The sequence below is a fragment of the Buteo buteo genome, chromosome 6, assembly GCF_964188355.1.
Source record: "Buteo buteo chromosome 6, bButBut1.hap1.1, whole genome shotgun sequence".
NCBI classification, from domain to species: domain Eukaryota; kingdom Metazoa; phylum Chordata; class Aves; order Accipitriformes; family Accipitridae; genus Buteo; species Buteo buteo.
In genome coordinates, this window is record NC_134176.1 from 5,059,237 (window position 1) to 5,201,130 (window position 141,894).

The 141,894-nt window shown below is 46.4% G+C and overlaps 1 protein-coding gene across 12 annotated transcripts; it reads left to right on the top strand.

Annotated features, from left to right (window-relative positions):
• The first annotated feature begins 2,724 nt into the window (after positions 1-2,724).
• KTN1 (kinectin 1) lies at positions 2,725-81,540 on the top strand. 12 transcript variants are annotated; one of them, XM_075029525.1, is made up of 45 exons: positions 2,757-2,860; positions 3,327-3,446; positions 27,265-27,818; positions 29,439-29,576; positions 32,031-32,198; positions 34,550-34,680; positions 36,599-36,715; positions 39,330-39,470; positions 41,575-41,681; positions 43,243-43,375; positions 44,417-44,504; positions 44,803-44,969; positions 45,610-45,678; positions 47,578-47,615; positions 48,224-48,314; positions 48,636-48,704; positions 49,436-49,473; positions 49,591-49,681; positions 52,028-52,096; positions 53,417-53,451; positions 53,585-53,675; positions 54,586-54,654; positions 55,540-55,577; positions 56,206-56,296; positions 56,460-56,528; positions 58,158-58,195; positions 58,871-58,961; positions 59,065-59,142; positions 60,046-60,083; positions 61,126-61,216; positions 61,320-61,388; positions 61,816-61,853; positions 62,786-62,876; positions 64,932-65,018; positions 66,857-66,946; positions 68,097-68,177; positions 68,620-68,709; positions 68,799-68,891; positions 70,237-70,308; positions 70,771-70,854; positions 71,049-71,132; positions 73,465-73,548; positions 74,906-74,998; positions 79,731-79,854; positions 81,036-81,540. In XM_075029525.1, exons 3-45 carry the CDS (start codon positions 27,296-27,298, stop codon positions 81,038-81,040), a joined length of 4,092 nt encoding a protein of 1,363 aa, XP_074885626.1. In that variant the 5' UTR covers positions 2,757-2,860; positions 3,327-3,446; positions 27,265-27,295; the 3' UTR covers positions 81,041-81,540. The 12 variants fall into 12 exon arrangements, with proteins under 12 accessions (XP_074885625.1, XP_074885632.1, XP_074885630.1 ...); XM_075029524.1 differs by lacking the exon at positions 3,327-3,446 and having other exon boundaries at positions 2,725-2,860; XM_075029531.1 differs by lacking the exon at positions 3,327-3,446 and having other exon boundaries at positions 2,725-2,860; positions 27,265-27,713.
• Positions 81,541-141,894: the final 60,354 nt, after the last annotated feature.

Consider the following 141,894-nt stretch of genomic DNA (forward strand, 5'->3'; position numbering starts at 1 on the left):
GAGTTTTTCCACCGGGTTTCTCTGTCCACATAATCTAGATAGTTTATTGCCTTACGTATCGGGCAAGGGGACACAACATATGATTTAAGCATTTTCAGGTCTTGATATCATGCCTTATGCTGTCATGTTGTGGCAAATGTATAAGACACGTGAAGGACCAGAAATTTCTAAGCCGGGAGTGAGTGGTATGTTCTTGGCTGAGACCCCTTCAGAGCAAGCAGTGACCAGAGAGCGGGGCAATTGCCTCCCAGTCCTGGAAGGTGGAGGAAGAGAAAGATCTTCTGTAGCTGTAGCAGCTGGATCTTTCTTTTCCTCCTCTCTGCTCTTGCATTCCTGCTCAGCTCCCGGCAGGAGGGGCAGCCCTGTCCCTCTTATGCCTTTTCCCAGCTCTTGGCCCCAGGTTTTCTCTCCCTGTTGGCAGGACCCCCCATCCCCTGCCCGTGGGGTGGCAAATCTGTTCCCGCTCCTGGGAAATGGTGATTCGGTTGTGATGCCAGCTGGAAAACTCTGCTGTGGACAAAAGCAATCAAACATGGGCAAAATCTCCTGCTGCTGAGCCCCATCACAACCACTGCAGCTACCTCAGTGATTAATAGAAGCAAGATTCGGCCTTAAATTTGCACCTTGCAAGCGCAGGATGCGGATGCTGCCTTTGGCTGGCTCATGTGCCGCTCTCGGCAGCGCTCCTGCAAGAGCAGAGTGACCGGCTGGGACGTGCTGAGCCAGGGAAGCTCCAGGATGAAGCAGCAAAACGCTGCCTTGCCAGCTGATGGCCAGTCCCGTGTTCAAAGTGGCCACCTCCTGCACATCCCTGTGGACCGCCGGCATGGCCTTGCCTCCGGGCCCGCTTAGCTTCGCATGCAACAGCACGGCATCCGCCAGCATCCGCTGCCTTTGTTTGCTCCGGAGAGTTTGGAAATGCGGCGGTAGCCCGCAGCTGAGTGACACACATGGCTGGCCAAGAGGGTAATGCCGAGCTCTTAGCGCAGCTCGATGCAAATCCTTCTTTGATACCGAATGCTGCAGTCGATTTCTCAAAGATGCTTTGGGACATATAAACAAATTGTTTGCTCTGAGCAACGGGGTCTGGAAGTTCAACCAGACTTTTCATTCCCAGAGGTCTGAAGAAATGATGGGAGGGTGCCTGCAAAGCCTGGGGGGATGCCAGCCTCCTGGCTTTGCTGGGATAACTCCCTTTTGCCGACTGCCTCCCGGCCGCAGAGCAACCAGCCGCTGTGGATACCGCAGCCGGGCTTGGGCTGCTGGTCCTGACCAGCGCCAGCACCGACCCGCAGCCCAAAAAGATGAATTTTCTTGTGCATGGGAGTTTGCTTTTCCCCATTGATGTTTGGGGCTCCGGGAAGCTGAGAGTTAATGTCAGTCCCCCAGCGATGGAGCCGGGTGCTGTCCCAGAGCCCTTGGTGGCTTCTTGCACTCTTTCGAGTAACTACGTGGCAGAGCATTGATTTTCATCCCCGTGGGTACCCACAGCTCCGTGGTCAGCCACTGATCTCATGCGCAAGCTCTTGCGATGTTTAAGGTGAAAGAAATCTGCCCCGTGAGCGCTTTGGAAAGGATCCACGTCAGAGGGAAGAAGAAAAAGTCAGGGCTTTAAGAAGTCAGAGCTGAAGAAAATCTGGTTATGCTCCCCCGATTGCGGGGCTGTGATTGAATGAACCCTGGTACGCTGCATGCTGCGAGCAGGGCTGCTCCATGCTGCAGATCCTGGCAGGTTTAAGGCAATTAAGAGAAATTTAGGGGCAACCCCTGTTCGTGGTCGTGGGGAGGTGACCTGGTGTCCTCCTTCATGCCCTGGGGGACGCCGTGGGATGCCCTGGGGGGTCTGTGGGGTCCCCACGCCTGCCTGCCCCGGCAGCTCCGAGAAAGGAGGTGGAGAGGGGTGCGGTGGGAGCCGGCTGGCGCTGGGGGGGTTAATTAGGGAGGGTGGGGGGGGGTCTGGGTGGGTGATCCCCGTGCGTGGGTGGGGGACCCTTCCCCGTCGAGGGTCTAGGTAGTGGGATCCCTGCATGGGGTATGTCCGGAGTGGGAGGTGGTCCCCACGCATGGGTGGGGAGATCCCTGCGTGGGGGGGGTGGGGTGATTCCCATGCTTGGGTGGGGTCTGGGTGGGGGTACCCGCGCTGTGGGAAACCTGGGTGGGAGGATCCTCCGCGTGGGGGAGGTCTGGGTGGGTGATCCCTGTCCGTGGGTGGGGTCTGGGTGGGGAGATCCGGGCGTGGGGGAGGTCTGGGTGGGTGAGCCTCACCTCTAGGTGAGGGATCCCCCGAGTGCGGGAGGTCTGGGTGGGTGATCCCTGCCCGTGGGTGGGGTCTGGGTGGGGAGATCCTCGCGTGGGGGAGGTCTGGGTGGGTGATCCCTGTCCGTGGGTGGGGAGATGCCCTGCGTGGGGGAGGTCTGGGGGAGGGGCGGGAGGGGGCGCTCCCCACGCAGGCGGGAAGGCTCTGGGTGGATGCACGCACGCGAGTGGGGGAACCAGGGTGGGAGGCTCCCCACTTCTGCGGGTACCCCAGCAGCGTGTGTGTGTGTGTGGGGGGGGCTCCCCACGCCTGGGGGTGGGCTCTGGCGGGGGTGACTTCCCCCCGTGCGTGGGAGAGAGGGTCCCCACAGAGGAGGTGCGGACGCGGGGTGGAGGCGTGGGGGGGGGTGGAAGGCGGCGGCGTCGCGCCTTTAACGGGCGGGGGGAGGCCGTTTAGACGCGGCGGACGTGCGGTGCCGCCTCCGCCCGCCCTCCCTCCCTTCCTGCCCGCCAGCGCCGCGCAGGCACCGGCTCGCCGCCGTTCCGTCCCACCGCCGCTTCACACGGCCCGGCCCGGCTCGTACTCGGCCCGCCGCGCCTCACGGTAAGTCCCGTTCGGGGAAACACCGCCGCTCCCGCTTCGGGCCGGCGGCGAGGAGGGATGGGCCGGGAGCGGGGCCTGCCCGCGGCCTTGCCCGGTGAGGGGCGGGCGGGCCTAGGCCTCGGCGTGGCCGGGCCGCGGGCGGGTGAGCGCCGGCAGGTGGGTGACGGGGCGGGCCGCGGTCCTCGCTGCTCTCCCGGGGCCGGCCTGAGGAGAAGCGGGGGGTGGAGGGGGGGAGAAACGGCTCCTACTCGCGGCCGTGAGGCGGCTGCTGCTGCCGGGGGCCTCCGGCAGCCGCCGCTGCGGCTTTGGGGCAGCGCAGCCCCGGCTGGGCTTGGGGGGGTGTGTGGGGACCGGTGCCTCCCGAGCACGGCTGCCGGTAACCTTCCCGAAGCTAAGTGAACCGGGGGGAAAAAAAACCAACCAAAAATACCCAACAAAAACCCGATGTATCGGTCGTCTTCCGTAGGTCTGCGCCGTTACCTGCCCGCTGCCAGAGGCACGAACCTGTGAAGGGCGGCTGAGTGAAAATTTACCCCCAAAATACGGTTTATAAGAATTTCCCGGGGCTCTCAGGCCCCTGGATAAGGTTAGGCGTGAAGGGAATGCTGCAGCGCCCGGGTTGGCCTTGCAAACTTTAATGAAGCATTGCGCTTCGCCGGTTAAAATAGTCTGGCCCATTTTTGTATTCCTGTAGCGGTGTTAACTGCGCACGGTAAAATACGCTGCTTTTTGTGATGTTCATAGGTTATGTTTGTTGGGGGTATTTTATTTTTTTAAAATTGCCTGCGCCCTTTGGCACAGCACCGGTGTGGGTTGCGTGCAGCTGTGTTAACCCTGGATGTGTTAATACCCCCCTGCTTCTCCTCCTCTGCTCGCAGCTTACTCCCTTGCTGGAAGCCTTCCTCCGGTGTACAGGCTGTCGAGGGGGAAAAAGAGTTAAGGTGGCAAAGCTACATCTTTTGTACCCAACTAATGTCAATCGATGAAGTATTTTAATTAAGTAGGTGGTTAGTAAGAATAATGTAGCATAGCATCTCTTCTGCATTAGGCACTGCCAAATGCTATCTCCTAGTGATGTGTATACACCTGTGTGCTTTAGGTTTGTTAGTTTATAACCTTTTTTTTTTTTTTTTCCAAAGGCTGTGCTGTGTATTTTGAGATCACTGTTAGAAAAACTTGAAGATTGTTTCTTGCTTTGTGGAAGCGAGTTGCGGAAGAGGAGCTGAGCTGATCCTCTGCTGTAGTTATTTTCTGTTTAAAGTTATTTTCTTTTTCTTTAGTGTTTCCATTGCCACCTCTGTCCAACAACACACATGGTATTTAGTAGACAAGTTCTATTTCACATCTCTACGTATGACAAGGCAAAAATCCCTTGCTGGAAAGTCTGAATTGATAGCTGCAAAAGTTAAAAGGGGATTGAGTTCCCATGTTCCACCTTTTTTCAGATATTTTTCTGGCGTGTTCTCTTGGTGGATCGCTAATGTCCTCCTGTTTGGTTTGGGCTGGAAGCGTTTCTCTGCCTTGTGGACCTCTTCCCTATAACTGCACTGTAATTTCTGTCTGTGAACACGCTATGCAACTTGCTTTACCACATATTTTTTCTCTTGCCTCATATGCTGATGCTGCTTTCTGCATACTGTGATTAAAATAACTTTTGTGTGTAACTGCAGCAGGGAAGGGTTGGGGTTTGGATAGAAATACTAATTCTCTGTTAGAGTTATTACCAAATACCTTTTTTGTTAGATTTTTTTTTCCCCCCACCCTCCCTTATCTAGCTAGTCTCAAGAAGATGCTTTCTGCTCTCAGAAGTAGCAGCAGTAGGATGTGAAGAACACAATTAGTTTTTAATTTGATCCTTTATCCCCCACTGTCGTAAAACCCTTATTACAGATAACTTAGCCTGCTAACTACTTTGTTTTTGAAACCCCTTGAAGAAGAGGGAAAGACTTGCTCAAGCCTGTATAAAACTGTGGTGTTACTTGGTTAGGCATGTAACAGCTTTCCTTTGCATCATCTGCTCTTACTGTTGGAGATCAGATGGTTATGGCCTGAAAGTGTCTAATCATTGCTTGACTGTTAGTACTGTAAACCCAGGGTTAACAAAATCCCTCAGGAACTGAAATCCCTTGTGAGTTTCAGAGGTGATGGGTATAGAATAAATACATTTTTGGCCAAGACCCTTAAGCATAAGGACATGGGGGGAGAGGACATGTGTTTTATTTTAAGCATCAAACTTGGTTGCTCCTAATCCCTTCCCCCACTGCTGCCAAGACACCCACCTCTCGCCATTGACTTTGCGAGAGCTTCAGCTCCCAAGTTTAGTTCCCTGATCATACCCCAATTACGTGCCTGAGTAAATAGTGTGAATACCCCCTGTGCTGTCCTGGAGGGGTGGGGAAGAAGCAGAAGGCAGGAGGGTAATTCTTCATTCCCGCTATCTGCTCCAAAAGCTGTGACAGCAAGCGGGCTGATAAGAACCCGAGAGCGGAAGAGAGCCCCTGATCAAGTTTAGTTTCCCTGTTTATAGCACCCATCCGTGCTGTGGATGCCTTTCGTAACATTACTGCTCTTAAGGTGAAAGTTGATCGGTTTATTCTTTGCCCCCATCTCCACAGGAGAGCTGTTGGAGAGCCTCTTCTAAGTCTTGGAGCAATCACTGAATTTCCATCTTGATGGTGTTCCTATGATTTGTTTTTGTTCTGGTGTTGCCATTTGGTTTAAACGGTTGTTTTTCCTCCCTGATGTAATTAGAGGGAGCAATTGGATCCCCTCTTGACCACTTGATTTGATAGGTTAAACAAGTCAAAGTCTCCTCCTGTTGATTCTCAGGATTTCCTTGTCAGTGAAAACCTTTTGCCTTTACCCATCAAAACCTTTTTAATATAAAGGGAATTTTATGCATCTGTGCTTAGCTCTTAAGCTTCCTGCTCTGTGTTGGCGAAGCAGTGGGATTGGACTATTTTTTAAAAAATGAGTATCTTTGGGGGGCCTACTTGCTGCACTAAGCTCTCAAACTTTTTGACGTTCCTCGGGTGATTGTTTTAGGCTAATGAGACAGGGAGTTGCTGGGCTAAATCTGTCCCAGACAAATCACTTCTTGTTAATGACTGTGCATAAACTATGGAGATGATAGATTGGAGAATTACCAGCTCATGACTCTTAGGAATCTGTTTCTCCTTTCATTGTTATACAAGATGTCCAAGCAAATAAAACACATGATGCCTTTTAAAAAATAGTATTTATTTATGTTTTTAGAAATGTAAAAGCTTCTTCCTGTTCGCATGCCTGAACTACAGATGGTTGCAGGAGAGGGGGTACTTCTGAACTTTGAAAGCTTCCTACTTATTGCCAGAATGGAGCCTTTAAAGTAATTTCTTACAATGTCGACTTGTTGGCACTTTTTCCAGGCTGATGCCTGCGATCTCTAGTTTGGGAACACATCTGTGCCTGCTGGTGTGGGCACTGCCTGAGAGACTTGAATTCCTGCTTTTTTTGCCCACATGGCTCTTAACGGTGGCTGTTATTTCCAATGAGTTCGGAGCAGGAGCAACAGCCCTCGCATCGATAAGCACTGTATGTTGATCTGGACTCTGCTGCTTCTTCCAGTTGAAAAACTGGTCTTTAGCTGGTGGGAGGGAGAAGCAGAGTGAATCCAGGTGCTGTTCCGAGCATGGAGACAGTAAGCAGGCATCTGCAATTCCTGCCATTCCTCTGCAAGTTTTTTTTTTTTTTTTTTTCCCCCCCATGTGAGAACTAAAGTAGCTTATGGGCCAGGTTCCCTGCATTTGAACTCGTCCTCTCTTGGTTGCTGCCATGCCTGTGTGCAGGAGTGCTGCAGTCTAATTAGATTATATTAGAATGAATAAGTGAATCTTAATAAATGAGCTTATGGGGGCACTGTCGGGTCAACTCAGTCCCTAAATATAGGTACTGGGCAGAGTGCAGGCTTGATGCAGTATCTATCCATACAGCAAAATTAAGTGGACATCTCCTGGGAATGCATAAATACTGCTGCCTTGCCATCTTGTTGGCCTGGATGTTCCAGTGTCTTGGTACATGAAATGCCCAAATCCACTCAAATATGAGCATTCGTTAATTGAAGTTTGGTGGGGAGTTGGAAGGGGAAGTCACCTCTGTGGAAACTGAAATAATCTGAGGTGCTAAAGAATGCAAATCTCATGATCCTTTTTAATGCATCCCATTTAACTAAAGGTGATTTTTCTTTTTTTTTTTTTTTTTAAGTAAGTCTCTTGGATACTTTGGAAAACAGGGCAAAAGAGAAATGGTTTATTGCATATAAGCATGTGAAAACTCCGGAAAGCTTCTTCTCTGACTCTTTCTAACACAAATAAAGAGTATTGTCTCCTAGTTTAGGAGCTTCAAGCCTTGAATTTTGCTGTGCAATGTGTGGGGGATGGGAGGGAGAGGAGAGGGACAGGAACTGTAAGGTTTGTGGGTTCATGAGGAATAAAATAGTTACTTTTATACAGCTCTCCTCCTTGTTTTCTGCAGTGTTCTTTGTTTTTTGTTAGCGCTTTGTGGCTATCCTGTTTATCAAAATTCACAGTTCTAAATTCCTGTTACTGAAGAGACGAAGTAGATGACGTTCCTTCCCCTTTTCTTCCCAAGAAGACTTATTTAGAAGAAGAGCGTTTTTTCCTTTTCAAAGGAAGCCTCATCTTTGCTTGTAGATCACTGAGGCTACGTTATAATTTGGAGAAAGTGTCTGTAAATTAGTAATGTGGCAAGCTACTCATTTTCTTGCGCTAATAATCCCTATTATAAATAGCCTTGTCCTCTGCTAGTGTTAACAGCTCCCTGCTGCTGTCACTGTCAGGTGTGCAGGATTTTCAGTGGTAATAAAGTATGGAAAGCAGCACTTCTTGCAGGTTTTTGCTCTTTCCCATCGCACACCCTCCCTCCTGGCTGATCCTGCTGCCTGTGCTGCCCTGTCTGGATCTGCTTGCAGCCAGGCAATCCTGCAAATCACTGCTCTGCTTGAGAGCAGCCGGTACACTGCTAACTGCTCCCCTGCTGCAGGAAACATCTTTAAGCCCTTTTATGCTGTAAAGTTGAGGAAATAGAGCAAAACTCCTGGTTTCCTTCAAGTTGTAGTTGAATGGCTAATTGAGCATCAGGGAGGGCTTCTTCTGTCTCAGAAGAGGTGTGTTGATGTTGCCCAGCAAAACACAAGTTCTTGTTTTGGGATTGCAGGTATTAATTGAATAGTTAACCATTTCAGCCTGCCTGTTTGGTGTCCAACTTGTCAAGCATGTGTTGAATGACCCAGGGAAAATAAAGCTTGATTTCAGAATTATGTGGGTATTGAAGGCTTTTAAAGCCTGCTATATTTATGTTCATGATTCATGGCACTTCCAAAAACAATCCAGCTCTCATCCTGCGGAGGGGAAGTACCTCGGTCCAGTGTTACCATCTCTCATTTAAGCTGTGTCACTGGCTGGAGCAGTATAAACTGAACCTGAGTTGTTTTGGGCTTCTTATTCTTTTGCTTCCAAATCCCACTCTGAAAGGGTTTCTTGTAGTACAAATGCTGGCTTAATTCTAGTTTACGCTGTCCTGTATGGACTGAAAATGGTAAGCAGGGCATTTTATTTCGGGGATGTGACAAATTTTAGCGCATCTCATTCTTGTCTGTGATGTGAAAAGGTGTCTTTTGTCTGCCTGCAACCGCACAGGAAGGAAGTTGTTGAGTCCAGGAGATAAAAGCGCTATCTCCTCCCCTGCAAGGGGTAAGCTGCCTGCTCCTCCGCTCGACAGCACTCTGCTCCCGTCCTGCTTCTAGTAGGGCGGAGGGGAAAATTTTCATGGGAAAATGTGAGTGGACTCATAATCTATTTGCAAGTGCGTAGCTGTCAAGGAAGATGATGACTAAGCTATTGCACAAGGTGCAGCTCGTCAGGGAGCATGCCAGGATTGGACCGGATTGTGACTGACTGATAAGAGAGCCTGTAATATCAGTCAGCTGCTAATTTTGTTATTACTGGTTTAATCTGACCACTGGCTATGACTACTTTTTTTTTTTCTCAGCCTATTTGCTCTGGGGTTTTAAGTTGAAAAGTCCGTGCTCAGTGAGTACAAAGAAAAAAAAGTCCAATTTATTAGAGGAAGTGAATGGTTCCTGAGCCTCTGGTGGCGAGTGCTGGGTGGCAGGAGCCTTTAAAGCTGATGACTTGCGTTTGGCTTGTGTGCATGTCTGTCTGCCAGGCGCCTGCCCTGTGCCGCTGCTGGGCTCTCGCACAGTGTTGTCCTCCTGCCCCGGCGTGCAGGCAGGATGGAGGCGCTTACCTTCCCATTTAACAGAAGGGAAAGTAGAGGCCGTGTGCCTGCAGTTGAAGATGCTATGAGGTCGCCAGCAGACCAGCTGCTGATGCCGTTCTCTTGGTCCCATTTGTGACCTGGCCCCCAGGGCATGCTGCCCCAGCTTTGCTGTGCTGGCAGTTAACTGGTGGGTGAGTGGGAGACCGCTCTTCTGCGGTGACTGAGGCTGTTCCCGCACACGTCTTCCTTTCAGGGTCTCTGCTGGGACGTGGGTGGGAGGCAAAGCCTGGTCGCAGAAAGCGACATTTCTTCCTGCCTCCCAAACTGGTTTGAAAGGCTGCTGTGATGATTAGTGCTGCTTTGTCTGCTAAGTCATTGCTTATGTTGTGCGGGGACGTCCCAGCTTGGCTTTCATGTAGGCATTCCTTTTTTCTTAATGCTATGCTGTGCACAGACCCAAAAACAGATACATGAAACTGGTTGCAGCATCTCTTCTGCCCTTGTCCGTTTCAGCTCCAGGTATACCCAAGAGCAGCACCATGGCTACAGTAGATCATACCCAATGGATCTTTCATGGGGCATTTTCAAATCCGAGAAGTGATCTGAGTTTAGTGGTGGTGTGCCAGGAAGGGCCCTTTCCCTTGGGGCTAGGCGGGAACTTTTCTGCCTCCTTTAACTTGCTGTCCTCCGGGGAGACTCGGCGCGTTGTTCTCTTGGACCAGGCAGCGTCTGCAGTTCTCAGTGGGGTGTGGTGCTGGGAAACTGGCAGAAAATGGAGTTTACGGGTGAATGCTGTATCCCGTGTCACACCTACTGCCCTTTGCTTGTGTAAATACCTGTTGGCACCACTGTGGCTTCAGCTGTGATGGACTGATAAAGGACTGTGCTGCTTTTTCTCTTTATGCTGCCTTGTTTTCTATTTACAGCAGTAGTGGTGGAGGTCCATCAAAGCTTCACTTCTCCAAGTTCAAACTCTGACCAAGGAGGAGCTGTTTGCCCTAACATTTGCTGAGAAGGTGTCCTCGCCAAGCCTGTCCTAGCATAGACAAAGAGAAGTGTTGTTTGGAAGAGAGGCATCTTAAAACTTTGGAAACCACCAAGCTGCAGGGAGGATTTATGGAGGTTGTGTTAGGATTTTACTGGGTTCCCTGGGCTTTCCCACGGCAGCTCAATGGCGGTACCAACAGTTCTCCCTTGTTACCTTCACCTAAGGTCACTTCCATATCTACAGCCTATGCTACACTACCACTAGGATTGGGTTGCGTGCTAAATTTAGTAAACCTCTTTACAGCTTAGTGTGCGCGTGTGTATGTAAAAACAGATTTTTTTAAAGTAGCTTTTAATGGGTTATAGCCTAGTTCAACATGCATAACAAAGCTAGGCCTTCTCTGCACAGGTGGTAGTACACCAGGCCAGTTGTGGGAGGAACAGGTACACCACTTCTCCACTTTGGTGTACTTCAACACATGGATTCGGCGAGGTGCGGAGCGCCGTGGGTGGGAGGGAGGGTTGCTGAGGCACAATTATGACTTGCGTAACACGGTCTGCAGTCTGAGGCATGTGAATAGTGCTAGTGAAGGGGTTAGGTTTCAGAAGTTTTAAAGGCTTGTGAAAATTCTTGGTCAGATGTTTCTATTACAAGCCTGCCTTTTCAGCCCCCCACCCTCAATCTCCCAGTTTCTACCTTTTTTTCCATGCTGTTTGTGTGCCAAAAGAATTTCTTGGCTTCAGGTCCAGTGTACCTATTTCTAAGTAGATTTCTTAATACCCGCTCCCCATTAAAGGCTACTGGAGTAATAGTTTGAGGTGTAACCAGAGTTGGAGGCAAGTAAGTTTAGATCTTTGTGGTTGCAGTGAAGTATTTGTTCAATCCTTGCATGCCAAAGGAGGAGCAGATTGTGGGACAGCAAAGCAAGGGGAATGAGAACCCAGAGAAGCATGAGAGAAATGACCTCAATTACTCTGCATTTCTGTTGCTGAGCGTTTTTAGGCCTTTTTAACAACCTGCTATGTTCTCGAGTTCAGATCAGTACTGTGCTGATCAGTAAAGCTGAGTGTGTTGGGGAGGGTGTGCGTGCATGTGTTATGAGGCTGCTTTTGGGGAAGAACTCTGGGATATTGGGTTATTGATTTGAACTCAAAATTCTGAAAACAGTGAAATGCGTATTTGAAGTCCCTTTAGGAAACTTACAAGCTTGGTCCTTATGGTCAGAAGCGGAGAAAACCAGGAAACCCTTAGAGATGCACTTTGAACACATCTTTTGGGGGATTCATGTGTGGTGTTGTCCAGCTCCCAACATTACGCTGTGTCTGGGGTTGTGCAATGAACTGGATTGTGGAACTGGGATCGGTATGGCTAAGGAGTGTTGCAGGGTCTGCTGGGCTGCTGCTCTTCAGAGAAATATCAGCAAGCCTCAGCATCGCTCACCTGGGGAATCAACAGCCACACAAGGAAGGTGGTAAAAGAAAGTTCCTTCAACACATGGCCCAGGTGTAATTCAAGGGTGTTAAGCAAGTCTGTGGGGGAGCTGGAGCCTTTTCCCTGATGCTGGAATGGAGATCAATCTCCTGCTCTGGATGTTTAAGACAAGATGCAAATACTGCCTTGGAGTCTACCGAAATACTGCACTGGTTCCTGAGTACGTGACCCACTTAAGCTGCCTGCCCAGATCCTAAAGGGTCCATGCGCTGAGATGACACTAACTGTATATAATTTCTTTATGTGTGAGTACCTTCAGCAGACTGTTAAATGAAGCACAGAGGGGTTAACAAGGTGAAAAGAAACTTTATGGAGAGGAATGTGTGGTGCTACCGTTTAGGAGCATGTATCCTCAGTGTGGAAGTTGAAAGAAAGGATGGTATTTCAGTGGAGCTATAGCTAGTGCTGTAGTGCAGGAGGTGTTTTGGATAGGTGATGAGGTGAGCTCTCACTGCTGCCCTTGATAAATGGGCTACATGCAGTGTCTTGAAGGAGAGTGGAGAGGGACTTTAACACCTCACCTGTCTCAGTAGGGAAACGACCACAGTTCAGCAATTTCTTAAACTTCATGTTGTGCCTTTAAATTGAGTTAAAAGTTCCAGCTCATAATGCAATTTATACTTTGAAATATACTGGGGTAACTTGTATGGTGCCAGTGCTGCAGGGATTGCTTTTAAAGCCTCTTCTGTTCCTTAACCATTTTGAAACTGTATTTTTAAGAGTATCAACAGCACCATATTCTACAGCATAAGGTATCTGGCTTGGATATAAAAGTGCTATCTTTATGCCTGTATGATAACATACTTTAGGATAGCTTTGCTATGGAGCAGTCAAACTAACTCATATCTGCTGTGGAAGTCTTGCCGATGGGATTCTGTTCAGCCAGTACAAGTTTGTGCTGGAGCAAAAAGTCAAAATATCGATGTTGTAGGAAGCCCATCATCATCAGAAGCTTCTGTGATCCAAATTCAGTCCTGAATGTACCTCTAAACATTCCCTGTGTTTCAAGTGTTTTATAAATACAGCATGAACAATGTTTTAATCAGGCAAACGATTTTAAATTTAATGCACAGTTGTAATAAAAGCCAACCCTCTTTTGCAGGTGTTGTTCCTAATGTGACTGGATTAAAACTCATTGATTGCTACTAGCAAAAGAGTGGTAGATGCTTCTCATTATCAGTTAAAACATGTGCCCTGCAGTCCTCGGGCTCTGGTTCACCTCTGTAGCTAAGTGGCAGGAGTGGTGAGTAGGAGTCTGCTGCTGCTGTATGGCCAGGTGAAATAAAATACAGCACCCATGCTCTATACGGAGGCTGCAGATTCACCATTGCAGCGTCGAGCATCTCATTGGATTGATGATTGAGAGCGTTTTTCCGACTTGCAGTCAAAATGCATTCATGGCCTGTTACTACCCATTTGTTCCTATGCCAGCATTGTCCTCTGGCTTGAACTCCACCCTGCAAGGTATGAGCTGGAGGAAGCCGATCTTTTGGGTATGGCCCCTGTTTGCTTGGGTGTAGTTCAGAGCAGTGTAGTTGTACGTGCACAGGGGGAAGCAAGGGTAGCAAGTAATGCCTGCTCAAGCCTGGTTGTAAGGATTTTCTGAGGTTTTTGGGTCTTTCTGAACCATGACTGTGGTATACAGTATTAAAAGCAGATATAGGCATGCTGATGCAGTGCTTAGCCAGCTATGTAGGGTGAAAAGGAGGCAATTTCAGCCTGGGGAGGCTTGTAGTACTTGTACTTCTTAAGTCCTAGTTTGGTAGTTGTGCTGTGTACTGTTGATGATAAGTCTACCATGCCTCTGTCAACTTACAGGAACTTTGACTTCTATATGTTGAGTCTGCATTCCTCCTATTGTTTAGCCTAAGCTGAAGTTGCCCTTTTAAAATCTTGGGGTTGAGAACTAACTGCATACCTGAGTTTTAAACTCTTGTCATACTTGAAAATTTCTTACCACTCTGTGAACTTGTTTAACTGATGGATACTTTTATCCACTTTTTTTCACTATATTGTATGTGGAGAGAAGAGAGAAAAATCTTTCCTGTTCATTTCGTATCCCTTTCCAGCTGAAAAAAATATCAAGACTTAGCCTGATAATGGGGTACAGCAATCTTGTTTCAAATGCTACTTTCTGATGGTCTCATTTAACTAGGTCTGTGCCACATTTACAGTAATTTTGATGCAGCAATCACGCTTTCTTTGCCTTTAGAAAAAACTGAAATCACTCAACTTCTTAGACATAAAGTGTGCAGTAAATAATATCTTAAAACTTCAGGTAGTTAGAAGAAACCACATAAAAGCATCTAGATCTGATATGATTCACAATCACTTAAGAATTTTTATTTCCCTCTGTGAGTTAACAACTCTCTTTTAACTTGCAGCCTGTTGCCAACGCAGGTCAATCTCATTTTCCTCTAGGAATTCAAATAGAGGAGAGCATCCGTCTGCTCTCAGCTTCTCCTTTTGTCAATTGCTGTTTAACAATAGGTTCGTTGAGTCACTGAGAGGTTAACGAAGCACTTTTTCTTTCTTTTTTTTTTTGGTTTTGTTTTGTTTTGTCAGTGGTCCAATCTCTTTGTATAGTTGTGTCGAACAGCACACTGAACAGAAATAATGGGAAAATCTTGTTGGTGGAATGACCGGGGTTGTCATTTTGCAATACCAGGGTAAAGACCTGCTTAAGCTTCAGGCTTCTAGCTGTGTACAGGGTGGCTGATACAAATCCCTCTGCAAGAACATTAAATATTAGTTTCTCTGTGCCTTTTGCATTCAGCAGTGTTGGAGCTAGGGGTATCTGAACGATTACAGTTGGTTCAGCAGTAGCTTCCCATTTAGTATTTAAAATAGTTTTGTTACAACGAGTCTTTTGGGGTTTGGCATTAGAAAAAGGGTGAATTGTAGCCCTTAATTATGAAGTGTGGGAACAATTGCAGACCGGCAGCGGTCCAGCTCCTCTCTTACTGAGTGAGCAATGCTTTTGTGCTGTGCCATCCCACTGCACAAATGACCGTAGTGGGCTGTTGCTAGATTGATTGGTTTTGATCCCTTTTAGGGAAGGGGTTTGAAAGCTCTAATTTTGGGTTTATCACACTAGTCCTTCAGGCTCCTGCCCTGTTGCTCTGAGCAAATCTGTTACTGTGGCTGCCCCAAAGAGCTTCGAATGGAGGCAGCTGGCAGAGGGAGTGCGGGATTAAAAACCAGCTATTAAATCCAGTTGTACTGGGACATCAGTGGCTTGGCTTATGTAGGTGCAGTGGCAAAGTAATTGAGGAAACACTTGAAGGTGCACTGTTTTGCTGGCAGCCTGGCCCTTTTGCATGTGCAGGCGATGGACACCTTTGAGGATTTTGGGGAAATTAAGCTTGGGAAGGTGCAGGATGGGGTTGTGCTTTGTGGCATGTGGTAAGCTGTGACTTGCTGGATGCCACCCGGGGCAGGGAGAGACTTCTCTTCCCCTATCTCTTATCAGCCTGTAGGTGAGGGCATCCCTTGCTCAGCAGAGCTGGGTGGCGATGGGACTTGCAGAAGTGCCTGCCGGTGGCAGTGCTGCAAGAAACTCTCACCTTTTGCCTCCGGAGCACCTCTCTAGGCTGGGTTTCTCCTACAGTTCAAGTCAAAGTGCACCCATTATCACTGAGGCATTGCTGTTTGCCCCAGCCATGCCTCCTTTCCAGGTGTATCATCAGGCGACAACATCATCAGCCGACTCGTAAACCGCACTTGAACCGTGGTGTGCTAAGCTTCCAGCAGCGCTCATGCTGGGAAATGGAAAATACAGAACTCCTCTTGGGGACACAACTTCACTTCCCCTCCAGGAGCTGCTGAGCCTCTGTGGCAGCTGGCATACGTATGGCAGTGCCTTCTCCTGTTGGGAATGTTAAAAATACCCGCTACAATTTTCCTTTTCCACATACCAAAATATATTAATGTGCTGCTGCTTTGATTAGTCATTTCCTCTTCCTTTGTTCCTTTTGCAACAGGGTAAAGGACTGCGGGCGCATACTTCAGTAAAATCTTGTGTGGTTAAGTCTGAAACTAAATAGATTCTCCTGGGTTAATACCTGTCTTTGTTGTCAGAAGACTTCTGTTCTTATCCGTTAAATACACATTTAAAAATAAGTCTGGATAAAGTCACTTTTATGCTGTTCATACTAAGAATATCTTTGCTGGCTGATTTATTTTTCTAGGGGAAAGAAATTCTAATATGAACAAGGTTAATAGTCCTACCGTGAATTTAATATATTCTTGCAGGAAAACTTTGGTGATACATTGCTATAGGAAAATTTCCAAGTTCTCTCATTTATTTCAAGGCTTCTTGTCTTCCTCTTGTGCCACCACCTTCATGCACACATTCTTCTCCCCTCCCTGAGTTCCTGTGAGACCTCGTTCAATGTGGGCGGAAGCTTGGTGAAAGCACCAGCATGACACTGCTAGGTTGTACATAGCTCAGTTGTAGGATAGTTTTGACAGTCTCCGCACCATTGGGGTGTGGAGGTACAAAGGTTAATAAATTCAGCTATACGGACCTGCTTCAACATTGCACCGAGTGACTTGCTGACCCTTCAAGGCTGAATATTTTTTGCTTCTCCATTGCTGCTTTGAGAAATTTGGAGACAAGCTTTAGCACCAGGCAGCGTGGAGACCCGCAGAACAAGTGGTAGGTTTAAAACCTTCTTGTGTGTCTGCAGAAATTCAAGTGAGTAGGCTAAAATGTCAGCTGACAAATATGGTTAAGGGTAAAATTGAGTAGAAATTTGGAGAATCGAGCAGTAAAGACAGACCTCTTTGTAGGTATGTGCAAACTTCAGAAATATGTCCCCTAAACAAAATGCCATCCTTGTTAGCAATCTGTCGTGGTTTTCCCATCGTTCTGGCACTGAGGACATCTGCTTTGCCCTGGATTCAAAGTGGAGGACAGCTTGTGCCTGCCTGGGGAGGTGAGGCATGGGCAGTGGTGGTGCTCCTGCCAGGCAGCCTGAGAATAAATGGCATTGGTGGGGCTGTGTGAGGCTCCCAGGGAGGTAATTACCTCTTCTGGGATGCATAGGCAGGTAATACACTTGGGTCTTTTCCTTGCCTATTTGCAGCTCTTGTATATAAAAACCTGGGTGGTTCTTTTTTTTTTTTTTTTTTTTTTTTTTTAATGAGCATTAGCTTCCCAGTACTTGGATGCCATTCATACTTTCACAGCAATCTGCTAAGGCAAAAAAAAAAAAAGCTGGACTCAAGGCTTTTTCTTCTTTTGTTTCTGTCTCCTCTTATTTTACATTTATTTTCTAAAATATAAACAAGAATACATAATACAGAAATGTTTATTTAGATAGTTATACTTACCCTGTACGCTGGGAAAGGGAAAAGGTTTCATTTCAGCTGTTTTTTCTTTGCAGATTGCTGTGAAAGTATGAGAGGAATTTGAGTCCTGAGAAGCTACTGCTCATACCTGCTTTCCTCTCTCCTTCCATGCTTGCAGAGATTGAATAGGATGTAAAGAGGTGAAAGGGCTGTAGGAACCCCAAATTTCTCAAGTGATGATCTTGAAATCTTGTTACTTGAAATTTGAGGCTCTGCCTCGTTTGTGACCAGAGGGGAGTCAACTGTGTAACTGCTGTGGGTGCTGTAGAGCTTGTTTTAATCAAGTTAAAGTAATAGAGCATGGCAAGGGTAGGTGCAGAAGTCTCAGAATAAATATATTTATGCTAGTGCAACTTATTCCTCTGTCAGAAAAAGATTAAGCCGTGTTGGAGTAAGATAGCCTGATACCCTCACCTGGCCTTGTTTTGGCAGAGCCAACTTTGGGAATGACGCTGCATGTGGTTATGTCAGCAGATGGAGCAGGGGATAAGATGGGTGATGGGCAGCTTCGTGACCCTAGCCGAAGGACGTGCAAACAGTTGTGCTGGTAATGCAAAAACCCTGTGTCCTAGGAAAGGGTGCCGTGCTAACTGAAAGAGCCATGGCAAAACCCAGAGCAAACCCAGCTGGGCTGTGCAGCACTCTGCATTGGAGCTATCGTATCATATCTGCCCCTGGCTTCAGGGGATCGTAGCTGTACTCTGAGGCTTTCTATGGATGCGAGGTGAAGATTATACTGTGAATATATATTTATACAATAGACCACAACAGATGTCAAAAGGCCTTCGTTGAGGTGCATAGTGGCTTTAAACTTGTGTAAATGGCTTTTGTGTGCAGTAAACCCAAGCTCCTATGGACTGTCACATCAACTTGACTTGTACAAACCTCTGTTAACTTTCCAGACAATTAATCAGAATAACAGAACAGGCATGGCCTGATTCCTCCTTCCCATCCAGGTGCTGGGCACCAACAATTAAGCCAAAAGGCTTAAATCTGAACCGGGCTCCTGCTGCTGCATGGGTTTGTGTTCCAGGAGACCCCTTGATACTCGAAAACTACGTGATGTGCAGAACTGCTGCTCAAACTGGTAATCTAAACTCAGCTTTGGTCATTAATCTACTACCTTTGTCTCTTATTTTTAGTATGTAATCCTGAATTAATATGGCCTTGGCACAACCCCAAGTTCTAGCATTGCCTGCAAAGCCAGAACTAACAAGTTAATCAATGTTGGGTTTATTACAATGCATTGTTATACCTTGAGCAAACCTGTGAAAGCCATGCATCGCAATGCTGGGCAGTGCTGTGGTGAGAACAGTGAAGGTTGTTTCTCATCAAGTTGGTGTGTTGAGACTTAGAGATGTAAGCTTAATTCTTTTCTAAAACATGGCTAAAAGATACAGCTGCCTTGCTGGCTGGGTTTGTTGGCTCTATCTGGCAGCTTTGGAGAAGTGAGACTTGACTCCTGCCCAGCTTGTAGAGGCAGTACCTCTCTGGGCAGCTGTACTGATACCTTTCCCTGCCTTAACATCAGCAGAATTGTTCATGCTGGTGCACTGGTATGGCTACTTGTGCAGCCTTTTTTGCTGTTGAACTATGCCTTCTGATGTAACACGCGCGATGCAAAGCAACAGATGTAACGGGGGATCTTCTGGCTGTTCGGAGCTGCTGTGTTAGTGACTGACCTTGGCTGCTATCGCTGCCCACTTGGGATGCAAGCAAAACAACAAGCTGAGAAAATCAGTGTCTGTGTTCAACCTTTAGTTTAGATTTTGCTGCTCTTTGGTCCTGTGTGAGAAAACACAGTAAGTGTTTTTTTTTCCCTTCATATTTTGAGAAGTATCATTTCCCAGTTCCCTGTGCACAGAAGTGAGTGGTGATTGAAGAGCAAATGTCGGATCTGGTCTCTGCTTACAAGGAGAGCAGGGAAAGAGGAAACGCTTACACCAAAGACTGCAAGCTTGCTGCTCAGGTGTTCAAATGCCTCTTGAATAGTTCACAGTGGTATGGGCAGAGCATGTCTGTACACGAGCGTGTGAAGGAAGGAGCTGGGGAAGCCTCTGGGACTCCCTGGAAATAGCAATGGGAAGACACAGACTTGCTGAGTAATGCCGAGAGCCCTGTTGGGGTGCAGTCCTCCCCCAGCCCTCTCCTCCTGGAAGAAGGAAACCTTTGATCCTTTACAGGCACTTTGGAAGAAGGTAGCGTAAAGATAATTTGTTATCTTCTGACTTTGGAGATAATAGATGTGTGTGTGTGTGTGTGTGTGTGTGAGAAGTTGGTGATTTTAAAGGAAAACTTGCAGTTTCTGAGTCTGGTGGGGCCAAGGACACTTTCATCTGGCCCTGACTGGTGCCAGCTTTTTTCCCAAATAACATCCCCTCACAAATACTGCAAGAAATGTTTTGGCTTCCTAAGACTTTTCAGTCCTGAACAATATAGAATCATAGAATCGTTTAGATTGGAAAAGACCCTTAAGATCATCAAGTCCGACTGTAAACCTAGCACTGCCAAGTCCACCACTAAACCATGTCCCGAAGTGCCACGTCTACATGTCTTTTAAATACCTGCAGGCAGTGTGCCTCAACCACTTCCCTGGGCAGCCTGTCCCAATGCCTGACAATCCTTTCAGTAAGGAAATTTTTTCTAATATCCGATCTAAACCTCCCCGGCACAACTTGAGGCCATTTCCTCTCGTGCTATCGTTAGTTACTTGATGGAAGAGACCAGCACACACCTCACTACAGACTCCTTTCAGGTAGTTACCGAGAGCGATAAGGTCTCCTCTCCTCAGCCTTCTTTTCTCCAAGCTAAACAACCCCAGCTCCCTCAGCCGCTCCTCATAAGACTTGTTCTCTAGACCCTTCACCGGTTTTGTTGCTCTTCTCTGGACACACTCCAGCACCTCAATGTCTTTCCTGTAGTGAGGGGCCCAAAACTGAACACAGGACTCGAGGTGCGGCCTCACCAGTGCCGAGTACATGGGGACGATCACTTCCCTAGTCCTGCTGGCCACACGATTTCTGATATCAGTGTCTTCATGCTCATGCTTTCGTGAACCCCATGGGCTGCTGGTGTGACAGGGTCTCTGCAGTTTCAGGGTATTTGGGTAAGGTGCTGGGCAGGAGGGCAGAGCATGGTTTTCCTGCCCGTTCCTCGCTCTGTGCCAACAATGGGTGTACGTGCTTTTACCCCTGGATAAATGCGAGGTTGCTCGTTCTGCTTTCACCGATGCTAATTCCAACTCTGGGCTTTATCCTGCAGCTCGGGTGGTTTCAGGGTGTCAGCTGCTGCATGGTGAATCCCTGCCTTGCCTTATCTTGTATGAACTTGCCTGGACAGCCAGGCTGTGGTGGAAACCTGCATGCTCCTGGTGAACCCTTGCAGGCACTTGGACAAGAGCAAGGTCATCTGCCAGATAGTGGTGGCAACATCGTGTAGCCATATTGTGCTTCTGGCTTGCTCTTGGCACCACTGCTGTGTTTTGTCAGGTGTTGGCTCTAAAGTTGTATTAAAAAAACTCTGAAAGTAAAGGCTTTGGTTGAAGCAAAGCTACTCTTTTCTGGAATTTAATAAATAGAGTGTCTGTGTTAACTAACATCAAGCAACTGAGAGCAGACAGAGCCCAACAGATGGTACAAACAGCGGCATGTTTGGAATGGAAAATATTTACCTAGAGGGTATTTGAAGCACTGAGATTGTGCTCTGCAAATGGCTTAATTGTATCAGTGTAATCAAGTGAAGAAGAGCGAGATTTATTGACAATTCTCATTCTCTTGCTGCTAGCAGTTTGTATGGGTGTCAAGCACTGTTGAACTTCACTTGAACAGGTCTCTTTCCCAGAGAAGAGTAACTTTAATATGTGAATGGCTCGGTCTGTGATTTCGAGTGTCTACAGCTTTCTTCTGTTGCACAAATCTTACTGTCAGGGCAAGTATTTAAATGAAAGAAACTTAGAGCTTGAACTGCTGTTTATTATGTTTTCCCCCCAGTCTTAGTTTTGAGAGGACTTCTGTGAACAGAGCATGGAAATACAGCTATACAAATAGAGTTTAAAAAGAATACAAAAAGTAGGTTAAATTTTGCCATCTGGGTCAAAACTGGCAGGGCCGTTTAGACCTTCAGCTTTTCTAGATGGTGGATGCTTTGTGCATGCCTCCAAGTTGTACAATTTTAAAAGTGACCTGTGAGAAGATTGTGTGTGATCTTACTGGGAGCTGTTCTTTTTTCCTTACATAGGTGGCCGGTGAGATTTATATGTATTATCTTATTTTCCTGTCTCAAAAACAGTGTTCAGGTGTAGTCGGCTCCTTGCTGCTGTTCTCGAGGCAGTGTGTGTTTTGGGAATGGGTAACCCTTGAATGGGAAAGCTGAGGAGGACCCAGAGTTGTTGCATGGGCTCTTTTTGTTCCCAGTGCTGCTTACCTGCTGAAGTTAGCCAGGTGTTAACAAACTCGGAGCAAGTTTGATGGACTGAAATCCCTGCCTGCTCTGACAGCTCGGCTTTCACTCTCTGCCTCTTAGTGTCACATCACAGAAGCTCTGCTGTCTGTCATCTCTTGTCTTGGAGCGTGAAGAACACATCTTGTTTTTTCAGTGATATATAGGGCTACTTAAAAAACCTAAACCAAGCCAACCTAAGTTCTAACTCTGCAGTTTTTTCTTACACTGTAGCAATGCTGATAGTAAATGAACTGCCTTTAGGTTTTTGTGGCAGCCATCCTTGCTAGAGCTTGAGCCCCGCAGTGCTTCAGTTAATGTTCGAGAACAAAGTCGCAGAGAGCTGGTTGCTCCTGCTGTATGGATGAGGAATAGTCATGGAGTGGGTAAACATCTTGTTTAGTATTGTGTTTTATCTGTGGCAGATCTGGGTTTAGTTGCCTTGTCTAGCCCAAGTTGCTGGGTATCCTCTCCCAATGAGCTCTGGGGGAAGATGAGCTTGGGAGTGAAGCTGTTTTCAAGAGGATCCTCTTTGCAGCTGACTGCTATGGAGCATGTTGCTAACTGTGTGCAGATCAAGGAAAAAACAGTTATCTATTTGAGGAATTTATTGAATACAGATAATCCTCCGAGTCTTCTTGCTGTGTTCCTAGTGACTGTTGAGTGTGAGGGTTTTCTTTTAGTCTGCTTGCCAGCTTGAGAAAATCCCAGGGAAAATACCCCAATTAAAGAAGCTATTGCCTTAGCTAAATCGTATGTGGTATCTCTTAAACGGCTTAGTATTAAAAAAAAAAATAAATTACCTTGGTACCTATATTTTTCCCCCTTTTAATGTTGGTTTTTCAAGGAGGCACAAATCCCTGGAGATTATGTGCATCTTGGGACCCAAGCATTTATGGAAGCCATGCTTCCAACGTGCTGGGGCTAAGCTATGAGTGACTCATTAGCCAGATGGAGCTATAATTTATTTCTGTCTTCTCAAGTAAGCTAATCCCCTGGACCTAAACTGAATGAATAACCTGTGAAATGTGGTATCTGTTCAGGGTGAAACTTGAGATTTAAATGCAAAAAGCGAAGGGTGTCTTAGAAAATCCAGGGCAGTGTTAACTAGCAGAGGAAGTCAGGTGCAAGCAATAATACTGCACTGGAGTGCAGAAATAGTTGTTTTCTGTGGCACGGGCTCTGTTTAGGGGAACAAAAGTGCAATTCTTTTGTTAAACGCAGGATGGGAACAGTAACTGAGTCTGTGCGCAGGCTGGGACAGATGTGGTTTGTTCCCCTTTTTCAGAATGACTAAAGGGATGTTGTGAGTTCTTGAATTTACGAACAAGACGGGAGCGTGTCTGTAAGTGGGGAGCCTGGCACGGGTGCTGGGCAGCCGGGCTCTAAGGAACGTGCCTGATAAATATTAGGTTAAATATAAAATATGGATAAAAGGTGAATATTTAACCAGATACCTGGAAATTTAAACGTAACTAAAGTTGCTGTGCCTCTTGTTGGCAGTAGTGAGGAGATGTATATGTGTGATTTCTGCCGGGTGTGCCTTGCCTGGGGATTGTAGTTTTGAGTGGGTAGAACTGATGCAGACGCCCTAGGAAGTTGTCCGAGGGAGGGCTGCGAGTGATAAGTCTCCTTGCCAGCACTTCTGGAGGGGAGAAGTAATATCTTTGGGAGGGTGTCTCGTGTTTCCATAGCTAACAGGAATGGGAGGGATGGTAAAACTAAATCCTGAGGAGCAGTTAAGCTGGTATGTGAAGGTGTTTTAAAGTTAATGTAGTGTTTGCTTTTTTCTGGTTTAATAGAAGGAGCTTCTTTGTCCTGTTTCTTTTTGTATGGCATAGGATTTTTTTCCCTACAGATTGCTTTTGTTTTTTCCTAGATGGCTTGTCAATGTGATATGGAAGTAAATGGTAGCGGAGAAACTTTTTTAGTGATTGTAGATTGTCGGAGGACAACTGGAAACTATGTGTGAGCCCAAACACTGCCTTTTTACCCCATGCCAAGGATGCCACTTTATAAAGACACCTTCACAAGGGACACATGGTAAAGAATGTCATCTTGTCATTTTGCATAGAAGCTAGCAGCAATGGTATCCTTCTAGAAGTGATTTTTAAATGCCCTTGCACATGCTGGGCTGAGGTGGGAAATTAGTATATTACCATCAGAGCAGAGCTCTTGTTTGCTCTTCCTGGGTGTGCTTAATCAATTCTAGTTACATCCTGAGGCTTTTATTTGTGTGGTGGTGGTGTTTGTTTTGTTTGTTTTGTTTTTTGGTTTTTTTTTTTTTTGAACCCTGCTTCCATGCTGCATTTGTGTATGTGGAATTCCCTGCTGGACTTTGGAGATCAAATCTGTGTGCCTCTGATCAGTGTTTGGGGTGAAAGTGCTCATTTGGCTCATGCTCTGCTTCACCCTGATGGGCAAGGGGAGGACAGGAGCAGTAATTGAGTCTGTTGAGGCTCTGAAACTAATCATTCCAATGCTGTGCTCTGGATCCGGCATAGGGTGCAAATGATCCCGTTGCACAAGTGGAGGGAAGTGCAGGGAGAGGAGAGCAGCGCGGTGGATGGAGGCTCGGCAGGGCTTGTGTTGCTTGGCCAGCTCTGAGATCAGACCTCATCTAGTCCAGTACATATTCCTTACTCGGACTAGCTGTTATAATTATGTATTTATGGCTCCTCTTGGAAGTAGCTAAAGCTTTTAAATATGTCTAGCCTCTCTGGTCTCAAAGCAACAATCATTTTCTGCTCATACTTGGCCCTGCCTTGATGACTATCGTGCCTCCTGACACTTGATGTCTCGAGGCTTAATGATGTGTGTTTTGCTGAGCGTGTGATTTGACCCGAGCATCTGGTGTTGGGTGCTGGGAAATGTGTAGGGACGGTTGCAGGGTGTGATCATCCTGCCTTGGCTGAAGCTATCGGATGAATTTACAGCCAGCTGCGTGCTTGTGTATCAGCAAGGCAGAGGTGGGCTGTTCTGGGCTCTTTGCGGTTAGGTATTGTAATTCTTGCAGTAATGTATTGTAATGATCAACTTAATTACACTTGTGAAAAATCTGCTTAATTACATATTTACTTTGGGGATTAGCTTTTCCCGTAAGCATTCAATATTGACTTTGGCTGAGATAAATTTTCAAGATCTGCTTCCTTCAAGAGATGACTAATATTAGATCACTTAGTGCAGGAAGCTGGTTTTATCAAGTAGCTGTAACTAATCATTTTGAAAACTCCAGCTTAGTTTTGAGCATCTGCGCTTTTTCTCCTCAAAAGACAAGCTTTTCCTCCCATCCCTCTCAGCCCTTCTGAAACTTTGTGTTGGATATAATTCTAGACCCAAGCCTTTTTGGTGAGCTCTGCAGATGTGGAAGATGAATACAAACTGGGAGGAGACTTAACATTAAGACAACTAATGAATAATTAGTGTATTGAAATGTTAGTCTTTTATTTGGATAACTTAATAGCCAATTAGAGTTCCCGCTCCTTGCTTTCTGTGCTGCTCAATGCACTGTACAAATATATTATCACAGTAACTCCTCTCTGTCCAGAAACTATTACATAGAACAACTCTTCCCTTTTGAGCTAGAGCCAGGCTCCAAACCAGGCTCTTTCCAATGTGACAGGATGGCAAGCCAGTTTACGACAGCAGCTTTCAGAACAGCCAGGAATTGAGGTAAAACAATGTTAAATGTAATACTATGAGGTATTTAAGGAGTAATCCTCTTTCTGCCCAGAAGCAAGGAGAGCCTGTCCTCTCCCTGCACCATGCAGCTTCTACATGGACTTTATTCCCTGTGCCCTCAGTAGGCACTTTGCTTTTCTTTTTCTAAGTGGCAGTGGAAATACTCCAAGCAATATTACTTTAAGGTGTGGGGCAGTTCTCTCTACAGTTTTGGGGGTCATCTCACTTATGTCTAAGCCTGTGTGAAGCCCTTATCCTCAAGTTTTTTGAGGAGAAGCAGAAGGCAGACTGATGTATGACTGTGCCCAGAGTCACTAACAGTACCAGCTTCCCCAAGTGCTGTTGGGGACCTTTGCAAGTGTTGGCTGTGTTGGGGGATGCTGCAGCGGGGCAGTGGTTGCAGAGAAGGTGACAAAGATTATGAGAGAGACTGTTGTGATCTAACCCCAGCCGGCAACTAAGCCCCATGCAGCTGCTTGCTCACTCCCCCTGCATCGGGATGGGGGGGAGAATCAGAAGAGTAAAAGTGAGAAAACTCATGGGTTGAGTTAAATACAGTTTAACAGGTAAAGCAAAAGCCGAGTGCCCAAGCAAAGCAAAACAAAGAATTCGTTTACCACTCCCCATCATCAGGCAGGTGTTCAGCCATCTCCAGGAAAGCAGGGCTCTATCACACCTAACGGTGACTTAGGAAGAGAAATGCCATAATTCCGAACACCCCTCTCTCCCTTCTTCTTCCCCCAGCTTTATATACTGAGCATGACGTTGTATGGTCTGGAATATCCCCCTTGGTCTGTGGGGGTCAGCTGTCCCGGCTGGGTCCCCTCCCAAATTCTTGTGCCCCGCCAGCCTACTCGCTGGTGGGGTGGTGAGAGAAGCAGAAAAGGCCTTGACTCCATAAGCACTGCTCAGCAGTAACAAAAACATCCCTGTGTTATCAACACTGTTTTCAGCACAAATCCAAAACATAGCCCCCTGCTAGCTACTATGAAGAAAATTAACTCTATCCCAGCCAAAACCAGTACAGAGACACAATCTGGGTTAGATCTCTTGCTTTTCATTCCCAAGAGGATGGGTCTCCCAAGGGACAGCTGAGTTGAAGATTCCTCTTGTGTAGAGGGAAATGTAGTTGAAGCATGTGCTTTCCATTGTGGTTTTTAAACTGAGTGGGTGAATCAGGAATTGCACTTGCTTGATTAGATTTGTTGTGTTTTTCAGTAGTTGGTGCTTCTTTTTTTTTCACCCCCTTGGACCAAACAGTCTAGAGAAGATTTGAATTCTTCCTGCAAAAAATCCAGGTCTTTTCCTAGTAATCAGTTGTGAAATGGGAAAACTGGTCTTGTCTTGGCATCAAAATTAGGTTTTTAGCTTGATACCGACTTTTTTTTTTTTAACTCTGCGGTTCCTGCTTTAAAAAAAAAAAAAGTAATGCTCTGAGCATAAATAGTGTTTTCAGCAAATTATCCTGGAGTCATCTGGTCTGTTAGTGCCCTGGAAGTTGTACACTGTTACATGCCCAAAATAAGTAACAGATCTTCCTGTTTTCCTATAAATGTGTGGAATTTTCCTGAGTTTAAAGCTGGGTTTTAGACTTCAAAAAGCAGTTTTGAAAATACCTGATTCTTTATGGGTGACTAAAATTTAGGGCTCTCTCCCTTCTTCCCCTCATTCCACTTCTGAAGCTGTCATAAATCTGGGAACAAAAGGAAGTTGAAATTTAACTCCCACTTGCCAAGATAAAAATCTTAATTCGTTATGTTTGATTTACGGCAAAAAAAAAAAAAGTGTTGCTCTGCATGTACTGGCCCTTAATTCACAGCTTCTGAAAGTGCTGTCATGTATTTCTGAAATCAAAAGCTTTAACATTGTGAAATTCACTTGGGAAGGGAGAATGACAAAGATGAAGAAAAGTAAGGAAAAAGGAGAACTGCTCTCTTCCAAGATCAGCAGTCTTGCAAACTGCAGTTCCTTCCTATCCAGGCTAACAACTTTGAAGCAAATGGTAAATGATTCCAGAAGTTGTTCCATGATTGATATAGTTTGGCAATTTTATTAAAAGCTATTTTAAGGCTTCTCTAAAACAGTGACAAAGCTTCTTTTATAATTGGTGGGAGAAATAATATAAAGGAAAATGTGTTCAAAACCTAATTTTTTTTTTCTTTTTCCTCTATAGGTTTTTTTAAGTATAGCTAAGAAAAAGCACAATGGAGTTCTACGAGTCTACCTATTTTATCATCCTCATTCCTTCTGTGGTTATTACAGTCATCTTCCTCTTCTTCTGGCTTTTCATGAAAGAAACTTTATATGATGAAGTCCTTGCAAAACAGAAAAGGGACCTAAAGTTTCCACCTACCAAGACTGATAAAAAGAAAACTGAGAAGAAGAAGAATAAGAAGAAGGAAGCTCAGAATGGGAACATCCATGAGTCTGACTCGGAAAGTACACCTCGGGACTTTAAGCTCTCTGATGCCCTGAGTACAGATGAAGAGCACGTCCCTCCTGTTCCCTTGAGCGTGACTGAAGCATCTACTGGCGTTAGAGAACGGAAGAAGAAGGAGAAGAAGCATAAGGCTGTTCAAGATGATCATGTAACTAAGGAGTCGGAAGGATCCAAGTCTTCAGGCAAGAAAGTAGATCCAGTCCCTGTTACAAAACAGCCCACTCCACCATCTGAATCAGCAGCATCTAAGAAGAAGTCTGGGCAGAAGAAGCAGAAAAATGGAATGGGTATCTGATGTTGCATATGCTTCTTGCACAGAACGCCAAAACTGTGTTCTGCTTTTTGCAAGGCCACAGAGTGTCTCTTACAACTGTTCTGCCTGATCTCTATGGGGCAAAGCTCACTTCTAACCTTTTCCTTTTTATGAGCTATTGCTTTTTTTCCCCCCTGTTTTTCATCTGGCAGCAATGCTCTGGTTTTCCTCCTCCCCCTCCTTGCTTTCTTCTATTAAAGATTGTTGAGTGAAAGAGTAGCTCATATCTCTGCTTTGCTCTATGGTTTGGCTACTTTTCTCTCAAGCTGTCAAAATTTTGATTACCTGAAAGAAGTCATTAGATGTTTGCTGTGTGTGTTCTGATGCCAAGCTATGAAAAAGTTGAGTCCTAAGTGCAGTTGTTCTGATAAGGAGGGACATCTAGAGAAACCTTGCAGCATAGTGTGCAAAATAAATCACTGTTTAAGTGCAGGCTTAATGTACAAAGAGGTGTTTGGTGGCTGATTCATGGAAAGAAGAACTTACAGCTGCATCCCACCTGCTACACCTCTATAATTGAATGGAACTGATGCTAAAAGAAAACTGGTCCAGCTGTTGTAACTGAAACATCCAACCTAGAACAGACTGGAAACTGTAGTCAGAATAACCTGTGACTGTCTTGACCATATCCTCAGTAGAAGCTGATATGTCTCAGTGTGGTTGTCTGACTATGGATAGAAGTTAAAAAAAATAGAAAATACCCAGTTTCAGAAATAAGTGAAAACTGAGATATTTGCAGATCACCCTTTTGAGATGCAAGTGTAACAGGTTTGCTACAGGGAGTGAGGAAAAAGAAGGACATTGCTGCTTGATGTGGTGGATTTTTTTCTTTTTCCAAAAAAAAAGGGAGAAAAAAGACCCACCCACTACCAACAAAAAAGTATCAAATCTTGTTTGTGGGTGTTCTCCAAAAATCTCTGTGGCATGGTTAAAATGTGGTCTGCAAGCACTGTTCTGAGGGCAGCCACAACTAACTCTTATCCTTGATTACAGGAGCTAACACCATAACCTCGTATTGTGTGTGTCAGCTCTGACAAGAATATTATATAGCACAGGCTGTTCAAAAAGATAAAAAATTTCTCACTAGAAACAACTTTTTAAAAGAACTGTTCCCTAATGTGAAACACATATTTTCTGCTTCTCACAGTCCCAGTAGCTATTGGGGGTGTGTATTTAAAGTGCCTAAGTGGGTTCATGGGGGGAGAATAAAATACTTCCTGCAAATAAGAAACTAATATGGGTAACACGTGCAGTCTGCTCTGTTGCAGTAAAGCCTGGATTGGATTTGTTAAACTGTTACTTGCATTGCCTTATGTTCTGCTTGCAAGATAAGATTCCTGTCTGTTAAAACACTATGTGCTGTGGCTCTTGATTCTGCTAAACCTTCCTATTGCTTTGGGGTCTCATCTGATATGGGAAGTGTACATGTTTGTGAAAGCATGTGTGTACGTATGTATGGATAACTTTGTGTTATGATTTAAAATACATGGGTTTCTCTTTTCTGGGAGTGGACTTTGATTATTATAGATTTACTGATTTAAAAGTGATCATGAGAATATACAGAAGAGCATATTGTCTTAATTGTCTGTTACAGATGATCAAGACAGTAAGACTGATTCTGTTGTATCTCCTGCCAAAAAGCAAGACCCAGTGCTGCTCCACCAGGAGATAAAGCAAGAAAATGTATCGGGAAAGAAGAAGGTCTCTGCAAAGAAGCAGAAAGTTGATAATGGTGAGAACACAGACTGCGACTTAGTTCAGATAAACTTGACTATTAGACCTTTTTGCCATCCACATGTTAGTTTCTCTTTCTTTGGAAAAGAAACTCATAGAAGAATAACTTTGAATTTGAAAAAGCAGGAATTCCAGGTAGGAAAGATCGTTCAGACTGAGATACTGTTTTTATTTTATGAACATCTGGTACCACTGAACATAGGATGATGCTGTGAACCTTTCTGAGCTCTTTTGGATCCAAACATCCACGCTTGAATTGAGGAGTAATGTGTTGACTTAGATGATAAGCTGAGCAGGCTCTAAGTTGCTCTGAGCAAGGCATGTCTGGAACTGCTGCAGTCATCTGCCCCAAACAAGACTGCAGTTTTTTTAGCCGGTTGCTTTGACCACGTTCCTCCCTTATTGTCCTTTTGTTAGCTAGTTGTTGCTCCAACATAAACTGTTCATCTTTGCTGTCAAGGCCTTTACTGTTCGTCATCCCTCATTCTCTGCCAAGATGCTGTTTCTTGTCTCCTCTTGGCTCAGTCTGCCTCTGTGTTTGTTTTTTTTACAATGAGTGCTGTTGTGCCTGTGGCTTTTGGGAAGACCGTGACCATGAAGTTCTGTGAGGCCACCTTGTTAGCTTCTCAAAACTCTTCTTTACTGGGACAGCTATGAAGAAGTTGGCAGCTGGTGGGCGCTCCTGGAGTAGACAGTGTTGGTCACTGTTTCCTTTCTTCTTTGGTCAGGTCACCAGGGTCCAGATCAGTCATGGGCCCTGGTCAGACCAGGGTGGGATTCCAAGCAGTGTAGGGTTCCTACATGTTGTAACAACTGAAACACTTTCAAGTTATTCCTGGAAGAAACCTGCTGGTGGGGAACCTAGGATGCGATTGTCTTTTATGGACGTTCTTGTGCTTTTCCTGATGCATCCATTGCCCTTTTTTGAGGGGTCACTTTATGGACCACAAACTTTTCTGTATGTGGCAAATAAGTGTTAGTACCAGCTCAGGCAGCACTAAAGTGAAGCTGTCAGTGCTACATGGGAATAGCTCATCCATTATTTGAATGCAAGCTGTTGTCTTTTAAAACCACCTCTCCAAAATGACAGAGCAAAAATTAGCTGCAGTGGGCATCCAGATTAACCAAGACAGTGCTATGGGGATTTCAGATGTTACTGATGCTGCAAAATGTCTCAGTGATATTAAATAGATTTTGAAAGGAGGGGAATAAAATGAGGAGGGGGAAGTTAATACGGAGAGGAAGGGAAAAGGTGAGGGTGGTAACTGTATTAGGCGGTGGATATTTCTGCTAGAGCAGAGCTCTCCTCACTTCTGAGCTTGCAGTGTACCTGCAGGTGTTTGCTGACTGCTTAAGTGGAAAGACTCTAGCAGGTGACACAAAAGGTCCATCTGGCCTATTCTGATTATTAACAGCAGCCAGAATTCAAAAGTGTTTTATAACTGGCTCTCTGGCAGCCAGGAATGCTTATTTGTCTTGCACTGCTGTCTGAAACCTTGCATCCCACCCAATTCCTCCTCTCTCTGGTCTGCTGCGTGGCATCTGTTGTCCGTCAGCCCTTCAGTCGGCTGGCTGGGTCAGTGTGCTTTCCTGCTGTGGCATGGCTGTCTGCACAACATCTTGCATACTTCAGGCAGTGCAGACCAGCAGCTCAGAAGCTGGGCAAACAGCAAATCCAGCTCTGCTGGCTGTATCTGTTGTCCCTGGTCTGTTGCTCTTCCGCTCCCCTCGCCTGCTTTTGTCTCGGCAGCGCAGGCTGAAAAGTTCTTTGGACAGAGGCTGATTCTCGCCACATTTATACAGTGCTGTGTGAATGGAGACCCGAGGTTGGTCAGTACCTCTGGGTACCTCTCTGAGTATTAATGATGCCTAAAGCCTGTGCTGACACATGAGCTATCTTCATTAAGTGCAGTTGAGTCTGCATGTGAAATAAGCTTGATTGCTGTCCCTACTGCACGTTCTGTCTAAATGGTTTTGTTCACAGATGATGTAATCTGGGTGAAAATGCTGGCAGTAAGGTGCCAGCTTTTAACAGAATAAGGACAAAAGACTTTACTATACTCATGTTTCAGGGATGCTGAAAGATTTCATGTGCAGCCACAACTAAAGCAGTCTCATTGATGCTATGTGCAACTTTCTCATTAAAGTGAAATGAAAGTCAAATGTAAAGGTTCTTCTCTGCTACTTTTTAAAATGCTAAAAGGCAGCTTTGGAAATAGAAATTTAATTGAAGCTATTAAATTACTATGCATTAGAGACCTTTATTTAATGAACTTACCTGAAGAGCTTTAATGAGTTAAGCTGTGAAGGATAATAGAAATATAGAGTATAAATAACTATTGAGGCTAGAGATGCTTTAATCCAACTCTCTAATATGTTATGCACCTTTTCTAAAAATGTTGATGTTAATTATTACAAAGCTTTAACCAATCCTGTGGACTTTTGATTACAGTTCTGGTGGATGAACCTCTTATTCAAGCAACCACTTATATTCCTTTGATGGATAATTCTGACGCTGGGACTTTGGAAAAGCGAGAAGCTGTTGAAGTAGCAAAACAAAATGTGAATGAGGGAATCCAGAAGAGCAGTGGCAAGAAACTGAAGAATGAAACGGATAAAGGTGAGAAACCGATAATGCAGTTTGTCTGGCATAGCCTGCTTGCAAACCTGAACAGGGAAAACATGCTGTGTCTGTAGGGAGGGGGATCCTCACTTATTTGCTAGGAAGAAGTGATTTGAGGAAAACATTTGTGGCTGCAGGACACTGTTCTTGTCTGTGCTTGTTTCTCCTCTGTCTTTGGCACTGTTGAAAGGGCTTTGCGCCATCTGAATCCTTTTAACGCTCACTGTAGGCTTTTGTGTCTTCACAGTGAGCAAATGGGTGATCGCAGACCACACAGATGCATGTGAGCTAGTTCTACAGTAGATAGTTTAGGCATTGCTAACAGTGATGGACTCTGGAGCTTTCAGCAGGGGCTGTTGCAGTCTGCTTGACACTGGGAGTGCAGCTTGTATGCTCTAGGGCTGTTCATGGAGCTAGCTGGGGCTGACCAGCCAGCGTATCTCTCTGCCACACAGAGGTACATGAAGCAAATTGCCAGTGGAGGTAGTCTGGCAGTTTCCAGAAAGACTTTGAATTTTCCTTTCAATGCAGTTGGAACTGGTTGGGACAGGAGAGCTTCTTTCATACTCTCTCGTCGAGGCCTGGAGTGATTCATAAGCATTGTGTCCTACCCTGAAACTTTAAACAGGCCACTGACCTGCTCAAAGCATGCCAAAGTTACGGAGCTATGAGGTGAGACCCTCAAATTTGCGGGCAGCCAGAGAGGAGAAGCCAAGTGACTGAGTAGTGGTTCCCTGCTCAGGTTTGTGCAGAAGGCTGGCTCTCTGACATTGTCTGCCTGGTCACTCACTGCACTCTTTGGAACCTCTCTTAGACTTCTCTTCTAGAATGCTCAGTTGAAAGCTTCCTGGCAATTCTTTGTGGTATCTGGATTGGATTCCCACTTGCTTGAGGCTCCTCTGGTGCTTCTAGCTCAATAGCTGTATATTACTGCCCTGCAGCATCAAAGCCTCTCACGTGCACCCGTCCCCTCTCATTTCCTTTGCAAGCTGTAACCTTCTGTACGAGCTCCTAATTCTCCTGTGTCAGCTGGGATTTGCCCTCCCAATATAGAAATCTTCCCCTATTCTAATTGTAAGCTTCTTGGATGCAAGGGCAAGGTATTCCTGTCTTCAGGGAGCGTAGGACTCAGGCTGGTCCAGGCCAAGCTGCTATAGACTCCCAGCTAACTGGAATGTGGTCTCAGGATTTTGGCATATTCCTGGTAACAGCATCATTGCTGATGTCAGTGCAGCAATGATGTGATCTGAAGTCTGTGTCCAAGGCAAAGTTGGATTTAGGACTAGGAGAGAGTGTGCTAGAATTTGTCAGCGCTTCCCCTCCCACCTCCCCGCACGCTGTTATTCAGTGGTTTATTTTTATGCTTGATAATTCCTCTTAGGGGCTTAGTATCACTACCACTTTCTTGTTCTTCATTTGTTTTTCAAACTCTGGAGAGGTTTGGGTTCGATGTGTTGGCTTGCTTTCAATGGCATGTTTAGCACCTGTAGTGAGAGACCTGGACCCTTCTTCATGAGCTTTGGGACACTTTCTGAACCAAGCATCACTTTTAAGCTTTTCCCTTTTTTCCCTCCAATCCATTCACATGTTGTTGTGCACTGGGTGAATATTGGACAGAGATACTGGATGCCTCAGCCTTGTGCTTCCATTTACTTAAGTTAGGGGGCCACCTAATGACCTACGTGTGTGTGCAGCCTGGTTTTCATATGAACAATGTTTTTTTGTCCCTGTTACAGCATAGTTCCGTCGAATTGTGTTTCTTTGTTTGTGTCTCTTTAAACACTCACTCAGCCATTAAAAGGGATCTTACTGATTTATCTTTCTACTGCTGAACTCTTTCTGCAGCAGATCGTTTCCAAACTTGGACTGCGGGAATATTATTCTGGTTTCCATATATTGTAATCAGAAATGTGCCAGTTTTTAAATTCATTACCTTGTCAGTTGCATATTGCTTGTGGAGCCAGGCTGTCCTTTAAATTGATAGCTCAGTTTGAATTACTGTCATAATACACTAGAAAGGACTCTTCAAGTTTTCACATTTATGCTATATTTTCCTCCAAAATCTGTGTTATGCTTTGTCTTCTTGCTAGCAACACTATAAATGTTACCAACTGTACAAACAAAGCGGTGGGATTTTTTTCCCAAAACTATCAGCTGGCAGATTGTTATCAGATTTAAATTGGAGAGATGTTGTTTTTGCTGAATGTTCATGACCCCTTGCTTCTTGGCATTTCAGACTGAAATTAAATATAATGCATAATGATACCCCCATCACATGCTGTTTCGAGGCAAAATAAATAATTCTGTATGGAGTCCAAAGTAAATATATCCTCCCTTCTGTGTTGCAGAGAATGCTGAAGTGAAATTTAAAGACTTTGTAATGGCCATGAAGAATATGATCTTCACTGAAGATGAGGCCCGTTGCATAGTGGAGGTGTTAAAGGAAAAATCCAGTGCAATTCATGATGTCTTGCAAAAGGTGAATGACTGTGGGGGGGCAGGGAGAGAAGACTATTAAATAAGCAGAAGTTGGAAGAGATGCTGTCAAATTAGCTATATCAATGTTCTGTTGTGATTTCTGCATTCTGTCTTTGGAAGACTTTTTCCAGCTGGTCTGTGCTTGCTTTGCATGCAGAAAACAGTTGTCAGATGTCTGTGTGCTGCCATCTGCCATCCCATGGGCTGGCTAGACAGGCTGATGGCTTTTGACCGCTCATAAAGAGCAGACATAACCATGCAGAATAAGGTACATAATATAGGACTGCTGCTGCAGCTGACGCATGTGTATTGGCATGGGGGAAGGCTTTCTGGTGACTTTCAGGAGTGACCTTTCACAAATGGGTAAATAGGAGAAACTATAGTAGAAATTAAGAAAAAGTTGCAGTGGCTGTGCACTTGATCAGCTAATCCTGTGTTTTGCAAGCCTCTCAATCTTAAGTCTATATGTTCTAGTCTTCTGACTTCTTTGGATGTTTTTCATAGGATTGTAGGGCAATTGAGATTTGGAAGGGACTTTGGGGGGTTTGTAATCCAACCTCCTACACAAAGCAGGGCCAGCTCTGAGGTCAGCCCAGGCTGCTCAGGGCTTCCTCCGGTCTGGCTTGAAACCTTCAGGGACTGAGACTAAACAGCCCCCTGGGCAACCTGTGCCAGTGCTTGGCAGTTCTTTTCTAATATTTGTGTTAAGACAGAAGAGAATGGTGACCACTGATATCTTACAAATATCTACTCCTCCCTCCCATGACTCATTATGATTGTCACTCTGTGCTTGTAACATCCTGTTTGTCACACTTGAAGTCTTGCAATTCTGTATTCTTCTGTAGATGTGGTACCAGAACAGAAATGCAGAACTGGGTATGTGTCAACTCAGTTAATGCAATATAGTAGCATATCCTACAATTTGTGTTGGAAGGGACTTCAGGAGGTTGTGCAGTCCGTCTGCCTGCTCAAAACAGGTTCAACATTGAATTTGGACCAAGTTGCTTAGGGATTTGTTAGAGCTAAACCTGTAGGATCAAAATGGGTTCCTGGGTTTGTATACAACCAAAAAATGTAGGTTTCTGTAGATGGAAATGTGAGTGTTTTCCTATCTGTAGCTCATGCAAGACATTGACAGTGTGTTTTGTCCTGCATATGTACACAATACCGCCAAAGGAGAACTTCCAAACAAATTCAGAGTGCATTTATGAGACTGACACTTCTTTGCTTCTTCAGTTACCAGAATTCATTGAGTGAAGTCTGAGCAAAAATGTCTAGAAATTTTGCCCCTTGCTGCAATCAGTTCATTTTTAGGACTATTACACAAGTGGCAGGACCGTGAGGATCGTTCCTCTAGTTCTGTTCACTGTAGTATCTCTGAAACTTTGTGTGTCAGTGTGCCAGCACAAACATAATTATGTCAACTGGAGACTCTCCTGTGAAGTGGAAGGAGAGACCAGATCAGCGTTCCTTTTTTCCCTTTGTAGCAAGATATTTGAAGAGATTAAGTTTGGAGTGTGGGTTGGACCAGGTGATCTTGGAAGTCCCTTCCAACCTCAATTATTGAATGATTCAGCATCTCTGCATCTTTTTCCTTTATTTCTCTTAATGGCTGATCTTTGTTTTCCCCAGTGCCACCAGAGTGTCTTTCTTCCAATGCAGAAGCACCTTAAGAGCCCATTTGTTCTCTTAATTGGTTTCAGTGTGATTGAAAATGCATTTCCTTGTCTAATGAAATCAGCACTTCAGGATCCATTAACAGTAGAAGTGGGTGCTGGTGGTGCCATGTACACGATGCAGACGGACAATTTGGGGGCAGGAGGGGGTGTTTCTTCCTCTCAAGTTTGCTCTGTTGCCTGCTAGTGTGCTGTGCAAGGACTTTTGGCATGTATGATCATTTTTACGTACTTCTGCTGCAGGCCAGCAAGGCTGAGTCGGCTGCAGCTGTACATCAACTACAAGACAAAGAAAAAATGCTTGCTGCGATGAAGGAGGAGGCAGCTGTTGCAAAGGAGCAGTGCAAGCAGCTAACCCAGGTAAATATAAAGAGGTTCAGACATAGAGAGAGCTGTGGGAGAGGAGCAAGGGCTTGTAGGACTAGCAGGCAGCAAATGCTGGTTTACTGAGCTTAGTATAAATTGAAAGGTGGAATTTTTTATATTGGGAAAGCTTACCAAGACACTGTGTTTGGTTTTATGATGCTATTAATGTATTTATGCAGAGTTATTTTCCAGTGATTTTTCTAGAGTTCATTTACTGAGACTTTTAAGCTGAGACTATTTTTCTTTTCAAAAGGTTACATAAAAGAACACTTCATGAGTATAATATGGTTTTGTGGATGTAAATATTAAACACCTTTTCTGCATTGCAGCTTTAATTTGGTACATATTCTAGCATTCACATGCTTGTGTGCTTCTAGGCACAACAGTCATCAGTTTTTGTCAAGAAGGAAGCTACAGAAAGTGTAGACTGCCTGCTTAGCCCCTAGTTGCAGCTCGTATTGCTTTAGACTTACAGGGTTGCTCATGCACCACTGTCAAGACTAGATTATGAAACTTTTTTATGAAGATTTCAGAGGAAAGTAGTTACGGTAGAACAAGTAATTAGGCAGATATGGAGTCAACTAGAGACTCCTGGGGGGAGGATTCTTATGTTTTGGCTAGTTTGGAAGCACATGGGCATTAGGCTCAGGAAGGTCGTGTTGTGGGATGAGAGTTGGGCATAGAAAGCTGGGTGGCTAAAGATGGGAGCAGAGCAGCCAGAGGACACAGGAGTTGTGAGCCTTGGCTGATGAGAAGGGAAGAAGGGAGTGGGTATTGTGTGAGCTCCTAGCAGGGCACAGGTAGGTGTATATTTGCGGGTGGGATTGAGAGGTTTGGGATAGTCAGTATGTAACGGTAGGGAGAAAGGACTTGTGTTTGGAAGGGGAAAACAAACTCTGGCTCAGGACTGCAGAATGAAAGCAGGGAGGTATCTGCTGCTGAAGAAGCAGAGGGAATGTATGAAGGAGCCTGGGTGTGGGGCAAGCTAATGTGTTTGGGGAAAAAACATCTGCAAAGTGGTGCTTGTGAAGGCAAGGCAGAAGCTGCGGAGAAGTAGGGATCATCGGGGATTTTTGCCATCTGGATTGGGGGAGGGAAGGGAGAAGGAGAAATAAATGGGCATTTCTGAAAGCTGCGAGAAAATGGGTAAAACTGACATTGCTGCAGTGCTAAAGTATCAGGATAAACAAGGGAAAAAGCTCAGCTTGACTGACAAAAAGCTCTTATCTTCTAATTAACGTGTTTCTCTGAAAACGCTGCCAAAAGCTACGGAGGGACTTTAAGGTGCAGAGGTGTTCCCGCAGGGGTGTTGATAAAGGTGATAACTGGAGAGGATAAATGAGAGCAAGAGGTGCCTGACCTTGGAGGTATTTGGCAAAACACAAGCTAGGTGAAAGTTAATCTTCCCGGGATCTCTGGCACTGCCTTGACAGGGTAGCTGGGTTAGTGAGGACTGCAGATGGATGGTGGAATTGGTGGAGGGGTAGAAGGAAGCTGCAGTATGTCCTGGTGCCCTTCTTTTTGTTGCGTCTTAGCGGATGCAAATATAACATAGAGGAGGCTTTTGTGTCAAGCTGTTTACGCTGTATTTGCAGAAGTGACTTCAAACTTTTGGTGTGACTCAAGTTCCTAAATGCCTCTGTGAACATGGGCTTGGGAGCTTGTGTCACTTACTTCGTTCAGGGGGAGCAGCCTCCTGAAGCTAGTAAGTTGGATCTAAAAGAGAGAATAGCTTTTATTTAAATTAAAATGTGGAAAAAAGCTGTAATTACTCCGAAGAGATGGAGGGTATTCAGGCTAATAATTTAGAGCACTTAAATTATGTGTCAAGCTCCCTGGCACTCTAAGGAACTGCGCGCTGTGCTGCGTAGCTGGAGACACCTGAAGCTTAGATGGTACAAATACCTCATTCTGCAGTGGAAGCGTGCTGAAAGCTGCACTTTAATGGTTTTGCTTACTAAAGCAAGTACATTTATATTGCAGAGGAGCAGCTCTATGGATTTCTCAGGTGTCTAGGTTGAATTATGGTCTAATAAATGATTAATCTAAATAGCAATGTGTATTTTCATTTGAAAGCTGTAATATGGCATCATGCTGGTGGGATTCAGAGCTTCTCTGGCTGTTGCTGGGTACTAATAGTTCATATCCTCTGGCAAAAAGGTTGACTTTGCAACCTGCTACAAAGCAATTATTTGCTCTAAAATGCTCTGTTGTTTCATCACAGTTCTTTACCTGCGTTCTTCAGTTTTGCTAACTTGGGATGAAAATCTAAGCTCTGCCCTGTGTGATATCCATGGTTTTAATTGTTAGGACTCTGTAATTTGGCCAAACTCGATAGAAATAAGGCTCCAGCTCTTCTGAGACAACAGAAGATCAGCATTTAAACTAGCAAACCTCTTTTTAATAAATGTGAAATTATGCTGATCCTAAATCCTCATAAAGGTGCTGGAAGTTTGGTCAGGTCTAACATTGTAGTTTCTCTGAGCAAAGATTGATGCTGACTTTGATTTGATGCACACTTGCTGTATTTTTAGTTATCTTAAAACACTGACTCTAGAAATGAGCAGTAGGTGACTACTTTCCCTTTTTCCTTTCACTCCCACTCAAGGAGCTGGTTGCAGAAAAGGAGAGAAACGGGTTGCTTACAGCGAAAATGCGAGAGCGCATCAACACGCTAGAAAAGGAGCACGGCACTTTTCAGAGTAAAATACATGTTAGCTACCAAGAATCTCAGCAGATGAAGATAAAGGTAAATGCTTTACCAAAACTGTTTGAGATGATGTTCATGCGCAAGCAGATCAGTACTGAGAAATCGTATCTTTAGCCAGGGTGCAGCATTTGTTTGCTTACACAGAAATTAGCTTCACTAGTTACCCTGAGCCTTGAATGCAACGTGCTGATGGCTGGTGGTGTAACACATCTGCATAAGGATGGGAAACTTTGTGGCTGTTTCCTGACTTGAAAGAAGGACAAGGTATTCTCATAGGTGACTTTTGTAATCTCTGAAAGACCAGTGCTAGCTAGACAGCCTGTATCTCATCTAGTTAGTTTTCCTTTGTGGTGTTCTGCTGAAATGCTACTCAATTAAAGTGCAAAATCTAATTGGAATACTCAACTTGAGAGCCACTAATGCTGATGATCATTTACCAGTTGATAAATCTCGTTTTTTAAATTATAGTACAGAGTGACAACATAGCATAATATACAAGAAATATCATTGCCTGGGAGAGTGCTTTGCTGAAAATATTTGAAGGGCTGACACTTGCATTTTTTTTTAAGACCCTTGTTACTCTGTCCTGAAGTTGTATTATAATGGAGTGACCTCAGAAGAGTTTGTTTCATCAGATTAAGAAGTTTAAGTTTTCTAAGAAAAATGGCCCCTCTTATACCAACTTGACTGGTGCTTAGGTTTCACATTCTAGTTTTTTTTTTTTTCCTGTATAAATGTCACAGCACCAAGCCCAGCATATGAGCTTTCCAGCTTTAATACTGTATCTTCTGTTTTGGCACTTTGGAGAGTAGTGTCTCTGGAGTTTTGGAGCAGGACTCCAAAGAATAACATCCTTTGAACCTATATAGACAACTGCGTAATGAGAGGGTCTTACTGCTGGCTGGGGAGGGCAAAGGAGATCTGGGCGCGACTGAGTGGCTTTTGCAAACGCTGCTGTCTGAGGTAAAGCTGGAGAAAGGATGTGCAGAGGAACCAGTACTCTGGTTCTGCTCCCCCTGCTGATATGCTCTAGCATTGCAGAGAAGCTGAAACTTAATTGTCAAAGCTTCCAGTTATATGGGGTTTGTGCCCCTGATTCTGTTGGAATCTTGTATATCTGTTGGCATAAAAAAAAAAAAAAAGGCAGGGGGGGACCCAACCCCAACAAACGTCCAAGGACCAACTTGTTATGTGTGGTGGTGCTGAACTGGAGGTGGCTGCCCTACAAGGGACTGCTATCTCCTGCTGTGGTTGTTACACAAACATTTGTTTGGATTTTTTTTGTATACAAAATCCTCATTGGCGAATCAGCCATTTGATGAAACTGGGTCTTGGAAGTGGTGTCAGCCATATCTCCAAACTGGCACTGGTAGAGGAAGAAAGTATTAGAGCTGTATGTGCTCGAGGATTTTCAAAGCAGACTGCTGGGCTGTAAGATCAGCTATGCTGTTGTCTACATATGCAGAGTCCATTTTTTCCCTCGGATCCTGTCTTCTGGTTTTTGTTTGCACTATTCTGAAGCAGCCTTGGCTTATCAGGGCTTCTTTCTGCCTCAGTTTTTAACCATGTTGAAAATGCAATCAAAGCATATTATGCCTAAATAAAGGATCTATTTCATAATCTTGACTTCAGGATATTAGAAGAGGACTAGCCTTTTGTAGTTTACATGCTATAATCTGTGTATTGTTAGTTATTTTATACCTTTTCTGCTTTGTTTAAAGGCTCTGTAAACTTCTAATGTTAATTCACAGTACATTTATTTTATTTCCCTTTGGAAAAGGAATATATTGATATCCAGTTATTGACAGGTATCTAAAGTTATACAGCTGAGCAATCGGTATCCTAAGTAACACTTGTGTAGTCTTTTAAACAAACAAACAAAAAGGTTGCCTTGATAAATAGGTTGATACACTGGTGTAAAAGGAAACCGGTGCTTTTATTTGAGCAAAAGGGTCTGAGTTGCACAGTTTAGTTTAAGAGTGGGTGTGAGAGGAAGGATGTAAAGCTGCCCTTCTCCCAAAAAATCTGCTTAGTTTTATTTACTTAAACTATTGTGATATCTTATCTACTGTTACAAGTGCTTGGGTTTTTTATTGCTCCTTACTTTAATCTTTTTTGGAATTGATCTTTCTTTCCCCATCAGTTCCAGCAGCTCCGTGAGCAGATGGAGGCAGAAATAAGCCACCTGAAGCAGGAAAACGGTATCCTGAGAGATGCTGTCAGTACTTCTACCAATCAAATGGAGAGCAAGTATGTTAGCAGTTACTTGGAGCTCTGTGTGTTTTTAAGCCTTCCCTGAAGGGTTGTTCTGGCTTCTGCTCCTTTTGTTTCTATCTCCTTGGCTGTCTGTGAATTTGTGGTTAAACTAGGAACACAGATATTTTGGGCTGGGGAGGTAGCTATTTGTATTTGCTTTCAAAACAGATAACTGTCTTTCTTAAAAGCTCAGGCTTCAAATTGATAAGAGTGGGTGCTGAGGCTTTAACAGAAAGAAGTGCAGAAGTGCTCAGCCACAGTTGGTGTTTTTGGCAGGATATGTATCCTTTCTTCAGGGACTTTAGGAGAGGTGCTGATGCTGGCCTCCTGGGAGAACAGCACTCTAAACTTATAAATCAGTCTTGCAATAAGAAAAAAATATCAGTGCCCTGCAGTTAATGATACCGCTGGGCTGGCACTTGGATTTCCATCTGCTGGTGTTGCAAATATGTGCAGAAACAAAAAAGCATCTGAAGATTTTGTCTTTTGTGAGTTATGACTTAGGCTGCCCCTGAGTTGGCAGAGAGGATTGTACGTGGTGTTGTAAAAGCTGAGCACCCTGGTAAGGTGTATAGTCAGATGGGTGAATTGCTGCCAGTGGGCTTCTGCCTATAGAAAGCAAAACCGGCACTTTATTATGCTCTTGGATATTTGATTTGTTACTGTTGGATACTAGAATGTCAAAGCCACTGTCAGGACTTGGAAAGGGCTCCATATCTTCCTTTTCTGGCAGAGATGCTGCTTCTATATGGACCTTTCTGTTAATTGCTTCTGTGCTGCTGAGCACAGCTCAGCAGAGGTGTGTTCTACTCCCTGCATGTGTTCTTCTGGGGCAGGTTGATGTAATGAGCGTGTGGAGAAGGGTACTGGTACCCTGATTTTAGGTGACCTGTCTGTAGAAATGAAGCATCTCTTTGACAGTTATCTCAAAATCCTTAATTCATGCAAACTTAAGATAAAAATAAAATGCTTTTATTTGCTTATACGCAAAGGGGAGCCTTTTAAAATTCTTCCCTTGGGCTGTACAAATGCATCTTCTCTCCCTAAGTGAGAGAGTGCATCAGATATCTATTAACTTATGAAGGTAAGTCAAGGCCAGGAGGCAACGTGTAGTCTGTAGGGATGCATGCAGTAGTCTAGGAGGAATAGTCTTGAGTAAGTTTGAGATCAATAATCCTTTATGGGAAGAGGAAAGGAATGTGAATTTCCATGTGAGACCTTTCCTTATGCTAAGCTTCTTTAGTTTATATAAGCCTGTCCAAATTATGCCCATCATCTTGCAAACATTTTAAAGGAACTGATGCTTGTGGCTTATTGCTGACCTTTTGTTTCTGACTCAGTGGGTTGTAGCTGCTGTGTTGTGCTGATGGCCAAGAGTACCTGACCCTTATCCCTTTCCTAGGATGAAGCAGTGTGGGGGAAAAAAAACCCAAACAAAAAACCTACCCAGTACAGTCCTCTGGCTGCAAATATAGGACTTGGTGTTGATATTTGAGTAGCTGTTGTTATGGCCTGTGCTTCTTGTAAAAAAAACTGTGAAAATGTTTATTTTTAGGCAGTCGGCTGAACTGAACAAACTGCGCCAGGATTATGCTAGGCTGGTGAATGAGCTGGGAGAAAAGAGCAGTAAGCTGCAGCAAGAGGAGCTCCAGAAGAAGAATGCGGAGCAGGCAGTTGCTCAGCTAAAGGTGACTTGGGTTTTCCCTGCCTGTCGAGTTGCACTCAAGGCTTTATTTATCTGAGCCAAGTTCTGAATCAGGTGGGATGTGAGGTGTGTGGGAATAGCTTCAGCTGTTGCCCTGGCCACTAAATGTCTCTGTCTTCTTCAGATGTGCAAGTGTCTATTTTCAGTTAGGCTGAGCCAGCCTGTGGGTTTAATTTTTTTATTCAGTACTCTGGGTTTTGAGTGATTACAAACCTCCCTATGAAGTGAAACTTACCCTTCCAGGTAAGTATCTTTAAAAAACTTAACTGATGATGTTGGACTTTGTTTTCTATGAGTGTACAATTCCAGCAAGAGTTGATATTTTGAAGTTGTTCATCCAGATGGCATGGTCCTTGTGAGATTTTTTTTTTTTAATTTGAAACTGCATGCTTTTGCTTAAATGTATGTTTAAATTTTTAAATAAATATACTTTTTTTAAGAGTCAAAATGTAAATGGGACTGGTTTCTGGATGCATCTTTTTCCTTTTCTTTGGAAGAAAAGGTCTTTTGTATTAATTTTTTTTTTCCCGAAGAGAAACCTAGTGGTTTTGGGTGAGAACGCCAATACAGAGCTCATTACTTTTTTCATATTTGCAATTAAGTCTTAGTTACCAGAAGTTCTCCCTGCCTTCTAGACCTTCTAGGTGGAGAGTTGGCATCTAGAGTTGAGACATGTTTTAATTACTAGATGCAGATTTATGTGATGCATAGTAGTCTGGCTTCTAGTGTTAAATCTGAACTTGCAGGGCAAAGATGCTACATTTTCATATTACAGAAACCATCCTGTTAAGAGCCTGTAATGGAATCCTGTTCACAATTTGCCTTTCAAATTAATAGGCTAAACTGCTCTAGGAGGAGGATTACAGGGCATTCTGTCTCTCTGATGTGCCCTAATGGAAACAAGAAACAATTTTACTTCATTGCCATATGTTTTGGGAATAGCACTGAAGAGATGCAGTCTGAATGTTTCAAAAATAAATTAAAGGTTAGACTTCTTCTCATCAACTCTCTCTTTAATGTGAAGGTCCAGCAGCAGGAAGCAGAGAGAAGATGGGAAGAAATCCAGGCTTATCTCAGGAAAAGAACAGCAGAACACGAAGCAGCACAACAAGGCATGTATCACAAAATTCCCCAATAATGCTTACTGCAGTGATTTGGCTGTTGCCATTTGTAAAAAAGGGCATTATTGAGTAAATGGCTTAAATAAAGCTCAGGTGAAGTCAATACTGCTTCAGCACCCTGGGGAAATAGTATGTTGTGATACCAGTTAATTTGAATGCTGATGAGAGAGCTGAACCTTGGCTTGCTGGGATGAGGCTTCTAATCAGCCTACCTGTTTACAGTGAAAATTATTTCCCCCAAAAGTTAAATATCTACTTCTGAATTGAAATCCTGACATTTCTGCTACAGATGTGCAGAATAAGCTTGTGGCCAAAGACAATGAAATCCAGAGCTTGCACAGTAAACTTACTGATACAATGGTGTCAAAACAGCAGCTGGAGCAGAGGATGTTGCAGTTAATGGAGGCTGAGCAAAAGAGAGCTACTGCGGAGGACTCCATGCAAATGCAGGTGCAGGTAGTATTGCTCAAGTATCTTAAGGGTTTGTTTTTTTCCTCCCACATTGTGCCTATGGAAACACAGTAAATATTGAAATGCTGCTTTAGTAAAGCTTTCCCACTGAGTAAAGAATGAGAAAACTGCGTGCCAGTCTATCACCTGGCAACTTATGAAGTGAGACCTTGTGTATGGTGCTCTGAGGAGGTCTGGGGCCATCTCAGACCTGAGAAGCACTCTGGGTAAGTCAGAGAAATGTGCTGACCCAGGCAATTTTCCCAGCTGTGAAATGATGCTATGGTCTGGGGAACACCCTGGAAGAGCAGCCATGTACCTTTGTTTGCGTGAGCTCTTCTGGAGTGATCTCTCTTTTGGCATCAAGTGGTGAGAGGCAGTGTGGACATATCTTTTGAGGGCTTTAAGGAAACCAAATGGTGTACGGTGGGGCAGGGAATATTTTTCTCTTGATACAGAACAGGTTCTTATGCTTCCACTCAAACTGGTTGATCTTAGTGGGGAGAAAAATAGTGTCTTTGAAAAGTGTCTGACATGTAAATGCTAAACTGTTCTTACTAACATAATCATGGCTAAGAGCTAATCCTAGCAAAAGTTGACTAGCTGCAGATCTCAGCCTGCTTTTCTTTCTGTGCTCTCTTACAAGGAGCTGATAGAGCAGAATGATGCTTTGAATGCTCAGCTTCAGAAGTTTCATTCACAAATGGCAGCCCAGGTACAGCATGTTCTCAGACTTTCTTTTGTAGTCATGAATTGTGAACTTTCATTAAAAGTCAGATTTATTTTTTTTTGGTAGCTGGGTATGAGATATGTAATGGTGAAAGCAAAGACTTGTTAGCATCCTCTTTTCTAATGTTTCTCAAACTGGTTTAAAACTTAAGCTTCTGCTGCCCTTTTGGGGGAAAAATCTACTTATTTCCTCCTGTAGTGGCTTTCATTTATAACCAAAGGGTAGAATACTTTTCTGAATGTTTGTTTTCTGTAGCTTTGCATGTGTACAATTCTGTCTTGTGGTTCTTTAGTCTTTTTGCAGTCCTTCTGTGAACCACCTGATCATGCTTTTCCTTGTGCATCAGGTTGAGAAAGTGTCAGAGTATATGGTAGCTCCCATATAAAGCTGTTTGTTCATTCCAGTGGCGATTTCTTTGCAGAAGAAAAAAACCCACCCCAAACGCAAACAAAAACAACCAAAACCTCACCAAACTTGCACAATGCCTTTCTCAATTCTTTTAATCAGCAAAATTTTACTTTGACTAGTTTCTCTGAGAAATGATTTCTGTTGTAAACACTATGTAAAACTTCAGTCACTGAAGTTGCTTCCATGTAGAGGTACGTCATAGAAATCATCTCAGGCTGTAACTTCTGTGAGCACAAGTGGAGACCGTCCCTATGCGGTTGGGTACTGTGTTCTTTTAATCATGGATGTGCTTGATGTAGTTTGATTAAATTCTACATCATACTGAAAATGTATCATCTGGCTTTGCTTGAAGTGCTTTAACCCGTTAGGTGGGGAGAATAGCAAAGGAAGAGGCACTCTGAATTTACAGCATCTTCATGAGCTACTCCTCTCATCCCAGTCCTTTAAAAGGGCTTTGAAAATAAATCCCTAGGGAAATTTTACTTTTTAGCTCTGGGTTACCAAGGTGGCTGTTAGAAGGAGGTGTGTGCTTTCCCCATGTAGCCTCACTGGCCATGAAAATGCAGGGCCATTTTTCCACCATGGACAGTGGGTATGAAAAGAGCACTTTGGGGAAGCGAGGTTGGACTGGAGACTGCTCTGGACATGAGGGTTGATGAAACTGTTTTGGTCATTAAGGAGGCGCTCTGGGACTGGAACTATTTGTTCCCTTTGATTTTTTTATTTTTTTTTTCTTTTTTTCCCCTCCGTCTGATGCTGTTCTTTATGGTATGATCTGGATAAGGCAGTATAGGAATTGCTACAGGGTCCCATGGGCATAAGCTCTGCAAGATCCAGGATTTTGGGGGAGGGTAAGGCTGGATAAGGAGAACCATGTATGTGAAGCACAAAAGAACGTGGAAGTTCTGCCACAGCTGCCAGCAAACTCGATGTGAAACAGTATGCAGAGGTCATTCTCGATGCCTTGATAACCAAGAGTGATGGGTCTCCCCTGCCCCATAGTGGGTGACCACATGGGAATAAGCCTTTTCCAGGGGATAAAAATGCCACTTGCTGATTTTATGTTGCTGTTTCTGTTCTTAACACAAGTCCTGATGTACTGTGCAGGTTTTTGTTTCTGTGGTTTTTTTTTTTTTTTTTTTCAAGTTTGAGTTGTCAGCAGAATGTCCTGTAAAGCACTTAATCCTTTGGAGACAAGTGCTGATGATCCCTGTGGCTTGTTTGTATCTGATAAAGGGCAAGTAAGATGGTTCATTTTTCCCCTTCATGTTGCCTTAGGCCAAAGGGGAAGGGACATTAGTATGTGCTGGTATTCCTTCAATGTTCCTTAGCCAGGTAATAGTTGGAAGTGTCCTGTGCCAGTTTAAAATAACCAGACAAATCTTATAAATGGTATTCCTGGCTCACTGTAGATGGTAATTCTTTGACTTGCTTTACTTTCAGCTATTTTTTAAAATTTTTTTTTTCCTTCTGCAGACCTCAGCTTCAGTCCTGGCAGAAGAACTACACAAAGTGTGAGTGTTCATTTCCTCTGGTATTTGGGAGGTGTTACTGGCTTTTAATGCATGCCACCTTTCTTCCACGCACGTGCAGTGCATATGGGAAAGACTGGTGAAGGAAACGTTCCTGTCTCTGCTTTTAACTTCTTAGCATGAGATTGACTTGGGAGCTGGGAAACCGCTTCCTGCGGATTTCCCTTCTGTGTCTGGCCTCAGGTTTGGAGTCTGTTGTACGTGGCTCTATGTGCTAACACAGAAAGCTATGTCTCCTCTCCTGTTTACCACTGCCTATGTGCAGGGATCAGTACAGCATGCAGGAATGTGCGTGACCATGAGAATTGTTATATTTGGGCTATATGGCTGTGCCAGGAGATTTCTCCCTTTGGGAGATGGGGTAGTTGTTGTGTTTCAGAGCTAGAGAATGTCTCATAAATTTTTGGCAAGCAAACAGCACTTAAAACGGATGGAAAAGCTTTTGGACCCAAAGTGTACTGTCAGCAGGATTTAGAGTAGGAGCTGGACTTAACGGCCAGCATGTATTTTGTGTTTAGCCTGATGTTTCATGTACCATTTCCATCCAAGACCTTTTAGTACTGATAGGTCATCGTTTCTCATTTGTGCAGGATTGCGGAAAAGGACAAACAAATAAAGCAGATGGAGGACTCGTTAGGCAATGAACATGCCAACTTAACCAGCAAAGAGGAAGAGCTCAAGGTATAATAAAATCATGTGTAAATGCCAGCTGATACAGGGAGAGGCTTGTTGGCTGTGTGTACAAAACGAAGCCCACAAGGCTGCTGCCTTTGGGTCTAAAACCAGCTCTTTCAGCTACAAGTCTGCTGATTTTGCTCTTCTAGCCAAGGCCAATACTTGATGCTGGGAAGCTGTTGATAAGAAAGCTTGAGGTTTTTCCTTACTATTACCTCTAGAGTCCTTCAAAAAGTAACTTGAAATACTTTGTGCTGGTGAGTTAACTTGCCTGAAATACTGTCTATGTGCAAAGTGCAAATACGTTTCTTTTTCTCCTTCCTTCAGGTTTTACAGAATATGAACCTATCCCTGAAATCAGAAGTACAGAAGTTACAGGCTCTGACAAATGAACAGGTAAAATAATTGTTACATTAAATATTTAATTTTACTCTCTTCCCAATACCTATTCTGTCATAAATGCAAATGCAGATCTGTTGACTTTAAGTGAGCTGTGCTTAAGCACATTAAAGGTATGAGGCTACTGAGGTTAATACGTGCCCTGGAGTTCTTATAGCTGGTGGGAGGCCTACTTCTTACCCTTCCTTCATCAGCAAAATCTTTCTTTCTTGGATATCCACGTTACTGAAGTGATTTGCTCGGTTGGTTTAGATTTGCAGGCATGCAGAGTGCAGGACACTTTACAGGAGTGAACACAACTGTGCTTGAATATGCAGTCCTGGGATTTGCATAAAAAGGTCATAAGCATCCCTCTAAAAAACCCCAAGAGCACATCCCCCCTGCCTCGCCATAGATATCTTTTTAGAACCAAACAAAATGCTGTCCCTCTGTTACTGCTGTGTGGCCTGTTAGTTACAGAGGTGGAAATGAAGTGTTTAATTAGAGATAATCCTGGTTGTCAAATGAATCTCCTTCAGATCAGCTTCCCTTTGCATAATTACATGCTTGCCTGGTATATATTGGTGTTTTAAAAGTGTCTGAAGACAAGCTTACCCCTTTCACTCTTGCTGGCGAGTCATGTGCTGAGAGGCCAAATGACTTGTTCTAGCTTTTTAATATTGTGGAATGAAACGTTGATTGAATCATGTGATGTATCCTAAGTCTTTGTTAATCCTCTTTATATCTAGGCTGCTGCTGCACATGAGCTGGAAAGGATGCAGAAAAGGTAAATAGCTCTGGGATTTGATAAACAATGTTTGTCAGTCTTTTATGTTCTTCTGAATCAATGCTTTTTGTAAGACTTGGATGAGGAAACATATTTAACTGTTCTGCTATGTCTCAGCATTCACATCAAAGATGACAAAATAAGAACTCTTGAAGATCAGCTTCGAGAAGAACTTGCTCAGATTTCAAACACAAAAGAAGAATTTAAGGTAAGTTACAGAATAGCTATTCTTGTGCTTATTTACAGTAAGTTTTCCAGAATTCAGAGGTTGCAAAACAGTTCATACAATTGCATGTTGATTTGTAAAATAGAACTGACTTTCGGGTGTTAAGGTAAATTACAGTAATTCTGTTTGCAAGGCAATAGCAATGTGGGATGTCACAGTAGTAGCAACAAACTGTGCAGCAGAGTAAGAGATGGGGTAATGCAAGTTAAGTGCAGTGTCTGCAGTTGTAAAGAGTGAGGTCTTTTGAAATCTGGAAGAGGAGATTGCTCAGTAAAAGCTATTATGGTTTTCCTGTGTTCCACCTTCTAATATGACTTTCAAGGCCCTGGTGTGAGCCTTTGTTGCTTGGATTATCATGGTGTAAAAATGCTTATTTTTCTCCTGTCATCTTCCAAATTGTTTCTCACAAGGCTGCAGCTAAATTGCTGAAGCTTTTGGTTCTGACATCTGGGGTCTGCACAGCAAAGCTGATACTTGTTTCTAGATGGTGTGTGCAGAGAGCAACTTAACTCCTCCTTGCCCTCTGCCACCTTAGACTTTTTCTTCTGAACTTTAGGTGATAGAAATAGACCTGCTTCCCAAGAAGGGTGATGACTCCATCTTTTTGACTCCACCTTTCTAATTCCTTTAAACCCCATGATGGGTACTGCTGCTTTTCTGATGTTTCTGGTGAAAAGTCCCTCATTCTGAATCTCATAAGGTCGAGTTGGTAGGTTTACTAGTGAGGAACAGAGTGGGTGTGTAGTGGCAGAGGCAGCATGCTTTTGTAGAGGAAGCCACGTCTCATGTGTCTCCTGGAGCTCTTTGAAAGTGTTAGCAAGCAAGTAGTAAACTTGATTCATGTATTGAAGTGGCACTTTCAAAGAGGTTTTGATGAGACTCCCTCGCAAGGCTCTGTAGTTTCTCTAAGCTGTCAGAGAATAAGGGGGAAAAAGTTTGCTCGATTAATGGAATAGGAAACAAAGTACAGCATCAGTTGATTTTTGTAATAAAGCTGTTGACTGAATCTTCAGTGAAGTGTGTGCTGGGTAATGGGTGCATAAACGGTCTGGAAAGGGGAGTGGGAAGAGGTGGCAGGCTTGAGTAAGTCGGCAAGTCTCAAATTCAGCATGGTGGAACATTTTAAAATGGCAGGTGAAGTTGTGAAGATGAATACGAGGAGGAATAATCTGAACTTCCTTTAGTGTGATGGTTTCTGTAGTAACTCTTACCCAGGAAAAAGGCCTTAGAGGTGTTGTGGATGGTTATGTGCTGAAATCAACTCAGTGCTAAGTAGTGGCAAAAATAATCTGGAGGCAATTCTAGCAGTTCTTAGGAAGTGAATAGAGAACTGAACGCAGATTGTCATCACTGTGAAACTGTGGAAATCCATAGTGTGCTCTCAGTATGAATATTACGTGCCCTTCTAGTCTTTTTTTCCTCCTGTCTTTGATCCCAAATGTAAGCCAGACCAGCTCTATACTAAATGCTTCCACCTGAGGAAGTGCTGCTATTTTTTTCCCCATGCACATGAAAGAGGGAAAAGCCAGGTTCAAAACAGAGCAATTCTTTTAATCCTTGCCATTGCTGTCCCTTCCTGCTTGTGTTGTCCCTGTAAGGCTTTGGGTCTGAAGCACAGATCATGTGTCCTGCTTTTTACTGTTGTAAAGCATCAAGCAAGTCTTTTTTTTTTTTTTTTTTTTTTAAAGACTTTGTAAAGCAAAAAACAATAAAAGAGGAGGATTTTAAAATACATCTGAGGAATCCAGACAGGCAGCCTGTCTGCTGAGGGCTGCTGTGTCTGCTGTATGGAGCAGAAAGAGTGGAGGGGGGGCAAGGTCTGTGGTATGGCTGTTTGTTTTCCCAGTACACCTCTTTCCAGTCTGTAGTTGGACCAAAGTGTGGGAGCTGCGCAAACCTCTCTGCTGCTGGACTGCCAGTTCCTTGCCATGCATCCTCAGTGATAAGGCAGCTGAAGAGAACTAGAGAGGTGATCCTAGACCATTTGCTTCGCCAGATGAGTGTTTTGTAAGAGGCAGCTATCAAATCTTGACATGATGCTGGTACTGCATTAGGAGGAAAACGCAGTTTCTCTTGACTCTCACACTTGGTACTGTGTTTCTGCCAGGGAATAAAGATGGTAACGGCTGAATTTCTCATGGGAACATAAGGACAAAGGTATTAATACAAAGCAAGCAAGAAAGGGAAAGGGCTGTTTGTAGTCTTGCAGCTTCCAAAGAACTCACTTTAACGATTTCTGTGCTATTTAATTACCTTATTGCCATTATGAAAATGCTGTAGTTAGGGTTTGCAGTTCTGAACTGATAAAATGTTTAAATTTCTTTCCAGGTTCTCAAGGATCAAAACGCAACTCTGCAAGCTGAAGTTCAGAAGCTGCAGACTCTCCTGTCTGAGCAGGTATAGCCAGTGTTTGCTGAGGTTGTATTGAATGTCTTCTGTTCTTTTTAACTTCTTAAGTATTTTTTTTCTTAAGCTGGACCTAGGCTGAGCTGGTTGGTGTCAAAGTCTGTTGCTTTTTAGGTATTTACTCTTCCATGGAGGGTTCAAGTAAGGCAGTTGTGAATGTCTTCTAGACCTAGTCAAGAGTGTCCAAATAAAATGTGACTTTTTTTCTCCCCTGAAGAATGCTAGCTTAACACAAGCAAGAACTTATTTCTGCAACCTCTCCCAGTTTTATTGGCAATTTTCTGGAATAATAAAATCCCATGCACAACTAGCCCTTCCAGGGGAGAGGGCTCTTACTGGGCTGTGGAGAGACCAGAGTAAGATCTTTAACCTACTTGTTTTCTTCCATCCTGGAACGAATTCTCAAACCAGTAGTAACCAAAGAATGGAATGGGAAAACTGTTTATATTATGATATCTTTTGTCCCTCATCTTCTATATTCTGGCCCATGGCACACCTGCTGCAGCCAGTCTGACTGGTCCTCACACAGGATGCTGTGGGTTCAAAGCTGTTGTGTTGCTCAGCCCCATCTCCTTTGCGAGTGTTGCCTGGGAGAGCTCTTGTGAACACCCCCGACTTTGTACCGTTGTGGCATGAGAGAACTTCCTGAGATACTGGAAAAAGACTTGCAGGACAGGAAACTTGCTTCCTTTTCTTCACTGGTGTCTGTTAGCGAGCAGCTCCCTTTCTTCTGGCAGAGAAACAGATTTGCAGCCTTATTCCCCTGGGTCTGGCTGATTTGGTGTCCTGTCTGGAATAGTGGGGCTGATTTTTCTTGGTAGCTGGCTTATGTTTCTCATGTGGTCTCTCACAATGTGGTGGTGTTGAGAAACCATAAACGTTCTGCTGAGTGAGCTTCAGGTGGAGCTTGTGGTTTTGATAAATGCTCAAAAGAGGCAGATTTTTCAGGTACTGAGCTGGCTGCTATGTATTAGATGGCGCACAGTGCTTGGCATGCTTGAAACTCCCTAGAACCACTGGGATCCTGTGTCCCACAGCATCTTGTTGCCAGAATTCCTGTAGTCCATTGGTGTAAAATTATCAAGGCATTTGGCCTGGATCTGTACCTCCCCTGAAAGACTGACATCTTTCCAGCATCAATATTAGACATATATGCCATGAGGACATTCTCCCCCTACTTTATTTCCCCTTTTGGATTAGTGTGGTAACTAAGCTTTTGGTTAAGTTGATGCTCTCCAGTTATTTCTGTTTTTAAAATCCCAAACCATTATTGATCCAATTAATGATCACCCTATTGTGGTTTTTTTATAGGCAAACAAAGACTTGTTAGAGCAGATGGAAAGAAGGTAAGAAACTTTTCTCTTTTGAATTGGAGGCTAAAATACAGATCGAGTTTTGTAGGCAGCAAGGTTACTGTTGATAGCTAAACTGCCTTCAAAGATTAACTCTTTTTCCTAATACTCACTTTTGACTCCTCAGCATGAGAGAGAGGGATGATAAAATCAAGACAGTTGAAGAGTTGCTTGAAGCAGGACTCATACAGGTGGCTAATAAAGAGGAGGAGCTGAAGGTAAAATCTCTCATTATCTTTTTATGGGGAAGTAGACATTAAGTGCTCTTGTGCAAAGTGTATGTTTGAGTGCTCATAGTGCAGTCTGAGATCATTCCCTTTGAATAGGAAAAGCATCTCATGGAGACAAGGTTAAAGCCTTTTTGGTAAGATAGACTAAGCATGAGCATTGATGGTGTACAGTAAGTGCTTCTCTCTGCTTAGTCTAGAGCAGGTTTTGCTAGGATGTATACATGGTGTGTTTTGGAATATAGTGAATATATTTCCAGTATAACTCCAGAGCTGTATGTTTGGCCTAATTGCAACAAATCTGTCCGTAGGAAAGGGTGTTTTGTAACAGCTTGGCAGTATGAGACTCTTGCATTCTTTTGCTTAGTTGGTAATCTGAAGGGTTAAATGGATTATGAACTAGTGATACTTCTGGGATGATGCTAAAGGTATTTCCTTTCTGTTCTGTTTATAAAGAAGCTAGTGATGAGAAGTCTGGAAAGCCAGTACAAAAATCCCTGTGTGTTTTCAGCTGGGTTTTGCTGGAAAGCTGTGTCCTGTCTACCTGGACATAGCCAAGACAATGCTTACTTTCTTAATGTCCATAAATTCCAGGTGCATTGCTGACATCCCTCTGCTGGGGAGGAGTTGCGCACTAGCAAACAGGTTACTAAACAGCCAAGATGTGAGCACATAACCTTGATGCTTCCCTGGACTCTAGCTTCCTATAGATTGAAGTCTACTCTGAGTTGTCTGTAATGAGTAATTAGTTCACTGAATACTTTGGCTCCAACTGCTGCAGAGGGGGTCTCTTTCAGACTTTCAAAGTCGCTTGTTCTAAAAGAAATTACTTTTCCATCAAGCTTAACACTTTTTCCCCCAACAAATGAGTCTTTCATTATCTGTGTGTCTGCTTTCAAAGGCACTGCGAACGGAAAATTCATCCTTGAGAAAAGAACTTCAAAGTCTGCAAATTCAGCAATCAGAGCAGGTAGTACTTTTCATCTAAAACTTTTATTACACCTAAACTAAATCTAAAAGAATCTTGCTGTGGTTGCAAAAGTCAAGGGAAAAAGGTGAAGATGTCTTTGAAGCCTGTTGGCAAAGCATCCTGTTTTCTTCCAGCATTGGTCTGGAAGCTGATACTTCTGTTAAATACTTCCTTTGCATAAGTGTCAGAAACGTGGCAGATACAAAGGTTCAAATTCAGTGGCTTTTCTGGCTTGATTTGAGTTTGCCACACGCTGAAATGGCTGTGAGTTGCTTTTTTTCTAAAAGCCTAGTGCAGCAAGCATGGCTAGTAGGCAGCTCGGACTGCATCAGCTTCATTATGCATATTCGAGCTTTCTAATGTTAATCCACCCTTGTGCAGGTGTGACTGAGCCCCTTTCTGTTTGTCTCTGTCCAGTGACACTGTCACAGCATTATCATTTTTGATGTACACGTGGTGCCAATCGGGAAGTGCCTTTCCTTGACATCCAGCTCTGCTTGCATAGCTCAGGAGGCCACTTAGTTTCTAGAAAATCACTTATGGGAGGGGAGAAGCACAGTAACTATGGAGAGGTGTACGTTAGTGCTGGTATGAAAAGGTTAGCTGATCAAATGCTGGTCCTGAACCTCAGCCTCTCCTGGTAAAGGTGGTGTGGGTTTGCTTTTGTTTTCTGGGAACTTGCAGCAGACTTGGTATTATTGGTTTGCCAGGAACTGGAGACCAACAGCTCATTTTCTCTGGAGCAGCCAGATAGATAAAATTGTTAGGCTGCTATGTAGTTCACCCAGTGCCAGAGTGCTCAAGCTCTCTACTCCTTACCCCTCAACACTTGCAGATTGTTTTGCTCTCTTCTGTTTTTCTAAGTTGAAGCTCTGTTTTGAACAGGTTTCCTTCCAATCACTGGTGGAAGAACTCCAGAAAGTGTAAGTTACTGCATAGATTTCATTTTTGATTGTTACTTCTGTCTGTCTTTATTCCATGACTACAAGTGTTTTGCTTCCCTGAAATGATATGCTTTTAACTGGGTGAAGTGTGTGTGTGGCAGGAAGCGTTATCACTTTGGAAACACATCATGTTAGATCAATACCTTTTGCAAATCCAGTCGCTTCTCTGCTAATAACTTCATAAGCCTAACTTTGACTAGACAAGGAATTGCACTGAATTGTCAGATAATTGTTTCTCTTCACTAGCACTCTAAAAGGAGTGAGCTTGTTCACTCTGTGTGTCTATTTGAAGTTGATAAATACTTCTTGCTGGAGTGTCCAATGAAGGCTGAAGTTAAGTGTGTGTCATTTCAGGGACTATTGATACCTTAATTTGTATTTTTAGACAGTAATAGTATCTATTTAGTATGTGAACTACTGGTTACATAAAGCCAGCTTGTTTTGCACTATTCCCGATCTTATTCCTCCTATTTGTTTTTCCTTCTTGGTCCCACTGTGGATCCCAGAGGCTGGCGATGTGATGTGATAGCAGAAGCAAAGCTTGTGTATTTGCTCAAGTAGCGCATTTGTTCATCCAGCTAATGTTGTTCCTCTAACTCTTTTTAAGGATCCATGAGAAGGATGGAAAAATAAAATCAGTGGAAGAACTGCTACAAGCTGAAATCCTTAAAGTAGCAAGCAAGGAGAAGACTGTTCAGGTATCTTATCTCTGCAATACCTATCTTCCTTTCTGTGTTTATGCCACTGACTACCATTTATTTGTTACTGCATGGCATTCTATAGTGATGAATTTGTAGCATCCGTTTTTGTGGCGTTTTTGTGTTTCCATTGTCCAATCCTGTCTGTTTTGTCATTGAAAAGGCTTTGACACAGGAAATAGAGGCTCTGAAAGAAGAAATAGGAAATTCCCAGCTTGAGATGGAAAAACAGGTAAAATATCTTAGTGCCAGAAGTGTGAAACAGCCTTGCCTTGGATGCACTGCTCACTCATTTCTGTTGTAGTGTGTTTTCTTTCACTGGTGAATGTCATTGGGTAAGGGAACTTTTTAATGGTACAGCTACGCTACTCTTGGATATAAAGCTGTAAATATGTAGTATAACTACTGCTGTTCTTCAGAAACCACATTCTTCTGGATGCCCGAGGTTTTTGGACTTCTGGTATGAAATTTGGCAAGAATTGCTATAACTTAAAGCATTGTAGCATTAGCTCTGGCTGGGCTGTCCCTGTAGTAAACATGAAACCCTGGGACATCCTTTGAGGCTGGCAACTCGGAAATTTTGAGTGCTGAAGGTGCTTCTCCTTTTGTTGACCTTTCTGTGTTGCTAGAACAATACTATGGGCCCAAACAGTAGCTGGTTTCCAGGTAAACCTAAGGCTGTTTTCTTTCCAGTGTCCAAAGAAAGCCTATCTTGGCAGAGTAAGTTTTACTCTAGCTATCAGGAATGCAGAAATGGAGGAGTATTGGCTTTTTTTGGCATGCTTGCTGTCTAGCATCCAAAACAACGGGAACCCGTGTTACCTTAGGGAGCCCATTCTGCAGGCAGCTTAATCCATCGTGCTGTCAGGAAGTTTGCTTGCTTGTTTGTGTGGGGTGTGGGGGTGGTTTGTTGTGTGTGGGTTTTTTTTGTTTTGGTCTGCACTTTTTTCAGTCTTTCTAGCTACATTCCAACATGTCGCCGCCTTTTCTTTTTTCCTTAAAGTTTTGTCCTTTTTAGGCAAAGCTTCATAGAATGTGTTTCTGTCTTGGGCTTTTCCTCCAAAGCAAATTCCCAGGAACTGACAGAATTATTTGTGTGTGTTTCCTTCCCTGGAACTGACACAGGGCCCAGAACAAAATGCAGTTTAGAGTTGCTATCTCTGGAAAACTACATATGAGGGATGCTTGCTCCAAAGGTGGTGTATTATGCACCTTTTGGTCTCCTGCAAGCAGAATAGAGGTTTTTGGGAACGTCTGAAACTCCTGCCATGTTGTGGTAGAGGACTAAACTAAGCTACCTGTTTGGACAGCCAGTATCTACACAGATAGGTGCTGTCAGGCATTTAAACAAAATTCAAAGGAAATACTCCCACTAACTCTTGTTTCTTCAATCCATGTTCAGCCTTAGAATGGGAATTTAAGGGAGTGCTGGCATTGTACAGAGCATTTAAAAAGCGCTTGCTTGTGCAAAGGTCTAAATGACCAGGGATGGTATCTCTGATTTGAGCTGCAGTTGCTAGTGAGATGGTTGTCATCATCAGTGTCTGCTTGTTCCTTTGTCTCTTGTGGTGGAAGGGTGCTTCAGTGGGCCTGCTTGTGTTCCCATTTGCACTGGTTTTTTTTCTGCTCTGGAAGTCACATTTTAAATGTGGAGAAAGTAAATAGTGGAGACACTTGGCTTCTCATAATTTATTTTCCCAGGAAAAAAAAAAAGCATGTTTACGCTTACGTAACTGTAACAAATAGCGCCTGGTTTAATAATGTCTAATGGCTTTTTCCCCCGTTTCTCCCTAGAGCAGTTTATAGCATTTATGTGTCTTTTCCATGTGCATTGAACTGAAGTACTGTTTATTTGCTTTAGGTGTCGATTACATCACAAGTCAAAGAACTTCAGACTCTGTAAGTACAGTTGTTAACATGTCTGATGTGCCCTGTGCACCCCTCACTTCAGTGCTCCAGTCTGTTTTAAGTTAAAATGTTCTTGCCTGGTGTCTGCGCTTTGCTTGAAGTGATCCAGGTTGTTAACACTGGTCTTAGTAGACCTCTGTCCTTATTAGAAATACCCGGTCCTGTCTGAGACGGCGAACAAGGTGAAGTGCTGCATGGCTTCATGAGCCCCAATTAAACTACAAAGGATTAAATTCAAGTCAGGATGGAAGGATGTAGGCAAGGCACTACGGCAAACTTACTTTGGTAGTACCTGTGCTGTAACTGGGTGGACAAGTGAGAATTGAGCCACCATGGTTGTCAGTCCCTCATGTCCCCAACTGGTGAGGAGGAAGGAAGTATTTTTAGATGAGGAGAGCACATGTGTGAAATCTCTGCAATATATGTTGGTGCAGAACTTGTCTGCTTTCACTTAATGAGCAGTACCATTGATCAAGGGCATCTCTTGCTAAGCCAGACTGAAGTGGAAGTGTTCACACATTGATTTTTAGCGGGTGAATTGTGTTTGTGCCTTTGATCACATATGCTGCTTTTGTTACGTGCTGCAAAGCACAGGATGTCTTTTTTTTCAGATGGATAAAAGAGCAAGGGTTTATACTGTGTGTCTATATGTGTTTAATGGTATAGGTTGAAGGGGAAGGAAAAGCAGGTGAAAACCATGGAGGCCTTATTGGAAGAGAAGGAGAAAGAGATTGTTAAGAAAGGAGAATGGCTGCAGGTAAGCTTCCTTGGTATTCTAAAGGGAAAGAAGTTATTCTGCAGTATTTCTGGCTGTTTAAAAGTTATGTTTGCACTTCTAAACTTGCCTTTTTTGTCCAAAGGGTCAGAAGGATACAATTGCACAATTAACCACTAAAGTTCAGGAGTTAGAACAACAGAACCTGCAACAGCTCCAACAGGTATGGCGTGCAGAGTGGCTGTGGTTTGGGAGAGCTGCTCAGTTGGACTGGGAGATGATGTTTTTGTTCTTTACCTCTCACAAATGGTTTGCATTGGCTTCAACCTACAGAGCTATTTTAAATCCTACTTGACTAAACTGGTAGTCTACAGTGCAGAAAGCCCACTAGTTCAACCGTGTTCATCCAAAACAGGTTTTACATGGATAACAAGTTCTGAGAGCTTTTCTTTAACCTGGGTGGTACTATGCATAACAAGTAGCTTTGGTGGTCTGAAAACTTTGAAGCTCATAAACAGAATCATAGCTGTGTTGTAGGTACCTCCTTGCCAGACTGAAGTGGCATTGCTGTAGGGCTATGGTCATGGAAGACTCTTGGTGTAACTGAACATAGCAGCTCCTCTTGAAGTGGTCAGGCTTTGCTATGATTCCTTCCTGCCTTTACCTGTTGCAGAAGTTGCAACTGGCTGGAATATTTTGGCTTTTGATTTCCTGCAGTGGACTTGAACAGGCAATGGGACATCCTTGAAGCCAAGTGTTACTTAATGGAAGAATTTTTCCAATAAGGTGGTATTCTAGCTCAGTTTGGATTTTTGTCAGCGATAAAGGGGAGAAGCTGAGTTGCACTCTTATTTTGGGTGGCTGTCTAGACAGGCATTTATCCCAGGGGAAAGGTGGAATGGAGAGAAATTGGGTGGTGTGAAGTTTGAGATGCTTGTAGTAAGCTGTGCTTCTGAAATCCATTATGTGTTTAGATATTCTTGGAGTAATGTCTGATGCAAAATTCCTGGTATTACTTTGACAAGTATCTTGCAAGCTGTGTGGTGTCCCTGCTCATGCAAAGAGTTGCTGTTAATTTGAAAGCTTTACTGTGCCATCAAAATGAGGTTGGGAATTACTTTTTCAGGTACCTGCTGCATCCCAAGTCCAGGACCTGGAGAGCCTGTGAGTATGCTTTGTAGCAGTTTCTCAAGTGCTTGCTGATAATACGCATTCAGTGCTGGCATTTATCTTAAATTGGAATGTATGAATCGGTTTCAAGAATTTTATGGGCTTTGCTAAAATAAGCTGTTAGTGCTGATGGACGTGCACCAGCCAGCACGTCTGCTACTGGGTATAATAGCAAGTGTCTGGCGTCCCTGCCTGGTGTGCATAAGTAGTAGCGCTCATTCACTTTGTGAAAGTGAATAATCGCCCAGGGCTCTACTAACTAGTGAAATTGCTGCTACGTCTTGTGTCTAGTGATAATTTCTCCTTCTGTTTAGCATGTTTAAAAGAGTGTGGATTTAAGTGCCTGTGGCTGAGTTGATAAAAGCAATGAACAGATACAGTTTACCGTTTTCAGTCTGAGATGCAATAGCCAATTCTCCAGCTCCTGTTTTATGGAGAAATGCTGCCAGACTTTCCTCTGTTTTGACTCTGCTTTGTCTGGCTGCTCTAAGCCAGAGGAAGGTTGTATGAGACTGTGCCAAGAAGGGCTCTGTTTTCAATGCAGCTCTTGTAACGTGCTGCCCTTCCAGCAGAGCTCTTGTATAGCCAGTACATAGTACCTAAAGCAGCCTCACCTTTAGGAGACTGTCCCTGGTACCTTCAGAGCCAGCTGGCTTGCAGGTTTTGCTCAGGTGATGAGTTGCTTCTCTCCCACTTCATCTCTGAATGCTGTTGAGATCAGCTATGACTAAATGCATTTGCTGATTGATGTGTGAAATGACTAGCTTGCTTCAGGCCAGTTCTTAGCAGGTAAGTGTTAGTAATACATGTTGTTGCAGCTGGCATGTAGTTTTGTTAGCTTTCTCAGTTTGGAGCCATAGCGCGATGCTTTCTTCTCCATGTGTGTGTGCTCTCCTTTTGGCTGATTATTACATATAGCATACAAAATATATTTATCTTCTGCTGCTGAAAACTGTTCCAGCTAGAGTGTCTGTCCCTTTTTAGCATAAATTCTTACTTTAACCCCTTTTTCTTACTTTCTAAACCGTCTCTGCAGGTTGAAAGGGGAAGAAGAACAAATGAAGAAGTTAAAAGCTGTAGTGGAAGAAAAAGAGAGAGAAATTGCAAACCAAGTAAAACAGTTGCAGGTGAAGTTTTGATATAAGTGTCTTGTGTTGTAAGGAGTGTATGTATTGTGAGTGTATATCTATGCGTGTACATGTGTATATATTGCCTCTTTTCTTTCAACAGGATGTGCAAAACGAAAATGAATATTTTAAGCTTCAAATTCAGGAATTAAAGCAGGAGAATTACAAACAGGTACAACTTCCAATTTACAGTGTTACTGAGTGAAGTCAAAGGGGTTGGTGGTAGCTTGTATGGGTGGCATGGAAAACCAGTAGTTGTATTGACCATGTAAATCCAGGGACAGCTTCAGAATTGGATTGCACTAAGCCAGCTTTTCTGGCTGTTGCTTATCTGTTCCTGCTTCCCTTGATCATGTGAGTTTGCAGCCTTGTGCTCTCTCTTGCGCCTGCTGTACTTGTCTAGCTTTCCACCCCTGTCTTTACACGCTGTGTCACACCCAGGGTTCTTCTGGCCAAAGGAGGCTGCAAAGGACTCCCTCAAAGGCCAAGAGTGCAGCTGCTTAGTGTTGCAGCAGTGCCTGGTTAACAAGGCTGATCATGCTCCCCGCACCAGTCTTTGCTGCTGATCTCCTCCTAATGAGTTTCTGATCTGTTTGTAGGCATCTCTGGCTGTCCAAAGTGAGGAGCTTCTGCAAGTGTGAGTACTGCCAGAAGTTGAATGCAATAGATAAGTGCTTCATTTCACTTATTGCTCAGGAAATTTCAAAGATTAAATAAATGCCAAATGTACAATATCAGTGTGTAAGAAGTGGCCAGTAAAAAAAAAAATCTTTACTATCTAATAAAACTTTAACATGAGAGATTCTGCTCATGCTAATAATCCTCAGCTGCGATCTTCTGCAGACAGTGCTTGCAATATGTTGTGCCCACAACGTAAGCAAGCCACGATTGTATTAATTTTAAATGCATGCCAGCTCAGCTGTATGTCTGAAGAGTTAAATGTTGGTGTTTCAAGCAAAAGTGACAGGCTTTTTTCTTGGAACTTCATCTTTGTAGAGTGTGGTTCATATTATAAAATTGTCTGGTGGAAATCTCTTCCCAGGGAAAATCTCAGGGGTAAAAGTGTGTTATAACGTAGAGCTGAAGTGCACTAAAGAACTATGTGGAAGCTAATGCCATACCAGCTTATATTGTGCTACACAAATTGCCACTGTCATGCATCTTTGGCTGAATTATTTTTCTTTCAAGTTAAATGACTTAAATTATGGACTAGGTGCTTGAAGAAGAATGTTCTTATCCAGCAGGCAGTGTCTGTTTTGTGGTGTTGTACTAGCGTGGGCTGGGTGACTTATCCTTGTCTAATGTGTTGCCTTTCCATGGCCTCGATAAATGTGTGCAGATGCCTGTTGTAGGCAAACAACAGCTTTACAATGGGCTTTGCTCTGGCAGTCCGCAGTTCACAGAGCAGTAGGAAGCAAGCGGTACTGCCAAGTCAGCGAGAGTGGCTTTTCAAAGAGAGTCTGTTGCTGGAAGGGAAGGCAAGTTAGTGTATGTGAAAGGGTGTCAGCGCTTCACTTGAAATTTCTTAAATGTCTCCTGACTTGTTTATGATTCTTTTTGCTAATTCAGGGTTGCAGGGAAAGAGAAGGAAATCGCCAGTCTCCAAAATGAGCTCACCTCTCAGAGAAATGCTTTTGAGCAACAGAGGAAAAAGAACAACGTAAGGAAATTCTTCTCCCCACTCCCCAAACCCCAAAGAACAACCAAACCTGTGTGCATAGCACTCCTTGATCCCTAGGCATTCTGCTGAGAACATGTTTCTGACAGTTGTCTGCCCTATTGTGTCCCCTGGATGCTCCTCTCCTCTTTTCTTGGGAGGTGACTAAGCATACCTTACTTTACTGCTCAGAGTTTTGTCAGCTCTCTGACAAGTTGCTGATTTGATGAGAGGGAGTAGACTTGCTGGGGGACACATCCTGCAGCAAGTTCTTAGACTTGGATTCAAGCCTTCTTAGTCCTGTTCAGAAACACGTCCTTTGCTAAGGGAAGAAGAGGGAGTTTGGGGAGGGAGGGTGGGAGGATGAAAGGTGCTGTGCTCTGACAGAGTTATGGTCCTCGTATGTGGACATGGGAGGAGGCATTACCTTCAGGGCACTCAGACCTGGCTCTTCCCATTCCTAAGAGTGACTAATCCTGATCTCCTGAAGGAGGTGAAGGACGGTGAGCCTTCCTTTAGAGCAGCCACTGATGGTGCAGCGCAGGTTGGTTGTGGGTGGACGTAAAGATTGTATCTTCTATCACAGAACTGTGAAGTTACCTCCTTGTAATACATTACCTGTGTAGGGCAAGAGAACAGCATCTTTTAAGTTACATGGAAGAAAGTTGTTAAAATACAGGGGTTTTAGTTCACCTGTCTCCTTGATAGTCTATAAAGTCCGATTAATACTGTGCAATAAGGTTTGTTACTTAAAAGTGGGACAATATAAGGAAGGTGCACAAGGGAAATAGTGGGAATGTGAGCTTTTGAGCAAGTAGTGTTGCTTAAGAGCTGAAATAAAGTAGGGGAAAAGTGGCTGGGTAGTATCAGAAGACAAATGAGCTGGAATGTTAGAACATATGCATGCCTGTTTCCTGGGGAACTGCAAGGTCTAAGTACCCTTGGTGGTGCAGGCAGAAATCTGGCTGCTGCTAAAGGCAGACCACGGCTGTAGGTCCCAGCTTTCCGCATTGCAATTTTATCCAATCTTGTTTTTATGTCCTGTGAAACAGCCCTTAGGATAGCAGACAAATAGAAGTAGTAAAGTAAAACTAGTGTAGGTAGACGCTAGGATTTGGATGCCACTTTGTGTGGTGAATTAAAAAAACCACAGCCTTTCAAAAATAGCCCTTTGCTAAAACAGATTGCTCTGAGGGTTGGAAAAAAAATTAAAATAAATCCCAAGCACTGTAATCTCCTCCCCACAAGGCCCGCCATCCTTCCTAGATAAGAGCTGCGAGGCTCTTAAGAGCTCTCAGCCTCCTAACTGAGCTTGCATGTTGACATCTTGTGGAGTACACGTTTGATGACCTCGCCAAGAAAGATGCAGGAGCGCAGCACGGCACGGTGGTGTTTCCACGCGGATCTGGGGTGTGCTCGCCACTGGCGAAATCCCAAAACCTCCCAGGAGGGCTGGTGAGCAGCAGACCAGTTTTTTTTGGGTACAGTGGAGAGCGCTGCGTGGGTAAATGCTGCAAACCAAGGCCCTGAGCTTTGTGTTTATAAAATCAGCCCTGGCGTAGTAGGTTTGGGCTGAGGCCCAAGGATCTACGTAGCTAGATCTGGTGGCAAGATCAGGGGCATAAATGTGTACACCTCCATGTATACTCGGGTCCATGCTGGGTTCTGCAATGCGACATGCCTAACACTCTGTTGTGTAATCTGTGGTTTGGTGTCTGTGTTCCTCACTACTTTTGAAAACTTCCCTCTTTCTTCTTACAAGTGCAGTCAAAGTGTGGGGTCGCTGTAGCGATACGCTCTGCAGTAACACTTGGATCAGTTTTGGACATGGGGGCAGGTTGGGCAGAAATTGGCATTTTTTTCCCCTTTTCATTCAAACTCTTTGAACATCACACTTGTTTTTGCTAGTGTATGTCATCTTACCCGGCAAAATCATCTTGCAGTAACCAGCATTTAAATGCAAATGGTGGAATGTAATGCAAAATATATCTCTGAATTAAAAGCGGAAACAGTTTGAATATTGGCTGAACTGAAATCATTCTTTCTAAAAATGATTAGGACCTTCGGGAGAAAAACTGGAAAGCAATGGAAGCATTGGCATCAACTGAAAAATTGCTGCAGGACAAAGTGAACAAGACTGCCAAGGTTGTAATGTTAACTGCTAGAAATGATGCGTTAAGCTAGAAGCAGATCTGCAGCTGGTTTTTAAATGAAATGGAGGCATTTAACTTTTACTGCAATTTAAATATAATCTGTTCTGAGTGATCATTCATATACTCTCACCTCTGCTTCTTCCTGTTGTCTTCAGGTTTCTTTTATTTTTTTTTTTTTTAATCCTTATTTTGTGGGCATGCTGATTTTTGATTTCTGTTTGCATAATTGTTAGAGCTGTTGTGAATCACTTTTTCTTTGTGGGGAGCTCTAGAACAAAAACTGTGCTGGTGAGCAACCTGCTTTCATCTACTGGGCTTTCACTGTGCTTGAATAAATTTATTGGACCTGTGAAGAACTAGAACTAGATTATTATTTAAAAACCTGGGAACTTCTCAGGAAAATGGTGTCACCACAGCTGTGAATTTCTTCCTTGATAGCATATGAAGCTTGACAGGTCCCATCAGAGCCAATGTTCAAAATTATATGGGACGTGAATTGCTCTGAAAGGAGCTTGCATTTGCTATGAGCCTGATTTGTTCTTAATTGTCACTATCCAGATTTCAAAAAAAGCATCAAAATAACTTTAAAAACACGAGTCGGGTAGCTAGAAGCAGAGGAGCCTCCAGTTTGGGATTGTGCGTCTGTGTTTTGGAGATGTTTCTGCTCTTTGCTCGGCCCCGTGTTCAGAGAACTTGTGTACCTGCTTTTGCTGTGTGCTAACGCTTGCCTGCTTTCTCTTGCAGTCAGAAGACTTCATCAAACAGCCATTTGCCACTTTTCGGTGGTTTCTAAATTGCTGAAAACTAACACTCTTAGCACAACTTCACGACCTAATGTCTCCTGTCCTTTTCTGTCTCCGAATCTCAACCTATTAATGCCACCGATCTCTTGCAGCAGAGGAACCCAGAGCAGCAAGGCGCAGTAACACTGATGTGAAAGAAAAAAACAAACCCAAATATTAGTGAAGGATTTTTGCTGAAAGCTGCCTTCTGCACAGGGTTTCAGGCTTTCTGTGTTTAAACTTATACGGGAGCCTGAGTGTCGTATGGCTAAATTAAACCAATCTGCCACAAGCACAGCAAGCAAATGTCCTGTGGCTGGTCTGCTTTTAATGTTAAATAAATGGAACGATGGATCTGTGGTGCCCTTGGCTCTGTGTATTTATATTTGCAGAGCAATGACAAAGAAAACCTGGAGATTGTCACACAGCTCTAATAATTATTTCCCATTGCATCCAGGCTTGGGGAAGGAGGATGTAAGGGTCTCCCTCTTGAGTACTTAAAAGTAATATTTAGAAGATACGGTCTTGCTTTCTTGGCCTGGTTCAAATGTGCATTAACACAAAGTTTCCTTTTGACTTTAATTCTCTGTTTTTGATGTGGTGATGTAAATTTATGGTGATGTTTTTTTCCCACCTAAAATTGTTTAAAATAAGTATGGATTTATAAAATACTGTTGATTGACCAAACTTCTTGTTTTTGAGATCACTCAACTTGAGTGGCAGGGTTGGTGTGATCTGTAGATGCAGTTACTCAGCACAGTGTAGTTTGTGTTGTGAACAAGTGAATGATGGTGTAATTTCTGTACAATCAGGCTAGGTTGGAGGAGAACTTAAAAGCTTAAGCACGAACAAATGTGAAGGCCAAATTCTGAAGCTATTCAGTGTCAATTTTTGAAGCAATTTAGTGGCAATTTCGGAAACTATAGCGCCTTTCTCACTTGAAAAATGACCTTCTGGGTTCATCTAGTTATTCTAGGCATAGAAGAGGCTATTGCCAGGTCTGTGGAGTGTGTTGCCCAATTTCACATGAGCCTTTCTCTTGGTTTAGGAGAAGCAGCAGCATTTGGAAGCTGCCGAGGTGGAGACGCGTGAACTACTGCAGAAGCTCTTCCCTAAAGTCTCTCTTCCTTCTAACGTGGTAAGAGAATGGATTCTTCCTACCCTATTGCTGGGGGCCAGGGAGCTGTGGTCCTGCTGCGCTGGGCAGTACAGAGCGCTTCCCTGCAGTCCCCTCTGCCGCAAGGTTTTTGTAGCGGGATGTGAGTGTCTTCTGCCGGTAATACCTGTACTTGCCAGCAGCAGAGAGGCAAAGCTGCAGGCAGTTACTTCAAGAAAAGTGTTAAAACAAAAAAAAAGTTATCATTATCTTGTGTGTGGTTTTTTTTTTTTTTTTTTTTTTTACTGCCCCAACATCTGATTCATCTGCCTGTGTTATCTTGCGTCTAACTGAGATAGTAAATTTTCAGGGGCGGATAAGGTCTGCTGCATGTTTGCTTACTGTCTGGCACAATGAGGATCCATATCTTCCCCAGCAGCTGTGCAGATAACAGCTGGCCTCCCTTTCCGGAGGGGCTGCACTGCCTCAGTGCCAGTTAATGTGGTTCAGTAGGGTTTGTTTTGTTCTGAAAGTTCCTTTGAAAACCACTGATTTCCAATTTTATTTTCTTGGTGGCTTTCAGTTGTTTGCAAGGGAAGTGCACTGGGTTCATGTGGTTTAGATAGCGTGAATGATGTGAAGCGAGGCTGGAAAAATGGGGTCTGTGTTTCATTTGTAATGTCTAGAGGTTTTGAACATTCATGTTTAAAATTATTCTCAAATGTTCTAAAGTTGGTCTCCTGATGAACTAGAAATAGTCTTTAAAAAGACTGATTCTTCTGTAAGGTTATAAAGCAGTCTTCCTAGTGAGGTCCTTAGAATTACATAGCAAGTGTCTGCTTTAACTGCTCAGGGATTTTGGAAAATATTCCCTTAAGTCTTCAAGTAGTTCTTGTAGAACCCTGACACTTGCATGGAGACCTCTGTCACCCAGTTGTATTTGAGCACTTCCAAGCCCCCGTGAACTGTGTGTGTCTCATAACCTTGTGCTCCTGGATTGCTGCCCGTCGACTGTCAGCTCGGCTTGGCTGCGTGTGGTACTAGCTGAACAACTGCTGTCAGGCTGTGTGTTAGCTCTGGGGAATTAGGGGACTGAAACACTGCTCTGTAAGCCTGCAGTTGGGAGGCAAATGTCCTGAAGATAGATTTATTGAGGTTATTCTCAGCTTTAACCGAATGTATTTCCCAACAGAGCCACAGTGAATGGATATGTGGGTTTGAAAAGATGGCTAAAGAATACTTGAGAGAGGCTTCGGGATCCCAAGACGTCAAGGTAGGCATGAATGGTGGACAGCTTCCTTGTGTGTGGCGTAGGATATTTTCCAGTATAAATCTTCCAAATTGTGCTCTGGATTGTGAAGTTCAAATTGGTAGAACAGGTGACAAGAAAATTGTTTTATGGATATTTGCATCTTTGAAAAGCACCTTGTGGAGTTGTGAAAACATTCATGAAATTCAAAAATCCCTGCTCCTTTTTTCAAGTAATTGTTTTTTTTCAGGCAATTCAGAATTACTGCAGTAACTCACATAAAGTTTGTGATTGAGTATTGAGAGTTGTAGGTAAACGTTGCTCTTGCTGTTGTCTTCGCCTGGGTTGGAAAGACAGACCTGCCAATTTGAATGATACCAGCTTGCTTGTTGAAATACGATAAATAATAGAACTCGAATCCATCAGCTGAGATGTGACTCTTCTGGTCCATTTTCTCCTTTGCCAGGCTATGGAGCAGAAGTTGAAGGAGGCCGAGGAAATGCACATATTGCTGCAACTGGAGTGCGAGAAATACAAATCGGTTCTAGCAGAGACGGTAAGCGGGATGCCCAGTTGCCTGTGCCTTGTGATGTTGCAAGCTGCCTTTCTTCTGCTGTAGGCTTTCAAACCCCACTGTCTTTTTAGGAGGGGATTTTACAAAGGCTACAAAGGAGTGTGGAAGAGGAAGAAAGCAAATGGAAGATAAAAGTTGAAGAATCACAGAAGGAACTTAAACAGGTATTTCTGAAGATCTGCTTTTTGCGGCAGCCAGGCAGTTTCTGCTTGAAGTCACAGAGGGTGTTCGAGCACTGTGAAGGCAGGTATAGAACAGCCCTGGCTGCCTGGTTTGATGTGTGTGCAGCCAGTGGATGAAAAAGGTGAAATCTACAACTAGTACAACAGGAATGATCCCTCCTTACAACAGTAGGATTTTTGGTGCTCTGATACTTAGTTTCATGCTAAGTGATTTTTTTTTTTTTTGAGGAACGTATTTCCATTTTAAAAAACTAAAAAGTGGAGGAATTGTTGATTTGTGTGGATATTCATGCTGCCATTTTTAGAGAAGCAGAAACAAATGAACTGCACAGGTATGAAGTCTTTGACCATTATGACAAGTCTGTGTCACAGTCCTTTGCAGTTGATGCAGGAGGCAGCCAAAGAGCACGTAGTAATATGAATGCTCACAGGGTAGGAAGCCAAAAATTCAGGAAAGTACATATGTCCCATTAATGTGACCAGGAATATGTATTTTTCTGATCCTGGCAACTCAGACTGTATTTCTGTTAAGCACCTGTTTTGTTTTTTTTTTTTTTCAAAGTCCATTTATGAACAGATACAGTCTCTTTGTGCTAAAATTTAAGTATCATATAAGCATAACATTTTTTTGGAAGCTGTTAAAATACTGCTTAATCCATTATGGTCAACTAATTACACTTGAAATTGCCTGCAAAGCTTTCCTTTTTAGGAAGGCTCTGTTGCTAGCAAAATTGGTAAGAAAAAAGCCTTTTATGTTTCTTTCCTAATCTAGAATTAAAGTAGGTCAAACTGCTTTTTTGAAAGAAATTACTTCTAAAATACTTCTGCTTAGTAAATTTGAGTGCCAGAGTATGAGCCTGGAGCAAACAGAGAGATGATTTATAAACATCTTGTTTGAGGGGCTTATAAAAGGCTGTCAGATCTTCAACTATAGATGTGCTACCATCTGCTGCACTTATGCAGCCTCTAATAAGGCTAAATATGCTGTGTTTGGCTACGTATAGCATGTGGATGGAGACAGTCTTCCCTGTCTAGGAAGGATATTTCCCTTACCATGGCATAATGGACAGCTGGCTTAGTCCTTATATTCCAAATCCTTCAGGCATCTAGGTGCTAAATATGTCAAAGAACTTCTTACGTTGGGAGGAAGTAGAAAACGTGTTCTAGAGGAGACTCAGTATATTGAATTGAGTGAGCATCTTTATTCAGTCACTGTGATTTCATCCTTAATATTTTTAAATCATAGAAGCAAGCTTGTGTGTATATGGAGAGTTTGTTGTAGACCAACCCAACTAAATGATCTATTTGTCTGTCTTGAAAACTGCAGATGCGTTCTTCAGTCATTTCTTTGGAGCACGAGGTAGAGAGGTTAAAGGAAGAAATCAAAGAAGTTGAAACTGTACGTGCAGATGTTTTTTTGTCTTTGAAGCTTTCTGTTACTTAAACATGATTTAGGCTTATGTTGTAAGTCTGAACTTCCTAGGACTTCTCTCCTGCAAGTAGTGCAGCCTGTGCTGCAGTTTAAACTGAATCTTTTGGCCAGTGTTTTTAAGAAGTAGAGAAGCTGGGTACCGGAAACTGTACTTTTTTGTTTTTTACTTCTGTACTTATCCACTGGGGCTTTTTCCTTGAGGGACCGAGCAGTTTACTGCTTGTTCATGGTCTTGGGCTTGATTCTTTTTCTTTTTATCTTTTTGAAGTGTAACAGTTTAAATCTGTGCTGTGCAATCACTGGATTTGGAATGCTCTCTAAATGTCATGGAATATTTGATAGAAATTTATAGCTAGTTCTAAATCAAGAAAATGATACTGCAAAAAAGCATTGAAAACATCTGTTTTAACTCTGTTTTTCTGTTTCTAGCTTAAAAAAGAGAGAGAACATTTGGAAAGTGAACTAGAAAAGGCAGAAATAGAACGATCTACTTATGTTTCAGAAGTCAGAGAGGTAAACATAATTGACCAAACTGTTATTTTTCTTTTGGTTACTAGTTGGCTGGCAAACTAATCTAATGCTTAGCCCCCGTGGCTGAGGAGTTTATATGCTTGTGACCTTAGGGTAGAGCGACACACTAATAACTGAGCAGAAGAAAAGTGGGCATCCTAAGGAGACAAATCCTAAAACTCTAAACTTCATTTCAGCTCAAAGATCTGTTGACTGAATTGCAGAAAAAACTTGATGATTCATATTCTGAAGCAGTAAGACAGAATGAAGAGTTAAATTTGGTAAGAAGCTTGTTCTCTGCTGGGCACAAAGTAGGCTCCCAGCATACTTATGAAGCGGAGACTTATTTCAAATCCTGTCTGTTCTGCTAACCTCTTCAGCTTGATATTTTTGTCCATTGCAATCATTTATGTAGTCTGACTTTTACAATTTGTCTCTTTCTCTGCTCCTAACAATAGCATGTCTGGTTCTTAAGACTTTTTCCAAAGTCTGTAAGACTTTCATTTCTGAAACTTCTTGAGAATCAGTGTTTTACGGTGTAGATACACGCAACAGCAAATATAATGTCATTGGAGCAACAAAAGTTGTGCTCTTGTCCTTTTAACTTGAGGATTATTCTCTGGTTGTTTTTTTCCAAAGCTTTTAGGATGCAACTGTGGTATCTGTGCTCTGACTGTGCAGAGCCTTTTCCATCCTCCTCTGTATGTAGAGAAATTGGCCAAAACCAATGTTAGGTTAATTCAGAGTATCCAGCCATTCAGCAGCTGGCATCCTGATATGGCTGAATAGCTGCTGTGCTGGCTTGGTGCATGCACTGTGTTACAGCGCGTTTGGCTAGAAATGCTCTCCAGCCAGTAATGCTCCTGTACCAGGTTTTCTCAAGAAGGGAGTTGGATTGACCGAGGGCAGGCCTATATGCCCAAAGATGCATGGTTTTGCAGTTTGAGCCCTTCCACTTCTCACTTGTTTCAGTGATGTGTTTTTTAAGGCTGCAGGAGCAGTCACATCTTTCCTCTGCTTGTGTTTGAACAGTGCTTTCTTGCTTTTGAGCCAGAATTGGGGAAGGTTGTCTCTGTCACCACATCTTTGTTGAGTTTTAGAGTGGTTGATGGGACAACCTGTCACTGCAGGCTGAGCTGCTGATCTCTAGTTGATTTAAAAAAAACTCACCACAGTAACAGTCTGTGTAAGTTAATAGTATGCTTGGCAAGTCTAGTACAGCATTGCTTAGCATCCTGCCTCGGCAACCAAAGCCTCTTGTTTTGAAAGCAAGGGAAATGGGAATTGAATGCATATCTTGGAGTTAATCAGTAAATGCCAACCTCTTGAATATAAGAGGCAACAATCTCTTATGTCTGTAGCAACAAAAGCTCAAAAAGCTGAGCTCCGTGCTAGGGCAGCTTGACTGCAATCTGATGATGCTGTGCTGGTAGGAGCATGAACTACCTTCATGCAAACAGCTCAGGAATGCTGTCCAGTGTATATGAGGGGTTTTTTTTGCAGTAGGCAGGAGGCTGAGGAATAGGAATGATGGGATTTCAAAATGCGTTTCCTGCTAATTTATAAGGCGAGCAAGGAGAGAAGCTGAGTCTGCAGAGGAGCTCAACAGTGCTTCCCCAAAATGTAGAAAACCAGCATCTGCCAGTCCAGGTGCTCCAAAGGGGGAAACCTTCCAAGGGTGAGACAAATACAAGGTGTGGGTTTGGAATCAGCGAGAATTCAGGGCTCTGAGTAGCCTATTGTTCACTTCTTTAATCCCCTGCTGGCTCCCAAGAAGATTGACAGCAGGAATAGTGAACATTAGCACAGTGCACTTCAGAGGCACAAATCCAACAAAATTGGCACTTGAGCTTCTTGTTAGCGCTCCTACTTGAGGCTCAAGCCTTAAGTGCTATGGCTGGTTCTGTATGCTGTGTTGAAGAGTGATCGAAATATTCTTTAAAAAAATGTTTATATCCTTTGGAAGGCTATAGTTTAAGGGCAGCCAGTACAAAGTATTCATCCCTCTTGACTGAAATGGTTTCACTTTTTTGGATTGAATCTAAACACAATCGACAACTTAATATACCCCTGTCAGTGATTCATGCCTTGATGTGACATTAACAGACTGGTTAAGTCAACATAGTTGTAGTAAGTGGCACTTTATTAAGATGACAAGTAGAGCTTTTTAGTTTATTCAGCAGTAAAGTGACTGTTTAGCCTGAATTAGGAAGATGACAATCTACGTTTTTGCGTATTTGCTGTGAATTAAGTTGAAGTCTGGGCTGACTTTTGTGATAAGAGTGCTGAAGAGGCTTATGTACTGTCACTATTGCTAATATTCCTACTGGCAGTATAATTTAAAAGTTGAAGCCACTTGTAATGAAGCTGATGCCAACCATGTCTTGTCTTCTGTAGTTTCCATTCTTTACATTTATCTTTACAGATGGAGTCTCTCTTCCTTGACTGTCCTTGTAAACCTCATCGTACATGTTGACTAATCCAGTATGTGCAATAATTGTTAGTAATCCTACTCCCGTTGCAGTCAGTGTGCACTGGGTTAATCCATGGGACAGACAGATGAAATCTGTGTGTGTGTGAGGGAAACTGATTTTCTTTGTTACTATTTTGCAGCTGAAAACACAGCTAAATGAAACACTATCAAAACTCAAAGTTGATCAAAACGAGAGACAGAAGGTAGCTGGTGACTTGCCCAAGGTAAGTAGAGACCCTTAACAGCTGCAGATCTAAATGTTATCAAAACCCTCAAGATCTGTAGTTTTGCAGTGCTGGAAAATGTTGCGATTTGAGTGGCTTGAGGAGACTGCCTGCCTGGTGGAGTGTCTTACTCCACTGGCTGGTTCCCTAAGTGACTAGGACTGTGGGTGTAAGAGCTCATGCAGGATACCTGCATGTCTGTTGTTAGTTGCATTTTTATCATTTCAACTCTGTTCAATTACCCTTCTTGAAAGAGTCTCTTGTTCATGATAATTTTATGCCAATGGGAACAAGTGATTATTTGGGGCTGACAAATAATTCTTTATTTAAAGAAACCCAGCCTAACAAAAAGCCTATCCCACAGGCATACACCCACACCACAGCCTGAAGCTTTTAAATCCAGTCTCAAATGGCAGTAGGTTACAAGGTGGTTTACAAGCCATCTGCCCATTTGCATGTGGTTACAAATTGTCTATAACCCAGGAGACTGCAAATCTTTAAAGTTAGCTCTACACAAGCTTGATGAGACAAGCAGGTGGGTTACCTCTGCTCTTCCTCAATGGCTGCTCTTGCAAGATGGATTGGAGCGGGAAATCTTTAAGCATGAGAGGTCTCAGTGCTGTTTGTCACCCCAGAAATGAACATCTCATGGGAGAACTGATAAATGGAGCCAAGAATAGCCTGCAGAATGGCTGAGCTCCGGCTCAAGGCCATGTAACACCTTGTTCCTTCTGCGGTAGATGCATAGTAAGGAAATTGGGCTGTATTCTAGCAGGACTGGAGTGGGGAGAGCTGTTGGCAGGGCGAGTCTTGTCCTGGGCCAGGGACAGATGATCACAATAGCACTGCCAGGAGGTGAGAAGGTAAAGGAGACCTACTGTAATAAGGTGTTTAAAACGCTTTGCTCAGGACAATTATGTTGGATGTTGACATATGAAGTGAACTGTGCTGATGTTCATGGTATATTCTATATAAACACAGATCTATGGTTAGGCTTTTGGAGACCTGCCTGTACTTGCACAAAAAAATTTGCTGCACAGGTTTTGCCTAACAACTTGACATGAGACTATTAAACCTTCCCTGTAGAATTGCTCTCAAATGCAGTCAGGCTGACATGCAACACGCTGATTGTAAGGAGACATGTCAATCTTGGCAAATGTGTTGGTCCCCTGAGCAAATCTGGCATAAAACAGATTTCCTCCTGAACAGTGATTTCCTGTGTCTCTTGTGCTCTTGGAGAGATGGGGGGTTTGCTTCTCAGCCTTTGCTAATTGTTGTGCCTCCTCTGTTTGTGGTTTTTTTTTCTTTCTTTCCTTCTTTCTTTTTTTCTTTCTTTCTTTCTTTCTCTCCCCTACAGGCCCAGGAGTCTTTGGCATCTCTTGAGAGAGAAATTGGAAAAGTTGTTGGGGATGCCAATGTTATTGAAAACAGCGATGTTTGCACAGAGTCGGTGAGTGTTTCTTTTTGAGCAACACAAATCTCATGCAAAGTATGAACTTTGGGAAGTGAAGTCCAGCAAAGGAACAGGACGTGTGCTGCTGATGGTAAATTAAGGCTTGATGAAAATTCCTGTCCTACAACTTGTCAGGGTCGTGTCCTGGAGCTGTATCCCCAAGGATGCATTGGGAGTTTTGCTGTCATCTGGATCGTGACCTATTTACCATGGCTCAAATATGCAAAGAGGAAAGGGAGAGATTCTGGACATGAGATCTGGGCTTCCAGTGGGTTGTTGGTTTGGTTTGGGCAAAAGTGGGAAGTTCCCCAGACTTGTCCCTTCAAGAAGGGAAGCTAAAAATAAATTCGCTGATAACTACATGAGCTTAAAATACTAACTGTTGGGTTGGCACTTGCTGACATCTGTAAGGCCAAAGAAAGAAGGCAGTCTTGCATGGCCTGTAACATGAAGGCAGAGAATGTCTTTTGCCAGAATGCTGACCCTTCTGGTCCTTTGCAGCTGTGGGCAAGAGCCTGTCCTTAGCCACTGGTAGGTGCCAGAATTCAACTTCAGCTGGTCCTGGCTCCTAGGTATTTGCTGCTGGACCACATCAAGGTCAGCACAACATCTTGCTAGCCTGAGCTTCAGTAAGCAACAGATGTGAGCAATGCCTTGTGCTGTTGGTGGGCAACTCTCCAGACTGATGATGTTTTTATATCCTCCAGTACTAGCATTGCAGTTACAAGGTCCGGAATTGGGTGGACTCTGGGGTGGCCTGTTTTCACACTTGCAGGTAACTCACCTGAGCCTGTGGGTTACTGTTAGCACAGATAATTGCTGAACTGCTTGTGTAGGTGGTACTCTGAGTCCTGGCCCTAAAAAGACACTACTTGTATGAGTAGTTGGGTCGTGGCTTTGTAACTGGGCTTTGCCATCTCTGGAAACAAGAGCTTTCACATCAGCTTCAACATAGCTTCAGAACAGCTTTCTGGAAGGCAATTGGGAAGGCGAAGGCTAAAGCAGGTGCCTTCCCAGCACCTTTTACACAGCTAAGTGGTGTCAATGGAACTCATTACGCATTTTCTTACGATGGGTAGAGTGGAAGGAAATGCTGTCGTCTGAGGGGGAGAAGAGCACTTGCCAATAGGACAAATAATATATTGACTCATTTTAGCTGCTGAAAGTAAGTAGCTTCATCAGCTGCAAGAGGAAGCTAGGAGTCTTCTAAGGAGTACTGTAGAAAAGTCTTTGCCTTTTTAGTAGTTATCAGAAATGAAATGGTTTTTCCAGGGTGATCAGTCATGGATACTGATCGACCCTTGCGCTGTGGGCTCAACCATGTCCGAGCCAGAGATGCTGCTGGGCCTGCGGGACCATGGATGTCCCAACCCTGTGAGCTGGTTTCCTAGGAGGAATGGTAGGTCTGCCGAGCCTTCGCCTGTATTGCCAGCCGGAGGCCAGTCACCGATGGTGACAATGGGATGCTCTGTCCCCCCTGTCTGCAGCAGGCTGGAGAAGAAAAGCCTTCCTCAAAGCAATGCCAAGCTGCTTGCTCTCTGCTATGCATTTGTGGCTTATCTAAGTGGTATATCAGAACACCGATGCCATCAGCCATGGCATTTTGTGGCTGGTGACACTGGTGAGCCCTCCTGAGCTGGACGTCGTTAGATGTGCCCTGTGGTGGCCTGAATATGCTAGTTTCATTTAATTGCTTTAGCCTTAACTTGTGTAACCCCTCTGGCTCATGCATTGCTCTGCTGTAGCTGCGTGGGCACGTCATGGAACTGTAACCAGGTTTCCTCCAGAATATCCATCGCTTTATTCTGAAGAGGAGTGTGGAAAAACAGTCCTAATAAACCTGTAATTAAGCCTTCATTAGTAAAAATACGTTAATTGTCTAAACAGCGCTCTTGACAGGTAGCCATTGGCAGAGGCTAGAATTAGAACATTTTCTTTTCCTTCCCTCAAGCCCTTTTTGCTGCTTTTTTTTTTTTGAGGGGAAAAAAAAAAAAGAAAAAGAAGCTGTCTCCCCAGAAGCCTAAAAGCCCAGCTTAAAATAGCTTTCAGATTAAAAAAGAAAGTCTTCCAGCCACTTCCACCTAGCAACAGTGTCTCTTTTTCTTTTTAAGAAGGACCTGAAAACACATGCTTAAAAATGAGTATATTTGTTCCTTCTGGGTACTGGAACCAACCCACAAAATTGAGAAATGATGCTTGCGTAAACCCTCAAACACATTCTGTGTGTTTTCTTTAGACTTCTTTTCTTTCTATTTAAAAATAGACCATTTGGTTTTCTTAATCGGCTTCCTTGTCACCTATGGGACTAGATGATGACTAAAGGGTGCCTTTTAGTATGCTTTAAGGAAGTAATTTATATTCAGCAGCTTGCTTAGGCAGCAAACTTTTTTTGAGGCTTATATGAAATCTAATGTGCTTTTTTCCCCCAAATCTCAGTGTAAAACACTCCGTCATTGAAAACTGGAAATGCCATCCATGTAAAGCACGGTGGAGGGGAATCTGTCAGTTCAGCACCTGTCTTAGCTACCGGGTCTGTGATTACAGGGGGTTCCCCACTACCGTCCTCTTCCTCTCTTCATCCCCATATCCCAAAGACATGCTTTCCCCTGAGCCATGGAGAGCATGGGGCTGGGGCATGGCAACGACTGCATAAGGCAATCTTGCACTCCTGGGTTAGCAGAAGCTGCAGCATGACTGTGCTGAGCCCAAATCCATTGGAACCTGGTCAAGATTGGCCCCAGGAGGGCTGGGGATGTGTCTATAATTCATGAGTAAACACTGCCTGAGATTATTGAAGTCACAAAACAGAAGGGAGAGGAGGCAAATCAGGGAGAGAAGAGCTTTTCCGAGATGAGGGCTGAGGGTGAACTGAAGGGCTCCTTCCTTCATTGCTTCTCATGATGGTTTCTATGCAAAGGCACATGCGCTTTCATACCCAGCACTGTCGGTCAGTGCTGTGATTCATTCATTTGCTGGGATGCTAATTGCATTTGCCTTTCCACTTTCATCATTCTGGTCTAGTGGAAGGTGTCCCTGCCCATGGCAGAGGGCTTGGAACTAGGTGATCTTTAAGGTCCCTTCCAACCCAAACCATTCTAGGATTCTATGATTAATCTGTATGAGATCGCTAAGTGAAGTCTCAGTCTTGACAGACCTGATTTTCTACTTTAATAAGGGTAAAATAGGTTAAGGCTACCCTAATACAAATTCCAAATGATTTTCTACAGTAGAAAAATGTTTACCGATTGCACTGGAGTAAGAGCTTTGCAATATATGGCTTTGTTCTCTTGCCTGAGCCCAGAGTAGTTTCTGTAATGGTGCAGGTGGTTGAGTTTGATTTACTACCCGCTCTGCGTTACAGCAAGTCTAGCGGCATTTCCAGCCAAATGGGAGCTGGGAAAGTGGCCCGCTCTGAACTCGCTCTAATTTCCCTGAAACTCTAGGGAGAGATTTGCAACAGCATTATGCATCAGTCTCATTCTGTTAGTAAAACCGCTTTCACTTGGAGTGGGGTTAGCCGATGCTGAGCACTTGCAAACACCTCTGTGCTCATGTTGAGAATTGGGTACTTCTGTATCATCGACACCAAGGCAGAGTTGCTTATTTTTAGCTGTTAAATGGGAAAGGAAAGCTGTTTTACAGGTTATCTGCACATCTGTATTATGAGCTGAATAAGGAGTAGTAATGTTTTTTACATTTGGATTTCTTTGTACGTCTCTGGAGGAGCTAATCAATAAAGGTAATAAAACAGGGATTATATCAGCGATAGCTCAGCAAGACTGACTTTGGGGAGGAGGGCAGGCAAGAGGGGAAGAGTCCATTTCGAGTTGTGACACTTCCCTATTAATAAACTGTTGAAATCCTTAAGGAAAAAAACCAAACAAAACCACTTTTGTTTAAAAAAGCAGGCTCAGCATTTTCATTTTGGTGCAAGAAACCAGTTTTCTAGCTCTTGGTAGCTTTCTTTTTCTCTGTGTTGACTGGTGCTTAAGACTGCTTGTCGGAGTGTTACTGGCAAGCAGGAATTTCCCAGGGGCTCGGAGCAGAGGGTGAACCTGTGGGATAGCTGGTGGGCAGCAGCCCATGTCCTGAGCCTGAACAGGAGCACTGGTGCTGTGGTGTGGGTGGGGAGAGGTGTGTATCTCCAGCCAGCTGTTTCAAGTGGTTTCACAGCTGGAGCTGCCTTGTGCTTGGGTATTACATACTGCTGAGGACATCATCCCACAGATCCTCATACAGAGCAAGTCCTTGGTGGTCCAGCAGCCTTGTTGTTACAGCTGCAGGGGTCAGAAGTCACGCGTCACGCTGGGCGCACTGTCACTGTGCTTAGCAGCCTGCGTTATAAACCATGTGCTCTCATCCGCATGGCATTTTCAGCCAGGCTTGTGGGGATGTGGGGTTAATAACTTCAGAGGCCGGATCAGCTGTGGTTACAAGCACAATTCCTGGAAGCAGCGAGTAAGTGGAGTCCTGGGCAGGCAGGGTGGGAGCCAGCGGTCAGCGATGCTCTCGCTGGTGTTCAGTGTGTGCAGGTGATTCCCTGGAACAGGAAACAGCTTCTTGACTTTGAACCATGTTCTCTTTAAATGTGGCCATAACCCTCTGACTTACAAGAATTGTTCCCATCTGTGCAAGGAGTTGTAATTTTATACAGAGGATCTAATTCTAGGCTTTCTTGGTAATTAGATTGTAAATGAGTTTTTAATGATTTTTTTTTTCCTTCTTCCAGGAATTGACTGATAAAAGACTAAATGTGGCGGTGAATCTTAACCAGGATGTAGGTCATCTCAAGAAGCTGCTCGTGTCAGTAAGCCAAATGCTGTCAAAGGGACGAGAACACTACCAGCTAGTAGGTAGGTGCGGCTGGTGGCCATCTAGTTGAACTGGTGGGTGGCTGTCAGGAAGGATACTGCTCTGTGATGGTGGGACCTTGTTCAGATTTAACAAGTCAAGTGTCAAAATCTGAGACTTTCTATGTGCAAATCATCAAAAGCTTCTAGTAGCCACTGGATTTGTTCCTCTCTGGGTCCATACTAAAATTAGCTGGGACTAATCTCGCATCCCCATGTCCCTCTAGGCTTGTAACTCTTTATCCTTCCCTTCCACTACCTGTTACTTCACGCAGCAGGTTTCCCCAAATTTTGTTTTCTCAGTGCCTGTGCCTTGTTTCCTCTGTCCCAGCTACACGAACAAAATGTCTATGCTTCCACACTCTAATTGCTTTGGGATGGAGGATATAAAGTAACCCACTGGGCTTTCACTGAGTTAGCAGCCATGGCTTGCTGTGGTCACAGGGATATGAGTATCTGAAGCATCAGTCTGGCATGAACTCTTTCTCCAATTATAGACACAGAAACAAGGCTTTTTTTTTTTTAATATACAGCCAACTTGGAAACCTGAGCCTTTGTGGTTGACTGCATCATGCTGGTCAACTTAAATGACCCAAAGTTAGCTAATGGTTGGGTAAACTCGAGACACCAAACTTTTTCTCAGGAAGCTGATGCAGCTTGTGAGCGTCTGCTAGATGCGCTGGGAGCTGGGGCTGAAGGCAGGTTGTGAACTGTTCGGTTTGGGAGGCAGCAAAGCCCTGGCACTGAACAAGCTGCTACAAGAAGTATCAGAACTCCCACTCATTGTGTCAGAACTCTCTCTCATCTACTGAGGATGGGGGCTTGTTTATTCCTAATTTAGACTTTTTTTTTTTTTCTGCTCCTGCCTCTGTAATACAGCATGGGCAGCAGAGCTGATCTTCAAGGGCTAGTAACAGGGTGTTCACGGCGGGGTGAGCCCGGTCCCGTAGGACAGGCTTGGTGCACTTGGGAGGAGGGTGCTACCTGCACCTTGGCCTCTGCTCTGGGAGGCTGTTCTTGCTCAGCCTCCACCGCCCTGGCTTGTTCCTCTGGGCTTCATCGTAGGCCGATGCTAACGAAGCGGCTGGCGTGAGCTGCTGAAGTGCTGGTGAGGCGCAGATTTGCTTGAACACTGCCCTTTGGAAACTGCTCGGCTGACGTGGTGTTTTGTGTTTCTCTTGCAGAATGAAGTCACGGGGGAATCGTTAATTTGAGGATAGCAGAAGGCATTGTATTATATTTTGCCAAATTAAAGCCTTATTTATGTTTTCACCCTTTCTACTTTGTCAGAAACACTGAACAGAGTTTTGTCTTTTCTAATCCTTGTTAGACTACTGATTTAAAGAAAAAAAACCAACTCTGTAGACACCTCCAGAGTTTAGTTTTATAATAAAAACAAACCTGTTTGGATAATTAGACCTTTACATTCCTGGAGAGACAGTAAACACATAATCTTTTATCTTGCTTTGCTCAATAAAACTTGTTCAGAAAACTCCAATGTGGTAAAGTCACCAATGGGATATAACATTTTAATACTGATGTTGTACACTGTTTTACTTAATTACATTTTTGGGATTAGCTGCCTCTGACTTCAACCTCAAGTAAACACTCCTTTTTTTTTTTTTTTTTTTTTGGTTGCTAATGTAATCAGTTTTTGTAATGGTGTCAGCGAATAAAGGGATGCTATTATTCAAGGTGTTCCTGCTTTCTTCTTTCAACTGAACATGCATGACTCAGGTGAGATTTCCACCTCTCCCCTCCCTGAAACGAGCATCAGGCTGCACTCAGTGTACTTGGTTTTGGGCAGAGGAGGAGGAACAAGCTTGAGAAGAGGAAAACTGGGGTGTTTGCAAACTTCAGAGTAAGTCTTCCTTTTAAAGAAAAGGTACTGAGGTTTTAAAAAATACAAGAAATCCCCAACAAACCATCATGTGAACTGTGGTTCCATGTCATGTGTTGTCTTTGGGAAAAATCAGGGAGTACAAGGGTGAGGAAGAGTTAGAAACATCGGATTGTTTGGCAAAGCCAGCTTTTGTGGGAGTGTTGGCCAAGCCTGCCTGGCTGCCGGCGGTGTGCAGAGTATCTCTGTTTGCCCCAGACCTGCTTCCTGGGTGGGAGTCTGTGGTAGAAAGAGTTTGGGGGGGGTTGGATGCTTTGTTACTGGGTGTTTTGTTGGGAACAAGTCTGGGGAGGGTCTTCAATGGGACAGGAATTCTGTGGGTGTGGGGAGATCAGGTGGCCTTCCTCTGCTCTGGGTTTTTAAGTGTGCCTTAGAGGAACCCTTCAGTTCTGCCAGAGATTCTTCAATAAGCAAGGTGAGATGTTGTTGCTTAGTTCTTGGTAACACTTGAAGACACAATTATCTGAGGGAAGGCAGCAAAACGGGGGCCAAAGAGAATTAATTGTAGAGGTAAAATGGTTCAAACTGCTCACCCTGAGCTTTTCACGCTCTCGCCTTTGTGGGATTTTTTGTTAATATTTTGGTCCTTTGTCACCCACCCCATCCTTCACCAGACAGGAGGTGAAGAAGTTTCTTCCTTACATGGACCCAGTGGTTTCCTGGATGATGCAAGTCCTGTTGAGAGCTATGAAATAGCTCAGAAGAGGGAGAGAAAACAAAAACCTGTGTTTCTTCACAAAAGCTGCCCTTGGGTTTCAACTGTAGCCATTAAACCGTCATGTTCCTTGGAGATGTTATTTCATTGAGTAAAAACTCAAATGCCATTAAGTCTAACTGTTCTTCAGGTGGCTTGAAATAGAAAGCATTTCTTAGTGCCAGGGACACCCCCTGCAACTAGATTTAAGGAAAACCTGAACCCTGGAGGGTCTCCACACTTGCCCAGGTTATGGTCAGAGGCTGATCCTTTGGCAGACGTCTAGACACCTATTTTGGGGGATAAGTAGCAGTTTAATGGATCTGTGCAGGTTTGACTGTTTCGAAACCACTTATGAACACAACCCACAAGCTTCAGTGCTGGTAGTTTGGGCTTGGGGGTGTTGTGGTGTTGCTCTGATGGCAGTCCTGCCTGTCTGGAGAGTCCCCGTGGCCACCCCAGCTGGGAAACTCCTTGTCTTTGAAGCTCTGTCACTTGGTAAAATACGTGGTCATGGAGGCAGGTGCTGGCTGTGGTGGTTGTGTGGGAGAGCAGACCTGAGTTTCTGCTATGGTATCTGCTTTCTAATTAGTGTGCTCAACCTTCCCCTGGATCAGATACTCTCCTTTGGCTCCTCCATGCATCTGGGACTTGTTTTTTTGCTCCTCTCCTTTCCCCTTATGGATAAGGGCAATGGACAGCAGGGAATCTTCACAAGGAGCTGTTTCCCATCCTCCTTGGGCTCACCGGGTAACAATTCTCCCAGTATGTGTGGGTAACTAGTCTAGGGGTGCTCAGAGCCTTCCTGCATGTCTTGCCATGTGCATTGCTGGTTGGAGAGCATGCAGAGATGGGCAACGGTGAATTCCCTCCACTATGAGCCTCCTTTCCTGTGTTCAGGTGGGGCAGTTTCTTGGTGAGACCCTGGGAAAGCTGGTGGTGACAGAGACAAAGGTTGCCCAGGTTCCAAGTGGAGCAGGATTGATTCACCCGTTATCTATCCCCAGTGTGGTGCTGTGAAGGCAGAGAAGGTTGAGGAGCTGCTGCGTTCGTCCTGCCTTTCTCTCCAACAGCTGGGCTGGAGCTTGCACAGGCAATGTCCCAATAAGAATTGGGGTCTCCAGGTGAAGTCGTGTCCCTTTTTCCTCAAAAAAGGTGGTTTTGCAAATGCTGATGGTGCCTCGTTCAAGGAAGAAACGCTCCTGGAAGGGAAAGCGGTGCCTGGGGTGCCTCTGGATACAGCCTTTGGAAGAGCAAAGGCAGCGTGAGGGTAGAGATGGAAACATGGCCGTGTTTCTAGGCTCTTGATTTTCTGTTAGGTTAAGCTGCAGAGCCGGGGGGTGAAGGTGCTGCTGCAGTGCTTAGTTTAAGAGGGGAGAGATTTGCAGCATCATTCGCTTTCTCTCTTGGCAGAAATCCTCCCAGGAGAGGACGCGAGACCTTTTGTTTTGAAGTTTAAGTGCAGGTTTTTATTTTGCTTTAGGAGATGTACGGAGGTGTTAAAGGCAGCTGTAAAAAGATCCCCTGAAAAGCCCAGCTGAGCAAACCCTAATCTCCTTTCCGAAGGGTGACGAGAGGTTAGGATGGTTCCCCAGGAGCAGTGGGAAGGGGGATGGATGCTCTTTCATCTCAGCATCCTCTCCAGCCCTGGATAAAATGAGGCTGCTGGCAGTTGTCTCTCAAATTTGGAAGGCTTTACCTTGCTGATCGGTCACTAAGAAATCCCTCCAGCTCTGAACATCTGCTGAGGTAAAATGTGAAGACCACAAAAAAAAACGTGTGTGGGAAGCTGATTCATCAATGCAAAGGTAGAGCTGGTACTTGGCATGTTTTCCCAGCCCTCTGCCAGCCCCCGGTTCTCCGCAGAGTTTCAGCCCTCGGTTTCCAGCCAGGCTGAGAGCCGTGGCAGGAGGCAGGTTGGTCTCTGCCCGCGCTAGAGGGAGACAATAGCTAATGGATACAGAGATGCTTTTCTTGGAAAAAGCCCAAACGGGGGTGTTCAGATGCTGGTGATGGATATTTTTTTTTTTTTTTTTATTTTTGTTTAATTGCAAGGCCGGGGTGATTTGCAGTAGGAGAAGCTGTGCGCCGTAAGCTGCGTGCGATGCGGTGCTGGCTGTCGAGTGTTGCTGAGCCTGATGCACGTACAAAACTGGCTTCTCTCGCTTTCTGTTCTTTATCAGCCTGCTCAAAATGGAAATGAGAAATGCAGGGGAAGGCTCTGAGCTGTTTACTCTCGCTGAAGTTGTGCTGCCGCCTCTTCGTCCCTCAGCACAAACCTCCCACCCCTTCCCAGCTGTATCCAGCAGACGTGAGCAGTAAGTTGTTCATCTAGTAGCCGCTGTTGGGTTTTCTCGGGCAATGACTCACTCAGCTATTTATTATCGTGATGAAAAAAGAAATCTCATGCAACTTTAATTCAACCCCGAATAAGTCAAATGATTTTGCCATAAAACTCCTTTGCGGTGACGCCAGCTGTGTTTTCTCCCCGGGGCTGCTGGTGCCGTGGGGGGTGCCGGTGGTCTGTGCCACCGTGGTCCCCGTGTCCCCAGCGTCCCCCTCGCTCAGTGCATCGCCTTGGCCTTTTTCCGCAGCACTCGCAGTGCTGTTTGCAGTCAGCTGTGAATTTCCTTGGTTCGGTGGTCGCCGAGGCTCTTGCCAGGCTGGTTTTGGCAGGGCTTTGCCTTTCGCGTTGGGCAGCGGGGTTATACTGGGGGGCTCTTCTGCAGATCCTGGTGGAAGCTGTGAGCGGGGAGAGCTGCCGCTGGCCAGGCGGGAGTTCCTAAGGGAGCATCCAGAAGGTGAGAAACACCATTTCTGCCTGCTTCGTTGGCTTCAATATCTTAGCTAAACTTAGCCAGGATGCAAAGTCGGGAGGCAATCCAACTCCAAGGGAAGCATGGACAGCACCGTGCAGGAGCTTCCCTTCGTCGCCTGAACCCTTTGATATACTCAGATTTGTTTGGTTAAACACCATCTTCCAGCAAACTCTTCTCCGTGGGTCCAGAGCATGCCTGTGCCCTGGCTGGAGATGAAAGGTCTCGGGGAGAAAGTCTCTGGTAATCCTAAGGGATGCGAAGTCTCCGAAAGCTTTAAAGGGAACTGGAGATAGCTCGAATGCTGGAAAAGTAGTAGTTTTATCTCCTTTTGGAGATCTAGCTTGCTCCGACAAATCCCTGTGGATCCCACGTCAGCCCTGGCTGGGCTCCTCTGCCACAGTGTCCCGGGGTGGCCGTGGGGCAGCGATGGGTGCTCCTTGGAGGGACCTTTAGCCAAGTGTCTTCACAGAGGGCATCTTCTCTCCCACACTTGGCTTAAAATAAGCCTGGAGTAGCTTCCTGAAGGTAGGAATTGTGCTGGTTTTGCTGAGAGCTCTGCCTGTCACGGTTGTCCTCTGCGAGACTCCACCGAAGCAAACGGGTCGGTAAAGGTCTTGAGGAGTTTCCTAAGTCTGGACAACCCATGGGAATGCCAAGACTTGATCGAGCTGATCGCTGGGAGAGGTTGCCCGTGGTGTGTCCCCTTCCAAAACCCACCTCTCCTTGTTCCCAGCCACCAGCCGTTCCCCCGAACCAAGCGCACGTCACCAAACCAGCGACAAAAACCCTTGTGAGGGGCAGGTGTCACAGGCATCCCTGGTCTCGGCAGCTGGGAAAGAAATCATACCAGACTGATGGAATTTTTTTTTTTTCCCTCTGAAACTCATGTCTCCCCCAAAACAATTTTTCTTTTTTATCATGGAAGAAACAAAAGCCAGAGTCAGGACTAAAGAACTTGCCCTTGTTTTTTTTTACTCCAGGGTGAGGCTTTTTTTTTTTTTTTTTTAAATGAGAAGTCAATTGAAAACAATTGTAAGTGAAAAATGACTCTGCCAAAGCACCTAAACTACCCCCAACCCTTCAAAAAATTGAATTCCCCTTTTTCAGTTGGAAGAAGAGGTAAAAAGTTCGGTGGTTTTTTTTTTCTTTTTTTTTCTCCTTCCTGTCTAATGTTCTTTCTAGGAAAGAAAACAAAATACCTTCCTTCCAAAATACCTGCAGTGACAATTTATAACAGCTTGGGAACAGTTTTGCCAAACAACCCGAACCTGACAGCCATGAGCATTTTCCTCCTTAAGCCCGTCTCCATCGTTCACGGAGATGAGGGATGTCCTTTGCCGGGCAGCTCCTGCCTGCTGTGGGTCAGCGCTGGCGTGCGGCATTGGGGCACTTCACTTCTGCTTCAGCAAACGTCCAGGAGAAATCATGGTCCTTCTGGGATGGATCAGGTGTGGTGTGGCGTGGATCTGTACAAAAGACTGATTTTTATTTTTTATTTTTTATTTTTTATTTTTTATTTTTTATTTTTTATTTTTTATTTTTTATTTTTTATTTTTTATTTTTTATTTTTTATTTTTTTTATTTTTGCAAGCATATGTTTGGGAAGGTGCTGGGGTCCCTGCTGGAATGGAGCCTGTTTTGATCTCCCCTGTGCTTGGGATGGGTGCGGGTTGTGCTTTTGGCTCGTGCATCCGCAGCGCAAACTGCACGTGGCTCCTCAATGGCTGCTTTCAGCTTCCTGCGGGGACGCTTCTATTTTTGGAGCAGTTGCACCTAAAAATACATCTTTAGGCTCCTGGGGAAGCTGGCTCTGCATCACTGAGGAGCTAATTAAACTGGGGGAAACGCGGGCCCTCGAGCAGGGCCTGTTCCACGTTGCTGAAGATTTTTTTGGGTTTTTTTTTTTTTGTTTGGTTTTTTTTTTCCTCCTGTTTGCAATGCTCCACATTCTTCTTGCCCTGCATGAGTAGCAAAGGCCAGACGTTTACCCTTCCTCTGCGGGAAGGGCAGCGTTCGCACCCCGGACGCTTGGGCATTAACATTTGCTTTTGTGCAGCTCTGCACCCCTAAACTTCAGCCTCAGCCCCACTGGAACCATCGCACGACCCCACGGGCAGCGTTCGCCGCAGCCCCCTTCGATGCTCGGCTGGACAAGGGACGGAGGCCGGGCAAACACCTGAGGCTATAAGAAATTTAATCCTATTCATTTCTAGAGATCTAGGGTTAGTATCCAGCTCAGATGTGCTGAGGGGTCCCGGTGGGCTTTTGCTCTCCGTGCTGGCTGTCGGCAATTCTTTATATTGATAAAAGTCACTATTAAATACAGCCTTGGGTCCCGTTTGTATCGCTGTGGGACCGAAAGCCATGAGATGGATGGAGGCCTGGGGCAGTTCGTGGGCTTTACCCTTGTGATGTTCTCGCAGGACCTATTTGGATCAAACACCCCTCACCTCCTCGACCAGGCTTAAATTACAGAGAAAAAATAGCCCGAGACCAGTTCAAAGCTTATATTCGGAGCCAGGCACGTTTCTGCGGTATGTTAATGCTGCCTGGGGCCATCCTTGAAGACCTGATCTCTTGCTTAAGCAAATAGGCTTGTCCTAATCCAACCCTATCGAAAACAACCTGAGCTGCATCAGGCATTGGGATATAATGCTTTAAAATCAATAAATATTTTAGGAGCGGAGGGAGCGGGTTCGTATCAGCCGTGCTAGTCCTGGCTGGTCATTATTAATTCAATGGATGCAGTTGTAAATTGGCTGAGGAAGCACAACAGCCAAAATTACAAGTGCTGCTTCTCCCCCCATCGCTGAGATGTTTTGCTGGATCTTCAGCAAATCTGAGTAGGACCACCAGCCTTCAACCAGGTGTTAGACATTGCAAAAAAAACCCCAAAAACCAAACGCCCAAAAGTTGTTTTGCAAATACCTGGGTTTATGTCCTTGATCCCTGGTTTTATAAAGCTGTGTATAGCAGGACTTTGGCTCCCGAACAGTAAGTTGTCCTCTATAGGATGCTTGTCCTAAATCTCCAGCTCTTGGGCTCCTGTGATGGAGTGATAGTCTTGGATTAAGGAGACTGTGCAACCTGCTGGCTGCACCGACAGCAGCGGGATCAGTCCCCGTTCCCAACCCAGCAAGGCATTTTGTTACCATAAGGTTCACGTTTCCCCAGCTGAAATAAGGAGAAACCGATACCTCTCTTCTTTCAAAGCGCTTTTGAAACCTGATGAGGAAAAACAGCAACAGCAACCTGTTGTTGGTGCGGGGGGAGAACCCAAATTCTCTCTTCAATAAGCATTTGTAGGGAAAAAGAACTGAAAATGGGACTCTTGCGGAACAGAAACTTCTATATATGTGTGTGTATATGTGTATAATATATTTGATTTTTTATATATATTTTATATGTACACATGCACACACCCCACCTTCTCTTTCCCCTGACATTGCTGGGGAGGGCAGTTGGGTTCGGTGCTGATTTTGGGGGGCTGCGGGGTCGGCGTGTGGCTTTGCAGCCGTGTCCCCGTACGGCGTGTGGCAGAAAGCTCTGGGTCTGGCTCTCTGCCCGCTCAACAAGAAGTGTCTTTTGAAGAGCTTTGCAGCACACAGGTGTATTTTAAACACACGTATATGTGTTGCTGCCAGGTGCTCAGGGGCTGGAGGGGCTGTACAGGCAGAAAGACAAACCGTTCCCAAGTTTTCTTTGCTGTGGGATTCCTGTTGTTGCTGGTCGGGGCGAGTTTATCGTAAATCTGGCGGTGTTTGATGGTTTCTGGCAAGTCTCTGTTTGCGGGGTTGTGTAACCCGTGTCTCTGCTCCTTTTGGAAGCTGAAGCAGTTTCATCCCTTATAGCTGGGTAAAGGGGTGAATCCTACGGGACTGAGACCAGGAAAGAGTTCCCCCAGCGACTGTGGGTTAAGCATGTCTTGTGCCAGCTGGGGCTCTGATCCGATACATACACATGTATACATCATTATATATACATATGCATCATATATATATATATATATGTATTTAACCCATAAGGCTAGGAGCACTAGCTCCTAATTTGCAGTTAACGTTGCCCAAGGATGGCTAAATCCAAGCAAGATTTTTTTTTTTTCTTACCTTTTGCTTAAGATCCGTGTTACAGGCTCATCTTTTACTGCCTAAATCCACGTTTCAGGATCAGCCTTTGCTGTTGTCTCAGCTCTCCTGGACCCGTGGCCGGCAATAGGCTGCTGTAACAGCAAGCGGCATTAACGCGAGGGCTACTCTTAATTATGGGAGCTGCTGTTTATCTCCGCAGCTCTCTTTGCTGCTGACAAAAGCCAGCTCGGGAGGGGGGTCTCTTGTTAACAAGCGGCTTGTGTGCCCCAGCAGTGATATATTGATGTATTTTTAATAAATATTCTCTTTTAAAGGGCCACATATGTATTCTGTACTAATCCGCTCATTACAAGATAGCAGGGCGGCTCGCGAGGTGTGTAAGCACGTGCCTTGCAGAGCCCGTTTTCATATTCATCGCTGGTGCGTTAGATCTTGTACTTCCTGAAGGGGAGAGATGATGAGAGTAATAAAGACTAGCTGTGCTAATTATTGTCATCCTTGGAGTTTAGAGGATGGAGGTGCACCGCCCCAATTAAGGAAAATGGGGAGCCATAACCTGATAATAGAAAACCCTTTCATTAATCAGTCCCTCTAGAAACGGGAGGCTCCTCCCGTGCTTCCCCCCATTGCCAAACGCCTTCGTTAGGATGGAATAATAGTAAGAGAAAGGGGGATGAAGAGTTGGGGACAAGCGGCAGCGGTGGGAGCAGGTCGGCTTTGGGAGCGAGGTGATGGTGGGGAGCTGCCGGCAAAGGCTTGTCCGTGGCAGAAACCCTTCTAGCGCTGGGCATCGCTCTGTGCCGGGACGGATGCAGCGGCGAGGACGTGGGACCACATCGTTCTGCTGTCGAAGCTGGAGCAGAAGTGAGCGCTGCTTGTTCGTGTAGCAAGCTTGAAGTTAGTGGGATGGAAAAGCACATTAAACCTTCCTTTCTGGCGTTTACCTTACTCTCCCACTCGAGTTGCGTGGACTTTAATTTTGTTAAAATCTGATTAAAATAGTCCATTACCATTTGCTCACCAGCTCCATAATAAATGCACTGTGTACATTGTGAGCAGACCAATGGGCATCTTATGAAATGGAGACAAGGACTTGGATTAAAGCAGCTAAGCTTACATAGACCAACAACCATACAGGCTTTGAACTTCTGCATCCTGATTTTATTCAGTGTTTTCCACTCGCTAATAATTTTTTTCCCTACTTTCCTCATTTTTCTCCCACAAAACCTCTCTCTTTTATGTGAAACCCTTGAGTCTTTTCTTCTTGCTGCGGGCTGGGGAGAATGAAGTATCCTATAGGTAGGAAGACTTTTAAACAGGTTGGTGCTTGACAGAAGAAAACGTTCCCGACTCTGTACACGTGAATTTCCTTTCCGTGGTGGCTCTCGATGGATCCGTGTGCTGGCTGATAAAAACACAGCACCACAATTGCGCAATTTCCTACCCCTGTCTCCCAGAGCTGCAGCGTAGGCACGCAACAAAGAACATCTTCATTAATTTTCTGAAATATTTACATGTTGCGCAGAGCAATGGTAGGGCCGGTGGTGTGTGTCCTGCCGGTTTTAAGCGGGTTTGGATGATTCGCATCTCTTCCGACCTGGCTTTTAAGTTGTTTGGTTACCAGACGCGGGAGCGAGCGCTGAAGGCAGCCTTGGCTTTGCAGGAGCTTCTCGGTGGCTTGGAGCTGCAAGATGGGACAAGCAGCAGCCTGGAAGGGAATTTGGGAGAGATGTGAGCTGTCCCTTGCCGCTCTCCCAAGACGGGAGCAAGCGGTAGAGCCCCTGGGAGATGCGCGATGCTCCCTTTTGCTTTTTTCCAGTTCTTTCGGTAACGAGGATAGAGATTTTCCTCATCGACAGCCGACCTGTAGAAGCTGGAGATGCATCACGGCACGGAGCCTGTATTGGGGGCTGCTATAGCAGATGCCTCCACGGAGGTCGTTTTGGGGGGCCGAGACATGCTGCCACTCATGAGCAGGGTTGTTCCCCCCATCCTCTTGGTTTGGGATGCTGCTGCGGGGGAAACCCTGGGCTGGGAAATCACATTCCTGGGTGGCTGCTGATGTGGTCCCAGTCTGCACCCAAGGGCGGTGCTGATGGGTGCGGGTGATGCTCTGAGAGGTTTTGCTCCATCGCTGCTGAATCTGGGGAGCGGCATGCATTCTTTGTGGCTGCAGGGATGGGGTTTTGGCTGCATCTCTGTGGTTTTTTGGGTTTTTTCCTCCTTTTGCAGGTAAAGAGGGAGACTAAAGGGGAAGGATTGTCTCCTGTTCTTTTCTGAGGACACTTAGCACTGGAGGAGGAGCTGGCGATGGAAATGAGTCATCTGCCTAGCAGGTCGTTTCTCCCCCTTCAGCGCTGCTCCCACGGGAGAAGGTGGTGGTTCTCCTCCTTCCTCATCAGGGGAAACAATAAAGCTGTCATAGCCCGTTGCCTCCAGCAGCGTGAAGCCCTGGTCGCTTTCAGCGATGCCTTAAGTGGGTTGAGACCCTTGGGTGGGGGCACCGTGGCCATCCAGTGCCATTGCCCACCTCCCAGCCGCAGGGGCATTTGTGGTTTTGTGCTTCACCTAAGGAGGGGGGGGAAAAAAAAAAAAAAGGGCTTTTCAGGCAGGGTGAGGACCAAAGCTCTCCAAGCCCCTTGCCCTGTCTCCAACAGCCACCAGTATGGGGCAGAGCCCAGGGGCCGGGCAGGGTTGTAGCGATACTCTCCTGGCTGCTGGCGATCTGCAGCATGGGGATGTCCTGAGCCACGTGTGGTTTCCAGGTGTTTAGTAACCATCCATGAGCTTATCCAGTCTCCCCTGGAGCCCATGGTGTCCCGGGGCAAGGAGATCTACTGATTAAACACATGCACTTGTAGGGATCCATCATTAAATCCTATACAACCGTTGGTCCTGTGTTTCCAACCCCAAATGCGAACAAAGCTCTTAAAGACTGCAAGATTTGTTCCAGAAATTCCTAGCGTGTTTTAGCAGCTCCTGGGACCTGATTTCATATTTAGTATAAATGTTTCCCTGGCCCCTGTGAGCAGAAGGCGAGCAAACGGCTCATGCAGCAGCTGCCGCTGCCACAGCTAATTTTAGCCCCAAATTCAGCAGCTCTAAGTGAATGAGCAAAGCCTGCCCCAAGGCTTCAGCTTTGCAATCCCACCCCAGGGCAAGGTTTGATTTGGGTGAGTGGGTGCTGCTCTTTTCCTTGGTGAGAGCTGGGTTCGGACACCGGTCTGGGTCCCAGCAGTTTGAAGCAGGTTGTCATTAGCAGACACTGAGAAATCAGATTTAGCATCTTCTCGGGGCTCGCGTGTGCTGCTTCAATCAGTTGTCCCAGTGATTACAGTTGAGTGAAGCAGCAAAGCTTGGCAGCTTTTTGTAACCTATTGGAGAGCCCTCCAAAGGTATGTGTGGGGGAAGAGATGCAACGGGATGGGCGATGGTCTGATGATGCTTTGCTTTGGGAGAAGTTGAGCCTGTTCCTTGAGCCTGTCTTTAGGATAAGTGGTTTCCAGGCAAGGGTTTTGGGGAGAAAAGTGTCTTGGCGGTTGGGGGAGTGTGGAGGAGGGCGGGGGCTAGAAGGGGAGGCTGGTGGCAGTTTCAGGTGGTGCAATAGTCTGGTTTGGGCTCAGGGAAGGGAAATAAGGTGGGTCTCTGTCCTCCCATGTGTGGGAGCAACGAAGAGGAATGTTGCCTTTCCTTCAGAAGTCAGCTGGCGGTGGTTTTCCTTGGCCCCGTCCTGGAGTTTGGTAGCACTTTGTGGTTGGTGCCTGGCTGTGACCCATGGCAGAGATGTCATCTGTGTGAGACAGGAGGGGTATGGTGGGCTCTGTGGAGGGACTGGGGCTGCCAAGTGGCTTGATAGAAACATGAGTCACACGCAACTCCAGCAAGCCCAGGCGCCGTCTTGCTCAGGATGCTGTAAGAGATGCCCTTGGCTGTTGTTTTTCTTTGATTTTTCTCAGGAACTTCTTTGGCGTAACCCCAGTTCCACGTGAAGACGATATTTCTACCCTCAGCGATGGCCTCTCTCATTCAGCTTAGCCCTAAACTTCCCCAAGCCGTAAGCTGGCGCCTCCAACCTTTACCCGCACGGCCCTTGTTTCGGGCAGCGGCACGTGTCTCCTCCTGCCGCGGATGCTGCTGGGGTCTCCCGGGGCTCTGCTCGTGGTAGGTGGTAGCAGGAGCCGATGAGTCTCCTGCTGGTTTATGGGGCCAGGGGATGGGGTGAGGTGGGATTAAAGGGAATCAGCAGAGGGTGGATGTAGAGGAGGGTCTCGGTCCTGCTGCCGCGTAGCTTGCACAGAGGGTCGAGGCAAGTGATGTGCCCGCGGGGAGGCTGGAGCGATGTTTGGGGTGGGTGTCTGCTTTGGTGCAGCGAGGTGGGTGATGCCGGGGACATCCAGTTCTCCTCTTACACCGCGGAGCTGCCGCCTTCCACCTTCAGGGCTCTGCTCCTGTCCATAACGCTGGCGAGAGCAGAGGTTTCATCAGCAGGACCGACGCCGCTTGGATGTGTGAAAGGGGCTGTGCTGCTACAAACACCCTTACGGGAGGTTGCTCCGAATCCAGGGACCTTGGTGACAACTCGTTTTCCCGGCCGGTGCCGGGGCTGGGCTCCTGCCCTCCTCGAGGTTTGCGGGAGCCGGTGCCTGGCAGCGTTCAGGCTGCTTTTCAGCTCCAGCGTGAGGAGAAGGCGACCTTGTCGGTGACATTTTGGGATTAAAAAGAAACTTCCCCGCCCGTGGGCGCGTGGCTGAGCCCCATCGACACCGCGAGAGCACGGGCCGCAGCAACCCGCTTCCCGCGTCTGTCCGTCCATCCACGCGCTCGCAGCTCTTCCTCCGGCCCTGGTACCCGCTGGCCTTTCGGCTCAGTTGTGCTAGGAAAGGTCAGCACCGATATTAATCTCTAGGTTTTTTTTTTTTTTTTTTTTTTGGCTATTTATAAAGTGTAGCTTGAACTAAAAAGCCTATTGTAGCAAATAGTAGGCTTCTTGTGTGGCATCCTTGAATAGGAGGGGTGTTATCCCGTCCCCATGACAACGAGCATTTGAATTAAGAGCCGTCTACTCCGAACAATTTGCCGTCACATGGTTCAGAGGAAACACTTTGAAACCCTTGTAGTCTTTTCAATAGGCTTGATTGTTAGCGTCTCCCAAACTTAATCATTAACAGGGCTCTGCAACAGATAATTACTGTGCTTTGCATTTTTCTGCCCCGCACGTGACCGGCACAGTCCCGGGGACGCAGGTCGCCGTTAGCTCTTTCTCCTCTTTGACGAGGTGGATGAGAGAAGTGGGTGATGGACTTTGGCCAGCCTAAAAAATGTGAGCAGCGGTCCCACGCGCTACGGGATGGATGGTTTGCAGGAGGGGAGGCTGAGCCCTGCTTGGAGGCAATGTCTGCCGGGGTGCCCACGTAACGCACGAGACTTTCTTTCCTTCCCTAGAAATAGCCAGCCCCCTGCCGCGTTTCCTTGACTGTGCAGCAGTCGTGTACGAGGGGTTTAAAATATATGCTGACGCTTTGCTTGATTGTAGGGCTCGGCGGAGGACGAGTGGGGTGCTTGACTGTGCCGCTCGATGCCTGGAGGAGCCAGCCCTGCGATGGCAACACCGGCTGCTCCAACATCGACAAGAACAATTTCATTGATGTATAAATATCTTGTTTGTTTGGTTGTTTTTTTTCTTTCTAATGAGTTTTTATTGCCCAGGCAAGGAAACAGTCATTTTGCATCCCATGGGAAGACCACCTGCGGGATGATCCCAGCAGGACCCGACATGCCTGAGTGCAACGCTCTTCCCCCAGCCACCGTGGCCTGGTGGGAGCACTGGTGCTGCACCGGTTCAGCCGATGGGCTCCCGGCAGCGCGGCTGGCAGGCGGGCAGCAGCCGGCTGCGGTGGAGGTGCCCCCTTGGCCTGCATTAATATGATTTGCATTGTGCGGGAGCAGGTGGCAACAACCTCATTTGCAATTTCCGTGCCTGCCACATGTCCTTTCAGAAATGACACGTTTTAACAGGGTGATAAAATAGATGGGGCCCGGCTGGCAGGGCTGCTGCCGTGAAAAGAAACAGGCTTGAAAGCCCCTCGTGCATCTTCAAAATGTGCTTGGGTGGGTAAGACGTTCCCGTCCCTCCTTTGCCAAGCGATGCTCGGGAGCAGCCCTGACTTGGCGGGTCAATAACGCAACTGGCACCCTCGTACGCTGCCGTCCACCAAGTGACATGATTACATCTCCACTGGTTGCAGAGTATAATGTAAATTATGTCACGGTGGTAGAAGCGTTTGGAGGATTTATTTCTTCTGCTTGTGGAAATAAATAACTTGCTCCTCCACGCATTTAGGGGGAATCAGGGATAGTGTTATCCCATGCCAATGGTCTTTTTGGTTAATGCTATTGCTCGATTAAGGAATATTTGTGTTTTATTTTGCCTTTAGAAGGGAAGCCCTGGTGACTTTTCGGTTGGATGGGTGATGCTGGGATGGGTGTCGCTGAGGGTGGGCATCCTGCCCTGTCCTGCTGTAGGTCCCTGTCTGCAGCTGCCACAAGATTTCCCTGGGTGATCTTCTCCCAGTCTTTCCCTTGGAGAAAAAGAGATTTCCTTGCCTTTGGAAAAACCTCAGAAAATAGATGGGAAATAAACGCAGGATGGAGCCAGCCTGCCACCTCCAGAGCGATGGGGAGAGCGAAGCTGGGGCTTGCTCCGTTACTGCCGGGTGCTTAGAGCAGGAGAGAGCTGAATTCAGCCCAGGAGGTGACAGAAATCAGAAGAATGATTTCCCCAGGAGCTACCTTTTGGTCTTTAATCTATTAAAGCCCTGCTCTTGTGATGGGCTGAGCAGTCTTGCTTCACGCCAAGCCCCAGCCCACTGTCCAGGGATGATCGAGGGCTGGACGGCAGGTTTGCCGAAGCCCACGTGTCCACCTCTGGAAGTTGCAAACGTCTCGGTACGTGAAAAGGGGAGGGACACGGGGAAAGGGAGGCTGTGAAGTGCTTTAAAAGCAATAAAGCATTGGTGGCAAAGTGCTGGCATGGAAGCAAAGATATTATTCCTTCAACAGGGGCCCAACAGCAGTTGTTTTGTGTGTTTGAGTGAAGAATAATGGGGTTTTACAAGAACACTTCAAAAGGGAAGCAGGGGCACTGCTGAATGCCCAGACAACACAGACAGCGGCTTTTCAGATGCAGTTGCCTAATTTTACAGCTCTTTTGTTCTCCGCTCCTAAAAAGATCTGCTGTTGCTTTTATTTTTGAATGGAAAGCACAGAAGGAAATAAGGAAAAAAACCCCGAAAACAACCCTAAACCAAAAAAAAGCCAGAGCAACCTCCTTGCAACAGGCATTTTAGACAGGAGCAAACCCTCCAAGTCCTCCGCCGTGAACGGTGGGTTGGTGGGACCGCGGCCGGTTCACCATCCCCGAGGATGTTGTCTGCTGGACTTGAGTTGGCTTATTTATTTAGTGCTGGACCCGAGCTGGCTTATTTATCTAGAGCAGCACTTTTCTGTTGGATTGGGATGGTGCTGCTGGGCTGCTACCCAGGGCAGAGGAGCTGATGCGAGCCTGAGCCCCGCAGCAGCAACCAGCGGCACGTTTGGTGTTTGCAGGGCTCAGCGTTGCCTTTCTCACCGTGCTGGGCCCTGTGCTGGCTCGTGGTTTTTGGTTTTTCACGTGCAGAGGGGCATTGAGTTGCCTTAGCTTTAAGCTGTGGTGGAGCATCAGGTCCAGCTGCTGCTGCTGGAAGGGAACGATGCTGGAGAAAGGGCTCGAGCTCTGCGCTTGGTGTGTTCTGGCCTGTCGCGTAAGCAGTGAGTTTTTAATATTTTTTTTTTCTAAAATAGAGGTATTTTGTCCCTTCAGGATGCAAAATCTTTGTGGGATTTGCAGAGGGATGGAGATCTGAACGTGTGGTGTGCTGGGGCTGGAGGTGGGTGCCTGGGGAGCTGGGCAGGAGGGGAGGATCAGCGAGGCCGAGGAAGATGAGGGATGACGGTGCTGCCTGCCTTAGGGATGCTCAAAACTAACCTCTGCAAAGGGACCTGGGCAGCATCTGTCCTTGGGCTGGGCAGATGGGCCAGGGCGGTTTCCCAGCCCCTAGCTGCCTGGCCCAATTTCCCATTGGAGTTGCCATTGGATCTTGCCTACAATAAAATCCCCCCAAAGCTGGAAAAGGCAGATTGCCGTGCAGCAATGGGTTTCTTAGCAGGCAGAGTCAGCCCGTAGGCAAAACCATGTTCCTCTCCTGTTTGGTGTCATCCATAAATGATGTTATTTCTGCTTATTTGCAGAAACCAGAGCAGAAAGATATTTACTCCCACCATCTCCCTGTTTTGCCCATGCACTAATCGATGGTGACCCTGGGAAGGCTTTAATATTACAGACTGACGCCAAACTTTACGTTGCCCCTTTTTTGGCCCATGCGTGATGTAACCCAGGGTGCTGCAGGGAAGCGGTGACACCCCCAGCGGAGCACCACCGTCCCCACTGGCCGCAGCACCAGTTATTAGGGGGAGGAGAGCGCAGCGGGCGTCAGATGCGATCGCGTTTGTTTTGGGGGATGGAGGCCGTTATCGTTATCCTGGAGGAGCTGGGCGGCGAGCGGCATCTCGGGTGAGAGGCAGCTGCACGTTGGAGCTGGCCCCCAGCGTGACGCTGTCGTGCCATTTGGAAATCTTCCCGGAGCTCGGAGGCAGGCGCGGACTGAATTTCATCCTGTAGCGTCGGGGCTGGGGGAAGGGACCCGAAACCGTGCGGCAAAAGATGTGAGGATGGGGTGCTGGTGGCTTGTTTCGGCTGAGCGGGTTGGGATTGCCGTGCGGATCACCTGGCTGGGAAGTGGGGTCCTGGGATGGCCTTACTGGTACCCAGAGAGCTGGTGCTGGTGCTCCCAGTCTCCCGGAGATGTGTCCCCATCTTTCTGTCTCTCCCATCCCTCCTTGCAGGGAGGAGAGCACCCAGATGAGCTAAATCCTCCTTTTCTTCTGCGTGGGCTCTGCAAAGCAGAGTTTGCTCTGCTGTCCGTGTTTCAGGAGCGGTGCGGCCTCAGGGACGGAGGACTTGGCAGCCAAGGTGCAGGGCTTTTGGCACAGGGTCACCGGTGGCTCCGAGAGCCTCGGCTTTTTGGCTGACCCAGCAGCATCTTGCTTCTCCCTCAATTCCATCACTAGAGCAGCTTCCTTTCCCTGTTCACAGCATCTCACTTCTTAATAACCCTCGTTATGCCACCCTAAGGTTGTGTTTGCCGGCCGCAGCTCTGGGAGCTGCTCCCCTTTCCTCTCCCTGGGTAGGGACCAGCCTTGCAGCTCTGCCGGGATTTAAAAGAGCCGCAGAAAATCACAGCCATAAGCCACCATGACGGCTGAGCTGACCAAGTCCAGGCACCGGGAGGCAATTAGGAAGGGATGGTGGGAATAAGCCGGGGAGGTCACGGCAGCCAGACATGGCTAAGGGTTAACGTGGCTTAATTTTCAAGCTGGCCTTTGAAAATGAGAGGGTAAAGGGACACGGACTGTGTGTTTCCTTTTAGCATAAGAGCGTTAGGGTTCAGCGCATCTCGCTTGTGCAAACTTGTAGATGGGGCATCCTGGCCAGGAGCAGAGCGAGAGCAGCTCCTGGCTCTGGGGTGGGGGCAGATGGGGAATTTAGGCACAGCAGAATGTGAGGCAGTGATTTATAGCACCAGCAGGAATACTGCTACCATGCTCTTCCTTTGAGGTTGAGTTTTTGGGCACTGGCAGAGATTCGGTCTGCACCCACATGGACCTTTGGTCTCACCCAACCCTTCCATCCTGGGTGGACTTAAACCTTTCTGTGGGTCCAGTCCTAAATACCCTAGGAGGGAAGAGCAAGGCACTTGATGCCAATCACACAGGAGTGCTCCCCAGAGCAGTATTTTGGGATGAAAAGGGGCAGAGAAGGTCTCTTCCTCCTCCTCGGAGCAATGTGTGGGGCCGGAGGGAGGTTGCTCAAGACCAGTAGGAGAAGTCAGGGTTTCACCTGAACCGGGGACTGGAGATGAGGGTTTGGATGGGGAGAGGGGCCAGACCCTTGGCTCTGGGTCTACCTCCATGCAGCAACTGCCTCTTCTGCTGCTTTGGTCTCTCCGGCGTGGAGGACGGGCTTGCGTGTTGCGGCAGCACGAGCACGAAAAGCCTCTCTGCAGCGATGCACAAATCGCCCAGCCTCCGGCCAGGCTGCTGCTATGCAATTAAAAGCTTTTGCCAGTGAGAGGCTTAATTAACTCTGGCTTTCTAGGGTTACACCCACATGTGTATGTTTTTCAGGCAGGTCTTTCTGTTAGATTAGCTGGAGTTTGGCCCCGGTTGCAAGAAATTCCTTGTGGGACTTGCCTGGGTCGTGGCAGCGTTTTGCTTGGCTGGTGGTTCTGGCCGGGTGGGAGAGCTACAAAGTGTGTGACTAAAGTGTTTCTGTGGGTGGAAGGTGAATGCAGTGGGGATGGAGTATTTTAGGGTTTTGAAAACCATAAACCACCAATGATGATGATCCCACCTTGCCCTGGACAGCCTGGACCAGGGCTTATAGTGGAGTAAGGTCTTGGTTTGAGCCCTGGCCATCCTACCCATCTTCTGTCCAGCCTCTACTAAATATCTCCTTCCCTCTTAGTCCTTCATGTCTTTAGATAGTCAACACCCCAGCCCTGCAGTTTTCAGAGTGTTTGAAGGTGTCTAGTGGAAGGGAACGGGTTTTGGGTGGAACTACATGCTAGGAGAAAACTGGTAGGAAGACTCAGGGTGATTAATAACATTTGTCTAGCTTTCTCTTACAAAGCACTAAGACTTTTCCTTGCCCATCCTGCTCTCCGTGCTGGTTACGAGACCACCTGCAGGAAGATGTTAGCCTCTTCAATCTTGAGCCAGTTTTGAGTTATTAGGGCGACAAAGCCGCTCCTGGAAATACATGACACTTACTTTCATGGCACCCAATGGTTTTGAATAGGCTCAGTTAAAAACAAGCCCCATTTTCCCCTTCAGCTGTTCTTTTGTGGCAGTGGGAGGTTTTGGGGGGTTTGAAACAGATAGCCTTGGGAAGAGCCGTAACCCACTGACCTCAAGGGGATGTAGCTAACGTGCATGAAGCACCCTGCCGCTGACGGCTGCAGGAAGGAGTTAACCAGGGTCAGCAACCTGTTATTTTTTTTTTTTCCCCCAGCTGATAAGAAAAAGGAAGTTGATATTTGTGTTCCTGCAACAGCCTCGTTAAATAGGAAAATAACAAATGGAAAAATAACACGTTTCCAAAGGTAGCCCTCTTTCCTGAAGCTGCAAAATAATCCCTTGGGCTACCTCTTCTCCTGCCACACAAGAGCAAGCGTTGCTCATCTATTTTGTAGGAATGTGGCTTTTCCCTGGTGGATGGGCTCACCACGCGCCCTGGCAACACGCTGGCACCACTCGGAGACGGGCGCTATCTGCTATAAAAAATTGGTGGTGGGATGGGTCTAACTGGGGAGCGAATGGTCTGTGCTGGCCGTTGCCCTTTGTGCTGGGCCCCACGGTTTCCTTTCCCTGCCTCTTCCCGTTCGTCAAACCCCGGCCTTGAGCTAGATGCACTTAGATCTCCTCTTTTTGTTGGCTATTTTTTGTACCTGATGTAAAGTTTCATGAGATTCATGGGGTTCCCAGCCCAATGTTGTTTGCTCTTTCCTCCACCCCCTGAGTCCAGGGCAGCTCCTCCAGCTGCTTCTTCCTACAGGGCTTCACCAGCGGGACCAAACTCTTCCATTGCTTGCAGGACTGCAGACACACGCCAAGTGATGGTGTGCCCTTGGGTCGTGCTGGGTTTACCCTACAGTAACTGAAAACTGACACTAAACTGTGGCCCTTGCAGCTGGAGTAACTCCCTTTGCTCTTGCAGGAGTCTCTGGACTTACGGCCACCAACCACCAGAGGAGAAGCCCCCCTGGGTACCTGCATATTTATGTCCATGTTTGGCTCATCCCATCGATGAAAAGATGAACCCTGGATGGGTTCACCGACCCATTTTGCACCTCTGTCTTAGGACAAGGTGAGCTGTGCCCTGCCAGCACCCCTTTCCTCCAGGGCGGGCATGGCCTTGGTGGCCAACGTTGGGGCAGAAATCCACCTTGGATGAGGTCGGTCCCGCCTGGATGACTGCAGGGAGGGCTCTGGACTCACTGGTATGAGGTTGGTGGGATTCATGCAGGTTTCCTCCCAAAGGCAGAGCTGCAGCTCTGCTTGGGGAGGGTACGTGGGTGAGGGTCATCGGTGCCAGGTGCCCGAATTTCTCTAAAGCAAACCCTGGGACCCTGTTTGTGCAAAACACGGTCCTGCCCCTGTGTGCTTGGGTGAGCAGTGGCTTGTGGATGCCTTCCCCCGGCAGCACAAGCCACTGAGGTTTTGTATCTAGAATTTGCAACTGTGCGGGAATGAGAAATGAGAATTCCCGCTGATGCTGGCACCGCGCGGGTTGTTAGCATCCTCCGGCATTTATTTCAGCCGGCCACCTCGACAATCTCGTTATTATCTGCACGCAACAGATAAATGAGCATTTCCACGTAGTCAAAGCAAGTATTGATTAAGGCCTGGCAACTAGCTAATCAATGCGGTGCTGTTTTCCCCGGTTGGACGCGTAGGGCTGCTCAGCTGGAAGCTGTCCCAAGCGCTCGGGGACTTTGCCCGTCATTAACAGTCATATGCACTCGGACAATAAGAGCCTATTATATTGTCTTAATGCGGGGCCAATCTGGGAATTAATCAGGATATTTGGAAGCACCTTAGCTACTTGCGCTGATAAGAGGTCCTGAGTTTCTTCTCCTAATCTCCCCCAGGCAACCAGGATCTCCCACAGGTCCCCACGCTGGATAATGTGCATAAGCTGGTTACAGTGAATTTGCATGAATAAGCAGGCAATTCTGCTCAGGCTGAATGCAACTTCATTAAAGCCCGGCAATAATTTGAGCTTGCTTATTGCCTGTCCTTTGAAGCCTACAAAGGAAGATTTTGAGCAACAATTGACTTTGTGTTTGGGGTCATGGAGACCGCTCCAGCTCCCAGGCAGAATTTGCCTCTCTAGAAATGTCTTTTCCTCTTTGCTTCCCTCTGCAATCGCTCTGTTAAGGTGAATAATTATTGTGGAAAGTTTTATTTGTGGAAAAATGTTAACCTTGCTCACAGGTGAGATAACAAACAGCTGGCTGGCTGCAGAGCGGCACGCAAAGAATTGATGGGAGCTCCCCGCCTGGGAACTCAGCGCAATGAGTCTGCCCAAAAAAATCCATGCCTGGAAATCCAACTGAGCTGGGATGGATCCCTGCCGTTGGGGGATTGCTGCGGGGGAGCCGGTGGGATTGGGGTGGTGGTGGGCATGGGGCTAAAGGGACGTGGGAGGTGGAAATGGGCCAGGGAGTATTTGGGATGCAGGGGATGAGCAACCGTGCTTGGGTGGGAGCTGAAGGGGAGCAGGTAGGACAGGGAGGTGCCTGCAAAAGCTTTCCCACCTTGCGCTATGCAATCATGAAAATGAGCTATGCAATCACAAAAAAAAAAGTGGCTTTTTTGGAAGCGAGAGAGGAGAGGCAGGCAGGGTGTCCTCGAGGGGGCGGAGGGTGCAGCGGGCAGGGTGAGCTGGGGACAAATTCAGCTCCCTGCAGAACTGCAAACAGAGGGTGAACGGCTCTTGGTTACAGCATCAGGTAAGCACCGCTTTGGTCTCGTGGCTCTTCCCATGCAGTCAGGCATTGCATTTCCCCCGACAGCAGGGCTGTACATTCCCCGGATTAATTAGCTGTCGCGGATGCGTGGACTTTGCTCGACCGCTGTGTTTCCCAGCCGCACCGGAGCTGCCGGGTCAGGATGGGTACCCGCTCAGAGCCACGTGTTGCATTTACATTGCAGACCTCACCCTATGCTCAAACACGAGCATCCACGCTGGGTGGGCAAAGCGCAGATCAGGGTCTGGGCAAGCTTTGGGGTTGGGAGAGACATCAGTGATTTACCTGGATAAAAGCAGCATTGCATAAACAAAGCAATAAATACTGCCTGCTTCGGGAATGTTAGCAAGGGCTCGTTCCTTCAGAAGAAAATTTATTACGCTGTGCACAAATTGGCCTGGTGAGTAACGCGGTGATGGCTTTCAGCCTCGCACCTAGTCCTCAAAACCTCCAGCCAAGGAGGTGCCTCCACGCAAAGTCTGGGCAGCATCCTGGCACGAGCAGGGGCACGAACACCTATTTAATTTTCAGATGAAGCTCAGTCATTTAAGGAAAAGGCTCTGTGTTTTTTTTTTTTTTTCCTTCCAGGCTCTTCGGGACGTGTTCCTGCATGTACCATATATATCAGTGTCACTTTGGGGCAAATTAATGCATTTTATGTTAAGAACAGACACTGAGCCTTGTTTTTAGGGGTTTGGGGATGACTCTTAGACCCAACCACATCCCGTTTTGACCAGGCAATGGCAAAATGTCCACGAGGCCATTCCCAGGAGGAGTTTGCCTGCCTGTGCTTTCACTGCTTCTGAGCCAGCTCTGGCCAAATAGGTGTCAAGAGCTGTGGGGCCCGTAGAAAAATCCTAAGCTGTGAGAAGAAACTCAGGTTTCTGGCTAAAATGACCATGTGCAGAGATGCTGTACAGTGTGAGCGGGGGAGAATAAGTGTCCTTCTTCCCCTTAGGCCAGCTGAGCAGTGCCCAAGCCTGCGTACGTCAATCCTACATCGCTGTTTACACCGAAATCTGTGGCTGGTGCCTGGTGTAGTGCCGGCACTGAAAGCAGCAGCCTTCCTCCAGTCTGGCCCTGGCATAAGCAGGATCAGGATTTGGGCCCAAATCAGGGAAAAGCTAGAGGGATTTTTAAGGGGGAAGCCAGGATCTCCTGAGGGTCTGTCCTTGCAGTGGAAGCCGCTTAACCAGCTGTTTTGCACATCTGCAGGGCTTGCCTGAGCTGAGAAGAAAGGCTGGAGCTTGTCCTCAATTATCCTGATGAGATCCTGGGCCGGCACCGGTGGCTTCGATGCCGTTTCCATGTCTCCAGCAGCAGGGAGGTGGCAGGAGATGGGATGTCTCGTGCTGGTAGGAGCATCAAGGGTGGGGAGAATCAGGTTGGGGTTGGGGTTGGCCAGGGGTCTTTGTTTTGGGGGGTGCCCAGCAAAGATGGGGAGCCAGGAGGAGGCGGAAGGCGATGGCACGGCTGTGCCGGGAGCCCAGCTCCCATCTGGCTGCCTTATCAAGCCCCGCACAGCCTCGCGTGTCACATTGGGATGTAAATCGCATTAATTGAATTCACTTTGGCTGCGCTTTTGGGAGCAGACGACGACTGAGTCAAAATCTCATTTACATACTGATAAGACATAGTTGAAAAATGATGCCTTCTAATGAATAAAATGTGTGTAACTGGTCCAGCTTGATATTAGCATTAAAGTGTTAATCACTTTGGCATACAAGTTTATAGTGCTGAGTAAATTTGTCTTCAAAGGGTCCTGAAACAGAAATCTATGTTTCTGGACTGCCATAGCAACATAGAGACATCTTCATTGTATTTCTTGGTCAGAAAGCAGGTGCCAGCTTCTAATTAAAGCCTAATTTGCAATTTGTGTCCTATTCACTGTTTTCATGGGAACTTTGATGGCTGATATAGCGGTAAGCAATAACCACCAGCACGACTTGAAAGCAGTAATGGAAATTCATCCTCCCCTGGGGCTGCTGGGCTGAGCAAGCACAGGAGAGAGAAGGGGCCAGGGACATGTTGTGATGTGTGTCCCTCATCCAGGAGGCTGCTCGCAGCGAGGGAAGATGGAAATCATTGCAAGAATGCTGATGCCAGCCTCGCAGGGGCCGGTAGTCGTCCTGCTCCAACCTCCTCGGGGCAGCTCTGGCCCTCCCTCTTTGAAGACAGATGGAAAAGGCTTCTTCCAGACTCCCGATTAAAGGATCCAGATTAACGATGCCCACGGAGGTCTCTTGTTGCACATGTTCTCCAGCCTGCCTGCTGACCTGCAGCATCTCAGGCTTTCCAGTCTTCCCCCTGCCACCTATCCATCTCCTCTTTTTGCTTCTAATTACAGGCTTACGAGCTCTTGACAGCGCTAATATCAAGGGTAATTAGCAGCAGCAGGTCCATGGGTACGTGGACCCATGGTGGAAGGGTGTCCTGCTGGACCTGGCTGCCCTGGGAGCAGAGTATTTTGAGGTGCGTGGAGCTGGAGGGCCAGCACCAATCTACAAGAGGTGTTGCTGATGATAAAGCGATGCTGCTCTCCCAGGGCTGTGTTTGCTTCTGCTGGCTGGGGATTTGGAAAGGGACCTGAGGGGGCCAGGGCTCAGATCCCGGTGAAATTCAGTGCTGCTTCAGATTCCTTTCAATATTGCAGCCTCGGGCGCTGGCTGGGGAGCTGTGCCTTGCAAAAAAGCTCAGCCCAGAAGGTGGGGAGCGCTGCTGCGTGGCGGTCAGCAGAGATGGAGCAGGTCCGCTGAGCCACGAGGTTTTCTGAAGCTATTCCCCAGCTGGAGATGCCAAGTGCCCGCAAGCCCTGGCTGTACCGGGCTGTTTCAGTGCCTAGTCCGCAGGACCCCAGCCCCGCTCCTTGCACCGCTGGATGGGGCTTGAAAGCCCCTCAGCGCACTTTGCACCGTCCATCAGCTTGTCGTTGGGTTTGTTATTGATAATAATTTGTGTGGCAGCAGGTTCAAGGGTCAGTGGTCTTGCTGAAGGACCGGGGGGGGGGGGGGTCTCTGCCTTGACAAGGGGACAGTTGACACAGTTGGGTCTGACAAAAGGGAGACCCAGGCTGGGTTACTGGTCTATATGTGTTGACAGACCATTTTCGGTAATGTGTATCAGGGTTGTGCCACCACGTTGGGTTGGTGCTGTGGGACGGCTGGGGACACACTAACGGGGAAGAAGTCACATTGTGTCGTGTCCTTCAAGAGCGAACCGCACATGTGTAATCATGGATCACACCAATGCAGCTGGGGAGGGACATCTGGGGGATCTCCTTTCCAGTCTGCTCCTCGAAACGGGATTTTGCTGGTTCCTGTTGTCTAGCCGAGCCCTGAAAACCCCTGGGGAGGGAGATGCCACCCTGAGCCCTTGCTTCAAAGCCACATCACCCTTTAGCAGAGAAGTTTTTCCATGCCTCTCTGCTGGGTGCTGCTTCCCGCCTCAGCTCAGATTTTCAGCTGTGATAAATCAGCACAACTCCACCAAGGCCAATTTTACAGCAGCCGAGGCTCTAATTCCCAGTACTCAACTCCCCGTCCCTCCCCTTCCCGCTGAATTCCCTCCATAGACACTGTAGGGTATGTGCTTATTAAGGTCCTATAATGCATTATGGAATGTTCCTGCTTTTATAGCGGAAAAAAAAAAAAGTCAGTGGTTTAACTCAGGCTTCACTGTGTGCTGCTCCAGGAGATGTTGTTTCAAGAGCGTCACACACATGGCTAAATGGGATAGCAAACGCCGCATCTTTCTGCCCTCAGTCCCCCAAATTCACGTCTCCATCCCCTCCTGGCTTATTTACCATGCAAAAAGGTAAATCACAGCCAGCTTGTTTATCAGCTGCTAATCTCCTTCCCGAGGGATTTGGGTCCTCCTGGGCAGGCCTACAACCGCTACAATCCTGGAAGTGTCATCATCTCCTAATAAGCACAGTCTCCTGATTGCCTTATGGCTTAATTACACCGTGCACGGTCTCCTGAGTAGCGTGATCTGGTTAAGACACCGCAGAACCTTGCAGGAGACCTGATCGTAGACCTGACCTCTCCCCTTGGCTTATCTCCTGCAACTCCATGAGGATCAGAAGTGGCATCACCAGCCTCGATTGCCCCCGAGAGCTGGCGATGGGGCGGGTGGGATGGTGCTAGCAGGAGCCTGGGTGATGCTGTGTGCTTGTATCAAGCTTTCTCTGTTAGGCTCAGCAGTTAGAAATTACAAATTAGAAATACAGGTGAAGAAGGCAAGTGAATGGGTTTGCTCATAGCTACCTGATGCTGCTTATGCCCTGTGAGTGAATCCCTAACTAATGGTATAGAAAAAAAGGGGGACGTAAGCATAGTTGTTTATGTGACCTGGGATTTCAGCTGACAGTTTTCTATTTGGTGTTATTTCCTCCCCTCCATGGAGCTATGTCTTTGCTGGGAGTCCTTTCTAACCAGCGAGCACTTTTCAAGCAGCGCAAAAATCATCCTGGGCTGATGCACGTGCACAAGCAGACATACAAACATCACACATCCTGAAGCCAGGGTGAAAACCCCAATAAATAGGTGTGCCACATTCAGATGTTCGACTAAATCAATGAAATAAATCTGGAATGTCTGAGAGAAATGGAAAAAGGAAAAAAAAAGAAAGAAACCCACCTAAAGCTTTGCTCACATAACAGGAAAAGAATAGCCTGGGGCTCTGTCCACCTATTTGTATCAGTGAGTGGAAAACACTCTGCTCCAGGAATCCGCCTCTTTCCTGCTTTCTGGGGGATGTAGATGCAAGTGCTCTCCGCAGGGAATATCCTGTTTACCTAAACCCCTGCTTCCCACTGGCAAGCCGCACGTTCCAACAAGCGCCGCTACCATTTGAGTGACATCTCCTAGGGAGTTGAAATAGTTGTCTTAATAAAGGAATTGGTTAATAGAAGGCTTTTTGGCAAGGTACTGCTAGAGGTCTAGGAAATCACTGCAGCCCCTAGAGCAGGAGTACCCACTTTCGGTGAGTGGGGTGGTGGCATCCCTTGGCCACAACGGCTTCTTTGAACCCAGCACCTCTTCTCCATCCCTGTCGGTGCCTGCTCCGGGTGATGCCCCGGGAGCTATCGCACCTTTTCCTGCCAGGTAATTCCCCAGGGCTTGGTTCAAACCCTCACGGGAACACGTTTGCTTCTGTACGTGCTGGACTTGCTTTAAAACATCTGGCTTTAAGCCTCCTTGGCTTTATGTGGCATTATGTGCCTAAGTCATTTAGACCATTAAAAAAGCTTTTCCCAAAGGGCTTAGCGCTGCTTCCCATTCCCATCACTGGGGACAGTCCGGGGAGCGTGCGAGCGAGGGACGTCAGCTCGCAATTGAGAGAGAGGAGTTATTTGGCTCCTGGGGTTTCTGCCAGCTGGAGTTACGGCTTGTTCCAGCCCAAACATCCCTAACCACATGACAAATATTATCGGTGTTATTAAAATATTTTACTGGAGCCAGAAATGTTTGAAAAACCTGTTATGACACTAAGCTAAGCATTTTAATGCGGCGTTAGGAGCAGGTTCTCTCTATTCTTAGCACAAACTGGGGGATTTTTTTTTTTTATTCCTTAAAGCAATTTGCCACTGACAAGGGACATGACAATGCACAGTGGACCTGGGCCAAACCTGCCAAAGGGTGTGTGATGGCAGCAGTGGGGTCCTGTGCAGGTCCTTCCCCAGCTCCCTGTGGTTCATATTTCAGATTGGAGCACTTTGATGGTTTGAACGTAGCTGGGAAGGAAAGGGGAGCTGCTATTTTTCGGGCGTGGAGGGGTATGGCCGTGGGTGAAGGGAGAATATGGCATCATGGGATGAAGGCACAGCATCCAAGATGCAGCGTTTCCCACGGAGCCAAGAGCTGATCCAGGCACGAGTCATGGCTTCAGCTCATCCTCCTGAAAGCTTGGAGTCGAGAACATGGTGCTAAAACACCCATTCCGCGCAGAGCGGTAGCCTGTGGTTTCATGGAGCAGTTACTTCGCCAAGCGTTTTGGTGCCTAAACCCGTGTCTGACATCTTGGGATGTGCATCTAGAACATATTACGGGCTCATGACATCAATTGACAATTAGATCCAACTCGGGTGGACTCAGCCTCTTCTCCTTTCCCACTGCCCAAACAGAGGCTGATGGCAACGATGGCTGTGGAGACGACAGTGTTTAACCCACCTAACTAAAAGCTTAGAGCTGGAAGAAGAACTCTGGAGGGACAGCGGCAGCTCTCAGGAGTTTTGCTTGTCGGTTCTTCGTGCCAGGATGCAGCACGAGAGTTGTAAGCGCAGAGCCTGGACCACTCTCCATAGGCGTGTGCTCGCTTATCGAGGTCTTTTGTATGTCCCAGCTTAGCAGCTATCTCTTTGCAAGCAATGAGACGCCTTCCGCAAAGGAGCCGGTCTGCAGGAGCGACAAAAGTAACAGTATTGCTCAAGAGCAAATACTTGCAAAATAGAGCAAAACCGACTCCACAATGGAGCTGTGACTCACTCGGTTTCTCTTTAGGCTCATAAGGAATAATTGCCATGTGATGCTGAGTGTGTGGTTCAAAAGCAGATGTCTTGTTTTTTGCTAAAGGGAGAGTATTTGGGAGTGAATGTATGTATAACCTATTAGTTCATATGGGAAATTTTTGTTGCCCATTTTCCCTACTGTGTGACTATAGAAATAAAACAGTATCTCCTTTCTGTCTGCAAAAGCAGTAGTGGGGCACTTCCCACTGCCTGGGAAAGGTTGTCTTAGTCCTGTTGTGGAGCAAACACCCTTAAACACCAGTTATCGCAGGCAGCGTCTTTTAAATACATCTCTGATAGTTTTATCTGTATCAGATCAAGGATGATGTTTCACCCAGCATCTGCAAACCCAGCTCCAGGCACTGTAGCCATGACCCAGCTGTATGTTTTCATTGCCCGGGGCCAGAGATCGCTCCTGTTTGCTGCATTCACTGTGTCATGCCAGGGTGTCCACTGCATGGCCAAACAAGACCCCCCCACTCAAGGGGTCACTGCCAGCTCGGTCAACCCCTGCCACTCCTGGTGATGCTCCCAGCAAACATAGCAGGATCCTGAATAAAAAATTCTAGTGCTTTCAAAAGTGCATGAATGCCAGGTACTCCTCCAGCTGCCTCTTCAGTAGGCAAATGGAGTCCCTAAATCCCTGCTTAACTCTTCTCCAACCTCTGCTCTACAGTTGCCCTTGCAGAAGATGGAGGAAGCTCAACCAGGAGAGAGAACAACGTCTGCAGCCTCTCCGAGGTAGGTGCAGCCCAGGACCGGTGGCTCTAGTCCCAGTGAGAAAAGTCATCTAGAACTAAGTAAAAGTTATGTCTATTATGAGCTTGGCTGCTTTTTAATTAAAGGGGAGCCCATGTCCTCAACTACTTGCTGGAGAGTTTTGGGTGACGGTCGACTAGAAACGCAGATTTCTAGCTTTTGTGCTTGCAAAGAAAGAAAGAAGATGTGAACCTTTAAACGTGGTGGAGCAAATACACTTTCCTGTGGGTTTAATCTTCTGCTTGCAAAAGGATCTTTGAATGAGTGGGATGGAGAAGACCAAATACTTCCTGGCTGGAGGAGATCCGCGGGTGGATGAGAAGGGCTCAGCCCGTGGCTCACTGGCCCCATTAGCCATGCCGACACGGGTAGCACATAGCTTGTCCTGTCCATGCTGATCTCCACACCCCACCTCAGTCTGGGGTGCAGAAAATTGAGGAAATGTGTCCTTTGCACGTGGGTTTCCATTTCTTTCTGGAGTAAGGCAAAGAAAAGAGGGAGACAGGATCCACGTGAAGTCCTCGTGGTGAAGGCAGACCTCCGAGCATGTCTGAGTGGCGAAATCTCCTGGCTTATGTGCTGACAAGGGGATGTGTGCTGGAAGAGGAAAATAGACCTAGCATGCAAATATTTACTCTGCCCTGAGCAGGCTAACAGGCACTGTCAGCCTTTGTCTTATTTTATTTAATCCTTCAGTCTGGCTCAGTTCAGGTTTGCCAGTTTGGGATGTCTTTTTAAATTTAGAGCTGTTTGCTTTCTGTCTGTCCAGCTGTAAACATGGTTTCAAAAGCCGGAGGATGGGATTGTCCCCATCTCGCTCCATGGTCTCCTGCTTGAAAGGTTCCACAGCTCTCCTTGGCCGCCCCAGGATGCAATCCTGCGTCATGGCAGAAAGGTCTCCTGAAATGTCTGCGACATGCCAGTGAGCTGTGATGGTGTCCTGGATGGAGGAGGATGGGGCTCGGTGCTGGGGTAGAAGCCTGGGGGCTGCACCAGTGGACCTCCTGCAGGTTTGCTCTTCTGGAGGCTTTGGGTCACCTCTCTGTGTCCTCCAGTCCTCTGCAGCTTCCTAATCCAGCTCCACTCAAGGTGATATGCGTTTTTTTTTTCTTCCCTCCCTTCACTGGTGTCCCACTCATTTTAAGAGGTGTAGGGTCAGATACCTCATGTGCTTCTTCCACCAGTGCTAAAGAGTGGTCAGGGCTGGTCCTCTGCCTTGGTGGAGAGCAAAAAGTGATGGGGAACACCTCTGTCATATCCAAACTTTGCTGTCCCAAATGGTGTCCCAATCAAAGTCTTCTTTTAATGAGAACCCCCAAATTTGGAAGCCCAGATTTAAACTTACTTAGTTTAAGGTTAGTCAGTAGAGCTTACTAAACTCACCTGGAGAGCACAAAGCATGGTCACACAGGTAGAGAAACACTGGGGATGGACAAATTTTACCAGAACTAAGTAATGGTGGAAGGCTGAGCCTGAATATCTGTACTTTGTCAAACACCACCGGCCAAGGATGGGCTGATTTCTCCCCTAAGTCTGCAGAGAAGCGAATTTCAGTTTCGTTTTGGCTTCAGTCTGAGGCACTTGGTCTGTTTGGAGAAGGACGGCTAAGGGAGCGATGCGGGGAAAAGGAAGTCATCGGCCCTCTGCAAAAGCTAAGTAAGGATGGTTTGACTTTTGGTCTTGTTTTTATTTAGCAAGGAGGCCACATCGTAGGGTTAGCTTACGTGCCAAGCTGTCCCTAAAATCCAGGTGGGTTTGATCCGGAGTTTATACTGAGATCAATCCCTGCTTTAGTTTGAACTCGAGGTTAGGAACTGGGTTCAGACTCATCTTATTCTGAAATTTGGGTAAGTATTTCTGGTTTTGGCTTATTTCCAGTTCTAATGTTGGTTTTAGTTGGAGAATAACTAAGAGTCTGACCCAATGCCCACTGAAGTCTGGTGGAGCTTTGAATTCACTTGATACCAAGCTGGCCTGTGGATGGACAGTCTTCCAGCAGATCCAAGCCCAATTCTGCTCTTCTTCACCCCTCCGTAAAGCCAAAATTGAGCCAAGGGAAGAACAGACCTGCGGGCGTAGAGCCTTTTCCAGGGGCAGGATTTGGCAAGCTGTAAATAGGCAGCACATCCAAACCCCTCCTGGGGGAGTGACTGATGTTACAGCTGCACTCAATAGATGCCAGCCGCAGCCGCAATTACTTTACACACCTTTTTAAACACTCATATTGTCATCCTGGTGCCTTATTCAACACTGACAAACAAAATTCCTTTTTTCCAATACATGAGGGGGGCTTAAACTGAAGGGCTAGTTGACTCCACTGGAGAAAGACACTTTTACGGCACATTTTCGTTGCTATAAAACCAGTCTAAAATAATGAGACTCATGAAAGGATATGACCTAAACTATAAAATGCACTTATTAAAGTCGTATGATAAATCAGAGAAGGACACGCTTGCTTCTTCCTAAGGAACTGCACACAGCTGGACAAGAAATCGAGGCAAGGCAGATTGATTTCTGGTGCGCGGCTCTCTCCCAGCTGGGGGTGAAGAATTAGCGCAGGTCAAATTGCTCACAAACCTCTGTCAAGGAATATATATGTCTAACCTAAATGTCAGGCTAGAGGAAAGAAAACCTGAGCTCTGTGGTCCTGCTATATCCCAGCATGGGTGATTTCATTAGTTATATCCCTCTTCACTCTTGTGACTGGGTGCTGCATTTTTGCCCCTTCTTCCCCCCCCCCTCAACAAACCAGATGGCTCTCCAGCAAGATGTCCTGCTATCGCGTTAGGTGCCCCAGCCTCAAATTGTCAAGGTCTGCTGCTTAATTTCCACCCGTGTTTCCAACATTGATGTCGGTACATTCAGTTCTGCCTCAAGGGGCACCCAGAAATGCACGGACCAGATTTGGAGAGATTTAGATAGGTAAAGGAGGATGATCTGCTCAAGGTGAGACAGGGCAGTCTGTTAGGGCTTAATTTGATTTTCACTGGTTTCATGCTAATATTACACGCAGCGGACAGGGAACAGCCACCTGTTTGGTGGGCTGGGGGGGACTGGGTGTTGGTGGTGTTAACAGCCTTCTCACTGAGTGATTAAATGCACCAGTAGAAGGAGGGGGGAAAAAAAACCCAGCTTTTTTTTTTTTTTTTTTTCCTAAAAATAGGTTTTCATTCTTCAAATGCTTGGGAATCTTTTTTGCCCACTCAAATGATTTATTCTTCTGCAAAAGGTCTGACTGGAGGGGAGGCTCCCAAATTAACTTTCACCAACAGTAAGCTGTAACGGGGAGCAAAGCAAGAAATGCCATTAAGGAGCTGTGGGATGCTACGGTGCCTGTAACGTGAAGGCTAAGAGGCATGAAGTTAAAGCGGTCTGTTTGCAAAGCTGTTGGGTATGGATGCATCGGGCAAGTTTTTCCCCAAATCCCAGTTCCCAGAACATCAAAACAGCACCGGAATGACCTCACGTCCGTGCGAGGTCTGAGGCTGAGCCCTGCCGTCCTCGCAGGGTTTATGTCAGGGCCAGTTAAGGTGCAGGAGCTGCATCTCCTGCCTTCAATTCCTCGTGGCACTAAGACGCCTTGGTTCTTAGCTGCCAAGTAATTTTCTTTTGGGTAATGCAATAGCGCATGGAAGAGCCTATTATTTGCCAGTAGCAAGAAACTCAGCAAGCACTAATTGGACAAACGAGGCTCCAGGGATTTACAAGCTAATCAGATGAATATGCAATTGGGGAAAAAAGGCAAACAAGGCTCTGAGCCACCCCGAAGGGCACCTGGGATGGCACTTTGCTCCTGAAAGCAGAGGCATGTGCTGCCTTTCCCCAGCTGCAGCGGTGCTAGCGACCGTTCTGTCCAGAGAGGACCTTCCTCCCCTGTAAACCATCTCCCACCGCTGCTTTCTCAGGAGCAGCTCTGATGAGCAGATTTGTTTTACTCCGGGGATGCACAGACTGCACTGTGCGGCAGGTATTTGGAAATATTTCCCAGGCTTTTGGCATCCTTCCCAGCTCATGTTACCCACAGGGACAGGCCGCCATCAGTTCTCACTGTTGGGTACGGTGCCGGGGGGAAGACTTTCTAGCTCTTCACTTGTTCCCAGCCTAAAAGCTTCCCTCTAAAGAGGGAGGAGGGAAAAAGGGAAGGAGCAGGAAAGAAAAGGTCATGTATGGGGGAAAATTAAGATTTTTTTTTTTTCTTTCCTTTTTGCCCTGAAATATTCCTTTTAAAGGAATATCCTGAGCTGCGCCGGGCACCAGCAGGTCTTTTGGAAGCTATTCCTTGCAGCTCTGGGACTTCAGCCCAGTGGTGCTTGTGCTGACCTCTAATGAGCCCAGCCACAGCTCGCCAGCAAACCAGCTCCTGACCCGTGAAGGCAGCGACAAATCCCCTCTGCGTGCTGCTATTGCAACCCTGGGGAGGCTGCGGGCCAGCGGCGATGTGCAGGCAGCTTGGCGTGGGATGCGGGTGGGGATTTTTTTGTGTCTCGGAGGGGGCTGACAGCAGCACCTCAATAGCTGCTGCCTGTCCCGACCACGCGTGGACATGGGCTTGGGCTCACCAGCGAGACAAGGGGCTGAAATAACGCGGGAGAGCAGAGTCGCAGTTCTTTGCTAAGCCACGGGGTCAGCACAGGGTTTGGGGTTTAGGGAGGAGGAGATGGCAGTGATGGATGCCCCTTCCCTTCTTCTTGTGTCCCCACGAGTAGCTCATTCTTTAGGGGCACAGCTTCATCTCTTTGGTCCCAGGGATCATTTGATGCTGCCTCCCCATTTGGTCTGTACAGGAAGATGGATCAGACTGTGATTTCCAATACACATGACACAAGGCAGTGGAACGGCTTAAAAACATTGCTTTTTGACTGCTTCCAGACATAATTCATTACCAGTTCTCTTTTCCTTCCTTTACCGCTGCCCTTTCCAGCAACCCCTCCGTAGGGAGGAGCGTTTATTGCACCGCCATCAAAACGCAGCATATCCTCAAACCGCAAAGTCTCCGGGCATGAGGTCTGCTGTTCTCCACGGCTGGGTCTTGCTCCATGACCCAGGTACCAAGCTACTACCGTAAAATGAATAATAAGGTGTTGTGTTCAATCAGTGTCTGGGGCTGAATACTCCTGGTCCTGCAGCACTTGGACGTAACACTGTGAATGCCCCCGAGAGGACAGCCAAGAAATGACTGATGGTGTTGAGTAAGTTATTGCAAGCCCTTCTCATAGAAAAAAGTGGTCCTGGCTGGAGTTTGGATGATAGATCACTGCGTTTTTCTGTAGCGCATTAGCACTTGATCTCAGAGGTCGGGCCGGAAAATAACCTTCTCCCTCTAATTGACATGCAAAGCTACCACTGTGTATTAATTTGGATTGGGGCTGAACTTGGAGCACCAGTGCTGAGATCAGAAAAACAGAGAGTGGTAAATCTGCAGTAAATTGTTTGCATATTTATAGGCTCTCATATGTGAAAGATTTATTTTTAAAAAAGAATAAAATGCTGTAGTCCATAGGATGGCCTGGCTTTCTGCCAATGGCCAGGGTCAAAAAGTCCACAGCCTAGTCTGGTAGAAGAATGAAATATGGCATGGCTTTAACAGCCCAGAGAACTTACCAGGATGGGAGAGGTGTCTGTCGTTTGCGTTTTCATGGCTTTAAAAATGAACGGGTTGGTTTCACTGCGAGAACGATCAGCGAGGAGGTGAAATGCTGAGGCTGGAGTTATGCTGGGTGGTGAATGGGGTCCCCGATACTCTCCGCCTTCTTGTAGTTAAAGAGCAGAAATTAGCCAGGTGAGACACTGCTTTTAAAACCTGAGAAAAATAGCAATGAAGTTAATGTTTTCATGCTTCCCTCTGCAGTCCTGATGGCCAGCGATGTGTTAGAAAAGAAGATGTCTTCTTCACACAGCCCCAAATGGGACGGTGCCCACGTAGAAACCAGGAGTCCTGGTTTGGCACTGGGGGGTACAGACAAATGTCCCTGCAGTTTTGAGGAGCACCTCCTTGTTTTTGTGGTACAGCAGGGCTGTAGGTGCTGGGCACCAAAGAAAAGCACCCAAACCTGGGAGACCTGCTCTCACCGATATCTTCTGCACTGGGGTTTTCACTCGAGATAGGACCTGTCAGCTAACCCAAAGCACAAAACTTCTTGCTAAAGGTGAGATGACTACATACAGTGTAAAGAAATGATGTGATTACCCCTTTCCTTTAGTCTGCCTTCAAAATTACCCAGTCTTGTAATGAAAAGTCTTCCAGATCCTCTCTACGAGCCAAAAGCCTCAGGAACTGTCTGGCTTCATTTTTGCATGAGTGAAGGAGCTCTTCATTACTTCTCCCAAAATAATGAGAGAAGTCGAAATGAGAAAAACATAATGAAAACAGCTGATGTAAACATAGCTGTGTCTTCCTACAGGTCTCTATAGTTAGCTGCTCTCCTTAATCATCACTGTATCCAAGGGCTTATGAATTCCAACAATTATTTTCCCTGTGTATTTTTCCTGGGAGGAGGACAATGACTAATTGGTCCTGGGCTTCATTACGGCTCCTGGGTACTGCAGGAGTTAACAACGTGCCTCCGGCCAGGCTGTGCGCAGGCACAGGCTTGCAGAGGGTGAGTCCATACAAGCGGCTGTTGGCAATAAGAAGGGAGAGGGCCTTCAACTCTGGGGTTGGGGATGTGCTTGAACCAGGAATCTGGGAGATTTTCACCTTTTTGGGGGTGGGAATATGCTGGAGTTGGTCTTGAGGGAGAGATGTCATGGATCCCCCTTTAGCCTTCGGAAGCGCCCTTTCCATCCAAGACCTCTGCGGGTGCCCAAGACCTGAAGCATGGCTGTTTGCTTGACCTATTTTTCTGTTTATGACCTATTTTGCTATTTTTCTCACCTGAGTCATGAGCCACTCTGATCACATTGGGTGTGAGACACATCACGAGCTACGGCACGGAGTCGGGGCTGTACCATGCTGCAACCACCGTCACCCCAGCGCTGCCCTCTCCCCTTCCCCAATTATAATTAGAGCATGAAGCCCGATTGCAGCGTGCCCATCGCAGTAACACACAGCACTCCTCCAGCTTGCTCATGTTGGTAAACAAAACTGCTACAAGTAGTTTTTCCCAACAGGCATTTGCTGGAGAAAAGCAGTCTGGTTGCCTCTCCCTGCCCAGACGCAATCTGTGTAGCGTGTGGAGTGCATTTCAGGTATCTCCAGCTATACTATAGCATGCACATCACCAGATGATTAATAATAATAGTAAAGGCAATTATAATAGCAACAACAACAATAATAAATATTATGCATATTAAAATAATAATAATGGTATAATAATAATAATAATAATAATAATAATAATAATAATAATTCTACCACCATTCCTGACCTCAGGATGAGCTGCAGCCGATTTAAGCCTGAGCACAGAGCAGAAACGGGCTGCCGCAGCAGCAAGCAGATGCCAGGGCTGGGGGAGGGTGCATCGGGCTGCGCCTTCATCTCCGAAATCCGGGATGATGCCTCGTCCCGGTGCGTGTGATTAATGAGCCCTGACTTCACGGCGGCCGAGCAGCGCGGGGCGGGCGCTCCCCAGCCTCTCGCTCTGATCCCGTGGGATGGCTAGTCTTCGATGAAGCCCCGAGGTTTGAATTTTCAGGGTGACTGTGGCTCCCAGCGGGTAACGCTGTCCTCCAGAGTCCCCGATTCATCACGGGCAAGGCGCGAGGGGTGCAGCTGGCCTGGTGCGCATTGATTATTGCCTGTGGTGGGTAATTCAGATGATGAATTGGCTCACATGGAAGGGAGCCTGCTCTCGACCCCAGTAAGCCCGGACTTTGCCCAGTAACCATTCGACAGCTTGGTTTGACCGATTGAACCTACATTTAGACAAATGCACTTGTATAAGTGACCAGCAGGAAGGCAACCCTCCCCACGTCCATACTGTGGCCTTGGTCTGGCCCCCATTTCATTTTTTAAGGTGATGCTGCAGAAAACACATTTCTGTAGATATTCTCCAATCTCTGCCAACATCTGCTGCTTCCACCCCCAGCCCGGGTATTTTTTGGTCTGAACTTCGAGGTTGCGGTGAATTTGTACAGTAGGTTTCTGTTGTTGTTTGACTTGCACAAAGAACAAGGACTCTATCGTTTTCACGTCGTGAATCCTGCCAGGACATGACAGAGCGTTTTAGAAGATGCTATTTAATTAAAACACCAACAACTGGAATTTCTGGAAAAACATCAGAGGTTCTCATAAATTATCCCAGTCTCCCATGTTTCACCCTACCAATCTTCTAGTTTTTGTTTAGTCCATATTATTTTGGACTGTGTTTCGGGGGAATACTTATGGGCAAAGCATGTTCCTAGCTATGACTGGCTTACTTACAAATTACCCTTTAATCAACAGATTTGATATTAATTAATAATTCATAGACTGCTCTTAGGATAAAATTACATAATAATGTCTTTGATGAAGCCCAAAGTGTCCATTGTAGATGGCATAAAATGTTAATTAGCAGGAAAATGCAGTTAGGAGAAAACTCTTTTAATTATGTAATAGGCCTCATTACAATGGGTAATCAACAATGCTTCCAAATTAGCCCACTGACAGCACTTATCTATACATAGCAAATAAACTTTTGTTTGCAGAAAATACATTTGAATTGCTTCCTAATTGCTTTCAAGCAGTTTTAAGTCATTGCAGTGCCTACCAATATTTTAAAAAGGACCACTCTTCTCAGCTGAACAGGCCATATGTAAAGCTCAGAGAATAATGGGGAAAATTGTTCACAAATATTTGTTCAGATATGCAAGCAAATTTCAATTTGACCTTTTATAGGACCCTCATCTGAATACTGGAGCATTTTGCTGACGGCGGTGCCCGGAGAAAAATGTAAAGCATTGGTGCATGAATATCCCTTGAATTTCACATTGTGCATTAGGTCGTCCGACGCACACTGGCTGCTTTGTTGATGAGTTGCATAAATCACCCAGTCGGGCAACTGCAAACGAGGTCGTGTGGCCAATATGGCCAATATGACCCAAGAGTGTGCACAAAGACCTGGTTGGAAGCTACTTATAAATCCAGCTTTCCTTGTGAAGGAAAACAGAAAGGAGCTCAACAAGCAGATGCTTCATTTCTAATGTCTGTCCCCAGCTGACTTATCTAAGCTGGCGTCTAGTGAAATGAAGGGTTTTGTGCGAAGATGGCTGAAATGAGTCAATTCACCCAAAGTCAATGCCACATCTAGTTTTGCACCTTGAAGAGTCTTGCTGTTTCTGCCTTGATTTTGAGAGTTATCCAGGCTTCTTCAGGGGAGCCTGCAATCCTTATTTCTCTTCAAACTCAGCCAAATTTAGGACTTTACTAGGTTCCATATACAGATGTGGTCCAGCTGGGTCCAGCTCAGACCTTTTGGGCAGGGATGATGGATTTATCATGTCGCATCCTCTGTCCAGCCCAGCAAACCTTCAACTCTCACTACAAATAATTAGCAGTGGTAATAATATCCTGCAGTCAGTTGCTAAGCAGTACTAATGGCTGCTGATCTTTCTCAAAGGGATGGCGTGAATCCTTGGGATACGATGACCTTTACTTGTTCTCTGTCGTCCTGCTTGTAATTCTCCTTTTAATATTGTACAATACCGATAGCCCAAGTTTATCCATATTGTCGAACAGACGGATACTCTATTATTAGATTTGTTCTTGCAGACACCTAGCTATATTGGCCGAATGTGATTTATAGTCTCTAAGATCTGCGGACACAGATTTCTGCCTCCTTCAGTGTCTGGTCATTTCTATTCATTTCATCTCTGGAATCTAATGTAATAAAATTATAAAAAGGCTCTAACTCCTCAGCATTTAATCAGCTTAGTATGAGAGAATTACATCAGCAGCCCTTAGGTGTACTTTATCCTGCAAAGGAAATCTCACATTAGGAGACAATCTCATTATTTTGACTACTAAGAATTGCATGAATTTGTTAAGAGCCACCAAGAATACAGAAGACTTGAGGTAGGCTGTGTCTTTATTTATAGTAGATAAAGAGCAGGAGGGTTTTGCTTTGCCAGCAAGGCCAGCTGGAGGTGGAGCCTGGACCCAGAGCCAGCATCCTGGATCCTTTACTAAGATCTCCAAATGATCCAGAGTCCTAGACAAGATAGGATTTAGGGGTAGGTAGGAACTTGGTAGAACCATCCCCATCCCTGTTCAAGGCCCTTTCCATGTTCACAAGAACAGCTCTAGATCAAACCTGTGTTCAGCAGAGGATTTAGCAGGGAGTGGGGGTGTTGGTTGATGAGAAGCTCAACATGACCCAGCAATGTGCGTTTGCAGCCCAGAAAGCCAGCTGTATCCTGGGCTGCATCAAAAGAAACTTGACCAGCAGGTTGAGGGAGGGGATTCTGCCCCTCTGCTCCCCTCTGGTGAGACCCCCCTGCAGTACTGCGTTCACCTCTGGGGTCCCCAATATAAGAAGGACATAGACCTGTTGGAGCAAGTCCAGAGGAGGGCCGTGAAGATGATGAGAGGGCTGGAGCACCTCTCCTATGAGGACAGGCGGAGAGAGTTGGGGTTGTTCAGCCTGGGGAAGAGAAGGCTCAGGGGAGACCTTATAGCAGCCTTCCAGTACCTAAAGGGGGCCGACAGGGAAGCTGGGGAGGGACTTTTTACAAGGGCATGTAGGAATAGGACAAGGGGTAATGGCTTTAAACTGAAAGAGGGCAGATTTAGATTAGATGTAAGGAAGAGGTTCTTCACTGTGAGGGTGGTGAGGCACTGGAACAGAGGTTCTGCCCAGAGAAGCTGTGGATGCCCCATCCCTGGGAGTGTTCAAGGCCAGGTTGGATGGGGCTTTGAGCAACCTGGTCTAGTGGAAGGTGTCCCTGCCCATGGCACGGGGGTTGGAACTAGATGATCTTTAAGGTCCCTTCCAACCCAAACCATTCTGTGATTCTGTGATTCTATGACTTTAGTACCTACTAATTTAGAGATCCTTTTTTCCTTGCTAAAGAGATGTTGGTGCCTCCTTTCTCCTCTGTTTCTTGATCTCAGTTTCTAGAAAACTTCCTCCTGGGTTATATCCCACTCACATGGCTGGGTTTCTCACCCTGAAAGGATCAAGGTATTTCTGGAAAGCTCCCTATGCCCTGCACAGGTCCATGTGTCTCTCCTTCCCTGAGCCCAGCTCTGGCCGTGGACTGCTTAATTCAGTGTATTGTCTTGCAGGGCATTGGTGGGGTGATTCTTTGCCTCCATTGGGACTGGAGAAATCATAAGTTTTACTTTACTGGCATTTTTCATATCCCTTTTATTTATTTCAACCTGCAAAATTTCAGCAAGTGGGGTGATGAGGTGGACAAAGAGATGGTGCTGCCATCTCCATGTGAGGGAAGAGGAGCTCCAAGGGGTGATGTGTCATGCCCATCTGCCCAGGGTTCCACAGAAACTCTGTAGTGAAGCAGAAGGCTAAACCCAGGTCTTCTCTGGGTTACGTTACTGCAAAGCCACCGTGCCCCACATCTGCTCCCCAGCCCTGCCCGTAGGCGGCTGAAGTTTGGCGAAAACAGGATTTCCGAGACTATTTTTGGTGCATCCAGATGTAGGCTTGGCTGAGAAGTGGAGGGGAAGGAGGAGGCAAAAAGGGAGAGAAAGAAGCTGTTTAATGTAACACTGGGATTACAGGAATCTGGGCACGTTGAGGCTGGGGTTGTCCAGACCTGTCCTTCTCCCTTCTCACAGATCCGTGCTGCCCCAATCCTGCGGGATGGTGTTTCTGCCTCTCTGGGCACCAGAGTTATTTTAAAAGAAAACAGCTTGCTTGTTTTCCAGCCCAAGTTGGCTTGGCCAAGCTCAGCCCCTCTAACCACAGTCTGGGCATTTATTTTTGTCCTCCAGACTTTCCAAGGCATTTCTTGGGGTTGTTTGTCTGGTTCTTGCTGGGAGTGATGGAACATGATAAAAATAGAGAGGAGTCCCAGGCTTGGGTTCATTCTTTTGAAAAATTCACAGTGAAAGCTAACACAAGGCTCAGGACACCCAAGCAGGGTCTCATTGCCAGAGCAGGATAACCTGATATGTCTTGGAGCTGTCCATGGGGCCTGGGTGATGGAATACAGCTCATTAGGGTGGTTTCCAGCTTGCCCTTGGGCCTGACTTCAAAATATGGATTTGTTAAAATATTTAAGAAATGGTGTCTCCAGCTTCAGTGCAGGCATCAGGGGCTAAACTTAGTTGAAATATGAAGAGTGGAACCATCTCCATCATCACGTTGACTCCAGAACCCAGGGCTTTAATTAAAATACTAACCATGATGAGACTTGCACCTCAGTTTGAGGGTAGGCAACACCGAGTCCCATTCCCCCAACGCCTTTGGTAATGTCAATGTTGAGGGAAAGCACTGGACTCTCAGAGCCCAGGTTTTGTTTCGCAGGCTGGTGTACCACATCGGAGCGTCTCTGCGTCGCGCCTGGAACCAGGTGGCCAGCATCTGCTGGGTGTTTGTCGTGTTATCCTCTCCTCTGGGAGGGAGATGAGCGGCCACTTGTGTTGTTTTGTCTCTGTTAATTTGAGAATGTGTTGTTTTGCCTTGCCGAGGTAAGCAAAATGCCCTTTGCACGCGATGGGGAGGTCTGTGATGGTTCCTGGAGGAGTTCATCCCCATCGCCAACGACCCCCCTGAGAAAGCACTGCTAATGCACAGCTGAGCTCTGCCCTTCTCGCAGCAACACCATTGGCAATAAATTTAGCTTGTTACTGGTTTGTTCAGCTGGTCTGGAGCCTGACCACGGGGTGCTTCAAAGATTAAGATGGTTACCCTGATTCCCCAGGGGAAGAAAGCACTGAGAGCGGAGGACAGGACAGGATTGAGGACATGAGCTGCAACTTCCCCAGCTCCCTGGGGTTTCCAAATTGATGCTGGCTCAGGCTTGGGTCTGTGCCGCAGCTGCAATTTAGCCCCAAGCTAGCAAGAAGTTTGCCTGAGGGCAGGTCATTGTCTGCCTGCCTGGGCAGGGTGGTTGTTGCTCATGGGGATGATGGGAACCGTCACAGGGTGCTGCCATGGTGGCCGAGTTCATCGTCGATGGGAAATCAGGAGCCTGTGAGATCCTGACTGTGCAAATGGTTGCAGGCTCTTCCTCCCCAGGAATCGCTCCGTCTAGGGCTACATGGTGCAAATGTCTTCTGTTTCCACCAGGAAATATCTTCTGGGCAGATTTTGAGCATTTCTAAATATTCAGCTATAATCTTTAGTATTTGTGGAGTTTTGCATTAGTAGTGAGAATGCACAATAGCACTGCAGTTTTGCTGAGGGCTGCTGTGTATGTCCAGAAATCCTGGACGTGCCTGGCTATACTGGGGCTATGTAGCACCCAGAGAAGAAAACTGATGCTGTGGCCAACCCAGACTTTTGAGGAGCCCTGGGTAGGACAGCTGTGGATACAGCTCACACGCAGCATCCACCCACGCCGTTTGAGATATGTCATATCCCTTCCAAGGTGGCTACACAGCACACATACTTAGTGGATATCCAGGGGCTGAGATGTTCTCTGCTCCTCAGTTTTACCTTCAGACAGAGGTTCTTCACACAGGAGCTGATCTTGTCCAACACTGGCTACCTTGGTGGTAGTGATGTGGGGAGCAGGTCAAGCACTGAAGTAGGCTGAGCGTTTCATCTAGAAGCATGGGCACCCCTTCAGCACAAATCTTGGAAAAAAAAGCACTGGGACATGTAAAGCCACTTTGACATGGATGTGCAGGGGAAGACGATTTCTCTCCCTGCTTGACAGGACGCAGCCCCAGTGCAACCAGTTGTGTTGCTCGGTAGGTTTGAAAGAAGCTCTCAGGAGGCAAGTTTGGGGCATTTCTTCAGGGTCTGAATTCCCTGGGACCTCGTCGTTGCTTCAGGGCTGATCATAATGCACCTCCTCTTGCTCCTGTATAGCTTGTCTTTGCAGAGCCACAATTCAAACCAGCATTATTATGATCTGCTAACTGTTGCCTCCAGCATGTTTCCTCCTGGAAGTTACAGCACAGCCCCGGTGCCATTATTTTTGAATGTCCTTTAAGCCGAACTGTTCACACTTCTTGATTCAATTCACTGAGAGTCTCTTAGCATTCCCATCGCTTATCTAAACATATCATATTTCAAGGTTTATTTTGTGGTCATAAAAATTTGCTGTTGGCATTCAAAATAAAACTCTTTGCTGGATCTTAGCCTAGTAACAAATGTTTTGGATTGGGTTAGGCTGGAAGAAAAGGGGCTTTAGGAGTTTGTGAGAAATGGGCCTCTGAACTGGAACGCTTTAAGCTGATCTCCCAGACTTACCAGTTCAGACAAAACAAACTGAGCCTGCAGTGCTCTTCCTGGCACACGTCTCCCGCGGAGCTGGCAAGGCCGTGCAGCGCCAGCCTGGGGCTTTTGAGTAGCCTCTGATGAAGACACTTGAGGCACCGATTGAAAGCTGACTTCTGTTCAACTCTGCAAAGAGGGGAACGCCAAGTGCAAAGGGTCGTCGCCCGTGTTGGCCCTGAACCCGTGCTGTCTGCAGCACCCTGCGTGCAAGGGAATCCCTCGGGATTTTGGTTTAAAACCCTGCATCACCACTCCCAGCAGCTGGTGGATGGAGAGCAGAGAGATCCTTGCAGAGGGATTGAGTGGTCCCAGGGCCAGGGAGGCTGCAGGTTGTCCCGGGCTAAGCTGGTTGTCCCCATCCTACCTCCTTGTCGGCCACAAAAAGTCACCCCAAGCTGGGTTGGAAAACCCCCAGCCTTTGCACAGAGAAGGGTTTGATGACAGGAAAAGGGGAGTGGGTTTGATAGAAAAGCAGGATCCCAGCCGTGGCTGTAGCTCATGGGTGGTGGAAATGATCTCAGCAGGGAGTTGCGTGGAGTGGCTGGAAAGGAGGAGATGTTCTGGGGTCAACATCCATGACAAGAAAATGCAGAAGTGTGGTGGGTGCTGGACAGCCCCAGTGAGTGCAGGGCTCTCTGACGTGAGGGTTGTGGGGACGCGCACCTTCGAGGAGGGACACCACGCGTCTGGAGGCACAGAGGTGAGGAGAGGACCAAACCAAGGTGTTCTCAGCACCGTGCTCCTAGCAGGGCACCTTTTCTTGGAAAGCAGGGTTTCTTCTCCCCATTCACTTGGATTATCTTTATTCCTGCCTTCCTTCATCGCTGCTATTGGGCAGGGAAGACACCAGGGATATGCAATAGCCCCGAATGCTGCACTGTAGGAAACAGGAGTTGCACAGGAGTGTCCTCCGCTGCTGCTTTCTTGCACGTTTTGTTGGAATGGTGAGGAAGTAAGGCTTTCTTGATGCCTGCGTTTGTCGCCAATAAATAACTGTTATTAAGGACGTATTCGCTTGGAAAATATGCAGTCTAATGGGGGAGCCAACTCCACAGGTTGTGTCACCGAAAGGGCTGGTGCCTACTGAGTGCCCATCTTCACCCCTGTGGCTGAAGATGTACGCGGCATGAATGAAGAGTAGTATCCCATAATGTGACCATAAGTTTGGAATCATCTGCTTTGCACATGCATTGCTGTGCCTATTATGGGCCCTCATTTTGCAAATCCAGGATTGCAAGTGGTTACGACACAAGGCTGGGACACTGGAGATGTTGGGTTTTGGCAAATGCTTCCTGGGTGGGTGCGAGTAAACTGTTTATTCTCCTGATGCTGGAGAATGCAGGGGATGTTCAGACAGGGACCTGGCCAGGCTGGATGGGCTGGTGGATGGGCAGTGCATTGCCATTCCCAAGTGGACATACCACCAACGGGAACCCATTCCCCTGTGCACCATGCGCATTACGCAGAGTGTAGGCTAATGCACATTGCTGACCTTGGAGAAATATTTCCCTTCTGCTTATAACTTCAGCTCTTTCATTTCTGGGCTCAAATTTGATCGATGTTTTTCTCCACCTGGACTTGAGTTGCTATGAGAAGTTGGAGCAATACTGATTTGCCTGTTTAACAGCAACAAAACAAGAAAGTCAAGGAAAAGTTTGCAAGTGGGCTGAACACTCTGTAGTGCCTCCAGGATGGGTGGAAGAAGCTCCAGGTGTGGCGAGGTGGTTGTCCTTACCCTGCAAATGTTTCTTTGAATGAGCTGCAAAAGATGAACTTCCAGTTAAGTGGGAGAAAATGGGCACAATGGATCTGGGAGATCTGCTAACACTCTACACAGATTTATATTTCTGGGGAAACCAAAAGGGTGGAAAACACAGCACCAAGATGAAGGGGCTGGACAAAATGGGAGAAAAGCCTCCAGAAAGGGTGTTCTCAGAGCAACAAAAGTCATTGGATGTGGATCTCCTCCCTGTTTTATCAAAGCACACGCAAAGCTGGATATGTGCTCGGCAGCTTGGCAGGCAGGATATTGTGAATTCCAGCCTGAATCCCAGGGAATGCAGACTGTGCTCTTGGCAGGCAAATGCTGCCTTTGCTGCAGGTAGGCAGCAGATGCACCCTTTGCCAAGCTGTAAATCAAGTTTTCTACTGCTTTTCAAGGCAGTATCTGGAAAAAAACGTAGCCATTGCTCAGATAATTATTGAACAGTAGTAACAAAAGGAACATGCCATGCTGGGTCAGGGCCCTGTCTTACAACTACAGCTCTCAGTTCTTCTTACAAAATAATCCCTGCTTGCAAAGACTTTCCTATCAGCTCAAAGATTGTCCTGTAGGCCTAAGGACTTTGCAGTCCAGTAAGGATTCCTGGAGGGTTACTGGCCTGGGGTCTGGTTTGAGTCAATGGAAAGTGCCTCTGTACTCCCAACAGATTTGGATCAAGCCTGCCCCAATGCTCATGCTCACACAATAAATACCCTTTTATCCCTCACTCATTCCCAAAGGAATCAATGCTGAAGTGTATGTAGATGGCAATTCTCTATCAGGTGGATCTAAAGGCAGGTCTCTCTCACCAGGGATGTTTTCCACCAGGGAAACATCTCACCAGGGATGTTTCTATTCCATAGGTGAAATTGTTGACTTGGAGCCTGCTGGCAGAGCAGTCTGACATCCAGCCTACTCAACATTTAATGCATGCTTGATTTTTAAATCTCTCACTTTTCCTTGCCATCCTAGCTCAGCTCTTTGACTCAGCCAAAATGTGGGTGGCACTTGTGAATGTGTATATGCACTCTCTGTTAGGTTCCAGCTTTGCGCACCCTTAAAAACAAGGTCTAGCATGTCTAAATATCTTACTTGGTTGCAGAAATGATGCTAGTAGTGCCAGTGGTAATCTCAGCTGTTAGCTCCTGTTTAACACTTTGGCTCTGGGACCTTTCCTGGAGCATCCTGGCTGCTTGGGAGGGATCATTGCTTCCTGACAGCACAACAGACAAGGAGGAATAGGGATGGGGTGGAGTGATGGGAAGGGATCTGCCATCCACAGCCTGCTTCAGAGGTAGATATGTATTAATATTTGCAAGTTTCTGCCCATTCATGTGAGGCTGCCCGGTTTCTGCCTCTAATGCCTGCATGTAAGGATACGATGTTTGCTCTAGTCTTGGAGCAATAAACCCAGGGAAAGGGCAGGAGGAAAGAGGAAATGTACAGTCTTTGAGGTCTGTGCATCTTGCAAAGACAACGATTCACAGTTGACCTTGCTACCTGGAAATCTGTAAGACACTCAGGTGATTAATTTTAGATTTGCTCACATAAGCCTTTTTCTCATCCGGGCTGTGAAAAGCAAAGCAAAGAAGCGAGAACACCTTTTGGAAATGCATTAATGATCAGGGACATATTGCTCTGCTTTTACAGCCTGGCTTTTAAACTATGCAATGACAAGAGTTTCAGCCTGCTGCTGCACAAAGAAAATGTCCAATAAAATATTGCTTTATTTTAAGACAATATCGTGAAGCTTTACCAAATGCAACAAGAGCTCATTGGGCCATGTGGAAGAGGGCTCTGCTCAACCCAGAGTAACGCATGGGATGGTTTCTTTTCCAGCCAACTGGCTGCAAGGACGGTTTGGAGATCACTGTGGGGCTCTCCTTGGATAAGTCCTTGTCCTTAAATACTTTTGCCCTGGAGCTGAAGGAAATGATGCTTGTTCTTTCCAGGCTTTCACCCACTGAGCTGAGTCAGTCCAATTCAGGCATCCTTCATGTTCAGCCCTGAACAGGTTATTTAAATCCCAGTGGTAAATAAATGGTGAATCAGAAGCAGTGTGGTAGGCTGCTTCACCCATGCCCCGTTCAATCCACAGCATTGTTTTTCATCGCTGAGTCGCAGAGAAAATCCTCTCCTCCGCAGCCAGATAGAGCATGGCTTGTGGCCGCCGATTGCTGCAGGGCAGCAGATCTGTAAGCGACTCCTGCATCCCTGCAGCTGCTCTCCTGTCTGGCGGTGCTTCACCTTCATCAGCTCTTCATGTCTCCCTGGCTGTCAGCTCTCCCCCTGCCCATCGTCATCGCTTCCCATTTCGGCTGCTGACTCACGTTGTTTTTGCTGAATCTCCTTCCCTTGCCGAGCAGCTTCCTTCACTCGCTGGGTCGTTTCCCATCAGCAGCATAAACATCTTTTAGTTGTCAAACGAGATGTTTCGGGCTGGCAGTCTCTGGCTCTGGTGACGACTGGTTTCCGAGGGAGGCTGAGCAGGGAGTTTCAAAGGGCTGAAAGTGCTTTTCTCTGCAACATCTCCAGGAAATTGGCTCGGGGTCAACGAGAAGCCTGGAGGTGGAGCGGGCGGTCGTCAGCCAGAGGTCCCCTCCAGCTGGCACGTCCTCCCAAGCAGGGTCCAAGTCGGGCTCACGAGGGCAGAAGAAGATGGGCTCTTCTTCCAGAGGCAAGGTTATTTTTCCAAGGCCAGCTTAGAAGGCGATTAGTCCAAAAGATATAAGAAGGCAACCAAAATTAAGTCACTGTCCTGGTTTCAGCTGGGATAGAGTTAACTGTCTTCCTAGTAGCTGGTGCAGTGCTATGTTTTGTGTTCAGTATGTGAAGAATGTTGATAACACACTGATGTTTTCAGTTGTTGCTCAGTAGTGTTTAGACTATAGTCAAGGATTTTTCAGCTTCTCATGCCCAGCCAGGGCACCTGACCCAAACTGGCCAACGGTGTATTCCATACCATGTGACGTCCCATCTAGTTTAGGAACTGGGAAGGGGGGGGGCAGGGATTCGCCGCTCGGGGACTGGCTGGGTGTCGGTCGGCGGGTGGTGAGCAATTGCCCTGCGCATCATTTGTACATTTCAATCCTTTTATTACTACTACTGTCATTTTGTTAGTGTTATCATTACCATTATTAGTTTCTTCTTTTCTGTTCTATTAAACCGTTCTTATCTCAACCCAGGAGTTTTACTTCTTTTCCTGATTTTCTCCCCCATCCCACTGGGTGGGGGGGGAGTGAGTGAGTGGCTGCGTGGTGCTTAGTTGCTGGCTGGGGTTAAACCACGACAGTCACCTAGAAAGAGCAGAGAGATGTTGCAGGGCTGATTTAATGCCTGAATGATGCCAGGCGTTGATGCACAGAGGAGGGTTTCCTTCTGCTCTGCTCCTCCATCACTTGTGGTGATGGAACTGTGATTCCTACACAGGTATCTTTGGTGGCAGAAGCAAAACTGTAGAGGTAATAGAGTAGTGGGCTGCTGTTGATGCTGAGCATAGGTAACTGAGTTCTTACTGTGTAGGAGGAGATACATGGTTTTGGTGATGTGGGGTAATAGTTTTAGCCAAGTCCCTACATCCAGACTGTCAAAGGGGAGGAGGGGGACCCATTCCCCGTGTCATGTTTTGGAGGTGGGAGAAGGAGGGAATGGGGGAACCTGGATGCAGGATTTCACAGAAACCAGCTGCCCCATTTTCTGCTGTGGCTGCAACCCAAGGAGAGCATCTTCCCTGCCCTCCCCCGCTGAGAACTAGCATCATGAGCAAATGTCCCCTTGCTGCTCAGATGCCTGGAGATGCCCACTGCTGAGGAAGGACTTGTGCCAAAATTTCAGCAGAGTCTTTATGTGCCACACTCTCCTGACCGAGTGAAATGTGCTTTTGCTAGCGTTCCCCAGAACCAGTGAAAAGGGCGGGTGATGGTCAGAAGGATTTGGGGTACAGGGCTTGCCTGCACCCCAGGAGTTTCCAGCAGTGGATGGTGCAGGTGGCTCATCTTGGTCTTCTCTGAGTTACCGAGACAGGCCAAATGGGCTGCTTCTTTACCTGGCCCACCTTTGAGAGCTGATGGAGGTTCACCTCCTCTGAGCTCGTCCTCTGGACATATCTGAAAGGGTCTTTGAGAGATATCAAGCTTGCTTTCACTATCTTTGGTTCTTAAATTGATGCAAAATGTGAAAGGCTGATCAGTCAGCCCTGTCTGTAATTTCAGCACTATCTGCCCTTGATAACATTTAAACATTTCATTTAATCCAGGGAGAGGTAGAGGTAGAAAAAAGCCTATCCAAGCAAAAAAAATACTAACTCCTCCACTGTCAAAAGGCCAAAACAGCTCATTGCTTTTTCCTCTGAGGCAAACCCAACCTTCCCGGACCTCCTCCCAGCTCGTGGGGAGGAGGAGCACGGAGCCCTCTCATCGCGGCGGAGCACAACTCCCAGCGAACGACGTGTTCGCACACGAATGCTGTTTTGTGGTGGGGAAAAAATAGACAACTCCAGCCAGCAGCTGTCCCCGAGGAGAAGCTCTGAGCGGGCACGGGCTGCGCTAATTACAGCCATGTATTCGTAACGAGAAGCACTGCGGGAGAGCAAGAGCAAGGCGGACGGGGGCTGATTTCTCAAGACTTGTAGTGTGGGGTATGGCCAAGCAGACCTCTCTTGCGGGTCTGGCAGGGCAGAGAGAGGAAGCAATCAGGGCCCCATCACCTCTGCATTTCTCGTTAGCCTCTGAAGCTGCCGCATCTCAATGAGCTCCCCACGGCTCATCCCATTAGCTCTATTTAAGGGTTGGGAAGCGATATGTTTGTCCAGACAGTGGGAGCAAAACACGCTCACTTTTTTTTCAGTCTGGGGACATCTTATTTTAGGTTAAGGAAAACAGCAAGGAAAGGAAGAGCAAATATAACTCCCCAGGAGACAGCAAGCCCACTGTGTCTGCCTCAGCAAGGACCCGTGTCATGAACATCTATAAAACTCAAACCACGGACGTCCTGCGGAGGGGAGAAGTCAACAGCTATCCGTGGCCATGCAGCCTACGAGGAGGAAAAGTTCAAAAGAAGCATTAACCATGAACATGTCTCTGGACTGGGAACCAGCAGATCTGGCACTGCTTCCCCAGTCCTGGCTGAGCAGAGCTGTGGGGTGACTGGGAACGTTCCCTTCCAGCACGTCTGCTCCCCATCCTGCTCTTTGGCTGTTTGAACCAAAAGCTCTCCTGGGCTGGCACTGGCTCTCTGAACGTACCTCCACACACTTACAATATAAAAACCAGACCCAGCTATCCTGCCCGCTGTAATGTGACCCAATGCTGGGAAAGCTCCTGCTCAGCTCCATAGTTTCAGGGTCTGTTCCTGCAGCTGCAGCCGCTTGGCTTTTGTGGGAAAGTGGGGAAAACCTAGCTTTCCTTTGGAATCACGTCATTACTTTGTTCATCTCTAATAAGGCTGATGGAGAACTCTGGATATGAATGAGGATGCGTGGAGGTCATTTCCCCTACCTAAAATGGAGAACATGGGAGCACACGCAGCAGTAAGAGAAAGGCAAAGAGAGACCCAGGAATGAGGAGAAGGTAAGAAACACTTGGACATTTTCTAGGATGTGTTATATCAGAGGATGTTAAGTTTATCAAACTACAAACCCTGGAACACAACTGGTTTGAGAATATTTGCTCTAGAAATATGGCAGACTGCCCGTCTGCAGGCTGGGAGGGCAGACGAAGAGTTTGGTCACCACGTGCAACCCTTGTTGAACAACAGGAGCAGAGAATTGTTGCAGTACTAAGAAAACCCGAGGTCCTGAGGAACTCGGTGCCACGTCTGCTGAAATGGCTGCACTGCAACGGGACCTGTCGCCCAGCTGCCGTGGTTGAATGTGAGTGGCAGGATTTGTCCCCCGGCACCAAGGATTGCTGTGCAATATTCCCAGCATGACTGGTTCAGAGGAAGAACTCTGAAAAGTGTGGCTCCCCTCCACCCTGCCTGCCTCTGCTCCCTGTTTCTCACTGTCGTATGTGTCCAGGACTCACCCGAGGGCAGGCTTGCTGTAGTTTCCCGTGTTCATACAATGTCTAAAGTAATCAACAAGATTTTCAGAGCACCGCAGGGCTGGATTTTCAAGCGCTTGGTGCTCACTGACATTTCAGGAGAGTCCAGCTCTCATGTAAGCACCTAATAAGGCTCAGAGGGAAGAGGGCAATAACACTAATAGCAGCAGCATCAGCGATCGCTAATACGATGCTGGCCTCCTCCGTAATTGCCTTTTCCCCATTTTGTTTCTCTGGCGCATCGACAAACCAATTGGTTTAAAAACGTCAGCAGCAAAAGCCATGTAAGCGCATCAGCCCGTAGAGCTGGGTTTGCTTTGCCTTGTCCGTCAAGTCGTATCCACCTGCGTCTCACAGCCCAGGGACGTCGTGGGTCTCTCCCCCCAGGGTGGCATCTGTAATGTCTTTCTCTCTGGCTCCATGTTGGGTTTCCAGGGGGGGACAAATAACATTGTGATGGTGGTGGCCGAATGCCCAGCACCCCATTGCTCGTTGCAAGCCCACCAGCGTGGGACTTCACTGTGCTTGCAGGCTGCGCTCCTGCCCAGGGCTCTGCAACTGCCCCCAGCACGGCAGGCGCCCTGTGCTATGCCCATGAAAACCAGACTAAAAAACTGGTGGGTGCTGGGAAAAGGGTGTCTTTGCTGCTTCAGGGTGTGGATTAGAAAGGGCAGTCTTCTTAACAGACAGGTCCAGCTTTGCCACAAAATCTGGCTACAAGCCACCGTGGCCCCGGAGTGTTAATTTAGGAGAAGAAAAGGCAGAGCCAGCGACTGATGATCTGACTTATTGTTTTTTTAAATAGGAGGTTTTAGTGTCTGTGACTTCCCTGGCTCACTGCTCCGGCCCCAAACTTTGCAGAAATCAGGCACTACTGTACTCCCGACTCTGCAGGGGCTCCATCCCCGACGCCTTGCACCCAGCGGTGCACATCTGCTCCGGGGGCTGCGTGCGTCGGAAGGGGGTTCAGATGGGCAGGGTGGCACGGCCGTGCCCCCCCCCGGGGTCAGGGGTGCCCGTACAATAGGGAGCCTGGGGCATCTCGCATAGAGGTGCCAGTGTGAGCTGCAACAGAGGCTGCATTCAGGCTGCAGAGGGGCTCTCCCGGGGTGGCACTCGGGTCCCTGCCGACCTCAGGGGGGGGTTTGCTTGGTTAAATAAAATGGGGAAAAAACCCCCCCCACAACCAACCCCCCCATGTTTGATCCAGGCCCAGGCAGCCTGATGCTCTCTGGCTGGGGTCAGAGGAGGAGTATGGTCACCCAACATTCTTTGTAATGGCCGATTTGTGGATTTATGGCAGCGATCTGAAAAAACGCAGCATCTCGCAAGTGAGCCGCTGGAGCTGGGAGAAATGTGCTAAAGGCAAAACACGATGGGAAAGTAAATAGAGAGGAGGTCCCTGAGAGCAGGGAGGAACCCAGCCCAAGGGCCAAAACTCGGCTCTGGGACTCAGGAAAGAAAGGAGGCGCGGGGAGAGGGAGGGCTGCATTGGGTTGGAGAAAATACTTTGGAGATGGGCTGGGGGGATGAGATGTCAGGGCATCAGCGTGTGCCCATCAGTCCCTGCCCTGCTACCTTATGCACTGCTCTCTGATGGCGTACGGCATCATGCCGTGGAAGATGAATTTTGACTTGAAAAGTTGATCTGGAGAGAAAAGAGGAGCGAGGGATGTCTCAGCCCTGGGCCGAGGGAGGCCCAGCAGCAGGGCTGAACTGCCTTGGGTCTAGCCAGAAAAAGGAAAACACAGGTGTTTGTTGTTTTGTTTGTTTTTTTTTCCTGGAAATATGCTGGGTTTTTTTTCAGAGAGGAGACACAAAACAAAGCAAACCTTTCCAGGCAAAGAAAGGGGTTTTGTTCTGATTTTCTCTCCACCTTGTTCAATCAGGGTTTGCTTAGGTCCATGTGCAGGCAGGGTTTGCTCACCATCATATACTCTTAAAACTCTTCGTACGTGGTCAGGCACCTCTGGCCCAGTGTATTTGCTGTTGCCGTGAAAACCAGAGAATATGTGGACAGCAAAGACGCACGTCACATACCACTGCCCCTTTTCCCAGAAACAGCCTGTTTTCCAGCGAAACATCCTTCTGTTCCTTGAGCAGAAACATGTTTACGTGGAGCCACCAGAGTCCACCTCCTGCGGGAACGCTTGGCGGGGGCGACAGCTCCCCCTCCCAGCATCTCTGTCTGTACAACACCTGAGCTCCATCGTGTTCAGTTTGCTCCCGGTGACAACGTGGGGCCGTGCATGGTGAAGGTTGTGGTGGGAGGTTGGCTGGGGGGTGAAGAGGTGCTGGCCGACCTTCTCCTCCAAGTGTGCTCCTCTGCTCCACCAAAGACATTATTTCAACACTGCAGTTTCCCTCGTGGCCTTTACAGCTGCTGGTTTGAATTGATTTTTTTTTGGCTTCTTGTCCTGGAAGGGATTTGACGTTGGAGATGAAATGTCTGAACATTTAACCCCTGCTCTTCCCCATCTTTTCCTCCTTGCCTTCGGCACCCGAGGACCTCTTGGCTGCTCTTGCCTTAAGGTGAGTGGTTCAAGGCAAGAGGGCCAGACCCAGGTTAAAACCTCACCCAGAAGATGCAGATGTTGAGCCCTGAGTGAGGCAAAGTCCCTCGGGCTCCCCCCACTCTGTGGAGAAGAAGGGAGCCCAGAGGCTCCAGACCAGGGTGGACAACAGCCCATAAGGATGTCCCCTGCCTCCTACAGGACAGCTGTTTTCTTTGCCCTGGGTTAGGTAGAGCACCTTGGAAGCTGAGGAGCACCAAGAGACCTTTGCAGTGGTAGATGACGTAAATCAAGGCCCCAACTCATGAGTCTGAAATCCCAAGGACGTGTCTGTTGTGGGTCGGTCTACGTTGGTAATGCTACTTATTCCTGAGCTCCCTAAAATGCTGAATTTGCCTTGTGTCCGCACATGAAAATATCTCCCAAATGTGTCACTTGAGTTCACCTTTGGGCTCCAGCCCTCTGGTGCTCTGCATGCCCTGACCTCTGCCTCCCTGGTTTGGCTTGTTGGCCTGTGACGGGACCAGTCCCCTTCCCTGAGCAGAAGCACCCTGCGGTTCCACAGCGGGCACAGGGAAGCAATAGGGAAGGCAAAAACAGGGGAAAACAACTTTCCTCTCAGTACCCCCTCCCTTGCAAGTCCTCCCCACTCCCAGCTCCACTTACAGAAGCTTTCCAGGTTTGCACGAGTCTCTGAAGCACTTTGACCCGCTTTTTTCTACCTTGGTGGCACCATACACTTTCTTCTTCTTCTTTAGAACTCATCATAACTATGCAGGGGATGTTTTTGAAGCAGCAGTTTCTCCCCAGGAAGCAGAGAGCTGCTGTCTGGCCATAGCAGACACAGAAAACATATACAAACACATGGAAAGACACAATTTTGAGCCATGAATTCAACCCAAGTGCGAGGAACTAACATTTTTTATGAAGGAACTGTTGTGCAATTGAAAGTCCCAGATGTAAACAACAACAGTAGTCAGCGCTCAGGAAAGGTTACAAAACCCAGGACATGGTTATTGAAGCCTTTGAATGATCCGTCAAAGAATGCAATGCAAAAATGTTATTATGCTCAAAACTGGGGGAGCTGGGAAAGGCTGCACAGCATAGAAAGTTGGTCACAGAGGACTTGGAGGAGTTACGTGAATCGAGCAGGAAGGCAGACAAATGTGGAGACTGTTTCACGATGGCGATGCTGCTTCTTTTGATGAGCATCATTAACACCATGAATATGTAGGTCGAAAACTGGTGACATTCAGGGAAATCACCTGCTGCGTGGACAGGCGAGATGCTTGATAAAGTGTAGAAATGCAGATTTAGCATGCTTGAGGATGGAAAAGGAGCTGGAAAGTTCATAGGCATGTCTGGGCATCGTGATCTGCCAGGGCTCACTTGAGGGTCTGTCCTGCTCCTAGCTTGGGGTTTGCCCACCATAGGGTCAGCAACCAATGTGTCTCCTTCTGCTCCCAGGGCCAAGCCCTGGCTTCGCTGAGGTCAAGAAGAATTTGTTTCTATTGGATTCAATAAACATGAGCCATGGCATGACCAACAATAGGTCTGCAGTGAACACAAACAGGGTTGCAGAGTTTTAGGTGTCTACCACTGCAAGAATTTGTGCTGGGTGCCTTGGAGATGTACCCAAGCTCTGGGTCTGCTCCCAGGAGTGCTTCCTCACCAGCGCTGGTGTGGGGAAAGGGAAGAATTTGAACTGGCCGCTTGGGAAGGAAGGTCTGATGTAAAATTTGCCGTATTGCCGATACCTGTGGTCATTTTTCACTGCTGACCTCCACCGTACAGTGTTAATTTAATTCCTGCGATACCCTAGGGACAACGAAAAGAATCAGCAACCCTATGGACAAACTGATGACCAAAGCTGTTGAGGAGTGGGTTAGTGTTGGAGGAAGAAGAGCAAGCTGGGAGTTTTGACTCATGTCCTACTGGGTACCATCAAGGATCAGATGCTGCAATTCAGGAAAACCAAGTTGTGGGGTGCTGCTTGGTTCTGCTCCAGCCCACATAGGAGTCTTCCCACCCCACCAGAGGTATCTAATGGACAAAGAGCCACTATGATGGGGAGAAATAATCTGTCCTGCTAGAGGTACCCATTCGAGGGTGAACCAAATCATGAGTGTTTTCCCTGGATATCCAGTGTCTCAGCCTAACGGAGGAGATGACTCGCTTACCTCCTTCCAGACTCTGTTTCTGGTCCAGTCTGCTGCGGACTGCAGTTGTGCAGCCCATAAGCCCACTAGAGATGGGTGTAGAGGTTTTTTAGGTAGGACAATGCACAATGGAAGCCTGAATTTACTCAGCTGGCACTGGAGGGTGACTGGGGCAAGTGTGGGATATCTCCAACAGTGTCTGTACAACATGAATCATAGAATCATAGAATGGTTTGGTTTGGAAGGGACCTTTAAAGGTCATCTTGTCCAACCCCCCTGCTATGAGCAGGGACTTTTTCAACCAGATCAGGTTGCTCAAAGCCCCATCCAACCTGACCTTGAACTTTTCCGGGGATGGGACATCTACCACCTCTCTGGGCAACCTGTGCCAAGGTTTCACCACCCTCATCACAAAAAAAATTCTTCCTTATATCTGGTCTGATTCCACCCTCCTTTAGTTTATAACCATTACCCTTTGTCCTATCGCTACAGGCCCTACTAAAACACGAAGGGGTCCAGGACTGTGATTAGCGCTCCAAGCTGCTTCTACGATATTAATATTAAGAAATAATGATGGTGATAACAATAAAACCAGCAGCAATGACAGCAGTGCATGATGCAGGACACGTCTCCTGGGGGGACGTGGAAAGGCAGCAGACGGCTGGAGGAAATGGGAATGTACAGACGCCGTCTTGGGAGGGCCGTCTTCGAAAGCACCTTTCCTACACTGTTTCTCAGCTGATGAGCACAGAAGGATTTAACAATATTAACTCATTAAGGCTGACAGTGTCCTGGGGGTGTAAAAGCAACGGGGCATCCTTTCATTTACATCTCCACGGCTGTTTTTTCTGAGCATTGCAGGTGATGGAGACACGGAGAGGTGTTTTGGAGCAATCGCTTTGCCTCCTCCACGGTTTTCTTTTTTGCCAGGCAGACTGCGGCTGCCGCAGAAGTTTTTGGTTGGTGCTGCATATTGTACGGCTGTAGCTTTTTGTGCACGGGAGATAAAACGCCCACTGTCTAGCAACTCATTAGCTCTCCTTCGGCAGCATTAGTGGTTAACAGCGTAATTAGTTTCAGTGGTAAAAGGAGATTTTGCAGACCCAGGAGAGAGATTGTTAATCTTCTGGCATTTCAGACAATAGCAAAAAGTAGCAAATTGCTTGTTAGAAGCATCGGCAGAAATATTGCATGCTGTTAAGCAACTTATAACTAAAACACTGACCTCAGGTGGCTTTGGTTTTTTTTGTGAGTTATGTTAAAGAATAGTGATTTTAATGTGGTGAAACGCCGTGTAATCTCAATGAGCAGGCAGTAAAATGTCCACCAGGATCCTGGTGTTCGTTACCGCTTCTGGGTAGTTTGTTACTCTGCGAATATCTGCAAAATACGGTGTTCAGGCTCAGCATCTGAGTCATCTCCCTGCTGTGGGAAGGAGACAGATTTTATAATGAAGATAAGAATGTGGAACTGTCCTTTGCTAGATGTGTACCCAGCATTTAGTAGATTGGGCCTTAAATCAGGGCAGGGCATTGCAGGAATTGCAGAATAACAGTGTTACAGGTAATGGTGTGCATTTATCATCTTCAAGCCTTCTTCCAGCATCCAGATGATGGTCATCCCTGCCTTAGAGCTGGCAAATCGGAGCTCAGAGTAGGCAGCTTTTGCTTGATAAGGAAAGCTCTTGGACCAATTTCTGGGTCTTGGGTCTCAAGGATTAGAGCAGACAGGTAGAGGAATGCCTGAAGGCCACGTCCAGATTGTTGGAGTTCACCTGGAAGCTGTCCAAAGCATCGTCTGGCATTTGACCGTGACCCAGAGCTCAGCCCTCATGGCCCTGGTCGGCTGCTGAAGCCAAGGACTAAATGCTCCAGGAAAAGTGTTTTTTGCTGGTGATGCTGCAGACTTTGCTAGATTCATGATGTGTCGGTAATCTCATGAGGAACAACGGCTCCCTCACATTTCCAGACTGAAGAAGGTCACATAAAGTTCAGACAAGCTTTGGGAAAATATTTGAACTTCAGGATGTTTGTATGAACCCAACCTCTGACCTCCTGAGCCTCACATTTTACTCATTTGTAAGTACTGAGGGACCAGACCACCTATGTACATGTGCGTGTGCATTATGGAAAGACAACCGAATTGTTACAAGAACATAAACTAACAGGGATGAGAGTGCATTACTCTGGACTGTTGTGTCCCAACATTTGGCAGAAGAAGAAGAAACACCTTGGATCTAGATAATGCCTCCAGAAACAAATCCCACCCTGAATGAAATGAGGTCTGTAACTGCTAAGATTTAAATACCTCAACCCCTTTGAGGAAATGGTCCTTACACGCTATTTATCGTCTCGTGTCTGAGTACCCCTCTGTCCCCCTGGAGCAATTTAGGCACCGTGCATAACAGCGTGCGCATTATTCCTGAAAGCACATGGAAGACTGGCTCATTGTTTGAAAAGGGAACATGGATTTTATCGTCGTAGCAGTGAGCTGTGGATGCAAGCCCCAGAATGCAAAGGTGGCCTTGGGGTCCAGCGTGGGCTTGGAGGGGTGATTCTGGCTTTTGAGAGGTTGTGACTCTCTTCTGGCCCTTTTCATCCTGTTCTGAGGGCTCAAGTCCCTTAAAATCAGAGAGCAGAACTAGAAGTTATTTAAAGGTTATCTGTTGCATGCTGTGTGCATTTATGTATATGTATGTAAATGCTGAAGGATTGATAGAAATGGGGAAAAGGAGGGAAAATGGTGGGGGGTTTGCATTTCTGCAGGATCCTTGCAGGGCAGAGAGGGGGATGCCCATGACCTGGAGACCCGAGGGCTGGCGACCAACCCCTCCGGCAGGAGCCCCCGCTCAACCTGCCATGCTGCTTCCCAGCTGATTTCGGGGTCCTTGGCCACCATCGCTCACAGCTCCGCAGGAAAACTGTGCTGCATCTGGCCTTGCAATCTGATCACCAAGCTTGGTGAAGCACCGCTAGCACACGGCCAAATGTGCTCATCCCACCCAGAAAGGGGGTATGGAGATGAGAGAAGGAGAGATGCTTAAATATGGGAAGTTAAAACCCCTTTCTGGTGGGCCCCATTTCCTGCTTTTCCACTCAAAAGCAGCGTGCGGGGAAGGGTGCAGCAGTATTTCCCGACAGCTCGCTTCTGGTAGCTATAGAAACTTAAAACACAGCCACAGTAACAAAAATACATCTCTTTGCTGGAGCTTCCTTCCCTTGTGGGCCGTGGCTTTTCCCTGACACGAGCTGCCCCAACGCTTGCAGGACCCCAGGGAGCCTCAGCCTGGGGTCTGAAATTTCTTTTTGCCAGTTGGAAATGAGCAGTGTAATTTTGTTAGCTGGAAATGGAGACAAGCAGAGGCAAAGCAGGGAATATCAGGGACCAACAGGCTTTGACTCAGGGGAGACATCCGATCCTAAACGTTGCATTTGTGAGAGCAACAATATCAGTACGGCGATGAGTTTGCTACCAAATAGATGGATATATTGAAGCAGAAAGGCTGCCGGGAGGGCAGGGATGCCGGAGAGCGGTGGATGCCAGGAGCAGCTTGTTGGCAGAGTCCTGGTGGCACCCTCCTGCCTGCAGGTCTGCAAGTCTGGTCTCTGGCTCGGATCCGCTCGGCTTCGTGCCACACCGTGGGCATCCGAATGGCTTTCAGGCTTGGCTGCACACCACGGGGCTCAGCGACCTGCCGGGACGAGGAGGGCTTCCCTCCATCACGCCTGATGGGCTGAGATACCTGCTGAGCTGATTAGCAAGGATGCAAGTGGAGGAGAAGGGATTTTTTTTTTTTTTGCTGTTCGCTGGCTTTTTAGGGTATATGTGCTCATTACAGGCAGGACGGTGAGTGGCAGAACCTCCTGAGATGTCCATCCCAACCCACATTTCCACGCTCAGATGTGCCCTACAGCTCAGCATCCCAGTTTTGTCCCAGATTAGGGGCAACATGGGGCAGAGCAACACCTGAAAAGCGCCAAGTGAACAATATATTTCATTATTCAATTCCACTCCCTCCAAATAAATAAATAAGCAAAGCCTAGTAGACCTGGGATTTGTGAGCCACCTGCGTGCCAGCAGATTACTCCGCTCTTGATCTCGCCCGCTGCTGCGTGCCGAACCACGGTGGCCCTTTCGCGATCTCCTTGCTGGGAATTGCCTTCGGCTGCTTGGGCTGGCTCTGCAGCAGCAGGCACGCTGGCGGGCAGGGTGGTCAGCACAGCACCCCGTTTTCTTCCCCTGAATATTGTTCATAGAGAGTAATTTGGCTTAAAGGGAGCTTACAGCTTTTTGGGTTGGTTGCTTGCTTGCTTTGCTAGAAGTAGCAGAAGAAAAATGGATTTTTTTTTGCCCTTGTAAGGGAATAACAGGTGGCTTTTCTGTTAGCATGGACCCCCTGCGTGCAGATGATGCTTGGGTGGGCTCCAGAGCAGACCTTGCAAGCATGTTCCTCTGCTGCTGCCGGTAAAAATGCAGTGCCAACGGCAGTGGGCTTGCAGCGGGTACCACCGTGAGTCTTCCTCTGCCAAGTGCTGCTCATGAGGGAAGGCAAAACACCCGCCCTCGCCCCCCATCCACCCTGCTGCCTTGCAAAGGGCTCTGCTCTTCTCCCAGCCCTTTGGAAAAGTGGACCATCTTCTTATCCTTTAGAGGGATGCTAAGCGTAGTGGGTACCCAGGGTCAGGGTAGGACCCTGGAGCGTGGTGCTGTCAGAGGAGGAGGGATGCAGGGACCCCAGAAGAGGTGATGTGAGGGGGTAGGAAGAGAGGGGAACCCTGTAAA

Coding starts and splice junctions, on each gene's coding strand:
- KTN1 (XM_075029524.1), top strand. CDS start 27,296: ATGGAGTTCTACGAGTCTACCTATTTTATCATCCTCATTCCTTCTGTG. Junction 36,716..39,329: donor AGTGCAAGCAGCTAACCCAG/GTAAATATAAAG, acceptor CTCCCACTCAAG/GAGCTGGTTGCAGAAAAGGA. Junction 44,970..45,609: donor CCATGCAAATGCAGGTGCAG/GTAGTATTGCTC, acceptor CTCTCTTACAAG/GAGCTGATAGAGCAGAATGA.